Source organism: Nothobranchius furzeri, chromosome 2, assembly GCF_043380555.1.
Source record: "Nothobranchius furzeri strain GRZ-AD chromosome 2, NfurGRZ-RIMD1, whole genome shotgun sequence".
Taxonomy (NCBI): domain Eukaryota; kingdom Metazoa; phylum Chordata; class Actinopteri; order Cyprinodontiformes; family Nothobranchiidae; genus Nothobranchius; species Nothobranchius furzeri.
Window position 1 is genome coordinate 54,931,326 of NC_091742.1, and position 143,686 is coordinate 55,075,011.

Genomic DNA, 143,686 nt, shown 5'->3' on the forward strand with positions numbered 1-143,686 from the left:
TGAAACAAGTTCAGTGGCTTCAGTCAAACTATACAAAAGCTAACTCTAAAGTAGTAAAAACTCTTTAAAAGTTTTAAATCCACACACAAAAACACATTTTCAGATTATCAAAATAGGTTAAAGAGTAAGTCACCCCCAAATCATTTTTTCTTTTTGCTGATCAACTATATAAATGAGTGTCTAACCGTGCTGTAGACATGTGTCTTTAATAATTTGGCATTTAGTGCATCTTAGTTAAATTATTTAAATAAAACTGTCAGTGTTCCGCCCTCTTCAGGTAAAAACTCTGCACTGCATTTAAATTCAAATCTGCCATCGCTATTGGCTAAGAGGTACCCTATGACGTTAGCTGGTACATTATGATGTCACAATGTCATTGTGAGCCTGTGTGTGTATTTGTTAGCAACTCCACCCTTTCAGTCTGCCAGGCAACATTGCGCTTTAAAGAGCGAGTCACCCCCCTACCAGAGTTTTACTTCACTTCCACTTCCTGTTGGAAAAATGCAACAAATGCTGTTGCCTGGCAGACCGACAGTGCGGAACAGTGCAGAGATTTTACCTGACAGTTTTAGGCAGAAACTTTAAGTTTGAACTAAGATGCACTAAAGTGCCAAATTATTGCCTTCACGTGTCTACAGCACAATTAGACACTCGTTTTTATAGTTTTTCAGCAAAAAAAAGTTGATTTGGGGGGTGACTTGCTCTTCAAGTTACAACATCCAATGTTTTCATCAATACAACACGGAGAAGGTTCTGTCATGGTGTGGAGCTGTGTCATAGCAACTGTGTGTGTATGAGAGAGAGAGAGAGAGAGAGAGAGAGAGAGAGAGAGACAGACAGAGAGAGACAGAGAGACAGACAGAGAGAGAGAGACAGAGAGACAGACAGAGAGAGAGAGACAGAGAGAGAGAGAGAGAGAGAGAGAGAGAGAGAGAGAGAGAGAGAGAGAGAGAGAGAGAGAGACACCTGTCATGAGTCTCAGCTGGAAGTCCAGGCTGAGATCAGCTGACCGGATGGAGACCAAAGGAGTCCAGGTCGGCCTCAGAGCTCCGCTGCTCACAGCAAACCTCCTGCAGGTGAGAGCCACAAATTACCTCAGCTGTTCAGATGCGTCAAAGAAAGTAAGATTAGTTAAATGTATAATAAACTGATGGTATTAAAGTGTTACTGGGTTTTGGTTTATTAACCATTACATTTAAAAACATGTTAATTAGGAAATAACTAGTTCTTGGTTCCTCACTGACCCTGATGGTAATCAGCTCAGACAATTAAAACATTCTTGGATTATAATAAATAAACATATATTGTATAACAACAACGATTCAGTTTATTTGTATTTTTATTTTACTCCGGTTGTTGGATCTTACCGAGTAGAAATAAACAAATAATTGTTTGTCGGAGTCCGTGTGAAAGCCTAAAGTGTAGCTGTGTCTTTGCGTCTTTTTGAAAGAACAAGTTTTCATCTTAGAGTGAATTTTACAAATTCCTCTTTAGATGTAATTGATCCGAGTTTCCACCTTATTTGGTTCAAATGTCACGAGTAAAACTACACCCACGCATGAAACTTAACGAATAAATAAATTAAACGTCATTTAACAAATCTTCACTACTGATTAGTTTATTTTTTTACTTTTCTTATTTAAATCATGGCTGTTCTGAAAGCATGAAATACACCTTTTCTCTTTGTATTGACACAAACTCTTATTTTGAAAGTCCTAGTTTAATACGTGAATATTTAGCCTTCAAACTTAAGCAGGTTTTTAAGAATTAAAGAAATTAGTGTTTTATATTTTCTTCTTTTAATCCGTCGTGTTTATATAAAGTAACTTAAGGTTGTTAAGTATGAAAAATTCCGGTCAAACCTTTGGTAAATCTAACTTTATGGTAAAATACGAACATCAATGATCTAAAACAGCACCAGGAGTTTTTTTTTACCCAAATGTTACATCTGGTTATAAAAGATGTACCCTAACTAAGAGTACTGCTAATGATACTAAATGTGAGTAAATTCATGTTAAACTGCATAAAAAAGTACCTTCTGTGTTTACACATGACGGGCACTGCTGCCACCTCCAGCCGACCAGCACCACCATCTGATGGTGGAGTAAAATACAACAGGAGCAGGTTGGTGTAAAGGGCTTCGGTCTCTGTAAACTGGAACACACACACACACACACACTCTGCCGGGTTAAACCAGTGGGGCGTTGAGCAGCTGCGATCTGGGTCAGCAGCACCAACCATCACTCTGCTCCCACACCCCGCCAGAGGAGCCCAGATGACGAAGTCTCCATCAGATGACAACCAGGTGGAGCATCCACCTCCTGCAGCGCCATCAGCTCCGAGTCTCATCCCGACCAGCTCCACCGCTAACCTGGAGCCTAACAGACGAGCCCTCATCAGAACCTCCATGCTGTCCTCGTGACACGTCACCACGAGAGTCTGGTCCTCGCCATTGTGAGGTGCATGGAGAGGTTCGGTTTGATGAGTGAAGCTTCTAACCAGGTTTAAACAAAACAAAGGTCCAAACATGAGGTAACCGGAGAAAGGAGGCATGGTTTGGTGTTCCTCTGTCAGCATGAGCCAAGTGGAGCACACCTGAGACCCATCAGGCTTTAATCAGCACTTTAACCTCACTCAAGAAGCATAATTAAATAGAAACAGTCCACAACGATGTAAAAATGCTTTTTAATCAGCATAAAAAACTGTACATAATATATGGAGTTAGGAATACCAGAAAATGGGCTTGATCTGCTGTAAAGTGTCACAGTAGTGCAGTTGGGGAATATAAAACAGTTCAATAGGTCACTAGGTAACTTCCTCCTCCTTAATCTGGAATAAAATCCAGGAATTTAATCAAAAACATGTTTTTAATCCATTTAAAAAGTCAGAGTGTAGCATCGTCTTCAATGTTTTTTGTCTTAAAGTTCTCCAGCATCATGAGTGTTTTCTTCTTCTGCACTTGGTTCCTCCCCTGCTCCTCCTTTAACACCCAGGTCACCTTTCCAAACCTCATTTAAACATTCTGCAGGGAGAAGGAACAACAACACTAATTATTCCCAGTTTGATGCCAACTAGATAAAACTGAAAATCTTTGTTCCAGCCAAATGCAAAAAGACTTCAGTTTGTCTTACTTCTGTCTGACGCCTCCAGGACATGCTTCTCACACAGGAAGTCCTCCAGCCTCTGGTCCTGATGGTGGAAGTACCAGTCCTCCACCACCTCCTCATACTGCTCCAGCATCGTCTCACACTGAACACACATGACCCAGGCAAACATTGATGTTATGATGATTACGGCGGCTTTAGTTCAACTTTAGGCTCTATGCAAGAAGACTTCTACTAAAATAACTCTGTGCTTTAAAGTCAAGCATTAGTGGGCGTCACAATCTAAATTTATGAGATTATTCATTCTGACTACACAAGGACAGAAACTTCAGTACAGTGAACAAAGATCGTAAGTCTAGTAGAGTGTTTGGGGTGTCACGCCAGAGACACACCGGCTGCGGAAGCGCCGCGAAAATGGGCCCGCCTTCATTCGGCGCTCTTGTTAAGCTATTCTATAGACCACATGGGCCGCTGACGCAGCGCGAATCTCCTCGCGCCAGCGCTCCAGCCCGCGCCGTGCAGCAATCGTTTCGGCGTCTGCTCTATTTTTTCGCGAGCCGCGGGTGAATCGCGTCAATTCTGGCAGGAAGTCAAACCTAGACATAAGAGGCAGGCCGGTAAATTTAACAAAATAAAGCATTTCAAAATAAAATTCCGCAATAGTCAAATGTGTTCGTAATCAGACACTGCAGAAAAACCACACGAACACATACACACGTACACACACATCAAACTTGTGTGCGTGTGTGACCACGTGAAGGGGGGTGTGGTTTTGGGTGTCTTTTTTCTGGAGCAAACAGGACAGAGAGGCAGAAAGTCTGAGGCAAGCAGTTAAGATGGATGACTTTAAATTAATTATGGAAGTTGAGAAACACAAGGAGCTGTACGACCCCCGAAAAACATGGTTATTTATCAACCCATTTTGGAGGAAACTGCTAGGATACAGCTGCAGAATTGGAGCGGGTTCCAAGAGATTCAACTGGCAGAAACAACTCATACCGTAGGTTCACACACACACACACACACACACACACACACACACACACACACACACACACACACACACACACACACACACACACACACACACACACACACACATGTACAAACACTCAAACGTAGAGGAAAAGAGCTGAGAAAAGGCAGAGAGGAAATGGAGGACACCAAGTGTTTAAAAGAAAAACTACAGCTGAGCCGAGGCGCGCCTCGACTGGGGCGCGTCTGATCTGAACTGAGGAGCGGCAAGCAGCGGCCGAATTTCGTGAGCGATTTGCTTATCGGCACTTCCGTGGCCGGTGTGTCCCCGGCGTCAGTCTACACCAGGGGTAGGCTATCCAGCAAGTTTTAGTTGCTCCAACACTCCTGATTCACTGGTTCAATCACCACACCAGGTTATTAAGCAAATACGGTTAAAAATATGGTTCACTGAGGGCATTTCTGTATGTAAACGAATGGACACGAGCACCTGGGTATGCACATGAGGGATTTATCAGCAGTCGATTGCAGTAGCCGGACCAGCCAGCCCCATGCTTCCTTATTGGTTCTGGCAGGCCGGGCTACGACTGCAGAGGAGCATCTGTACGAGAGGCCGCTGCGTGGTGTCTGACTGCTCGTACGAACAGGAAGGAATACAGGACTATTTCTATGAACATAGGGCTGCGCAATAATTCCATAATAATGTAAAAGGGAGGGAAAAAAGAAACTGCGTTAGAGAGAAGGGAGGAAATGAGTATGGTGTGAAGTCACTTCCTGTCACCGTATCACTGTATGTGGTGAATCATGTGCTGCAGCTGAACCTCGACTTGAAGAACATCATCAATAGAATTTAAATCTTGATTTACGCAAGAAAAACGAACGCAATTCAATCTTTTCCTGAAATCGTTCAGTTCTAGTAAAATAAAGACGTTTAAATAAAAATGTTGAATTCAAGACAGCTGTTGTCTGTTCTTTACTGAGAGTAGTTAATTAAGAAATCGCATAAATGGCCAGGGCTGCACATAAAATATGTTTTCTACATTACATAATAATTATTGATATTGATCAATAAGAATTACTTTCATCGATATGCATTGTTTTCTATATCGTCCAGCCCTAAATGAACGTTTGATGAAACGGTCCCCTGAACTGCCTCGCCCTGATCTTCCCCAATACAGAGCATCCGGAAAGTACTCATAGTGCTCCACTTATTCCACTGTTTTGTTTATGTTACAGCCTCATTCCAAAATGGATTCAATTCATTTTGCCCATAAAATTCAACACACAACATCCCATAATGATCATGTGAAAAAAGGTGTCTTTGAAGTTGTTGCAAATATATTCAAAATGTGTGTTGAATACTTTCCGGATGCACTGTAGTATCCAATTCTGATCCTCCAGGGCCACCATCCTGAAGTTTACCTCCTGCTTTTTATCAGCGGGTGTTCAGCAGATATCTTCAGAGGTGATTTCCTGTTTTGAATGGAATTACTGAAATACATCAACTTTGTTGTGATATTCTAATTTTATGACCAGCACTCGTAAATTTCTGCTACCTTCTGAGGAGCTGTCAGCTCAGACTGCAGATAGCAAAGTACGAGGAAAACGTTTGTCACTTGTCTGGGTTCCCACTCTTGAAATGATTTTCCAGGACCTTTTCAAGACTTTCTCAGCCGTGTTGAGAAATCTAAAGACTTTTGGGGAGATTTGGGTGAGAACTTTAGAGAGTTTCGTGAGATTGGGTGAGAAATGTATTAATTTAGAGAGACTTTAAAAGATTTGGGAAGGAGGGGGGAGAGAGAGAGGGCTCCCACGCTTTTCTTGAATGGACTTTGTCAGAACATTTATCTTTATCAGCTGTTTGGAGACATTTAGAGACTTTCAGCGAGATTTTTCAAGACTTTTGCAAGATTTCGCAGAGAAATTTAGAGATTTGGGGTGAGACATGTATAGATTTTGCACACGTGCACTTTGATCTTGATTACAAACAACACAGCTGAATTAAACACTTGAATGACCTTTTTAAGACAATAGAGATGAGAATTTTTTTGGCAAGAAATTTAGAGACTTTTGTGCACGCACGCGCACACACACACACACACACACACACACACACACACACACACACACACACACACGCACACGTCAATTATGATTATCAACAACATGGCTGAATAAATATTGTAGTTAAATGTAGTTATTAACACTTTTGAGATGGTTGATGTTTATAAAAAAAATACACATAATAGCAGTGGAAAGCAGCAACAGGGTTCCAACTAGGGATGAGCGAGTACCCCAATATCTGTTTCTGTACCTGTATCTGTTCAACCATCTAAATTATCTACATCTGTACTAGAAGAGGGCGTGGCCTAACCCAGGAGTGGGTGTGGTTTAGCCAGAAGTGGGTGTGGTTTACATCAATCCATCAGAAGTTGCTATGTGTATTGTTTATTTAAAAACTGTTTACAGAGCAGCCTCAGAATTGAGATTAAATAGTTTTGATCACAATAGTAAAGGAACTATTACAGAACAAGTGTTTCAATAAAACCAGAACATTAATATTTAAGTGCATGAATTAAGAGAGAGACAGAGAGAGAGAGAGAGAGAGAGAGAGAGAGAGAGAGAGAGAGAGAGAGAGAGAGAGAGCGAGAGAGAGAGAGAAACCCAACTGGAGCGGAGGCAGTGACCGAAGCATGCATGAGCCGTTTTCAGCTCTGTCTTGTCAAATGCACCATGTCAGTTACGAACAAAGTAACTTTAAATATTCAAGCGAAAAAGAGGCGAGCTGAAGAAAACCTAGGGACGACTGAAGAAACGTGATCAACAGTGAAGCAAGCACAGAGATCTGTTACCGTGTGTGTGTGCATGGATGGACCGGACGGACTGTGCTCCCGGCCGGCTAGAGAGTTTTGTGTGTAGGGAGGGGCGGGCGCTCTATGTGACTGGCCAATCACAGAGCGTGAACACAGTCAGTTACCCAATGAGGATTTTCCTTCAGCACGATTACAGATATTTACGAATTTTTCTCGTTTCATGCTCGTATTCGTCAAAAATGCTTTATCCGTATCGGATACTCATCTGAAACGGGTATCCGGCTCATCCCTAGTTCCAAACTTCTCTTGAAATGATTTTCCACAACTTTTGGCGAGAAATTTTGAGAGAAATTTAAACAATTTTGGGAAATTTTAGCAAGACTTTTGGGAGATTTCAAAGAGAAATTTAGCAACTCTCGGCAAGAAATTCAAAGACTTTCGGAGAGAAAATTAGGCTTTTGGAGAAATTTAGAGATAAGCCAAGATACTCTGGGAGAAACAGACTTAAGAGCAAGTAATGCCTAAATTAACTTTTTTTGCTGATAACCTGTATAGATAATGGTGCTGTACACATGTGTGATCATTAGTGTGGCAGTTTAGTGCAACTTACTTTAAATTTAACATTTCAGCCCAAAACCACAATTATATCTCCATCTTCAGGTTAAAACTCTGCTCCACATGTATGTAGAACCAGCTGTGGCTGATGGCTAAGCTGAAAAGCATGGCGTTGTCAGCAAATTACTACATGGCTGCACCGCACTGGTCTCCAGGTGAGCTGACGCTGAAGAAGCCGGCAGCCGTCGGCGAAACTGTAGCTACAAACAGGTAAACAAAACTGTTTCTGTGTTTAAAAAAGAACGAAAGCATGAATTTAGAAAGACACAGCAAGAACACACCTAAGATGTTCAAATGAAGTAATTGTTTTAATGTTTAGAGCAGCAGAAACTCTGAGAGGCTGCAGGCGCATCAGTGAGTTTGCGGCTGCTGCGCAGGGGGAGGGGGGAGATGGCTGAAGCAGGATGCAGAAAGTACCGTTGTTAAAAGAAATGTGTTTAACTTTGAAAATGTGGGCGCACTTTTAATTGTCAAAAACTCCAGCGAACCATTAGTTCATTTTGCTCAAATAGAAATAGAGGCCTGCCTCTAATTCTGGCCCTCCTTCCAATAAAGGCCTGGAGCTTGGTGAGCTTGAGTCAAATACAGGCCCGGGCCTGTATTAGAGGATTTACGGTATTAAAACAGAAACTTGCCGATTGATTCAGTTAGTTTTTTGAGTAGAACTCCGGACTGGCCACCGGAGAAAAACTCTCTAACCACCGCATCTCTTAATAATAATAATAATAATGCACTGAACTTATATAGCACTTTTCAAGACACCCAAGGACGCTTTCACACTGTCTCACATTCACACACTGCTAGTGATGGTAAGCTACACGCTACAGCTGACACAGCAAAACGGTCCCTTCAGCTATTCAGAAACAGCTGTTCTACACGCAAACGATTTCATTTAGCTGTTGTGATCCGGGAGACGACTCTGAACCAACCTGCTCGTACTGTAGTATTTTCTATGAACTTCGGTAACTTGGGGTCACCCGACCCCCTGACATCTCGGACCCGAAGGAGAGTCTCCTCAGGGGTACGTAGAACACAGCAAGAATGCGTCTGATGCTGTTTTGATAAAAACCAACTTCATAGTTTAATGCAGACCAAATTCTTTTCACACCCAGAACTCAGTTTCTTCTAGATACGAGGTTCTGAGAAACACATCATACATCCCATCCCATCCACTTATATTCATCCATCACATTCGTCTTACTGCAGGGTTTCCCCCAGCGCTTTATCAGCCTGCTTTGCTTGCCCACCCGCCAGGCTAGGCGTCATGCCCCACCCCCCTCCCTGACCCTACCGTGTCCGCTGACACAAACGGCGCAGCGAAACTAGAGCCCTCCATCAGCTGATACTGGTGAGAAACAGCAGCGATCACAATCACAATCCCCCCCCCCCCCCCCCCCCCACACACACACACACACACACACACACACACACACACGGCCGAAGCCGCCAGGCTTAACTCATTATCTGGGGGAAACCTAGCCTAGTGAACTAGACCAAATTCTTCCTTTGCAAAGTTTGGTCTAGGAACGCTCCACTGGAACCTCTGCAGCCCCTAACAGCATTCTGGCTGGCCAATCACAGCTCTCTAGAGGGGTTTCAAACACACAAAGAGCTGTGATTGGTCCATAATGGTGGGCCAATCATAGTGCTCTATCTGCTGAGTGAACAAATCACAGAGCTTTATCCGCTTTCTGGGCCAATCAGGGCACTCTACATGCCCCACAACCGAGAGCCGTCAATGGAGCGTTGCCAGACTAAATAATACATTTATTTATAACTTGTCTTGTTTTTAATTTGTTTAGAAAATAAATTCTTACTTTTTATTAACCTGACTGTCTGAATTGATACGAAGTGTGTTTGATCACTGAAAAAGCAAAGAATCCAAGAATCTTCTGATTCAAAGACCAAGCAGAGTGATACTCTATATTTATATAGAATATCACAGCTAATTGGTCATAAGTAAAGGTAATATATTAAGCTTAAAAGCAACATATGTACCCTTCTACACGAAGAAATCGACTGTTTTGGGAAGAAATTTAGAGTTTTTTTTGGGACATTTGGGGGAAACTTTACAGACTTTTTTAGAGATTTCAGGGAGAAATCTCATGTTTCTTACATGTATGCCAATCTGACAATGTATGGTGGTTGGACAAAACACCTTCCTACCTGTTTCTTCATGTCCGTCACCTCCACGGACGGTTCATCCCAGAGCTCGTACGGCAAGCCCAAGTCCACTTTCACTCCTTTGTCCACCAGATTTTTCAGAGTCATCATCGTCTGACTGGAACCCTGCGGTCATATAGATTCAAAATAACGGCGTGGAGAAATGACTCTTGTTTCATTAGCCGTAAGCTAATTAAACACCAGGTAGAATGGTCAGGTGGGTTACCTTGGCGTATCGGAGACTGCCAGGTCGCTCAGCATGAACACTATACTGCAGAATGCGCTCACAGATGTTATCCACCGCCTCAGCCAGGCGCGTTTCTCTGATATTAACCACAAACAGAACTCTAGTGAAATCACACGAAGCTGATGTTGATTCCCATTTTTAGTTCCCGTTTTGGAAAGGGCAATTCCACCCAAAATTCCCGCTTCCTAATAGCATCGTTCATTTTCTCCTATTAAAAAACGACAACACCTGTACTTTTCAGATCTGAACTAGGCTATTCCAGACCAATGTCACATTCCATAAAACATATCTAATTTCTGCATATCCACGGCATCTAGACCCCACTGAAGCTGGTCAGGTGTACAGAACACCGGATCAAAAACTACACCTGGACACTTCAAACCTGGACTGAATTATTCTAGACTAATAGCAGATTCAATAAAACATAGTTTGCGATTTCTTAAACCTTTATCTGATTTCTGAAACTTCAAAAAAAGGCTGATTTTTTGCACTTGTGTTTTTTTTTTTTTTTTTTTTAGCAGCTAGACCACGCTGAAACCGGTGTTGTGCCATAAATCGACTCGCTGCCAAAAAATGATTAGCCACTAAAGAAAGGAAGGGGAAAAAATCAAATCGCTGGAGAATTGTTTATTTACATTTATACAACGTTTACATTCAATACAGGGCGCCATTTTACATTGTTTATTTATTTTTTTAGTATCAAGGCTGTAACATAAAGAAAGCCAGTTCTTACCACAAACCATCTTTCAATCGCAAATATTGCAAAAAGGATTAATATATCCTCATTGTGAACGTTTAAGACAAATAGCAACACTTAAAACAACTTCCGAACTGGACAAAACTAAGCTAATCATTTTTTGGCAGTGAGTCGATTTATGGCACAACACCGGCCACGCGCTGACTAACAGATTCCATAATACGTAGCTTGTGGTTTGTGATTCGATTTTGCACACGTCGCGCGCCGGTCTGTGAACTCACGAGGTGTTGTATTTGATCTTTCTTCTTCTCCTGCCCGTGTCCAACACTTCTCCGACTTCCAGAACTTCTTTGGACCGAACGGTTTTCCCCAGAGCCTCCTGCAGCTCGACTGTCAGGAACTTGCACACTGACAAACAGGGACAGTACCGAGTTCAGGTGGCGCGAACACTTGTAAACAATCCGTTAGAACCGTGCAAACTAGCTTTTGTCGTCCTACCTTCACATTTATTAGGCAGTCTGCCGTCCTCGTTCGCTGTAACAAAGCTCCCGATATACAATAAAACCAGAACTAAGACTTTCATTATGGCCGTTTTAAAACTTTTTCACCACTACTACTACTTTGAAAAAGTGCAGCCACATCAACCTTCTTGTTTTCACTAATGCACATGAGCGCTGTGTCAGCGAAGACACGACTAGTCGATCGCTGTAGCTTCGATCTCAGGGTAGATAAATGATAGAAGAAAACAAAATTGTACATAAAACACAACAATTTGAAACAAACGTTTTCAATGACTGGTACTATAATGCGAAAATACAAACAAATGAACAAATGGCAAACTTTGATTATCAGTCCAGATAAGTTTGTACGTTTTTTTAAAGAAAGGACAATAATCTAAGAAGATATCATAATTCAAAATGTGAGTTATGTTTATATAAACTGTTTCTCAGAAATAAAACAGAGAATACATTCGATTGTGTCGACATTGGGATGATTATTATTAGTAGATATTGTGTTCATAGTCATTTATAAGAAGTATCAGCCTATACAAATTTTATACCATTAATAGAACATTTAGTTAACATTTTGAATAATTTGTCACAGTCTTTAATGTGTGTCTATTTCACTTTTATGGTTTGTTTTAGTAACAATAATTATTTTTCACGTATCCTAAAAATTACTTTATAGTGATAAAATATTTGGTAGTTCTGCTTGCTTTCTTAAATCTGAAGTGAGAAGTTTTTTCCTACAGCCTAAACTCACTTTAATATTATACAGTTCTTCTAACTAAATAATGTCTGAAAGAATAAATTTGTTCCATTGAATAAAAATATCCTATAAGTCACTCCATTTGGAATATTGCTAATTCTCAGCAGCATGAACAAAATTTGACTTTTTATAACCTCTCATCTAGGCATAAGAAACACATTTCAGCTCCAGTTATTATGTAAAATAATAAAAAATAATATATTTTAATAAATCAATACAAATATCTGTACTCCAACTTGAGGAAACATGTTTATTTTTTACTCAATTTTGTAATCATCTATCACTTGTTTTATGATATTTTTTATATTACGACTCTGTTTTTCTGATTCTAATTAATTTCTGTTTAAAAAACATGATTTTATGATTTGTGTTGTTTTTGATCTACGTGAAGCCCTGTGTGATTCTCAGTCTGTGATCAACACTATATAAATAACCTTTTGATGTAGAAGACTTTAGACCTATAGATAGCTTCTCAGTTTCCCCATTTTAGCTCTTAAAGTATGTCTTAAAATAACCAGCCTAAAATAGAAAAAGAAGAACGGCCTCATTTGAACAAAACCGCACCTATTTGGTGTTTTCTCTCTTTGAATTGATAAACGCTGTGGACACTTGGCTTGAAGTTTGGCAGTGAAGCAGTTAAAATAGAAGGTGGTGGCCTCTTGGTTTCTCAGGTGTCAGGGGCAGCAAACTGGATAGCAACCGATCCTCCAGGAGTGTGTGAGGAGGACGCTACAAAGGAGGAGAAGGAAGGAGGAGAAGGAAAAGGCTAAGTAGCAAAGAGCAGGAGTCATGATGAAATGAAAACTAAAGAGGTGACTGAACGGATGGAGAGGAAGAAAGGAAGGACACTATCATCAAAGAGAAGCAGTAAGTAACACACACACACACACACTTTTGTTCATGTTGCAGCTGAGCAGTCTCCAGGTGTCAAAGGATAAAGTGTCTGAAACTCAAGAGTAACCGTAGCAACCGTAGATTTGAACTGGTCCAAGGTTTCCCCTTAATTGTCTTTAAACGTGTGCTATGTCACATTAGCTTGACTTGGTGTGTATTGTTTCTGCAGATGAAGCTGAAGTTACACACTCACACACACTTGAGCTTCAGTTACACTCACACACACACACACACACACACACACACACACACACACACACACACACACACACAGATGATTCAGCATCATAAGGAGACCGGCAGCTCTCACATCCAGCTGATCCCTGATCAGAAACAGAGGTGATGCACCAGACTCTGCTGACAGCTTCAGTGGGAAGAAGTGGTGCAGAAGCAGTCATCTGGACTTTAGCAGCTGCATCTGGTTCTGAGGAGAACAGCAGCAGCATTATAAAATGACAGATTCCCTGATCCACAGCAAGAGCTCAAACTTTCAAGAGAATAAACTTCTGGTGCGACTTGAAGGTAGAAATATAAAATAATGTCTGATAATTGTTGACATTTCTGGATCAATTACTGCAGACACATGTTCTATGGAGCACAAAACCTTGTTCTTGCACATAATTAATGTATATGTGAAGGGATGTATAATTATTGATTATTCATGTGTTAGTGAGTTCATGTTTAAGTTAGGATTTAGTTTCAAGGCAGAGGTCTGTCTCATTTTGCTTGTTTTTCTGTGACCTTTGTTGATTCTTCCTCTCTTCATGCTGCCGTTTCTACCAGTTCTCTTTCTCAGAATACCATGATAACCTCTTCTTATTCATTTTTTCTTCCTTAATATTTTTTCCTAATTCATTTTCTTTTTCCCTATTTTTTATAACATTGTTTCCCATTTTTTAATGTGTTGTTCTTGTGAAGCGCCTCTTGATTTTTATCTTGAGCGGTGCTGTATGAAAATTGTTTATTATTACTTTTTTACTCTCAAACCCAACTCTAGCTCTGAATTAGCTTCATGTTTTCAGCCTTTTCTTCTTAGGACATTACTGATGAATAAATACATAAACATTTGTAAAAATGTTGAAATAATTTTACTTCCCTTTAAATATATAAAATTTATAATTAATCAAGATTCACACCAGTGTGACAGCTAGTGGGACTGGAACTTAATTTGTTATGTTAATTTTTTCCAATGAAGAAACATAAAAGATACAAAACAGGCATTTGCCACCTGCAGCTATAAGATCTTCCACTAGAGGGCAGCTGACATGGATGGGAGCATCTGTTGGAGGTGAGAACTAATCCTGTTAAAGAAGTAGAGGTCTTAAAACCTTAGAAATGAACATATGAACTTTACATTTGGTTTATAGCGTTAATGTTTATTTTAGAATACTTTCATGGTAAAAGTTTTTTTTTTATCAACTTTTTTTCCTTTAAATCAGAACCACAAAACAAAGATAACAATAACATGCACATATATTTGTCTGTCACCATCACAAGCATGACATGTCACGTCCCGCTTATTTAAAGATACATTAATAGCTGCACCCGCTTATTCAAGTAAACAGAAATATGGGACAAAAATTTACAACCCCCCCCCCCAAATAAAAAAAAAAAAAAAGAAGAAATCAGTCCAGAGCCTCAGTTGCTGCACATTGACTCTCACAATTTGTCCAGAGGTGATCAATAATGGGCCATTCCCATCTGTACCGGGTCGGCCCGGGCCGGGTAGCGTAGGTTGTTTATGGGCCATTCCCATCTGTACCGGGTCGGCCCGGGCCGGGTAGCCCCAGTCGGCCCCAGCCTGGCCCGGTTGATTCCACACATCCTTGTCTTAAGCCCATGTGGGCTGATTCTACCCACCAATCAGAGGCTTGCTCTAATAGAAGGTGTGAATTTGCTGTCAGCAGTGGGTGTGTTGGCCCTGGTCGGCCTGAAGCAGACCCCCTCGAGAAGAGGGCTGAGAATGAGCCTTGGTTGGCCCGGAAAAATACCAGGCCACCCAGATATGTAAACATCCTACGCTACCCGGCCCGGGCCGACCCGGTACAGATGGGAATGGCCCACAACAGTTCTCCAGGCCTCAACTGTAGCGCTCCCAGCCCTGTGCACTCTTGCTACAGAAAGTTCCAAATATGCTATGTCCAAAAACAATGTCGTCCAGGCATACACGAAGAGGCAATGTGGTGGTTTCCAACGTGTAGCCACCATTTTCTTTGCTGCCGTAAGCCCGGCCAACAGCACCCTCTGCACCACCACCTTCAGCTTTATTTGTGAAAAATCATTTAGGATGAGTACCCCCACCAAGCATGGCACCGAGCAACCCAACAAGGCAGACAGCCTACCTGCGACCTGTCTCCAGAAATCCATGACTGGGGGGCACTCCCAAAACATGTGTTTAAACGTGCCAACTCTATCCAAATCACAGAGTTTGCAATTGGGATCTCTAATAATTTTCATCGCATGCAATTTTTTAGGAGTAAGATAAAGCCGGTGTATAAAATTATAGTGGATTTGTTGGTGGTCAGGATTTCTGGAGTACAGGCCAACTTTCATGGTAAAAGTTAAAACTCCTAATTATGTATGTTTATTTATACAACAATATGAAAGCATGAATAATCAAGTCCCTAAATTCTCATAAATACAAGGTAAAGAGCTGCAGCGTTTCAATATTTCTTTAACAAATTCCACAGGGATTACGTCGAGCATAGCAAACGGGTTCCGCGAAGAATTTTCCCTTTATTCAACAGTCATCAGCAAAGGTGTGCATCTTTTGCAAAGTAGCGACTGTAAAGGAGGAGGGACATCGACCATATCCCAGAGGAGCTATAGTTACTGCTCATCTATTTAGGAAAGCTCATAAGTCATTTATGAGACAGCTAAGTGTTGCTTCTAAACTAACAGCTGTGCTTCTGCACCAGCTTCCATCAGGCAAAGACTGAACAGATGTGTTCCCCCAATGGACCCCACAATGATTGGCTAAAACCAAGCAAATCATTTCAACTCAAGAGTCATGTCTTTACAACGTGCAGCGGACTCGTAGCACGGAGTCTGATCCTAATCTGATCTCAGGTCAGTCTGCTGTTTCCACTGTTACAGCTCACTGGCTACACGTGTGTCTTACTAGCTCTGTGACCTTTAAAAACACCATCATACGGTCTTAAAGTAGGTTGTTGTTATAGTAGTGTCATGTTTTAGGAGGCATTGGACCCAGGGTGCAGGTGTACTCAAAATACTTCAATAATAAGACTGGAGGGTCTGATAAGAGGTGCACGAACCAGGGGAGCTACCATACCGAGGGATGTGATTGCAAAGCAGGAACAGCTGAGCAGATGGCTGATGGGGAACCGGTGTGCACACTTGGGGATCTGAGGGGAAAAACACAACTGAACCAAATAACCAGCAGACTATGTCAATTAGATTTGATGAAGCTCAACTTTCTGGGTCTTATGGTTTCCCTCTGACATCACCTCATACTGTCAGCATGGTGGTGGACGGCTGATTTGGGGACCTTGCTGCAGAGAATTCTTCAGTCAGCTGTGAGGCAGCTTAGGTTAAAACTAAATGATCTCCCTCACCCATCTAGGAAAAGATTTAGGGCCCACACCACCTTGTTTTCAGCGATAAAATCAAGAGCATTGTGAATAAGCCAAGCCTTAACGTTGTCCATCACCAGTAACCATAAACACAGGTCACACGTGTGTGTCATGATGCGGTGTAGAAATCTAACCCACGACATACAGAATCAGCATAGAGACAGGGGTAAAGTGTTTAAATAAGAATTTATTAAAAGGGAAACCAAGGAAGCAGCATAAACAAAGCTGAGTTCTTTCACCAGGGAGTCGGTGCGGGAAATCTGTGCACAGATGGAAGTTAGATCCAACTCGAGGAGGGAACAAGGAATCTGAATTGTGCGGAGGACTTGCAGTCTGGAGAGGAGGGAACTAACTCGAGGGAGGAGTGGTCCGATCTGGGCTGGGCTGAGAGGGTTTTCCTGGGACTGAGATCCAAAAAGGTGAGACGTAGAGGGACCTGAGTTTGTGGAGACCCAGGGAGCTTAGGTGGGCAGCTGGAGGTGGTTCTAGACAGGGAGCGGCTGAGAGACAAGCAGGTTGGAGTTCCAGATGATAGGAGTTCCAGAGTTCAGCCAGTCAGAGATGAAGGTGGAGGTTTTATCTGGTGAACAAGAGCAGGAAGGGTAAATGCAAAATCCAAGCTCCAAAACACATCTAAAAAGGTCCAAAAGGCTCGAATATAGTACTAAGAGGTGGCTTAGAAGGTACCCAGGTAGAGTAATCATCCAGCAAAGTGTAGAAGTCTCTCAGCTGCATAAATACACCTGGCCGGCTGATGAGCAGATCTGCTGCAGCTTGGTCAACCTCCAGACACGCCCACCTGCAGAGGGAAAACTCAAGAGACAGGGAGTGACAGCAGGAATACACCTCAGACCGTGACAATTCGATGTCAGAGCATTTTTGTTGTGAGCAGTGATGTAGCTAAACCTAAAAGTCTGGTTATTTACGTCCACAAGTAAAGGCTGACAACAGAGAATTTGCAAATCTCCACATTGATTGGAGATATTTGGTTCTGTTCCTCACTTTTGTGTGGTTGACAGTCCAAACTGTGGACAAATAACTTAGTTTAGTGGGAGACCTAGCTACGTGTCTACGAGGGTCTACGGGGCTGTTCAATTCTGGGCCTCGAGGGCCGGTATCCAGCATGTTTTAACCCTGCTTCACCACATCTAATTTCAATCAGCAGGTGATTAGCAGGTGAGCTGCTGCACAGGTGACTCAACCACTCAAACTAGTGTGTTGGACCAGAGAAATCACTAAAACATGCTGGATACCGGCCCTTGAGGCCCGAACTTGAGTAGCCCTGGTCTAATGCATTTATTTTCTTTACTCGGTCGTTGTGATCATAGGGTAAGAGATGCATTACAAGTGACAGGTATATTATAGAAGCCAAAACATGTCAAACATGGTGAAGATCTGGGTCACGCAGCAGAACAATGATCCCAAACACTATAAACACTGAAGCAGAAAAAAAAATGTGTTGCATTGGTCTAACTAAAGTCAAGACCTCAGCCTGATAGGGATCTGGTGGTGGGACCTTTACCAACATCTGCAAACCCCAATCAACTGAAACAACCAACAGCGGTCCAAAACTTCTCCGCAAGGATGCGAGAAACACACCTGGTCATGCAGATGAAGACTTCTCTATCCACTAGAGCAGGGGTGTCAAACTCATTTTAGCTCAGGGGCCACATTGAGGGAAATCTAGTCCCAAGTGGGCCGGACCGGTAAATTAAAAACAACTTCAGATTGTTTTCTTTGTTTTAATACAATCAATATAAAACAAGGCTGGAGCCTGAGGACAGTGTATCCAAAATAGTACAAGTACAACACCTGAAGTGTACTTGAAAATTTGAAAAAAATAAAAATAAAAAAATCAACAAATAAAAAAAACATTCCTTAGTGATTCAAAGAGCTTACTGATCACATGGCAAGATCAATTTCATGCAGCACTTAAAGTATATTTGACTCATTTTACTTTACATCTTTTAGCTTTCACCAGCACATCAACATCAGAAGTCACATCCCGAGTGGAAGCCAACTTCAGGATGGGATTCAAGTTCTTGTGTGAGCCTTGAGCGCAGCTTTGTTTTATTTATACTCATTACAGAGGAAACTTGCTCACAAAGATAAGTTTATTTTCACTCTACATTGTAAAGTATGAAAATAAAGTTTACACAACCAACTCGCGGGCCGGATTTAACCCGCTTGCGGGCCGGAGCCGGCCCGCGGGCCGCATGTTTGACACCCCTGCACTAGACCCTAGTGATGACAAATGAACCTGCTTTAGTAAAACAACTGTTCAGTTTTTGTCGTTAAACTTGGGAAAAGGGCGTCCCAAACTTACACAAAGACTGATTGGTTTGTGCTTCTAACAGCTAATAGAAAACCAGTCCTAAGGCTGAGTTTCTTTGCCAAACATAGATTTATTGGACCACGATTGGCTGACATCACAGAGCATTAGCTCTCAGCCTCTGGTGCTGCTGTGCCTGTCAGATCTGGACTCTGCTACCAAACAAAACCTCGTGTGTCTCAGAAATAAAAAAGAAGTTGTTCTTTGATTTCCTGCAATACAAATTGGTCAATTAAAACTTTAATAACTAATCCTACATCTTCTCATCATGTTTCACTAATCACCTGTCTTCTCTTAACCCAGTTAGATGAGTTTTTTATAAAATATTTTTAACTCGAAAAGAAGAAATAAAAAAAAAACATTTCCAGGACAAACCTCAAACTGTGTGAAAAGCACAAACTTAGTTGTGAAAAAAAATAACGGCTGTTGCCACCATTAGTTTCAGTTTAAAATGCATAGAAAAGTGACCAAATCCTGTAAATTTGCACTTTTTCTGCTGGTACTTTCAGGTTTTCTCTAATGTTCAGTGGCACTTAATCACATTGACCTGAGTGGTATCTGCAGCAGCAGCACCTGTATGGTCTGGATTTTATCCTCAGGGCAGCAAGAGATTTCACTCTGGCACTGTACCAACACACACACACACACACACACACACACACACACACACACACACACACACACACACACACACACGCCGACTTAGACACTCACATGTGCAAACAAGATGCTGAGTCATGAGAGCCCAGCAGTTCATATAACTAATGACTAAAACATTGTGTGTTACGACCGTAGCCCCACAAACAAACACCCTGATGCTGCTGGAGGCCAACCACCCCTGAAAGGAGCTCAGATCTAACAAACTGAATATGATGCGATTTATGCGTACATGTGCAGAGGCTTTGCACTAGACAAAATTAGTTTGTTTGGAATTAATTAGAATGACTTGATTCTTTAGCTTTTCTTTAGAAAATGAAGGGGGCAGGAATTTAAACATAAACTGCAGCCGGCCACTAGGGGGCTTTTCAGTTTTTTAAGCTTCAAAATCAGTGTCTTACATCCACTTTTTAATGCATGTTAAACCTTCAATTCTGCTGGATTGTCTATTACCCTCCAAGATTTAAAGAGGTGCTTTGCAACCTTTTCATAATTTTGAATCATTTTCTTGAGCCAGAATGTGCTAAAATGACCCTTTCCAGGGTTAATGAAAGGCCACCTAGCTAGCCCCTATCGCCCCTGTGGCAAGAATATTCCACTTGCAACTTCAGAGTGCCGCTCCAGTCTGTTAGGACTTAGAAAAAGATTAGCTGACATACCTGGAACTCAGCTAGTAGAAACTAACTATTGTGTATTGGCAACTTCACCACATGGCAGAAGCTCCTCCGGGCTTGTGTTATTTGTGGAGATTAAACATCAGTGTTTCAAATCAGTGGTAAAGGTGCATTGCTGATATCCAGTCGGAGGCGAGATGTCTAATTATTAGGAAAAAAGACTTGTGCCGTGTTGTGCCACTCTCTGCTGCAGCAGACTTGGCCCTGCTGATCCAAGCGCTTCTGTTTACTTTTTTTTTGGTAAGGCATTCATTCCTATCTGAGACCACTGAAAATGTATTGATTACACATTCACTGCCCCTTTAATTGTGGTAAAAATTTGCTGATGCATCAGAAGCATCTCACCTGGGCTAAAGACAAAAAGGACTGGACTACTGCTGAGTGGTCCAAAGTTGGGTTCTCTGACAAAAGTAAATGTTGAAATTTCTTTGGAAATCAAGGTCCCAGGGTCTGGAGGAAGAGAGGAGAGGCGTTGGATGGTTCTCAGTGTCAAGGCGCCTGGCCTCGCAAGGCGATGTCTTGCGAGGCCAGGCGCCTTGCTAACGAGGACAAAGAAAATGGTTAATTGAAAAAGACTTACCTCACATGACAGCAGATTCCGTGGCAATCACGTAAGGTAACGTTATATTTTATATGTCTAAGTTTCAATAAAAATTTATAATGAGCCTTTCACTTTTTAAATTGTGTTGTATATTGGTTAAATGAAATATGTAAGAGAGTTACTACCTGCTAGCCACCGAAGCTGCAACTACAAAGCAACTAACCAATCATAGCTAACTGCTTTGGATATAAAAAAAAACATTTTAGATTTTAGCCCGATGGCTACAATTAGTTGACACACATTCGCCTTGGTGGTTCCTGAGACGTATCTCCTAATTGGGGCGGGACCAAGACATCAAGGCAAGGTTCCTTGGGATTGAGAAACACCCACAGAAACCACGTTGCTTGAGGTCCAGTGTAAAGTTTCTATACTCAGTGCAGAGCCATGTCCAGGACTTTTAAAATGGGGAGGCCCATGTGGAACACTTGTTTATTCATGGGTGGCACCAATGGTTATGTATATTTATTTATTTACTCTCTAGTGAATTTTTGAGTTTCACTTTGCACAATCACCATTTTTTCCCTCTTCATCTTCTACTTTTGTGGTGGTTAGCAAGTCACTTCTTGTGGCATGACTGCCACCAACTGGAGTTGAGTGGGACTCTAAATACTATGTATGTGAATATGAAAAAATATTAAATACTGGTAATACTACATGCCTGGGCTAGAAAACAAGGTTAAAGGTGCATGCAACCACACTATTTTGGAGTTTACAACCCAAGCCTTTTGTCGACAATGTAAAGTCAATTTAAACTGGAACTTAGTGGGGTGGCACTTGGGGTGGCCAATCAGATTCTAAGGGTGGCATGTGCTACCCCAGGCCACTCCCTGGACACGCCCCTGACTCAGTGACGGTTTGGGGTGCCATGACATCTGCTGGTGTTGGTCCATAAATGGAATTACTGAAATAAATCAATTTTGTCATCATGTTCTAACTTTATGACCAGCACCTGTATATCCGTTGATGCATCAAATGCTCGAGTCAGTCACCAATTCTGTTTACCTTCTCCTCCCCCTACATCAGGTGTCTCGTCAGAATGCTGGAGCAGGTGAACGACTTTCAGGGTCAGAACTTTAAAAAGCTGAGGCGGGCCTGCCTGCGTCGAGGCGTGCTCTTCAAGGATCCCCTGTTCCCCGCCACCACCCAATCCCTGTTTTACAAGAGGACTCCCCCACCGGGACTGGCCTGGAAGAGGCCAAGGGTGAGCTTGCCCACGCCTCCTACCCTCGTCCAGTTAAATATAAACAGCATGGCCAAATTTTAAACAGCAGCCAATAGCTGTTTGATACATTTCCCCTCTAATCAAAGCCAGCATGTTGCATTTCTAGAGGGATCTCATTAAAGCACTTTCTATAATTGGACAGACATCAGGCGGAGAAACCTGAGCCCTGAGGGGGTTGATGGACAGCCATGTTAGTTATTGTGCGTGTGTGTGTGTGTGTGTGTGTGTGTGTGTGTGTGTGTGTGTGTGTGTGTGTGTGTGTGCAGTTGAGTTTAAAACAGCAGTAGTCGGTGTAAATAGCCCAGGTGTTTTTAGAACAGGGTGTAACTTTATCATGGAAGGCTGGTGTCAGCTAGATTTGTTCAGGTCCTCTCTGGAGGGATTGTCTCATGATCTAAGGGCTCATTAGGAAACTAGTTGTCACTTTGCAGTTTGAGGGTTTGTTCCAGCACATGAAAACTTTCCTTTCTGGTTGAAATCAACAGTTCCGAGAGTTTGTTGTGTGCCAACAGCATTTGAAGTGAAACCACACTGGAGTTTATCTGATGAGTCAGGGTCAAAGGTTAAGAGTTAGACCGTATTCTAGTGTTTCTTGTTAGTGTGACAGGAGAGAGCTGGACGAGAAAACACACACACACACACACACACACACACACACACACACACACACACACACACACACACACACACACACACACACACACACACACACTTACTGTCCTAACTGTCCAGTTCTGATGGTCTCATCAAACAAAAATTCACTACTGGACACTTTTAGGCATCGGTTTCTATTACCAGGCTGGAGACCCTTTTGCCTTCAGATCTGCTTTGATTCTTCAAGGCACAGACTGATTAAAGTGATGAAAACATTCCTGAGAGGTTCTGGTTCCATCCATGATGTGATTCTCCATGTTCCACCACATTCCAAAGGTTCTGGAACGGATTGAGATCTGGCGACTTTTAAAGGCCCTCATCACCGTCATGTTCTAGAAACCAGTTAGAGATGATCTGAGCTTTATGACATGGTGCTTTATCCTGCTGGAAGTAGCCATCAGAAGATGGGTCCATGTGGCCATGAAGGGATGGACATGGTGTCACGCGTGCTGGTGAGTGGAGCGGAGGTGAGGATCCACACACGGGTGAAGAAGCAGGCAGACAAACTGGAAGACGTAAAGGTTTTTAATGATGAACTCACGCAGGACATGGAAACAATGAACCGACAAAACACACAGAACTGAGGCCCTGTCCACACGTAGTCGGGGATCTGCCAAAACGTAGATATTTTTCTACGTTTTGACCTGTCGTCCACACGAAAACTGAGTTTTTTCACATGAAAACGGATCTTTTTAAAAACTCCGGCCAAAGTGAAGATCTGCGTTTTCTCCGTTTTGGGTGTCTGCGTGTGGACAGACAAAACCGGAGTTTTAAGGTCCGCAACGTCACTTTCCGCAACAAAAAAATGCTGACATCACGTGTGCGACCTGTGTTTACACTAGCCGACAGCATGGATGCCCTTAGAGCTGCGCTCGCTTTATCAATTGTCCAAGCGCTTTTTGCTTGTTTGTTTTTGCAAACGGAATTACTGCTCCTTGCGGAAGACCACAGACGAAGGACGAGGTTAAGAACGGGGGAAGTACTGCCGCCTACAGGTCTGGCATGTCCTTAACAACGTATTTATCCGGGTACTTGTGGACAGAGTTTTTTTTTTTAAACGAGGTGGTGTGGATGCAAGTTTTTGGAGGGGCGGATATTCGTTTTAAAGAAAACCCGGTTACGTGTGGACTAGACCTAAGGCTCAGATGGTACTAATGGGTTTAAAGTGAGACCAGGTCATTTCCCCCAGGCCATTACACCACCGGCAGCAGCCAGCATCGATAAAAGTGGTGACGGATCCATGCTCTTATGCTGACACCAAATTCTGACCCGACCATAGAAATGTTGCAGCTGAAATCCAAATCAAACTTTATTTATGTGGGACGTTTCATACAGTTGATGCAGCTCAAAGTGCCTTACAGATTAAAATGGCCCCACATCACCCTCATTCACACACACACACACACACACATACACACACACACACACACACACACACACACACACATACACACACACACACACACACACACACACACACACACACACACACACACACACACACACACACACACACACACACACACACACACACACACACACACACACACACACACACACACACACACTAAAAGCAAAAGACAGTAGGACACTGGGCTGAGCTCAGATGAACCACAAACCAGGAGACATTTTTCCAGTCTCTTCTGGTCCGGTTCTGGTGATCCTGTGTGAGTTGTAGCCTCCATTTCCTGTTCTTAGCTGATACCAGCTGCGTGTTCTGCTGCTGGAGTCCATCTGCTTCAAGGTTCAACACCTTGTGGTTAAGAGATGTTGTTCTAAAGATCTTCATAGGAATCTGTAGTTACTGGTGCTACTGCAGCAGTAGCTCAGGTGGTAGAGCGGGTTGCCTCCTGATCAGGAGGGTCATGGGTGCGATTCCAGCTCCCACCAGGGGGTAAAATGCTGTTGTGTCCTTGGGCAAGACACTTCACCCAACTTGCCTGTGTTGGTGGTGGTCAGAGGGGCCGACAGCACCAAATGGCAGCCTCACCTCTGTCAGACCGCCCCAGGGCGGCTGTGGCTACAAAGTAGCTTACCATCACTAGCAGTGTGTGAATGTGAGAGTGCATGAAAGCGTCTTTGAGTGTCCTAAAAAGATAAGTTTAATGTATTATTATTATTTCTGTTGTCGTTATTTCATCGAAAACCAATCTGCCCATTCTCCTCTGACCTCAACAAGGCCTTGTCCTCCAGATAACTGAAGTTCTTTGGACAGTTTCCTTTTTAGACAATTCTCTGTAAACAGTTGAGACGGATGTGGATCCCAGTAGATCAGCAGTCTCTCAAACTCTCAGACCAGACTGGCTTGTGTGTGTTTCCTGCATTAACACACCCGATTTAAAATAAATGGGAGAACTTGAGGACCTGCTGAAGACGCGAGTCAGATGTTGAATCGGGTGTGCTGTTGCAGGGAAACAGCTAAAACATCCATGGCAGTGGTTCTCCAGGACAAGAATGGAACAACCCCTAGATGCCCACATGCACCAAGTAGCTGCCGTCTGATAGGCTGATTAAATATTTGCGTAAATGAGCAATTGAACAGGTGTACTTAATAAAGTAGCAGGGGAGTACACATCTTAAACTCATGGTTTATTGCATGTGTCCATTTTTAATTTAATCAGTTCAAGGGTTAAAGCATTAAAATACTAAACTGTATATACATTTATAATAAAATAGTTCAAACTAAAAGCATTCCTGAATATGGAAAACAGGTTTAAGTTGACCAGAATAACATATCATGATACAAGGAAGCTTAGCATATGAGTGCTGGGTCTCAGGAGATTAGAGGACACCGATATCATCTCGTGATTGTGTGTGTGTGTGTGTGTGTGTGTGTGTGTGTGTGTGTGTGTGTGTGTGTGTGTGTGTGCGTGTGCGTACGCGTACGCGTGTGTGTGTGAGATCCAGCAGCACTCCTTCAGTTACCTGACTCTAATATCAACATAATCTGCTCGCTCAGCTGTGCTCTGACACTCTGAATCTGCTTCTAGACCTTCTAAAGCTGAGTGATGATGACACTAACTGCTGCTGTCATCATGATCACCGTTTAATCCTAAAGGGCTCGTACGCTGAGAAGCCGTGTTCTTTTTAAATACAATCAGTCACTGGTGCATATGCATGCTTGACAGGAGAAATTTTCTTTAACCCCCATCGCCTCCAAAAGTCGCTAAAAAAACAGGTGGGACAACAACCAGGTCAGAAAAAGCCAGTCTCTTTTATGTCACAGGGTAAACTAGACTCACATACCTTGGTTTGCGACCGCAGAAGGCTCTCTCGGCTAGTATAAGCTAACCGTTAGCATTAGCAGCTCGACAGCATGACTTTGTGTTCAGGCATGTGTTGCGATAAAATATCAAAATTACATTTTTTACCAAGAAAGAAGAGCAAACAAAGGCAGTGGAAGAGTGCTGTGGGTCAATCAGAGGCTAGATGTCCACGTATCATGGAAGTCATCTTCTGCCCTACGCTCCTTCGACAAACCCCTCAAAAGGAGTGCCAGAGTTCTTCTTCTACAGAAAACGACAAGTTCATTCATTCATATGAGCAGATTTGTTGAAATCTAGGTAAAAAAAACTAAATGAGACCTTTAAACTACAACTCAATCGATATGTTTTTCTTTAAGGCCGACGCCAAAACCAGTCTTTAAAGAATTTTGTTGCCGGTGGCCGATATCTAAAGCCAATTATTAAGGCCAATATTTATAAACCTTTGATTGTGAAAGACAGCTGAACACTCACTGTGTGAAATATAAATGAAGTCAATAAATCTCTTAATATTTATTAAACTTCAAATACAAAACAACCTCAAAACATAAAAATAATAAATACATAATGTTGTGTTGGGGTCCTTCGGGTCCTTTCTTCAGTCTAGTAGTGGTGGCAGTTGGCCACACAGGTGCCTGGTTTAAAAACAATTTTTTTATCGACTTTTAAAAATAATTTTGGCCGATGGTCGATATAAAAAAAATTGAATATATCGGTCAGCCTCTACTTTAAAGCTGCATGAACTGAATTTCAAATAAAACATCAGTGACAGGGTTTAGTGGTTAGTAAAGGAAATCTGAAGAATGTTACTCAGGTAAAAAAAAAAAAGCAAAACAATAGAAACAAAACCATTGTTAAAAAAAACGATAAAGCTATTTAAAACAATGCCAGATTTTTACTAAAATTTACTGGATTATTTTTAATATGACCAACTTTTTTGTGTTTTCTTGAATTTTTATGTCAGTCACAGCTGAGAGGAATATTATCTTTAAAACACCATTAATGTGTGTCCAGACAAATCAGTGTTGCTTGTCTCACAATTATTCAGGTTCTACTTGTAATTTTCTGCTATTTTGTTGATTTTAAACAGGAAATATGTAAGGATCCTCGTCTGTTTGTGGACGGCATCAGCACTCGTGACTTGCACCAAGGCAGCTTGGGTAACTGCTGGATGGTGGCGACTATTTCCTGCCTGGCATCTGAGCCATCACTGTGGAAGAAGGTTTTCCTTTCGCACCTTAGAAATCAGTGTCTCACTTCTGTTATTCCTCATTGAATCTGCATTGTCCATCTCGCTTCTTATTGCAGGTCATTCCAGACCATATGGGTCAGGAATGGAACCCAAAACGTCCTGACCTATATGCAGGTATCTTCCATTTTCGGTTTTGGCGCTTTGGCTACTGGACAGATGTTGTGGTGGATGATCGTCTGCCGGTCAGTGAGGATGGACTGCTGCTCTTCTGTCGCTCTGCCACACCAAGAGAGTTTTGGAGCGCCCTTCTAGAGAAGGCCTACGCCAAGTAAGCAGCAGCAGAAACTATTAAAACACCACACCAGCATTATCTTTAAAGTGACAGTGTGTAGTTTTCTGGCGATAGGAGGAAGTACCTACATAAACCATCGCCAGCAAGTGGTATTTTTGTGTTTGAGTGATGACCTTACCAATGAATGGCCATTAAAGCAGAAAATCCCTGGGAGTGTTGTGTTATTTGTTTTTTAAAACATTATTTAAATGAACAAGCAAATGTGTTTTTGTTTATTAGTAGCACTAGTGCCTACTCAGCATGGCCCGACTATATGGTTCAGGTGATTTTCTATAACAAATCTGGTAAGTGTGCTAGACGGGTAGCCCCACGAATTCAAAAGTAATCTGAGGTGATCAGAAACAAATCACAATGAAATAATGGAGGACATAGCAATGTTGAATATTCTGCTTAGTTGGTGGTTTTTTTGTCAGTCTCTGAGAAATAAAGACTTGGAAAGTATGTAGGCAGCAAGGCTTACAGGGATGACTCCACCCCCTTGTCAATCAGTGACCAACAGTCTCTAATGGTGTGTTTTTGGTCCAGCTTTGTACTTTTGGTACTACTTCAAAGCTGGTGCTAAAAAAAATGTGTGGCAACCTAATATCCATACTAGCACTCGATTCCATTCACACCTACTCAGCATGACTCGAATGGATTTAGTTTGGTTCAATGGCATTTTAATCAGGAACGTGATGCCGGTGACTGCCAGTCACTGATTAGCTAGTGGATGGAGTCACTGGTTGTGCCAGAGTCTTTTGCCTACTCCTTGTTCAACATCACCACCATGTCCGCCACTGTTGCGTTGTTTTTCTGTCACGCATCATCTTATGCTACTTTTGTAGTTTTGTGTACACCCCCTTTGGTAATCCCCTCCCAACTAGAGCTGCTTCTCAGTTACAATGGAATGCCACCCAAGCCATGCCGAGTTGGGTTAAATCAAGTGGAGCCGTGCTAAGTAGGTACTAGTGGAAGAGGCCCATGATTCTGTTTTGCGGTCACTTTTAGGAAGTTGAGGAACAGTAGAAACTTCCCACCCCACACTCTGAAGACCATTTGGATTTCCCTCCTTGTTTGAGCAAAATAATCTCTTGTCAAAAAAAAGTTTGAGTGCTGTAAGCTATTCACACAATTATTCAGACAAAAATACAAAAAGTGGCAAACCCTAACCCAAGAAAACAAAGAACTACACCAATATTTCTTGGTCAAGACTACTTTGAAGCAAGCTTTAGTAGTTGGTTTGTTCCATGGACAATCATATCTCCTTTAAACCCCAAAAAGGACACCATCCGTCTTATTCTGTGGATAAATCTGAGAAGATTTATGGTGTCACCCAGACTCTCCAGTGGTATCACATGGGTTCTTCCATATGACACCATTGGGAAGTCTGGCTCCTCGTAAGGAAAATGAAAAATGTAGGATAGGGTTAAGACTTCTGCTTACTGCTGAATGTTGTTAGGTTGGTAGGTGGTTGTATGAGAGTAGATAGAACCAAGCAGTGTTGGGCAAGTTACTTCAAAACTGTAATGCATTATGTATTACTTGTTACCCTCATTTTAAAGTAATTCATTACATTACAATATTACTGATTTTAAAATGTAAGGCATTACACTACTTTTGCATTACTCTAAGTTACTTTCAACAAAGCAACTTCAGTATGAGTTTGGTAATCTGATGCCCGGTGAACTAATGACACATCCGGTGGAAGGTGATGTGGTGTCTGAGCTAGGATTGCTGTTAAAAAGAGATCTTTAGAAGGATTGTTTATGTAATAAATGCAACAACAAACTGTACTCTCAGCACGCTGCCATCTTAGATTAACTGAGCGGCGAGTGAGGTGGTGGGGGCTCCAAGTCTATTTAGCCTTTGTCTCCAAATGCCTTGATACAGCCCTGGATGTGGGACTGACTTCTGGTGTGATCTGATTCTATCACATGTATAAACATTAAATGCTTATATATTATTGCTTTTCACTGGTAAAAATGAGTATTGGGGATACATTTACCTACATTTTTTTTCTTTTCAAGCACTTTGTTTTGTTTTCTTGATTTTAGTTGAATAATTTCTTGCCCTTTCTCTCTCTAACCTTCCTGCATGCTGCATGTTTTCTCCGTCTTCCAGAAAAACTGTTTCCTAGATTTCCTACTTTCTAACTATCAGCCAAAGGGATCTTCACATGCACGGCGCTCCAGCAGCAATGAGTTGAAATCACCGGAGCCCAGATTAACTCAGCTGCTGCAAAGCACGTCAGAAAAGTACAGAATACCAGAGAACATGCGCTGATATGAACGATCGCAGGTTAATTTTTTTGTTTTAGTGGAGCGATTTTGTGAATGTTACAGCGGCCACGCGCAGGATGCAGCTGGAGTATTTGAGCCGTTACCGCTGCGTCCTCTCTGCCCGCAAAGCTGAGTCCATAAATGACGTAATATATGCAGATACTGGAACTTTTTTCGGGTTTCCCACAATTTGAATTTTTAAGGAACACATCTTGATTCTGGGTTTAAAAATGCATTGTAATTACCGCGTTACTGACAATTGTACCGAGTAAATATTACCATTTTCTTTCCCTGCAAAAAGCAATGCATTACAGTAATTAATTACTTTTGTACCGCGTTACTCCCAACACTGGAACCAAGGACGTAATTTTCACTTAAGAAGTGGGGGGTGGGGGGTGGCTTTACAGTATGTTCTAATGGGAAACAGGCTTCAACACAACCTGTTGTTTTCCGCTTGGTCCTAGAGCTCAACCAGTGTCAATTTAATATAGCGTAATATTGTTTTTGGATGGTAAAAAGTGCAGGGGTCAAAACTTGACTTTGGAAAAAGTGGGGGGGACATGTCCCCCCCCCCAAAAAAAAAAATTACGTCCATGGATAGAAGTATAAACACAGATATTTGGTCTTTTGTCAGACTGAACGGTTGCTATGAAGCTCTGGAAGGAGGGAACACTACGGAGGCCTTGATCGACTTCACTGGTGGGGTTTCAGAGTCCCTCAGTCTGGACTGTAAGGCCCTCAGCCTCCACAAAGATCAGAGGAAGTCTCTTTTCCAGACATTGTCAAAGATTCATGAGCACAAATCCCTCATCACCTGCTCCATACGGGTAACAATCTGTTTATTCTAAACATCATGTTTGGACACTTCTGAATTATTAGTTGAATCTTTTTTTTTTATTTTATGTTTGTCAGCCTGCTGAGGGGGAGACTGTGGAGTCTGTGTTGGACTGTGGACTTGTGCGGGGACACGCCTACGGGATCACAGCGGTGAGGAAGGTGAGGCTGGTGGAGAGGCTGCTGAGGACGGGTGGGTCGCCTCGAGTCTTCCTGGTGCGGATGAGGAACCCATGGGGCACCGCGGACTGGAGGGGTGCCTGGAGTCAGGGGTGAGGATGTTTTGAACCATTTCTTCTGGCTTCTGCTATTTTGTAGGCACTCGAGGAATAAAAGCCTCAGCTGACAATGTGCTTTAAAACATTTTACAACACTGTTGCAACCTTTCTGGACAATTTCAGACATTTTACAACAGTCAGGGAAATGTTTTACAAGAGAACATCTGGTGTTTACATTACCAAGGTCTGAGAAACTTTCAAAATAGCCACAATGGACCAGTGAAGGGTTTCCACAAGTTCATGCACTACTTGTTTTTTACGCTGTCTACTTCTTGTTGTTGTGCACCCTCTGCAGGTCAAAGCAGTGGCAGGAGTTGAGTCGAGCAGAGAGGGAGAAGATGGGGCTCATTGTTCGGGACGTTGGGGAGTTCTGGTGCAACTTTTTGAAATCGTTAGAAATAAATAACTTTTTTGACGTGTTCTGCATTTTCTGGTTGAATTCATGCCGGTTTGTTCTCACTCAGGATGAATTTCCAGGACTTCTGTCGTTACTTCACAGACGTGGTGGTGTGCCGGCGAGTGGAGAGGAATCTTCTATGGCCCAGATCACACTGGAGGGAGGTGAAGTGCTTTGGAGAGTGGGCCCTGGCTCCTGCTCACCCTGGGGCATCTCCCTCCACCACTCACTACAGTAACACCCCTCTGACTCGGAGCAGAAACAATGTGAGGCCTGAAGGGACCGGGCAGCGGGGTAGTCGGAAAGAGACCCAGCTTGGAGAAACCCATCTGGAGAGTCGAAAGGGAGGAGACTGTGATGCTGGTAAGATTAGGAAAAAAAGGACCAAGGATTCAGAAGAGAGTGGAGATTGGGAGGTGTCGATGGACAGGAGAAGTCGATGTGGAGGATGCATCAACCACAGGGACACCTTTTTATACAATCCACAGGTAAGGTTAAAGGAGAAACTTCTCTAAATGAGCTCCAGAATTAATAAACCCTTTGTTTGTAGTTTATGTTTGAGGTGCAAAACAAAGAGGAGGAGTTGCTGATCTGTCTACAGCAGGAGGACAGGAGGATCTGGAAGAAAAATGGAGGAGGAGAGAACCTCCCAATTGGCTTTGAGGTGCTGAAGGTGGGTTGAGCGGAACACAACGAGACACCTTTCCGCTGATCTTCAAACCTTTAAATATGATAATCTGAAGGTGGAGGCGAACCGCAGCAGCCGGGTGCAGCGTGTGGTGGAGCAGGCAGCCAGCTCCATCTACATGGACTCTCGTAGCGTGACTCTGAGGAGAACGCTAGCGCCAGGTCGTTACGTCGTGCTGCCCACCACCTTCCTCCCGGGCTCCATTGGGCGTTTCCTGCTTCGCCTCTTCTCCCACTCTCACATCAAACTCAGGTGTCTGTTTCATTTCATTTTATTCACAGAACTCACTGGATTACCCAGTTACTGCTTCACAAATGGCACGGTTCTTTGAAATGGACTCCACTCAAAAAACACTTAAGTCACCCACCCAAAAACTCACCCACATCATCAGCAACACCTCTGAACCTCTAAACAGTTTCCCCACCAGGCAGAACACATCACATGTCTCAGCTTTCACCTTAATCGTAAACAAAACCAAGAATGGGACCAGTCAGCATAACTACAGTATAACACAGAAAATCGCTAAAGCATGATAACAGTTTATCTTTAAGATCCTTTATTAAAAAAATTAAAAGATGGTAGTTCCTTTACAAGGTGAAGCCCTATCTCCCTCCAAATATGTTTGGACAGGTGATCCACCTTTTTATTTTGTGTAGACTGAATTACTGCAACTCCGTGTACTGTGCCCTTGAGCAGTCATCCATTCACCGGCTTCAACTGGTCCAGAATGCGGCTGCTCGCTTCTTAACGCACACAGGGCGTAGGGAGCACATCTCTCCAGTGCTGGAGTCTCTACACTGGCTTCCTGTATTTTATAGGATCCATTTTAAACTTCTGTTGTTTTGAAGTCGTTGAATGGTTCTTCTCCTTCTTATTTATCGGAGCTTTTAGAAAATCATGCTTCTCTAAAAGCCTTGAGGTCTGGTAATCAGAATTTCCTGGTGGTCCCAAGAATTAAGCTGAAGGCCCGTGGTGATCGGGCTTTTCCTCTGGCTGGTCCCAGAATGTGGAATAGACTCCCTGCAAATATTAGGGCTGCTCAGATGCTGAGTCATTTAAAAACTTTGTTAAAGATGTATTTTTATGAACTGGCTTTTAATTATTAACAAATTAGGTATTTTCTACCTCTTTTAGCTATCGTTTTGAGTCTTTCCATTATTTTTTTTATTATTTCTGATGAACATTTCTTGGGAACAGACATTTTATCAAGGATTGTCCTGAATATTTTGTCTTACATATTTTAACTTTGTTTTTATAATTGATTTTAGTCGCTTAGTTTTACTTTTTTTACATGCTATGTTGTGATCTGCTTTTTTATGCTGTGAAGCACTTTGGTCAACAACAGCTGTTTAAAATGTGCTATATAAATAAAATTGACCTTGACCTTATAAAATGTTTAATCTTATTCCATATCTCCGCACACTTGCATGCCAAACTAAAGCGAGTACACTTCTTCTGTATGTTTTTTTCCTTCTTAGAAAATCAAAATGACCACTGCGGCATATTGGTAGAAAAATGGTTGTAACTCAGTTTTAAAGGAATGTATCTAAAATACATTGTTGTGGGAACTCCTAGACAGCTGTTACTAGATATACTTTCATTATATTTATAACCAAGTTAAAGATGGCCACCACAGTTTCATATTGGTAAACACAAAAGGTGTTATATTTCAGTCAAAACGACCAATACTGAGTTGAAACTTGGTGTTGTAGTAGCCGAGAGTTGTCCACCACACTTACTTTGGAAACAAACATTTTTGTTTGTTCTTGGGAAAAAAAAGCCTGCTGAAAAGTGAAAGTTTAGTTGAAGCTTGCAGAGGTGTGGATTCGAGTCACACGACTTGGACTCGAGTCATTATTTGAATGACTTCTGACTTGACTTGATGAAATCTATTAAAACTTATGACTTGACTCGGACTTGAACGCCATTGACTTGCAACTTGAATCGACTTGCATTTGTTGACTTGATGATGATGTGAGCTTATTTGATATTTTAGCACAAAGTGGCATGACATGGACAAAAATCCTAAATCCGTCTTCGTTCTGGGTTTGATCTTGTACGGCTAAATGCAGCAACACTTTGTTTTTAATCGGTTTCGTTTGCACTTTCTGCTTGTTTGAGCAAAAAAAAAAAGAAGCTTTAAGAAGATTTAATTCTGGAATTTATTTATTTTCACTGTCATTGAATTGAAGTTAGACAGATGACTTGATTATGACTTGAAAATTCAAAGTTAAGGACTTTGGACTCGACTTGGACTTGGTTGTCTTTGACTTAGACTTGACTCGAGACTTGGCTGGAAATACTTGTGACTTGCAAAGCAGTGACATGGTCCCACCTCTGGAAGTTTGTCTTGTGAACCACTGGATGGATTTATTTTTAATTTTCAGAAGGTGCCACATTAAACTGATATTAGAAAATGCAGACAGGACTCTAACTCAGTCTGTTTGACAGTTTTTTAGCTGTTGAGTTGTGGTGGCTAAGACTTACCCTCTTCACACACTCAGAGATACATTTTGTAGCTGTTAGGGGTCAACCCCATTTGTCAACTTTTGGTGATAATTCATGGCCACCACAACAAATCTTAGCAAAAGAAAAGATTGAGTTAAATTAATCTTGGGCTTTTAATTTTCCTTTGTTCTTCCTTAAAGGGAACTGAAAGATGAGGTTCCGTGTCCTTCATTGCTCCAGTGTGTCCTACCTCAGCCCATAGTGGTGACCACGGTCCATCTCCGCAGGGCATCTGGACTCAGACCTCCCAAAGAAACAGGTGGTTCAGCTATCTTGTGCTGCTAGTTTTTACAGTCTTTCTGTAAATGTCTTATTCATTTTTGAATCACTGTATTTGGTGTTACAACCCCTAGCTCCAGATGTTTACGCCGTGTTGCGGTGTGAGAGCGACACCATCAGGACAAAAGTGTTCCGAGAGGAAAGGAACCCAGAGTTCAACCTCAGGACCATCTTCTACAGACGATATCCCGACATTCACATCTCTGTAGAGGTTTGACATCGTCACATAACATAAACTTAAAATGAAATCTCACTCAGTATTAGTCTGACTGTGTTTATGTGTGTAGTTGTGGAGCAGAGGTCTGCTGTGGGACTCTCTGATCGGAACGGCCCAACTCCAGACGTCAGAGTCAGAAAGGAGTCGGAAACTCGTGATTGATCTGCGAGGCGAGTCACTGCATTCAGGATCCAGATGCTGTATCCATGTTGAAACATCTTCCAGCATCTGTCTCACAGACTTGTGACAGGTCGACATGGTAGCAAGAGGAGCTGATGGACAAACTGCTGAATGGATGAAGAAATAACTTGGCTTAAAGTGGCTATGTGTATTTTTTGCCTTTAATCTCTGGAAAAATCCAATGGAATGTTGTAGAAAATGAATAAAATGATGTCGATCCATCCATTCATCCATCAATCCATTTTCATCCGCTTATCCGGAGTCGGGTCGCAGGACCAGTAACCTAAGGCGAGAGGCCCAGACTTCCCTCTCCCCAGCCACTTGGGCCAGCTCCTCCGGAGGAATCTCAAGGCGTTCCCTGGCCAGCTGAGAGACATAGTCCCTCCACCGTGTCCTGGGTCTACCTTTAGGCCTCCTCCCAGTTGGACGTGCCCAGAAAACCTCACCAGGGAGGCGTCCAGGAGGCATCCTGACCAGATGCCCGAGCCACCTCAACTGGCTCCTCTCGATGTGGAGGAGCAGTGGGTCTACTCCGAGCCCCTCTCGAATGATCAAGCTTCTCACCCTATCTCTAAGTGAGAGCCCAGCCACTCTTCGGAGAAAACTCATTTCGGCCGCTTGTATCCGCGATCTCGTTCTTTTGGTCACTACCCAAAGCTCATGATCATAGGTGAGGGTAGGAACGTAGATCGACTGGTAAATCAAGAGCTTCACCTTCTGACTCAGCTCTCTCTTCACTACGACAGACCGGTACAACGCCCGCATCACTGCAGATGCAGCACCAATCCGCCTATCGATCTCATGCTCCAGTTTTCCCTCACTCGTGAACAAGACCCTGAGATATTTAAACTCCTCCACTTGGGGCAGGACCTCATCCCTGACCCGGAGAAGGCATTCTACCCTTCTCCGATTTAAGACTATGGTCTCAGATTTAGAGGAGCTGATTCTCATCCCAGCTGCTTCACACTCAGCTGCGAACTGCTCCAGCGAAAGCTGAACATCACGTTCTGATGAAGCCAACAGGACCACATCATCTGCAAAAAGCAGAGACCTGATCCTCAGGCCACCAAAACAGATGCCCTCCACACCTTGGCTGCACCTAGAAATCCTGTCCATTAAGGTTATGAACAGAATCAGTGACAAAGGGCAGCCTTGGCTGGTGTCCAACTCTCACTGGAACGAGCATGACTTACTGCTGGCAATGCGGGCCAAGCTCTGACACCGGTCATACAGGGACCTAACAGCTCATATCAGAGGGCCTGGTGCCCCATACTCCCGGAGTACCCCCAAGGCCCCCCGAGGGATGCGGTCAAACGCCTTCTCCAAATCCACGAAACATGTAGACTGGTTTGGGCAAATTCCCACGCACCCTCCCAGTCTTCCTTGAAATGGTTGCAAAAGAAAACTCTTCCAATTCCAGCTGGTTATTTTCAAATCCCTGCTCCACAGGGCCTGACTCTGGCTGGCAATAAGAAAATATAAACATGTCTGCATGTGTCTGACTACCAAAATAATGGCGGAGACTCGACTTCCGATTGTTTCTTTGATTCGGGCTATTTGGAAAGCACTATCTACTGAAGAACCATAGGCATTGCAGGGAAAAATGACAATTAATTTAGGTTTAATGACACCATGTACAATAATTCCGGCGGGCTGGATTAAAAACCCCAACGGGCCGTATTTGGCCCATGGGCCGTGGTATGCCCATGCCTGCTCTAGGCCCGGAATTGAATCCCCCTAGCCTAGATGATTGGCTGGATATACGACTTTTCCATGTTACCACATTCAAAAACATTTAGGCAGTAAGAAACATGAATAGATATATATATATATATATATATATATATATCGATAACAAAATTGCTAAACTCTTACCAAACATATTTGAAAGAACAGAATCGAAAAAGAGATGCCATGTATTTTGGCCAAGTAGTATTGCCGTAGTATGATGACATCATCAACAGGCACAAGACCCCGAGCACATCCAGAAACTACAGCGACAGAAAACTAGCATCAGCGTTGCATTCTCTCAATGGAATTAATTGAAGGACCATCAAAGTCTGAGGAGTCACGCCGAGGTCACATGCTTTCTGCTCCACAGGTAACAACATTTATCGTAATGTTTTTATAGACTAATAACAGTCATGGAGATATGGTGTAAAACTACCCTGAAATGTATGTATGTACTGCCCCCTAGCGGCAGGAAACTACACACTGACACTTTAAAAAGTGATTTAAAAACACTCATTTTTATTTCATTAGTTTTTTCAATTGAAATGTTGTTCTGTAATTGACTGTTATTTATAAAATATGAATTGTTAAAATACTTTTTTCGTTTTCATATAATTAAATAATTAATGTTGCACAATTTGTCTGCCCTTTATTAAAACTAAACATCAGGTTTTTTTTAATTGAAGGGGTCTTGAATGTTTTGTTTTAGTTCAAGATTTAACCTTTATGTGCCTTACATTGACTTTTACAGTGTGTTTCAGTGTAAAGGTTTTAAATTCCAGTTAGCTTCTTGCTCCACCTCAATTTGGTTTGGTTTTTAAGAATTCTTTCAATTGTCCACCTGAAAGGACAAAAGCAGCTTTTTAATGGCTGTCAATGTCCACAAAAGGATCAAATGTTTGCCATATTTGTAGTATTTGGTTAATAAGCATGAGAATAGCTGATGTTACTCACAACACAATGCAAACTTTTGATAAGAGACACTTTTATTTCACTTATCTGCTCTTTGGGAGTATCAGGAACTGCTTTATTAGTGGATGTGACATGAGGTTTTAAAGAGCTGCAGGTGTGTATGCAGCCAGCATTTTCTGCGCAGGGACTTTATTAGCAACTAAAGTATCTCTGCCTGCTTCCATTGCTCAGAAGGGAAGCTACGATGCTGTTAGTGTTGTGAGGTTTGTTGACGTGGTGTGTGCGTCAGGATGTGGGAAACGAAGTCCCGCCTATACTCACCTGCACATGCAGTTGTTTGAAGCATGAAATAATAAATTACAGCGAAATGTATTAAAAAAAGTATTTTTTAAATTCTGGAGTAGCTTGTCAGTCATCCAGGACATGATCATCTTGAGTGTTGTAAATGAAGGCACAGCGTTTCATCCCATAGGCTTCTTTCATTCTGATGAAGCGTTTGCTCCTTACCTTCTGCTTTTAAACACATATTTCTTCTCTCATGTGTACAAGAAAATGCGATCATTTCTGCCCATTAAATCTGACTTGGACCACAATTTCATTTAAATTTATTTATTTTAATTATTTATTTATAAATTAATAAATTTGTTTAACTTCGCTTTTGGGAAGATGGGTTAAATTTTATTTTATTTTTGCCCTTTTTTGTTTATTCTCCAATTCATGATGCAAAAACGCTTCATGTGAAATTACAATTGGGTTTATTTTAAAGTAAATCAAATGAAAACTGTTGTTTTCTACAAATATGACCTCAAGGTAGCGCAAACATGAAAATGGGTATGTGAGTTTGGTGAACCACGTGTGTTTTGGAGAGCAGAAAAACGAGAAATGAGCATAAACTGTTATTAACACGTGTTTTGACAATCAGCTGATTTGTGAACGCGCGACTTCTCCCTGCGCGCGCTCCCGAGAGGTGGCGACAGGGCGGTAGTGGAAGGCGCGGCTGCTCTGCTCAGACGCTCCGGACTGAACGCTTTAGTAAAGGTACGTTTTCTTCACTCAGGATGTTTTGTTTTATGTCTGAGCATTAATCTCCTCCGGCCTCTGTTGGCGGACACTCCGAGCGGCTGTGTCCGAACACGGAGCCATTTAAACCGGACAGACACCGAGTCTGTGTGGGGCGGGCTGGCGGGGATTCACAAACCCAAAGAAATAAAGGCGAGGCCGCAGCTTCATTTTGCCCTAACCCTGGTTCGTCCGGTTTCTAAGTGTGAGACACTGATTTATTACTATAGGCTCGGTTCGTTCGGGGTATTTATGGATAAGGTCGGGAGGTGGATTAGTTTGTTTCGTGGGAAAAGTTCCTTCATCTTCACGTGTTGCTGTTTTGATTCACTCCCAGATCAAACTTTTCTTAAACCTTTATAAATAAAACCAAACATCCTTTAATGTTACATTTTGTTGACCATGTTTAGACAGTTTTAGAGGTTTCGGTGGGAATGCAGTTAGTTAGTTAGTTAGGTAGGGGTTTTCCACTAAACTGGTTCCAGAGCCCTTGCTTTGCTGGTGTCCACTCACCATAAATTATGTTTATTTAGCAGAAGCTTTTGTCCAAAGCGACTTACAAGTGATGCTGAAGCCAGCAGGTTACCCTTGAGGCTAACAACAAACACTAATCAGTCAATCCTAGGTGGCAGTGAGGCAGCATAATGATTCCTAAAGGAAAGACGTAATGGACAGTAGAGTGGGGGACGGGTGCAGGGAGGGTCCTAGTTTGAAGTTGTTCTCTGAAGAGGGTCTTCAGGAGTTTCTTGAAAAAAAATCGACAAGTCTGTTCATGTCTTGATGGTGTGCTGTGCTCTAAACAACATGCTCAGAGGTTTTTAGAAGATCTGGTCACCAGTTCTGGTCGTCTTAGCTGCACTTTGCAACATAAGTCTCTACAGGATCCTGGACGAGCCCCCAATTATTACCAGCACCAGACCTAGGGGTAATCTGGACAGGCAGGACACGGCACACAGACTAGAAGTACTGTGTGGCCAAGTTTACTATTCTGTGTAAGATATCAGGTGGGTATACCTTATTACAGCTTATCCCCATCTGACAACACGGTTAGTCAGACAGGCATACGCTGTCGAATCATAATCTGTAGGACACTTTGATGGGTCAGTTTAGCCGTCAGATCATCATACACTTTGTTTAGAACAAATGTATGATACCTTGATGGGTGGGTTTACCAGTCAGATTTGTTTTAGTGAACGTAGGGCACCCTAATGTGTTAATTTTACCAGTCAGATCTGCATGAACATCGTTTTAAACAACGGTATGACTTTGCCATCTGTATGCTGAACTGACGGCTCCTCAGAATGTAGCGAAGGTGCAGATGAATGGCATGTGCGCGCATAAGCTGCACGTATGCTGCTCTGATATGTATGGTGCTGTCAGAACACCCTGTTCTAAGCTGGTTCTTTCTAAGAACCGGTGTTCCGACTATCTGTGCTACTTTGGGGAAATGAGCAGACCGACTACTACGTCACAGGCTGTTTACCTGAAGGGGACGCACCACCTCTGGAAGTTGTTATATTACTGACAGTTAGCTTGTAAATGGCTTGTAAAATACCGTTATTATACTATACACAAGGAATTTCTCCCATTTACAGTCGTTCACGGAATCATGACGAACAGCCTTTTTCATAAATTAAAACACTGTATATTTTTACTAATAATTATACTACAGTCCTGTATTTTTGAGTAATATCACCCATTTAAAATAAACTGTGCTATATAAGTGTGTTTCTATACTGTAAACAGGAGCAAAACTGTCGTAACACGCTACGGTAGGAATAGGGTTGGGCATCGTTTGATTTTGAATGATTCCGATTGTAGGGCTGGGCAATAAATCGAAAATTTATTGTTATCGAAATTTATTAAACTTATCGGGATAGTTTTTCCCATGTCAATTAATTTGATAATAAAATAATGAAAAGATGTGTGTAGGTTAGCAACATTCATGAAGCTGTACCACCTTGAGTTACGAAAAAACATAATACATGTGATAGCCCCAACTAGTGGACAACTTGTTTCTGCGCATACCTGTAGTTATCATCCATTTATCGTTATTGAAGTAAAATCCTCAATATATTGTGATATTGATTTTAGGCCATATCACCCAACCCTATCCGATTCCAAATCCTCATTTCGATTCCGGTTCCTATCGATTCCCGATTCCGATTCTTTCAAGACATGACATGCTTTACATGAGCTAGCTGACCACATGTCCTACTTGATGAAATAATCTTAACTTCAACATGAACTTTAATTCTATGAACAATAACATCACCTTCATTTAGACAAAAACCTGTTTTGGAGGAAAAAAAGAAACAGACTTGCAGCACAACCAGTGTGTTTGCTTCTGACCACAACCAAAGTCTGGAAGAAGCCTCTGGGATGAGAGGCTAAATGTCTCCAACATATCCAGAAACGTCCAGCTGTCTTCAGCTAAAACTCTCAGGATGATCATGTCCAGGATGACTGAGAACTACACCTCCATGCTGCAGCAGCATTCAGTCAGAACAGGAAGTGAAACTTAAACGTAGCTGCTGTCAGTAACAATCTAACAGACTTTAAACATTAAAACTCTCAACAGAAATAGTTCAGAAAGGAAATTTCACAACTTTGTGTATGATTTATTATTATTATTATTATTTATTGTGGCAGAAGCTGGTGTGGTCCCCCACAGAGAAGCTTCTCTAGTATGATGACTTCAATTATTCTACAGGTTATTGTTCAGCCTTCTGACGCTCACACACACACACACACACACACACACACACACACACACACACACACACACACACACACGAGTGTTGGTGAGCGGCTGCGTCTGACTGCTGACGCTCCGTGTGTGTTTTTATTTCTGCAGTGAGACAAACTCACCTCACACCATCCAGAGTTTGTTCTTTAAAGCTTCTATCAAATCCACCGTGCTGACGTATTTAACAAGTTTCCTCTACGCTGCAGGAGTTAAAGTTTACATCACGGAGTAAAAGTTCGGCAGACGTGTTTGTTTATATCTGGGTGGGGGAGGGGGGACTCGTGCTGCACACAGACAGCTGGTGTGATCAGCTCTGGAAAGCGTTGATCACAATTTGCAGATCACGTTTATTTTTCACGGAGATCGGCCGCAGATTCCTCTTCTGTCGGCATTCTAGGAATCAAAAAAAATCTTTGAACGATTCCGGGAAAAACTAACAGTTGGAACCGGTTCCAATAGATGCTCAACCCTAGGTATTTGACCAGGAAGCACGGATAGTCAAAACACTGGATCCCTTTTCACAGACTTGGCTGAGAGAGTGCTCTCACGATGTCATTCAAACGTCGGGACACACCTCTGTACGCCCACACGAGGACCAAGCATGTACTTATTGACTTTTGATTTACAACATGTAAAAACGAATCTACAGTAATTGTATAACTTATTAGATCAAATAAGAATAGAAAATCCCTTTATTGTCCTTCAGTGGGGACATGTTTGGCATAACGGCATCAATTAGATTCACAACAGGAGCAAAATAGTAGAGTAAAAACAGAGAATAAGAGTAATTAGACATTAAAGAGTAAAAATACAAGAAAAAGTAGCACAGAGGTACCTAAAACTTCTAAAACACTCAAGTATTCAAAGTTCAAAAAGCTGAATATATATATTTTAGAAATAAAAATAAAGAAATATGGAAGTACCTTGTGGATTTAAAAAAACGATGGTGTACTATTACAGAGAATGGTAAACATGACTGGAAAATGTGCAAATACACTAATCAATGTGTGCATGTAGAATGACAACATAAAATGTGCAAATTACAAAAACAGCAGGGATGCAAAAACCTTATCTGCAGGGGTTTTGTGAAAAGCGGTTCAGGGTCCTGGCATCTAATGCTAAAGCGCTATCAGCACATGTACTCTGCACAGTAAACATCTCCAATCCAATCCAATTTTATTTATAAAGCGCATTCACAAGGCATTACAACCAAACAAGGCGCTGTACACTAAAAATGTTGGGTAATTAAACCAGCGATGTACAAACATGTCGAACACAGATAAAAGATAAAAAGGAAATACAAAAAAATTCCCAAAAACTAACAGCTAAGAATCAATAAGACACAGGGAGAATAAAAAATTAGAAAAACATTTTAAAAAAGAACCTCAATAGTACGAAAGTTGATATTGAAACGTCCATTTTTAAACAATGCAGATGTAAGTAATGGTCATAATTATGTTGTATAAGCTAAGTTTAAGTAGTGAGTTTTCAAGCATGATTTAAAAATGCTAGCTGTTGGTGCTTGCCTCACTAGCAGTGGTAATGCGTTCCACAGCTTCGGTGCACAGACAGAGAAAGCCCTTTCTCCACGGCTTTTTAAGCGTGCATTCGGAACAGCTAGGAGGAGCTTATCTTCAGACCTGAGAGCACGCGGCAGGTTGTAGAAATGGACAAGTTCACACAGATATGGAGGAGCTTGATGGTTCAAGGATTTGTAAGTCAGAAGCATAATTTTGAAATTTATCCTAAACTGCACGGGCAACCAGTGGAGAGATTTCAGAATCGGAGAAATGTGTTGTCTTCTGTCAGCTCCAGTCAGCAACCTAGCTGCTGAATTCTGGACCAGCTGAAGTCTAGAAAGAGCTGCTTTACTGATGCCATATAAGCAGGAGTTACAGTAATCCAGCCTTGAAGTGATGAAAGTGTGGACCACGGATTTCAGAAGACGGACACTCAGGATGTGCTTTAGTTTCGAGATGCGTCTTAGTTCAAGTGGTGCTCGCTGCAGAACCACAAAGGCGGAGCTGCACCAGAAGGTGGAGCTGCACCAGAGTCAGCCCCGCCCATTCCAGAATCAGCCCTGCCCATTCCATCAGAGTCAGTCCAATTCCTTCCAGTTGTTAGACTTGATAGCATTCTGGAACCAAAGAGGGTGTTATAGCTAAAAAATGCAAGATTGAGGATGGAGTTGAGAAGTTAATTGAACAGTTTTTGTAAAGGTTCCATATAATTGAAAATCTAACTTTTGGAACTTTTAATCATGTTATATTGTCATTTCCTCATAAGAAGCATGCCAAAGCAATTTTTAGCCTCATTCATGCATTTTCCTCCCATCTCAGCTTCAATTTGGTCTCCTCCCCCGAAGCGGGTCTGGTCTTGGTTCTCAAATCTGGATATTCTGTGAATTTTCTGACAAATTATTTCTGAAATGACCTCTACTGAGACACCGCCGAAAAACCATACAACCCATCTCAGAGACACACTAGGAAGCACAATTAGATGTAACGCCGCATGACTTATAACAGATGTGGTGGTGTAGTGGTTATGGAGTCAGGTTTACATGCAGTTTTGCGCAGGTTCGCCTCCCATTACTGTAAGTTTTAGGTAGTGTACAACCTCTTTTCTTCATTTCTAGCTAAACTTGCCAGTACTATGTTTACAACAATTTACTGGCATACAGTTTAACATATAATGACTAATGTGTTTTTTTATTTATTTATTCGTTTATTTAGCCAGTGTGAGTCCATTTGTGAGCAGAGTTTCAACTAAAATGCTGTTTAGGAACGACCAAATTCAAAGAACTTTTACAGACATAAATATTTTGCTGAAAATAAACATTACAACTAAAATATAAACAAATTAAATGTTTCAGCTGGCTAAATAGATTGCTGACGACCCCACCGAGAATCGAACCAGCATCAGCTGAGGGGAAAGCAAAACTTAACTCAGACGATCTCACCACTAGACTACCAAAGCCCATTCAAAAGTCTGTAATGCTGTTATACACCATTTCTGTTAGACCAGCTGTAGGCAGATATTCGCTGAAAGAAACCTTTTCATTTCGAGATATATTCAGTCTTTGTCATGTAGCAAGTTATATTTATCTTGTTTAATTGGAGCATAGAACATAGCATTAACGACTGTAAACTAGTAACAGCCGTAATTCATGTGGGTCAGGTCAGTTTGCGATAAAGTTGAAAACAAAAACAGAAGTCAGTGGGCTAGGCTGAGTTTGCGTGAATGGGCGGGGCTGACTCTGGTGCAGCTCCACCTTATGATGCAGCTCCGCCTTTGTGGTTCTGCAGCGAGCACCCTCTCTCTTAGTTGGTAAAAACATGATTTAACTGTGTTATTGTCCTGGGCATCCATCTTCAGAGCCTGGTCCATTTTTACTCCAAGGTTGGAGATTACAGAGGATACATTAGGTGAGAGATAGTTGAGGTCAGGTTGATGAGTAGCCGTGGTACTGTAAGGACTGAAAATGATTAAGTCAGTTTTGGAGTCATTAAGATGGAGGAAGTTATCAGCTAGCCATTGCTTGACCTCAGGGATACAATCAGAACTTTCGTTGATTGAGTTGGCTTAAATGAAAAATAGATTTGACAGTCGTCAGCGTAAAGATGGTATGAGACAGCGTGCTTTCTGAAAATGGCTCCTAAGGGCAGTATATACAGGTTGAACAGTAACGGGCCGAGAATTGAACCTTGTGGGACACCCCAACGTAGAGGCTGTGACTCGGATGAAAGCCATCCAACATGACCCTAGCAGACCTGTTACAAAAGTATGACCTAAACCAATCTAGGGCTGTGCCTGAAATGCCAGCCCAAGTGTGAAGTCTTGTGATCAAAATGTCATGATGGATCGTGTCGAATGCTGCAGATAGATCCAAAAGTACCAGAACCACATGGAAACCTGAATCTAAAGCCAGAAAAATGTCATTAAAGACCCGAACGTGAGCAGTTTCAGTGCTGTGCTGTTGTCTAAAACCAGACTGACAGATGTCCATTACCTGAAATTCATTTAGATGTTTCATCAACTGTGCATAGACTAATTTCTCAAGGACCTTAGATAAAAACGGTAATTTGGAAATTGGTCGGAGATTAGAGTAATCGGTGGGATCAAGGCCGGGTTTTTTCAGGACTGGTTGTAGAACAACGTGTTTAAAGGCACGAGGAACTTCAGCCAATGTCAAGCTACTATTTATAATGCCTAGCACGCTATTGCTAATTAAAGGAAACACCTCTTTCAGGAGTCGAGGTGGGATAACATCATCTGGGGAGCCAGAGGGTTTCATGGCTGCAACAGTTTTTTCTAGATAGGGCAAAGAGATGGGCTGAAAGCTTTGAAGTTGCACATGAGAGGGGGTAAATGAATCAGGAACATGGTTGGTTTGGTGAATCTGAGCTCTGATTACAGTAATCTTATTTAAGAAAAACTGCAGGATTTGGCTACACAAGTCATTGGACACAGAGGAAAATAGTTTGTGAACTGGGGAAAGCACTGCATTTATGGTTTTATATAACACACTAGGGCTGTCGCGGTAACCGCAAAAATGAAATATCGCAATATGAAGAAGCCCACCGCGCTGCATCATGCGCCACCGCGATTACTGAACTTGGTTCAACTCAATGATGCATGTTGAGAAGGACGGCTGCACTGGTGTCAAAACGAAACGTTACTTCGCTCCTTTGGGAGCACTTTGGTTTTCAGTACGTCAGCTGCTGCGCAGCCAGAGTCCTTGGCCGAGACAGAGCTGCCACCAGTGGCAAAAATAAATAAATGCTCGGAGACCTGCTAAAGTCCCGGACAAGTACTGCTTCTGCAACCGTCCCGAAGAGAGTTTGAGCCGAGCTGGAGCTCACTCGCTACCTGCAGGAGGAATGCATCGACCCTAAAGAAACCCCCCGGACATGGTGGAGCAACAACCGGGAGAGATTCCCTTTGCTCGCCAGTCGCAGCAAGTACGTGTGCGTTAGTGCAACGAGCGCGCCATCCGAGAGGGTTTTCAGTGTTGCTGGAAATGTTGCCACCCCTCTCAGATCCTCTCTCAAACCGTATATGGTTAACATGCTGGTTTTCCTTGTGGGTAACATGGACGTGACCGAGCTATAAATCACCATCATTCGTGTGTGTGAAAGTGAAATGATAGTGCGCCCGCCCCCCGGCGCGCACGCGCCCGGTACATGTAATTTTTTATGCTTGATTTTAAACAACTAAACAAAATGGGGACTTGTTTCTTATTTGTTAGATGCTGCAGCCAAATTTGCATTTAAAAGTTTAACCTTCTCCTGAATGTTGTTGTTTTTAAGTTCAGTCGGACTCCGACTGTCGGAGAAACAAACGTTACTGCGATCTGTGTTGTTACTGCCCTTTGATCTGCATTCAGTAAAGTGTTATAAAGAAGGCACGGCAATTTTTAACCTTTTTTAAATGTGTAAACATTATGTTTAGATAGTACTGCAATAAAAAAGGGCTGCAATAATATCGCACACCGCAATATTAAGCCACCCTGAATCACCGCAGGGGGAATTCCTCAACCGCGACAGCCCTATAACACACCTTGATTGTTTGAATTAGCCGTGACAATGCTAGCAAAGAATCGATTTCTCGTGCCTCTGACTGCTCTTTGGTACTGAGACCAAGCCTCTCTCATGGCCTCAAAGGATACAGTAAGCCTGTCTTTTATCCATTTACGTTCCAGTCTCCTGCAATTTCGTCTCAAGCAACAAGTTTGTTCGTTCAGCCATGGGTCTGGCTTGGATTTTTTTCGACATGATTTTAAGGGAGCGACAATATCCATAGCAGCCAAGCAGGATGAATCAAGCACACAAAGTGATCCCTCAACTGCAGAAGATGAATCAGTAGGATCATATGGAGCTGAATTCAGAGTAAGAACAGCGGCAAAATCTGCAGCAGTATTGGGTCTGATTATACGGGAGAAGCTGGGACGGAAATATTCAATACGAGGGGCATAGTCCAATTTCAAATTAAACAAAACTGGTGAGTGATCTGAAAAAGTCGCAGGTAAAATGCCAAGATCACAAATTTCCAGCTCATGACAGAAAACCAGGTCAAGTGTGTGTTTATGTCCATGTGTGGGCCCACTCACGTTGGGAGAAGCTAAAAGAGTCGATGAGATCTAGGAAATCCCTTACCAAAGGTTTGTCAGGACAGGACATCTGCTATAAACCCCTCTGTAACGCTACCCCTCCCAGTCATGCAAACTTAAAACTATACCCAACTTTTCTTTAATACATTGATGTCATTAATGACTTTTCAACTGTGCAACAAACATAAAACCGTAATAAATTTTTCTTTTATTTCTTAACATTTCTGAAAGAGCGCAGCAGGCTGGAAATCAGTTCCATCCAATCAAAAATCAGTGTGCTGAATCATAAACATTACTGGTTCTGTTAGCTTTCCTTTAGGGTTTCAGTTTCCCCTTCAGACCGAGTCTGTTTATTTTTTAGCTTCCGTTCAACTGAAGATGACAGCTGTGGGTTTAGCAGCTGCCCTAGCTTTGGTAATGGTTACATCACTGTGGGTGGGGCTTTCTTAGCAAGCACCAGCTCTAGCCCAGCTTTGAGTTGGTGCTAGGTTGAGCACTGGTTTGGAACCAGAAAGCCGGTGTCTGTACAGGATCTGCTCGGATGCAAGATCGGCTCGGGGTCCTTCGACTGCCGATGACGTCAGAGTAGTTGATTGGCTGAGCATGAACCTTACGGAATTACGTAATCACGTTACGTTGTTATCACGTTACGTTGGTCCAGGCAAATTTTTCTGTTGGAAAGATGGACAACTTTTACAAAGAAGTCCATCATTACCTCTTTGAAAATACACTTTTAGCATAGAGCTGCATGTATATTAGGGCTGAACGATTAATTTCATGTGGAATTAAATTGCGATGTGACAAAAGGAGATTTTCTAATCGCAAAGGCTGCAATTTGGCAGCGAGTGGTTAGCGAAATGCTAATATACATGGAAAAACCCACAGGAATGCTAATGCTAATATCACCGATTACATTCTTACAAATTATGAATTAGAAACGTGCCAAATGATTACATTTGGAGTCTAATAGAAAGTAAAACTACCATCAATCAAATAAGTACAGACAGGTATTTTAGTAAAGCCAGAAAACTTTTAACTCCAGAGTTTTGGCTAGCAGCTATGAGCTATGAACTACGCATGGACAAGACGTCAAAAACTAAACACAAAATACTTCAATAAACGGGACACACTTCTTTCCTGCAAATACAATTTCACAGGTGTTGCTAATACCTATGATCCTTCAAGGGATGTGCTCAAAGAGGAGTTCAACATTATGAATACAATATAGTGTTTTATTTTACAAATACCATTATAAACACAAACTTACGTCTTAAGAAACATTATTTTAATAAAGAGACTGCTAGATTCTTTCCAACAGTAATAAAGATGGGTAGTGTATTTTGTCCGAGTGGGTTTGCTATACTTTGACGTCATCGGCAGTCGAAGGACCCCGAGCCGATCTTGCACCCGAGCAGATCCTGTACCGACACCGGTGCTAAGGCTGTTGAAAATGAAAGAACCGACAGTAAGCCAGGCTGGCTCTGGAACCAGCTCAGTCGACAAAACCCCCATAGAGGTCCGACAGGTATCCTAAACCCTCGGTAGTGACTTACACGATATTTTTTATCGTCTATTTTCCGTCCTTTGAGCTAATTATTGAGAATTAAAGGTAATGCGGATTTTCAGGAAAGGACGCACGCACACAACTATACCATGCATGCTCTGTTTACAAGTACAGTACCTGCCAGCCTTGCACTCATCACTTCTGGCAGTGGAATGAAATGCATTTCCTTAAGTAGCATGCCAAACTTTAGGTTACCTGTTGAGCAGGAAACTGGCGACAGCGGCGTCTGTGGGAAGCCCAACCTTCTCTTTCAGCACACTATCATTGAAGAGTCCTAAAAAAACCTCAGGTATTATTTCCCACCTCGGTCTTTTTTAGAAGAGTTAGACACGTTTTTCTTGTGACTCTCAGCCCTTTTCAAAAGAACTCTGTAGGAACAGAGCGGTAGAACGAGTATAAATACATGCGCATGACATGAAACCCGGGAGTGAGGAGCGAGCACTTACGATGGAATTGCGTAACAGCTCTACCAGAATGATTGACAGGAATGCGGGCAATGGTTTAGATGACCCACCCCGAAGAGAAAAATGTCTGCGTTACCTTTAAAGTGTTTAAATAGTATAAATACATATGTTTCATGCTTTGGGTTTCTTAAACTACATACATGAGCGTCATTTTGGCAATCTTCGTCCCTTCATGATTTCTAATCATTTTTATTCAAATGCAATAGAACTTTACGTAAATGTGGTCTGTTCACTATATTCAATTGGGTGAGCATTAGATTTTAACCAATGACACCCCCACTCACACCACCAACACCACTCAAGTCTCCCCTGCCGTGTTATCAATGTAGTTTAAGTAGAAAAAAAAGGGAGCTTTGCCAGAACAAAAAATGCAGCTGGGCTGTGCAGGCGAGCTAACGCCGGTTTCACACTGGAAGCATCAGCGGCGCGAAACGGCAGCGGACTGGTTTACTCGCGAACTTCAAAACGGTTGTTTTTACACCGGGAGAGTCTTGGCAGTGGAACGGCTTCCTCGCTGTGCTCTTCGCTAGGGATGCACCGATCAGGTTTTTTGCTGCCGATACCGATATCAAAGAATGCTGATCACCGATACCGATCACGTGGATTGGCCAGAAATTTTCTACATTATAATGAGTGCTACAAACTACATGATCTGGGAATAAAGGAAATGTGACCTAATCTAAAATGGTCTGTATTAGGGTTGTCACGGTGTGAAAATGTAACCTCACGGTTATTGTGACAAAAATTACCACGGTTTTCGGTATTATCGCGGTATTTTTTAAACATGTTACATTTTCACACAATTAAATAAACCCTGTATGTCAGGAAATATTGTCCTCAGTTTGTGTCTAAATTTTGCATAAAATGTGTTATTTTGTAACTATGTTGTTTATTTGTTTACATTTTTTCCCTTTAGTCTTTAAAATACCAATATTTGCCCATAACTTCTTATTTTTTGTCTGTTTGATGTCATCATTTTAAAAATATTAGATCAGATGATAGTCAGTACTCAAGTAGCCTTCTAATCAGATTTTTTTTTTACCCTTACTTGAGTAATAAACCCTATATCAGGAAAATATTGTCCTCGGTTTGTGTCCTTCCAGTGAGCTTAGCAGATGTGGGAAAATGTCATCAGGCAGTAATCATTGTTAAATTCATAATTATTCTCGGAGAGAGACCAACTCTTATCTGCCCCTGGGAGCCCCGTAATGCATAGCGTCATTTCAACATGGGGGTGTCCGCGACACGGTTTATATGCAGGTAGCGGCGCTGCGGCTGCTTTATATAGCGACTCGTTGCATTCTCCCTCAACCCAAATCCTCGGATCACGCATTTTAGCTAAAACGCTAACGTTAGCTTGCCTTGCGTTGACTGTAGAGTTGTGGGTGATGGTCACGCAGATGTGTGATGAGATTTGAAGCGTTGCTGCCTTTCACAGACACTTTTTCTGCACGTGCTGCAAACAGGATAGCCATCTTCTATCAACTGTCCCTCGGCATTCTTCAAATATCCAAAAAATGCCCGTACTTCTGACTTTGTCTTCTTTGAGGGATAAAAAATGTCCCCCTGAGCGCTGCCGTCTCCTCCTTTGGCCATTATTTCAGCTTTAGCTTCAAGAAAGTTTTTGTTGTAAACAACAAAATGCGCATGTGCCGGCAGCAACTTCAGCAGATGATACGGTGGCTGGTAAGGGTCACCGCGCCTACACCGCAGCCACGGTAATCCACCGAGATAATAGTTTTTTTTAAACAAGATTGTTATTATTATTGTCAACTTTTCTTTTACCGGGGTTTACCGCTACACCGGTTACCGTGACAACCCTACCTGATCGGTCTGCTTTGATCTATTTTGAAAACTCCGATCAAAAATGATAGGGGCGCTATCGGCCGATTGGGATCAAATGCAGATCCATCGGTGCATCCCTACTCTTCGCTGGACTCGCGAGATCACACGATCCCTCGAGACTTCAGATCACGGTTAGAGCTGAGGAAAATAATCAAATAATCGATGCATCGGGATGCGGACATAAACGATTCTGCATCGTAGAAGAGTACGCCATAATCGATTATAGTGTAATGTAGTTTTGTTTTTTAACGGCGGCACCAGCGCAGATCCAAGTCTGTCAGAGTGAGCGTCCTCCACATTTACCTCCGCCTTAATGTGGTACTGCAGGGCTGAGCGCTGGAGTTGTAACCTGAGACCGAACCGGAACCGAATCAGCCCGACCGGTTCTGTTGGATTTGGGCCGTGAATTATGTTAATTGAGCGGGTTGTCATGTGGGGCGCTCCATTCGCTCGATCAGCGACTGAGAGAGAGAGAGAGAGAGACTGTCTGCTCACACAAGAGAGAGGATCGGAGGACGCTCCTCCAAACCGATGCTCCAAACACACATTATTATTTTCATAATTTAATTATTATTTCTCCTGGAAGTGCTCAGTCAGACCGAGTGTTGTGATGTCGGGAGATCCGGTCTTGGGGAGGGGGCGGGGTCAATGACGGTGGCTGCAGCGTGATCATCTGTCTCTTTTATTTAGGGACACGGAGAAGTTAAAAGGAGAGACAAATAGAAGATAGAAGTCCTTGTTTCACTTTATTTGTTTCATGATGATAAACTGATGTTAAATTCAGCTTAAAGAGAAGCTGGGAGGAAGCTTTGGTTCATCTTAAGTTACAGGAGATCTTGTCTCCTATCTGCTCCTCTAGAGACAGCATGGACATGAGGGTCCCACAGGACAGGTTAGTGGAAAGGTTTGTAGTTAGCTGGTTAGTGAAGGAGATCCATCAGCTGGGTAATTTAATCCTAATCCCACAGCCTTCTGCTGGTGTTATTATCAGGAAAAATAAAACACACATCTTAAATATTATTGGAAGTGTAGAATTTGTTTTATGTTTTATTATTTTCTGCATCAAACAGAACTTGATTCATTCTCCAACATTTCAGAAACGAACCACTGGGTTCAAATAAAATAAACTAAGTCAAACATTTCATTTGGTGTTATTTCTGACACCCTTCAACTGTGGCATAAATATTTGACTCTAGAGCTGCTCAGAGACATTAAACACTCATATATGAACCCATTATGTATTTTATTATTACATTATGTGTCCTGTAGGTTTTCAGTACTTTTTTAGATTTTGTGAGTTTTTGCAAAGCGTGTTTTTTTCAGCCTGAGGCGTGGTGTTGAACAAGGAAATGGATTGTTTTATTTTGTTAAATCTTCTTAAACGTTTAAAATGTTTTGTCCTAACCTGTTGGGATTGGAGAGCTTTTGAGGGATGGCAGGTTGTGTCAATTACGTTTTTGATTAAAAAATAAAAAGCAATTATCTGACATCTTCTATTTATCGATGAAAACAAATCAATATGAAATAATCGTGATACATCGGGATATCGAATCGAATTGAATCGTTGACCCAGTAATCGTAATCGAATCTGGAGACAAGTGAAGATTCACACCTCACGGTTTGTTTATGCAATCCGCCATTAAACCAAAATGAAAGAAATCACGTTTTATATCGCTGTTTGATGTCATAGATGTTGTTCCTCTCCACTGCCAGGATTAAAGCCATGAAAGACACACTGCTGCTCCTCTGGAGCGATGCTGTGAGAAAATAAGCCGTTGGGTCATGCGTAAGCTTCGTATATATTAGAGCTGTAGCGAAGCGTTGATGACGTCGACGGCTCGATTCTAAAAATTCGTCGACGTCAGATCCGGTAGTCGATGCACCACGCCCACTTGTTGCATCCCCAGGAGTTTGCAAATAGAGGAGGAACCTGCAAGTTTTTCCTCCTCTAGTTCGCCCTCTTCTCCGCCTTCACTAACATCTCCACCAAATACCGAAGACACGGAACAACGTCCGTCCGCTACTAGATTCCTTTTCTGTTTTGCCCGCCTTCGTCTCCCGGCAACAGACAACAACTTCCGGGGTCAGATGCGCTGCTTCGTCTCCAGGGGCGGATTTAGCAATTTGGGGGCCCAAGGCAAGCAAAGACATGAGGCCCTCCACAGCTGTTGTTCTGATTTTTTTTTTTATTCTTACTACAAAAAGGTTGTATAACTTCTTCACTGGTCCAGTCTTGGATGGCACTGATGTCAAGAATCTCTGGAACTGCATCTGAATGGAAAAAATTATGTGTTTAACAAATATATTTAGCATGAAATCATTTGATTTGTACAAAAATAATGATATTCATGTTTGTATTGATTTATTGCCCACCCACTTATTCTCTTCTTTCTCATTTTCTCTGGTGAAACACCGCTATCTCGTGCCTTAGTCTGTCTGCTTTCACTAAAGGAAGCAATAAAACATAAGACAAAATGGTTAAATATGGAGATACAGAAAAAAAATTACATAACCATGTCAAAGTTACCATTTTCTACCTTTGCTTTTATTTTCCTTCTCTCTCTCTTCTAAGTCTTGCCCTTGAATGCTTTGTTTCTTTCTCTCCTCCTCCTCTGCTCCTTTAATCATCTTGTTTCTCTCCTTTCCCTGTTTCTTGAGCTTTGTCGATTGTTTCTTTCTCTTCTCCTCCTCCTCCTCTGCTCCTCTCCTCCTGCGTCACCGCAACTTGAGCTTCCAGCAACAGGCTCCTCCACTTCGCTAAAAGCGTTAGCATTGCTAGCTCTAATGCTAGTGGCAGCTTCTTGTTCATTTGCCGCATTAAATTTGTGACTTTCATTGGTGTTACTCTGCTGTTGCACCATAAAAAAATCTGTGACCTTTGGCAGGGTTGACACAAACTTTTTGCTTTCTTCCTGCTTCTTACGTTTTTCAGACAGACCCACATGGATAACTTTGCTTCATTTTCTTCTCAGACAACAAACGTCCTCTTCTATTCTTCGCTTCCGCAGCTCCGCTGATACGTAACACGTTGTGGGTGGAATAGTCCATTGTAGCTGGGCAACGGGGGACATTGAAACACTTTCACAGAAAGCAGTCTCATGCCAATTCATTACAATGCTTTTTACAATGACAGAGTTCACTCGTTTCAGATCGAAAAATACCTTAAACATATTAGTTAAGTGTTCATCATGGGGCCCTTCAAGTTTTTGAGGCCCAAGGCCTACCTTTGCCTAATGGTAACGCCGCCTCTGTTCGTCTCTATCGCAGATGTAGAAAATCACCGGGAGCGTTTCTCCCTTCATAAAGGAGCTTCTTTCAGACATTAGCAGAGCTGTTTTTGTGGTAGCAGTCTCTCCTCCGTGCTGGTCTGTTTGCTGGGTATTTTTGGTTTATTTAAACGTGGTAACTTGAATTTAACGTTGGTAAAGCTACTGTTAGCATTTTCGCTAACAGCTTCTTGCGTTTGGATAAGCTGTTACGTTTTGGTTTAGAGTTAATCTTTTTTGTGGTGCAGATCTCCCTTTTATTACATTTAGAGTGTTGTGGGTTCTCGGTTTAGTTTAAAATATCACCTTGAGTTTGGTTTAACCACCCAGTTTAGAGTTTGGACCTTTGGAGATCCTTATTTTGGTCCAGAACCCTGTAATCTTTGCCCATTGGGACATCCCTAGTTACAGTGGGGCAAAAAAGTATTTAGTCAGCCACCGATTGTGCAAGTTGGTCAGTAATTTTCATCATAGGTACACTTCAACTGTGAGAGACAGAATGTGAAAAATAATCCATGAATTCACATGGCAGGATTTTTAAAGAATTTATTTGTTAATCATTGTGGAAAGTAAGTATTTGGTCAATAACAAAAATTCAACTCAATACTTTGTAACATAACCTTTGTTGGCAATAACAGAGGTCAAACGATTACTATAGGTCTTTACCAGGTTCGCACACACAGTAGCTGGTATTTTGGCCCATTCCTCCATGCAGATCTTCTCGAGAGCAGTGATGTTTTGGGGCTGTCGCCGAGCAACACGGACTTTCAACTCCCTCCACAGATTTTCTATGGGGTTGAGGTGTGGAGACTGGCTAGGCCACTCCAGGACTTTCAAATGCTTCTTACGGAGCCACTCCTTTGTTGCCCGGCCGGTGTGTTTGGGATCATTGTCGTGTTGGAAGACCCAGCCACGTTTCATCTTCAAAGCTCTCACTGATGGAAGGAGGTTTTGGCTCAGAATCTCACGATACATGGCCCCATTCATTCTGTCCTTAACTCTGATCAGTCGTCCTGTCCCCTTAGCAGAAAAACAGCCCCAAAGCATGATGTTCCCATGCAACTTAGTATTCTTCTTCCTCCAAACACGACGAGTTGAGTTTATACCAAAAAAGTTCTACTTTGGTTTCATCTGACCACATGACATTCTCCCAATCCTCTGCTGTATCATCCATGTGCTCTCTGGCAAACTTCAGACGGGCCTGGACATGCACTGGCTTCAGCAGCGGAACACGTCTGGCACTGCAGGATTTGATTCCCTGCCATTGTAGTGTGTTACTGATGGTGACCTTTGTTACTGTGGTCCCAGCTCTCTGCAGGTCATTCACCAGGTCCCCTCGTGTGGTTCTGGGATTCTTGCTCACCGTTCTCATGATCATTTTCACCCCACGGGATGAGATCTTGTGTGGAGCCCCAGATCGAGGGAGATTATCAGTGGTCTTGTATGTCTTCCATTTTCTGATAATTGCTCCCACAGTTGATTTTTTCACACCGATCTGCTTGCCTATTGTAGATTCACTCTTCCCAGTCTGGTGTAGGTCTAAAATTCTTTTCCTGGTGTCCTTCGAAAGCTCTTTGGTCTTGGCCATAGTGGAGTTTGGAGTCTGACTGTTTGAGGCTGTGGACAGGTGTATTTTATACAGATAATGAGTTCAAACATGTGCCATTAATACAGGTAATGAGTGGAGGACAGAAAAGCTTCTTAAAGAAGACGTTACAGGTCTGTGAGAGCCAGAGATTTTCCTTGTTTAAAGTGACCAAATACTTATTTTCCACCCTGATTTACAAATAAATGCTTTAAAAATCTTGCCATGTGAATTCATGGATTTTTCTTCACATTCTGTCTCTCACAGTTGAAGTGTACCTATGATGAAAATTACTGGCCTCTGTCATCATTTTAAGTGGGAGAACTTGCACAATCGGTGGCTGACTAAATACTTTTTTGTCCCACTGTATTTGTACTTTTGTTTTAATTCCCCACAGGCAGAATTAGTTTTATTATTCCCAACTAGGGTTGTCACTGTGTGAAAATTTAACCTCACGGTTATTGTGACCAAAATTATCATGGTTTTCTGTATTGTCGCGGTATTTTTTTTAAACGTGTTAATTTTCACACAAATAAATAAACCCTGTATGTCAGAAAATATTGTCTTCAGTTTGTGTCTAAATTTTGCCTAAAATTTGATATTTTGTAATTATGTTGTTTATTTGTTTACATTTTTTCCCTGTAGTCTTTAAAATACCAATATTTTCCCATAACTTCTTATTGTCTGTTTGATGTCATCATTTTAAAAATATTAGATCACATGATACTCAGTACTCAAGTAGCCTTCTAATGAGATATTTTTTTTTACCCTTACTTGAGTAATAAACCCTATATCAGGAAAATATTGTCCTCGGTTTGTGTCATTCCAGTGAGCTTCGCAGATTTGGGAAAATGTCATAAATTCATAATTATTCTCGGAGAGAGACCAACTCTTATCTGCCCCTGGGAGCCCCGTAATGCATAGCATCATTTCAATATGGCGGTGTCCGCGACACGGTCTATATGCACGTAGCGGCCGCTGCGGCTGCTTTATGTAGCGACTCGTTGCATTCTCCCTCAACCCAAATCCTCGAATCACGTATTTCAGCTAAAGCGCTAACGCTAGCTTGCCTTGCGTTGACTGTAGAGTTGTGGGTGATGGTCACGCAGATGTGTGATGAGATTTGAAGCGTTGCTGCCTTTCACAGACACTTTTTCTGCACGTGCTGCAAACAGGATAGCCGTCTTCTATCAACTGTCCCTCGGCATTCTTCAAATATCCAAAAAATGCCCGTACTTCCCACTTTGTCTTGTTTGAGGGATAATAAATGTCCTGAGCGCTGCCGTCCCTTCCTTTGGCCATTATTTCAGCTTTAGCTTCAAGAAAGTTTTGGCTGGAAACAACATAGTGCGCATGTGCAGCCGGCAACTTCAGCAGATGATACAGTGGCTGGTAAGGGTCACCACGCCTACACCGCAGCCACGGTAACCCACCGAGATTATATCGTTTTTTTTACTGGTTAACGTGACAACCCTTTTCCCAACCTGTGGATGGAAAGATTTATGGGTTTTTTTTGTAGTTGTAAATAAACCTGATCATCAATTTAACTTTTAAATCCAGTGTTATTGTCCCTTCCTTTTTGCACACGAGCCAAACTCCCCAGGAAGAGTCGTAACACCACTCGCCTGACGCACATAAGTGACCAAAACAAAGCAGCATGGAGACACTCCGTCTCCAACCACCTCTCAGGCAGCAGCCTGCACTCCCAAGTTCTACATGTCGCCAGAACATAACCAACCGCAACACAATAAAAGCAGTGTTATACAAAGTGGAAGGCCTTAGCTATCCTAAGGTGATCAGCTCTGGCGTGCGCTCCAAACCTGGACCTGTACCAGAGGAGGCACAGGTGCAGAAGCGACCTGAGCAGGAGCGACCGGCGCAGGTTGCGGTATCTGGACAGCCAGGGCGTCGCGGATAGGGGGATCACACTCCGTAGCCTCCCTGGAAAGGTCTACTCCAAGGTACTGGAGAGGAGGTGTATGATGGTGCCTGCTGTAATGGCTGCTCCTCTGCCGCTCCTGTTTTTGCTTCTTATTATTGTGTTTACAAACTGCTGGATTTCCGAATCCAGTACTGTTATCTCATATGACCGACTTACCCTCGTCGATCTCCGGCAGACCCTCGGATCACTTCAGTTCCACAGTCGTGAGTTTGGAAGATCTTTTGGCTCGCTGTTTGCTACGATCCCAGCATTTCTGCTCACCGCCCCGCATCCATTATGTAGAGTATCCAGTAGAGGCGCCGCCGACGCGGCAGGCGGGGGGGACGCCGAGCGAAGCGAAGACCATCACCAAGGTCCTCATCTTTGATATCTATCATTCCTCTGCAACTGGATCATCAACTCTGTCACTGGCAGGTGGAGTCCATTCAAACCCTCTGTCGGAAGATCCCTGAGAGTGATCGCATGGACGGTGGCTTTCGGCGGCGGCGAATTAGTGGGGCTAACTTGGCTAACCTTAGCTATCCTAAGGTGATCGGCTCTGGCCTGCGCTCCAAATCCTGGCTCCAAGACGTCCGCTTCACTCCTCAGGATTGCTCTCATGAATGTCCGATCGATTGGGAATAAAACGGCTTTTCTGAAAGACTATTTCATCGACCGGTCAATAAACCTGTTCTTTATGACTGAAACCTGGGTCCAGCCTGGTGAGTCGGCCCCTCTATCAGATCTTTGTTCTCCTGAATGCCTAGTCTTAAACGAGCCCAGACCTTCTGGTCGTGGTGGGGGTTTGCTTACTTTATATAACTCCTTTCTCCCTCTGAAACCACTCTCTGGTTTTGTGACTCCCTCCACTTTTGAGCTGTCAGTGTTTGAATTAGCCTGCTGCCCACCTGTACTCTGTGCTCTCTGTTATCGTCCACCTAAATATAACTCAGTCTTTCTAAATGAATTTTCAGACTTTTTAGCTGATTTCCTCCCAAAATATGAAAGAGGGATTATCCTTGGTGATTTTAACATCCATATCTGCTGTCCCACAAAGCCCTTGGTAAAGGAGGTTTTGGACATTTTAGATTCGTTTGAGCTACAGCAACTGGTCAAAGATCCTACCCATGAACGCTCCCATACACTGGACTTAGTTTTATCTTTTGTACTCTGTGTTTCTGATTTATTTGTAGATCATGTGTGTATATCTGATCTTTTTCCAATCATTTTTAATATCTCAAACCTAGCATCTCTCCCTACAAGGCATCAGGCTAAACATTATGCTCGGTATATTGCTCCCTCGTCCTCTGTTATGCTGTCATCTAGCCTGGAGGCTGACCTTTTAACATCTTTTTCCCCATCTACATTGGTGGGGGTAGATGGTTTGGTGGACTCCTTCAATATGGCTTGTTCTGTTGCACTAGACACTGTTGCACTGCTTAAACTCAGGCAAAAAAAGACCATCTCTGATCCCTGGTTGAACGACAACACTCGTGCTCTCAGGAGCCAGTGTAGGACACTTGAACGTAGATGGAAAAAGGGCAAGCTACAAATTTCCCTACAAATGCTGAAAGACTCCCTGGCAGTTTACCAAAATGCTGTGTAGCGTGTTTAACTACATACTAGAATTAACGCTGTTTGCTATCAGCTTGTTAGATTCTGAGAAAAGCTCAAACGAGTTAACAATGAAGCTTCTATCATATATAAATATCTAGTATATTATATATTCGATAGAAGTTCATATGCCAACGAGCTTGGTCTAATTTTAATCCAAAGATTGTTTAATTTAAGACAATTAAATTTAATAGCAAAAGTTTATTTATTGAATCAGAAGTTAAAGGAATCTTTGCTTATTCAATAACCAAAATTATATACACCATTCTGTGTTTAATTTCTAAGAAGAGTCAGGTTTAAAGTTAAGAATTTATTACTAACACTTTTAAAAATGACAATTTTTGAACAGACAATTTGATATTAAAACTTGTTTTAAAAAGCAAACCTGTGACTGAATGAAAGCTAAAATGAAAATACGAGTTTTTGGATGCGTGAATGAATATCAGAAGGCTTCTTTCAGCGAGAGAAGCGTTCTGGGTGGAAAGTTGGTTTGCAGCTAACTGAGTCGTTTCTTAGAACAGCATCAGACACCATCTGTGTGCTACCTCACCCAGCAAGACGACCCTCTGTGTGGATCCGGAGGTCAAGGAGGATGTTGTCAGCCTCAGGGGTACTCAGTCCGGTAGAGAAGACCCGAGTAGAACCGATCCTCTGGTCCAGAGATGTCGCAGGGTACACGGTGTTGAGTGTCTGGCTTAACCCTGAAGGAGTTTTGCATCAGCTGGTTACAGTGCATTTATTCAGAGCAATTCTATCGGCGTGACAGAATGCTTAGTGAGGCTGGGTCGGCCGAATCTCTTCCTCTGGTGGGTTAAAGAACTGAACTTTTTTTCTGCGGGATTTGGTTTTAACAAAACCCTCAGAACACGCCCTCTCGGCACCAGAAAGCTTGGTCATGAGGTAACGACATGTGAGATAGTTTTACCCTTTACCCTGGATCCCTTCTTCTGATTGAGGCTGTTACGTGCAAGATGGCCATCTGGTTACTGAACACACATTACGGATCATTAACAATAATTATTATTATACCCAAAGCATAATAAGACATTTCAGTAATTATAATAAGACATTTCAGTAATTAAAATACATTTATACTGAATCAAGAGATAATTTATGATGGTTGTAATAACAGTAATAAAGTCAAGAGTTTATTAAAATTTTTATTTAAAATTATTTTTGTGAACATCTTGAAGTGTAATAATAATTATACATTTTATTTATTTTTTTAAAGCGCCTTTCTGGTCTCTCAAGGACACTGTACAGAATAAAAACACAAATCATTCAGTAAGTAAACATACATCAACAAACAAGGCACTCTAAAATTCAAAGCTGATATGTGGTTTTGAAGAGGTGAGTTTTGAGTTGTTTTTTGAATTCTGTGAATGAGTTAATGTTCTTGATGAGAGGGAAGGAAGTTCCAGAGTTTGGGAGCGGTGCAGCTGAAGGCTCTACTCCCCATGGTGCTGAGACGAAAGGAGGGCACAGAGAGATGAATGGAGGAGGAGGACCTGAGGGAACGGGACGAGGTGACGATGTGAACGAGATCTGTGAGGTAGTGAGGGGCGAGGTTATGGATGGCCTTGAAGGTGAGAAGGAGAATCTTGAAGTTAATCCTGGTGTGCACTGGTAGCCAATGGAGTTGTTTGAGGATGTGGTGATGTGATGAGAGATGGGAGTTTTAGTGACGATGCGTGCTGCTGCATTCTGAACCAACTGGAGCTTACGGAGGGTTTTCTGAGGGAGACCTGAGAGAAGAGAGTTGCAATAATCGATACATGACTTAACCAGACTATGGACAAGAATAGAAGTAGAGTGGACATCAAGGGAAGGGCAAAGACGATTAATGTTACGAAGATGGAAATAAGCTGACCGTGTGATGCTGTTGATATGAGATTGGAAGGATAGTGTGCTGTCTAGGATGACACTCAGACTCTTGACCTGGGGAGAGGGGGAAACTGAAGTATTATCAACAGTGAGAGAGAAACTGTCAAATTTTGAGAGGGTGTTCTTGGTACCAACCAAAAGAAGTTCTGTTTTGTCTGTATTTAATTTCAGGAAGTTCGAACTGAACCAGGATTTTATTTCTTGAAGTCAGGTGATGAGGGAGGAGGGAGGAAGTCCAGAATTTGGCTTACTGGACAAATAGAGCTGGGTGTCATCCGCGAAGCAGTGAAAATGAATATTGAATCTGCGGAAAATATTGCCAAGGGGAAGGATGTATATAATGAAAAGGAGGGGCCCCAGGACAGAGCCCTGGGGCACGCCAGAAGAGACAGGAGAGGGCTGTGAGCGGGAGGATTTGATAGTAATGAACTGAGTGCGACCTGATAGGTAGGTCTGAAACCACTGAAGTGGGATGTTAGCAATGCTGATGGAAGATAACCTATGGAGGAGAATGGAATGACATATTGTGTCAAAGGCTGCACTCAGATCAAAGAGGACCAGGATGGATAGTAGACCGGAATCAGCAGCAATGAGGAGATCGTTAGTTATTTTGAGGAGGGCTGTTTCTGTGCTGTGAAGTAGGCGGAAACCGGACTGGAAGGGTTCATAGAAGGAGTTTAGTGTCAGATGGGTGTGGAGCTGGGCAGCAACTATTTTTTTCTAAAACTTTGGAGACAAAGGGTAGGTTGGAGATGGGGCGGAGATTAGCAAAAATGTTAGGATCAGAACCAGGTTTTTTAAGTATTGGAGTAACTGCAGCAGTTTTGAAGATAGAGGGAACAATACCGGAGGAAAGGGATGCATGTATGAGAGCGGAGACGAGAGGGAGCAGGGAGGGGAGGCAGAATTTAACCAAGGCCGTGGGAAGGGGATCGAGAAGGCAGGTAGAAGACTTTGACTTGTGGATAATATCTGATATCTCAGAATTACTGGGAAGTTGGAAACTGGAAAATAACTGTATTGGTTCGGGAGGATCATATGGGGAGGTGGGGGGGATGCTTTGGTTGATTGCACGGTGAATGTTTATTATTTTTTCGTAGAAGAACAGAAGAAGGGCATTACAGGTAGCAGTAGAGCACATGTGTGGGGGCAGAGAATCGGATGGCTGGTGAATTTTATTGATAATGGAGTACAATCACTTAGTGTTGCCTCGATTGGAGTTGATTAGACAGGAGTAATACTGTTGTTTGGTTAGTATAATTAAGTCCTTATACTGAGTCTTATGATTTTTATATAGTTCTTTGTGAATGGTGAGACCAGTTTTTCTGTAGAGGCGTTCAAGCTGCCTGGATATGGTTTTCAGCGTCCGGAGTTGAGGTGAAAACCAGGGAGCAGACAGAAAGTAACAGAACGGGTTTTAACTGGAGCAAGGGAGTTTAAAATGTGAGCTAACTGGTCATTGTAGGGAGCAGCCAGGTCATCAGGAGAGGAGAGATTGTCTGGTAGCTGAATATTATCAATATAGGAGGATAAGGTGTCGATATTCATGTCCTTTATATTCCTAAAAGAGATGAGCTGGGTTGGTTTGGTAAAAGAAAGCTGGGTTACAATATTGAAGGAAATAAAATAGTGATCAGTGATGTGGAGGTCATCAGCTGCACAGTTAACTCATTCACTGCCAGCCGTTTCCTGATCACTAACGACCTTCGCTGCCAGCGTTTCTCACCGTTTTTACTGTTTTTTAAGAGTCACAGAACGTTGCGCGCTAGCATGATGTCGATGCCAAAACAACCAAAACAAAGAGGAGACACACCTCTTACATCAGGAAGAAGCCGCGTGTTTTGAGCGTTATCCGTTCTTTCATAATCCGTTGTCGAATTGTGATCGGCAGACGCTTTTCCGATTCGCTCCTCACTTTTTTTACAGGAACGGCCCAAAACGATCTCCAGACACATGGATGTGTTGCTTCCTGAACATGTGACGTGTGACGTATGCGGATGAAGATTGGCTTCAGGGCTGAGATGTTTGTCCTCTCAGCGCGGGGGCTCGTTCTGATGCTCAGACAGTAAAAAAATGCAAATGACGACATTGGCAGTGAACGGTTGGATCTAAAATGACGACTTTAGTCGTCAATGGCAGTGAATGAGTTAAGAGGGGTGAGACCAGAGCAACACAGCAGATCCAGGCAGTGTCCTTTGGAATGAGTTGGAAAGTTGATGTGCTGATTAAATCCAAGGCTGTCCAGGCAGGATGAGAAGTCTTTGGTGAGGGGAAGATCGCTGTTGTCCATGTGTATGTTAAAATCTCCAAGCACTATTACATTAGATGAGAATGTAAATAAATGAGTGAGCAGTACTGAGACTTCTGACAGAAAGTCTTTGTGAGGTTTAGAGGGACGGTAGATTAATCCAGTGATAGTGGGGGTAGGTCCATTAAGTTCAAAAACCAAATACTCAAAAGGAATTAAAATCAGAGACAGACACTGGCAAAACTTTCCAATTCTCGCGATAGATTATCGCGATACCTCCTCCGCGAGAACTGCGTGGTTTGGTGAGGTAAACAAACCCGGGAGGAGTAGAGTCGTTGAGCTGGGAGAAATCAGCTGGCTGCTGCCAAGTCTCGCAAAGGCACATGAAGTTGATTCCACGGTCCTTGATGAGATCGTGAATAAGATGACCTTTCCCAGTGAGAGAGCGGATGTTGAGAAGGCCGAAGTTGACGGTGGTGCTGTCACATCCATGAGCGTTAGCTGTCCTGGCGAGGCTGGCTAACGAGGAGTGATCAGCTGTTTGGCGGTATGAGTTCCTGTGAGGATGACGGCGAGTGGTGGACCAGAAAGAATTGATTGAAGCGGAGTTGTGGTAGTGGAAACTCCTGCGTGAGCCGCGGTGGACATATCTTCGACGGAGAAGATGAGAGATGTCCGGGTCGAGTGCAGTGAAGCCGGTGGAGAACCCTGAGGAGCTCAGCGGCGGTGTACTGGAGGAAGCCAGCAGCAGGTCGGTGGAAGATGAATGATAAAATCCAGATGAGTGCGGACGACACGTGAATAGCGTTGGTCCGCATAATAGAGGTTAGGATTGATATAGATATCCACAGTCCAACATATAAAACCAAATAAAATCAAAGTTTACCGGTTTACCGGTGAGCAGCGGCAGCCAAACGCGCCAGCGTTCACTCAATCCGGTCCTTCATCTTGTCCTTCATCTTGGGATGGAACAGCAGCAGATAAAGATGGTTTCAGCAGACATTACTGCTCCTGGCGGTTAATCTGTGGGGCAAAGTTACAGAACAGCCCAGCTTGACCCAGCTGGGAAGATGTGACCTTTGTCACAAATTAGAGGCCATTCATGATGCTACAGCTGTCAGATCAGCTACAAATAATTATTTTGCCAACATCATTGAGAGGCATCGTGGTGATCAACGCAAGCTTTTCAGTATCATTAACTCTGTTCTTTCACTAAAGGAATCCACCGCCCCCTCCTCACCAACTGTAGCACTATGCACTGATTTTCAGAATTTTTTCCTGGAAAAAATCAGTACTATTATGGGCCATTCCCATCTGTACCGGGTCGGCCCGGGCCGGGTAGCCCCAGTCGACCCCAGCCTGGCCCGGTTGATTCCACACATCCTTGCCTTAAGCCCATGTGGGCTGATTCTACCCACCAATCAGAGGCTTGCTCTAATGGAAGGTGTGAATTTGCTGTCAGCAGTGGGTGTGTTGGCCCTGGTCAGCCTGAAGCAGACCCGCTCGAGAAGAGGGCTGAGAATGAGCCTTGGTTGGCTCGGAAAAATACCAGGCCACCCAGATATGTAAACAACCTACGCTAGCCCGGCACAGATGGGAATGGCCCATTAGACATAATCTGTTGGGACCTGTCACCCAGAAAGAGTCACTCCTCCATTCTCTGATTTTGATCATGTCTCCCTTCAAGATCTGGATAAATTAATCAATTCCATGAAACCCTCAGGTTCCCCACTAGATGTTCTCCCCCCAGTGTTTCTACTTGGGGTTCTGCCATTAGTGGGTCCTTTTATTCTGAGTATTTTAAATTACAGTTTGTCATGGGGAGTGTTTCCAGACTCCTTTAGGAAGGCGGTCGTCCAACCGCTATTGAAAAAACCTGGCCTGGATCAAAATGATTATGCAAGTTTCCGTCCAATCTCCAAACTTCCTTTTTTATCTAAGGTTATTGAAAAAGTGGTACATGCTCAACTCTCACATCATTTACTGGAACATTCACTACTTGACCATTTTCAATCTACTTTTAGGCCAAATCATAGCACAGAGTCTGCACATATTCGTGTGTTGAATGACATTCTGAAAGAAACTGATGCTGGTTCCTTTGTTCTGTCACCACTGCTAGACCTATCAGCGGCATTTGATATGGTTGACCATAACATTCTGCCAACCAGGCTGGAGTCTTTTGTTGGGAGTCACAGGGACCGCGCTAAATTGGTTTCACTCCCATCTGTCTGATAGGAGTTTCAGAATTCACATAGGCGATTGCCCTTCTCCTTTTGTCCAGCTCCCCTGGGGTGTTCCCCAGGGCTCTATTCTAGGTCCACTCCTCTTTTCTATTTATATTCTTCCACTGGGAAACATCAGTGCTAAACGGGGCTTACATTATCACATTTACGCTGATGACTGTCAAATTTATATGGCTTTAAATCAGTCAAGTTCCATTACTCAGCTCTCAGAATGTCTGTCAGAAATTAAAACCTGGCTAGCTTCCAATTTCCTGAAGTTCAATGACAGTAAGACCGAGGCCATTCTTTTCAAACCAAAACATAATCTGCATATTTCTGCTGCCTTTGATCTCTCCCCCCTCAACCTTAATTCCTGTGTGACCAGCCTTGGGGTTAAACTGGATGCTGACTTGTCAGTGAGTGCATATGTTAATGCCTCTGTTCGATCCTGCTTCTTCCAGCTTCGTCGCCTTACCCGACTAAAGCCCATTCTTAAGAGGCCACACTTAGAATCTGTTAGCCATGCATTTATCACTTCCAGACTCGACTTTTCCAACTCAGTTCTAATTGGTGTAAACATATCAGTCCTAAAAGTCCAGAATGCTGCAGCCAGATTTCTTTCCAATGCAAATAAACACTGTCACATCACTCCCATTCTGGCTGATCTACACTGGATTCCTGTGCAATTTCGAATACAACACACAAAGTTCTAACTTTTACCTACAAAGCCCTGAATGGTCTAGATGTTTCTAGGTGTTTCTATTTCATGACAGTTTTAATCTGTGTTTAATGTGTCTGTATGTGAATTTGAATGACTTTTTAGGTTTAACTCTGTGCAGTGCTTTGGTCAGCTGACATGCTGTTTTTAAATGCGCTATATAAATAAAATTGGATTGGATTGGCCTGTAGTGTTTATTCTCTTACAGTAACAATTTATCAATTTTTTTGAGGAATTTGTTTGAGATTTTCTTGTTTTTATTAATTGTGCAATAGAAAAAAAAATCGTTGGATCAATCGTCTAAATAGTCATTAGAATAGTCGACAATTCGATAATCGTCAGAATAATCATTTTAAAAGTAATCGTTTACCCCCAGCCCTAGTATATATGAAACTGTATCGCTGCAGTACTTTTCTTTTGAAATTTACCAGTGATTTTACACTGAAACAGTGTGTAATTTCCTGTCTAGCCCTATGTTAACTGCGGAAATTGATGCATCCCAGAAGTGGCACGCGGCAAAAATAAAAACCGATCCTATCTTTAGAGGCGTGGCGTGCCGCTTCTGGGACGCGCCTGTAATTTGCCACTTCACTGCTGGTTTGAAACACTCCATAGACTATAATGGATTCTGTTTGAAGCAGTGACGTTCCGCTGCTGTTCCGCACTACCTAGGGCTGGGCAATAAATCAAAAATGTATCGTTATCGAAATTTCTGACTCTGATCATTTTTCCCATGTCAATAAATTTGATAATTAAAAAAATTAAATCGTGTGTAGCTTGGCAATGTTCGTGTCCCTTTAAGAAGCTGTACCACCTTGAGTCACGTAAAAATGTGACTCAAGGAGATACACGTGACAGTAGGGGTGGGCAATATAAACGATATGAAGTAGAAACGATATAAAATTGGGTAATGATAGAGTTTTTGGCTATATCGCAATACTGCAATATCGCGATAACACATGACATCACAAAGATGTGCACCCTGCTGGCATTGGGGCAACAGAATGGCAGTGATTGCAAGCATGGAGTGGGCGGAGGAGGAGGTCTATATGCCTCAAGTGTCATATATTTGCCACATGAGGATATTTAAAAGCATGTCATTTTGACATATATAAACAGAAGACAAAATATGTCACAATATATATTGTTACCTCACATGCTTCAGATTATATCTTAATATAGATTTGAGGCCATATCGCCCAGCCCTACGTGACAGCGCCATCTAGTGGACAACCTTTGTTTCTGCACATACCTGTAGTTATCGTCCACATATCCTTATCAAGTTGAAATCCTCAATATATCATGATATTGATTTTAGGCCATATCGCCCAGCCCTAGCGCTGCCGATGCTTTCAGTGTGAAACCGGGGTAAAAGGCACAGCCTTTTCTGTTAGCTCTGGATGGTGCCAAAGGAGGTGGCTGTGCATGTTCATAGCTTTCCAATGTGAGGCAGTTATTGCATGCCATATAGTCTTCATCCTAGTGATGTGTCGCTGGAGACCGCAGTTTCAGGCCGACTGCTGATGCAAGCTTGTATTGTTTTTGAGACTGCGCCCTCTAAAGGATGAGTGTTTAAGTGCAACTGTAGATTAAAAGCATGCCTTTAAATCACATTACATGTGTACATTTTTATTAGAAGCTAGAAATGTCAGAATTTTATTAAATCAACATAAAATTATTAAACTGCTGGTGAAGCATTACATCAAAGTATTAAACAATCGACCAGTCTTGTTCCGTCTAACTGAAATATCTTTGTGTGTTACTTTACATACACACAACACAGTGGCTCTTCAATCCAATGTAGGACAGAAATATCAGCACGTTGTTCATTTCTGCAGCCATCAGGGTTTTAAATCTGCAAGTGCTGGAGGACATACCAGACATTCATTTTCCATTGAGATCAATGAAGTTTAACTTAATTAATCTTTTGAGACAAAATATAAATCAAAATAGCAAACTGTGGACTCCTGAAATGATCAGTACACTTTATACATGTTAATTTTATACACTTTATTTATTTGAACCAGCAGATGTTCTACTGTTTACTGTTTGGATGGTCCTGGTAGGCCGTGGTGTGGGGGGTAGTCTACAGAGAAAAGATAGATGTTGAGCACAAAGTTGAAAACACCTTGCTTTAATATGTGTAGGTATCACTGTGTGAACTGTAATGTTCTGCAGCAAACACAATTTAGTTTATCTTCACATTAATAACATTACTAATTTAACAGAGCTTTCTTTCACCTTCACCTTTGTGAAATAAAAACAACTTTAGCCTAAAGTAATGAGTTTATTTCTTTCAGAAAATAAGAACAAGTTCATACTTTTATTAAAAAGTTGACCTATAATCTTTTCTTTCACATCACCCACAATGATTTTAATACTTTGTTTAATTTGTCAAAGTGTGAATGATAAAATCTAACCAAAAGGTGCAGTTCAGACCAGTCATTTCAACTAAACTAAGTTAGCTCCTAGGTTAGCCTACATGTGGTGATAAACGCATCAACTCGCTTTAAACTAAACACAAGAAAACGTTCACGTAGTTAAATTTAACTCACAATTAAATTTAGTTTTGAAAGTTTCGTAGAAAAGATACTTTGATACCATTAAACAAATGTGCTTCACATTCCTTATCTACTCTCTGATCGTCCTCCATATTGGAACGCTATCAAACAGTGGGTGGCGCTGTCTCAAGAACAATACAAGCCTGAATCAGCAGTCGGCCTGAAAATGAGGTCTCTGGGTCTGCAGCGATACCCTTCTCCTTCATCCAACTATGTTCCATCCACACTACTATAGTGTACCAAATGGCTAAGTATTTCACCTAAATGACCAGAAGTTAACTGTTAACTTACAGGCCAAACTTCTTCATACAGGTTAATCTGACACCATGGTGCTGATATGACATGAACATGAGCCAATATTCTTAACTTATCCTGCAGTGAGTCCTCACAGCTGCAAGAGACGCAGGACCTCCTATCTATCCTCTTTGAATAAAGCTCGTCTTCCCTGGCTCATTAATGACTTTATAATTTAATAAGTGTTATATAATCATATTTTGTTGAATGAACGATATGTTTAAATCCGAAGTGTTTTAATAATGTGTCCAATTCTTAATTTACAGACTTTTGCTTATCATGACCCATCTATGGTCTTCTTCTCTGGGATTGATAGCAGATTACAAGAAAATGATAGCCTGGCCTGCCAGACTTGTCCACTGTTTAATTCTACACAGAGAACTAGTGTGGTGACTCACAGGTAGAGAGGCACATGAGGGGCAGGACTAGCCAGCTCAAAAATAAACAATCAGAAAATAGGCGGAGATGCTGACTGTACCACGTGACGCTGTCGTTTTTTAGCTGTAGTCAAAAATGACGCCTGGCGACAGCGCAGACATGTTTCTTTAGAATAAAGGCTTTTAACGCTTCTACTTGTTGTTACATGTCTAAGTCATTTAGAACTGAGGAAAGAGCTGCAGCGAACTCCACTTCAGATGCCTTCTCTGTTGTTTATGAGAAACTCAGCATTGCAATGTGTGACGTACGCTGCTTGGTGCTGATTCCCATTAGGAAGCACTGGGCTGGCTGGCCAGGCTAAGAAACTAAAGGTATATACTAGGGCTGCACGATATTAGGAAAACCTGCGATGTGCGATAACGGTGATTAATATTGCGATGATGATATTACTTGCGATAAATATAAACTTAATTTAGGAACAAAAATAATCAAAAACAAAAAAAAAATGAAAAGTGACAATAATATCATAAAAATGAGAAAAGCAAAAGATGTGAGGAAAGGGGAAAATAAAATGAACAAGAAAAGGCAATCAGTGGATCCCGGGAAAAGCACAATCAGCAGAAATAGCAGAACAAAGCTAACTCAGGTGTTTGCTAACCATCTCGGGGCGGGCATCTAACCTATGAGAACCCACCCAATTGGCCAAATGGGTGAAGAGCTGTATTTGATATGTTAAAAAAACGTCATGCTTCCATTTGATTGACAGAATGCTTTATGTGTAGCAAACATTTGAGCCGACCATTCATTGCGATATTTATCTGTTCTTTGCGATATGTATATTGCGCATGCTGATATCGCGATAACGATATATTTGTGATGTATAGTGCAGCCCTAGCATATACCATTAACAACATCTGTGGTCCGCAATATTTCTGGCTATAAGTGCCTCACTGGCTCCGTTCTACCGTTTTTTTTTTGGGGGGGGGGGGGGGTTACAGAACGCTGTAATTAAATGTTCACTTTTTTTGAAACATTTGCTTTTTGTTTTCGTCAGGTTTGTATGTTTCATTGTGTCCATGTTAACCACTGATAGTACTTTTTCTGCAAAATAACTGTTGAACTACATGTAAAAGACTATTTTGTGCCATTTTTAAATGCACCAACATGAAAAGTCTTTGCCACAACTGAAAACCGAAGATGAGGAAACCAAGGCCAAAAGGAGACTCCCAACGGAGCAGAGGCGAGCTGCGCTCACAGAGGACGAATATTATATATTAGAGAGGAGAAACTTACAAGCAGGCCGCTAGGCTTATAAAGCACCAGGGAAACCCCTGTAAGATAGGCTTGCATGGCCTAACTTGGGACTTGATTCAAGACTTGCATGGTTTGACTCGGGACTTGATACATGGTTTGACTTGGGGCTTGATTCAAGGCTTGCATGAGTTGACTGGTCTTGAGACTTGCAAGGATTGATTTACAACCTGACTAAAGACCTGCATGACTTGGCATGGGACTTTCCCCTTCACACATTTCCTAAACTCGAACATTCTGTTGTCTTGGAACACTGAAAAAATGTGTCTCCACATATTTTCTTTTTGTCACTTGGTTAACACTTTGCATACATTCACTTTGAAAACTTGTTTTGTCGAGCAACGCTGAAAACATCCACCTCAGTCACACTTGTCTGTAATTGCTTGCAGGTTAGACTCCTCAATAGACATCATGTCAAGCAGCCTAATTAGACGCATTCGAAACACTCCTCAGCCTTCAACACCGGCACTAGGTGAGACCTGGTCTAGAAACACACAAATTCATCTTAAAATGTCAGTTTTTCACAGAAAATAACCATTTGTTATATTTTTCAGTATGTTCAAAGTTGGGTGTTATCATCCTACCCATTGCTCAGATCGCTATAGGTAAGTAGTACAATCATCAATAAATCATAACGATTTTACATTGAAGTTGGTCCGAAGTTTGTTACGTTCCTCTTGTGTCCACCAGGGGCAGTATACATGCATGAGTGCCCACGTCAGCCCTACATCCCCATCTATCTGATAGTAGCAGGGTCCTTCAGCATGCTTCTTACAATTCTTTCGTGTTTGCCCTGTGCCCGGGAGACCGAAGGGGGCCCGCCCAATAAGCTGTCCGCTATCTGCACATTTTGGAACGCGATAACATCTCTTTTCCTCTTTGCCTGGTTCATCACAGGTGAGTTGCTCTTATCGGAAGCAAGCCTAGAGTAAATCCTACCAAAGTCAAGGGAAAAGGCCAGCTATTGGTTGTCTAGCAACCGTTATTTTCAATAGTGTCAACACAGTTGACTTAACAGGCATGCGCCTGCTCTAAATTTACACTGCCAAAATGTAATATTTACTCATCCCTGAGCTGCTGATGCACAACAGTCAGGCTTCCTAATATGTCTGAGGTTTTGAAAATATATTTAAAAAACACTGGTTTTAAAATAAAAATGTTAAGACCATAGCATCAAAAGTTTTACCTGATCCTCGAGGACGCAATATTATAGTGACAGGGAAACTTTATAACTCGGTCATACTAGCAAATATTTATGCCCCTAACATTGATGATGTAGGCTTTATTAAATCATTTATATCTTCTTTACCTAATATGGACTCTCATAAGTTGATAATTGGCGGAGATTTTAATTTTGTCTTGGATCCTAGGCTGGACAGGTCATCACAAATATTAGTATCCAAATCAAAATCTGCAAAAAACATCCAGGAATTTAAGGGAAAATATAAACTGATAGATCCCTTCAGGGCTCTCTCTCCAAATGATAAGCAATTTTCATATTTCTCCTCAGTTCATCATACCTATTCTATAATGGATTTTTTAATAGATTATAGCTTTATCACACAGACTCAAAGTAGTGATTATAAAGCAATAGTTTTATCTGACCATAGTCCAGTATTGTTACAGTTAGCAATAGGAAACAGACCTGCTATACCTAAATGGCAATTTAATAATGGCCTACTGTGGGATAATATCCTAGTAACTGAAATAAAAGATCAAATCAAACTATTTATTTCAATAAATGATTCACCTGAAATTACGAGATCCACATTATGCGACATATTAAAAGCATACTTGAGAGGCCAAATCATCTCATTAAGTAGCCATAAAACAAGCAAAGAAAAGAAAAAGAATCAAATATAACAACAGAACTATTAGAAATAGATAAGGAACATGCAGTCTCTCCTTCATCTAAACTCTATTAAAAAGTCTCATTGGAGACAGAACTTAAATTACTCTACATAAATGGCACAACAAGATTACTGATACAACTTTCAACATAGATATTATGAGCATGGGGAGAAAACAGGTAGTTTATTGGCAAGGCAAATTAATGAAGTTGCTGTATTAAGATTGATTACAGAAATTAAAACTGGTACAGGAGGTCAATCAACCACTGATCCAAAAGAAATTAATGATGTATTCAGAGAATATTGTACTGCACTTTACTCTTTGGACTTAAAAAAGGACCCAGTCATTATTGAAAGTTGTTTCGATTCTATTCAAGTTCCATTGATTAGTGTAGAACACAAAATATTGCAAGAACAACCAATAACATTAAGGAAGATAAATCTGGCTATTCAACACTTGCAGTGCTTAAAAAGCCCTGGCCCAGACGGGTATTGTGTAGAATTCTATAAGACCTTCAAGGAACAGATATCGCCTCTGCTCTTGGATGTATATAACGAAGCTGTAACCAAGGGACGCTTACCTTCAACTAGGTATGAAGCCACTATCTCCTTAATCCATAAACTTGGTTGGGATCCTTTGGAGCCCTTTGACAGGGTTGAGTGGGACTTTCTCTTCTTGACCCTGTTAAAGTTCGGTATAGGCCAAAAATACATTTCCATTGTTAAACTGCTTTATAAAATGCCTCAGGCCTCAGTTCAGACAAATAACGCCGGGGACACACCGAGCGCCGCAAAGCGCCGTGAAAAGGGGGCCGCCTTCATTTGGCGCCAGTTATCCTATTCTATAGACCACATGGGCCGCTGAAACGCAGCGCGCCGGCGCTCCAGCCCGCGCCGTGCAGCGATCGTTTCGGTGTCTGCTCTATTTTTTTCGCGAGCCGCGGGTGAACCGCGTCAATTCTGGCAGGAAGTCAAACCTAGGCATTACAGGCAGGCCGGTAAATTTAACAAAATAAAGCATTTCAAAATACAATTCCGCAATAGTCAAATGTGTTCGTAAACAGACACTGCATAAAAACCACACAAACACACACACAGCAAACTTGTGTGTGTGTGTGTGTGTGTGTGTGTGTGTGTGTGTGTGTGTGTGTGTGTGTGTGTGTGTGTGTGTGTGTGTGTGTGTGTGTGTGTGTGTGTGTGTGTGTGTGTGTGTGTGTGTGTGTGTGTGTGTGTGTGTGACCACGTGAAGGGGGTGTGGTTTTGGGTGTCTTTCAACCGGAGCAAACAGGACAGAGAGGCAGAAAGTCATAGGCCAGCTATTAACAACTGGTTCACACCATAGGTTCATACACACACACGTACAAACCAGGCCCCCACAATGCGGCTTTAAAATTGAGGCCAACCCGGAAGTGACAAAAATTGCAGTTCCACCCTCATCCGCTGGGGGCTGGTGTCAGAAGCGAGCAAATCCTCATTGACTCCCACGTTAAAAATGCCATTTTCACAGCAGAAATAAACATGTTTACAGCCTGGTACCAAAACATGTTTTTGGTTTAAATGATCTAGTTTACACTCATGACAACTCTGAGGGGGGTGAATTTTTTTCTCACTCTTCTGTTTAAGTGTATTAAAAGCCTAAAATTCTGAATAATTAATGAGCATCCGACCCACGTGACCGCAGAGCTAGCTCCGTGGAAAGGCCTCAGTAGAGCATCGGTCTGGCTTGGAAACTTTTCCGGGGTTTTGAGTCTCTGTGTTTGTGTATTCTTTTTTGGATATTTTTTGTGCAATTGTTGGACAAAATGACTTGCCGTGGCATTAATTGCACTAATAGAGCGTCCAAGGAGTCTCCACTTCATTTTTTTCGGTAAGTAAAATTATATTTATGTATTTTAGGTCACTGCCGAGCTGAGCTTAGATTTTAACATGTACTGTTTAACCATGAAATTTAAATGTAATAGGGTAAAACCCAGTGCATTTAACATAATGCTGCACTTTAGAAAATGGGTTGAAATATAACATGTTGGTGGAGCTGGGTTCCCACTATCGGTTTGTGGAGCTCTCGGGAGACCGATGTTTTCCACCCGGAATGCCGGCTGTTTCTCCCCGCAGACCGGTCCATCTCTGTCTGATCGCGGCTTCTGTGTGCTGCGGCGGGCTGACGGCTGGTTCTCCCAGCAGCTCAACGCATCTGTCTGATCGCGGCTTCTGTGTGCTGTGCGGCTGCCGGCTTGTGGAGGTCTCCGAGACCTGGTCTCGGAGACCTCTGTGTTCCACCCGGTTTTACCCAGCGGTCAGCCCGGCGTATCTCTGACTCAGAATCTCTGGTGTTGTGCACAGTTAACTCCGGTTGTAGCTAGGTTGCTACCTCCGTTAGCTTAGCTCCCACCTCCGCATTAGCTTTGGGTTAGCTTGTAGCTAGTTCGACCGGGTGTCGTCAGTTGATCCCAGCCTTACAGCCCCACCCTCAGCTCCTCCTCTCTTCCCTTTTATGGAATTGTCTGGGCTTGACGGAACCTGTTATACGGTCAAAATGGCTGTGGTGGCCACCTCCCATTTTAGCAGAAAAACTTGTTATTGGAGCCTGTGGAAGCCCATTGTCCACATATTAATGTCGATGGTACAAACACACACAAACAGCAAGGGGGAGGGGGGTGTAGAGGAAAAGAGCAGAGAAAAGGCAGAGAGGAAATGGAGGACACCAAGTGGTTAAAAGAAAAACTATGAGGTGCGCCTTGACCGGAGCAGAGAAACAAGCATCTGGTCTGAACTGAGGAGCAGCAAGCTGCAGCCGAATTTCGTGAACGCTTCGCCTCCCGACGCTTTGCGGCGCTTCGGCAGCCGGTGTGTCCCCGGCCTAATATAAACTCTAGTCCTTTCTCCCTCCATCGCTCTACAAGACAAGGGTGCCCCCTGTCCCCATTATTATTTGCACTTGTCATAGAACCTCTCGCCATTCAATTACGCTCTGCAAAAGGTTATGAAGGAATAAGGTTTAGAACATAAGGTATCTCTTTATGCAGATGATAAGCCACTATCTCCTTAATCCATAAACTCAGTAGGGATCCTTTGGAGCCCTTTGACAGGGTTGAGTGGGACTTTCTCTTCTTGACCCTGTTAAAGTTCGGTATAGGCCAAAAATGCATTTCCCTTGTTAAACTGTGTTATACAATGCCTCAGGCCTCAGTTCAGACAAATAATATGAACTCTAGTCCTTTCTCCCTCATTCGCTCTACAAGACCAGGGTGCCCCCGTCCCCATTATTATTTGCACTTGTCATAGAACCTCTCACCATTCAATTATGCTCTGCAATAGGTTTTGAAGGAATAACAAGATTTGGCGTAGAACATAAGGTATCTCTTTATGCAGATTTGTTGCTATGTATCACTGACCCCATTAAATCATTGCCAAAAATCATGACAATTTTAACCATATTCAGAAACATCTCTGGATATAAAGTCAACCTGACAAAAAGTATATTGTTCCCAATTAGTTCTTCAGAAAAGTTAGAGCCACATTGACTCTGTTCCCCTTTACCATCTCAAACACTTTCAAGTACCTTGGAATAAATGTGACTCATGATTTTGCTGCTTTCTTCAAGCATAATTTAATTAATTTATACCATAAAACGGAACAGAAATTTAAGAAAATGTCTAAATTACCCATCTTGCTTGCTGGCCGAATAAATATAATTAAGATGACCTCTTTACCCAAAATTTTATTTCTGTTCCATTGTATCCCAGTATTGATCACAAAAACATTTTTTAAGAATTGAAATCAGTTCATTTCTCAATTTATCTGGAACAAGAAGATACCCAGAATAAAACAGACATATCTTCAAAGACCCGAGATTACAGGAGGAATGGGGTTGCCCTGCTTTCAGCTCTATTACTGGGCCTGCAACATACGCTGTATGTCACACTTAAGAAAAACTAGATTTCCGGGCATGTAAACCCCTGTGAGGTCCCGCAGATCTTCTCAGTTCCCAGCAATTAAACACAGTTCACAGTCTGTGGTGTTCCCGTTATTCTTGCCAGGAACTCCAGAAAACGAACCAGTTGAGTGGGGTGGGTGTGGGGAGCTGTGGTGAGGGGGTGAGGATAGGACAATTGACATGTGAATTGCTATGATTAGCATTTGAGTCGCACAACAGCGTCGCGCCTTTACAGGAAAAAGCTGTGATTGGCTGGATCTGTGCTACTCAATTTAAATATTGATCATGCTCATACTGTAATCTGGTCGCCAATGGTCACTGTAGCTCATTATTATGGAAGACTGTGTGAATCTCCACCCCTATGCTGCTTAAAATACAGATCCATTTTAAATATTATAGATGATTGGTCAGTAATATCCTCGCCATTGGTCTCTCTGGCTCATTATTATGTGATCTGTGTAACCCTCCACCCACTTATGCTGCTTATGGTGCAGCACCCCCCGCCCCCACCCACATTTACACATCGGCATTAAAAAAACATGATGAAATATGCTTTATTTTAAACCTTTACATTTGAGGCATCAAATCCTTCTTCAAATGCTTTTTTGCTGCAGCTGCATCATAGGTGGTAGGTGGCACTCTTTCAGACACTAATCCACAGCACAGCCGGCGGTGATGTGGTGCCGCATACTTTGGGCAGGTATCCAGCCTACTCTGATGCACCCCACAGAAGTCACTGAGCTCCTGGCTGCGAAATGTTGGACGACGCACAGTTCAACCAGAAACGTCATCCTGTGTGCCATCCTCCTCGTCGGACATCAGGTCCGCCGTGACACCTGTCCAAAACTTCAGCTCCTCTGGTTTCACAACGCTCATCCTCGCTGCCAGTAGCTGGACACAAAAAAACAAACGAGATAGTTTGTTTTGGGCACATATATCAGATTGACTATCCAGCCATGTGAAATAACAAGCACATGAACTCACCCTCTTTCGTGTCTGAGCAGAAACTCCCTGAACCGTCTAAGGTGGTTCAGAATGCCTGTGCTCGCCTTCTGACCAAGTCCTCCAAACACACCCACATCACCCCACTTCTCCTCCATCTTCACTGGCTGCCAGTCAACTTTAGGGTTCATTTCAAGATCCTGGTTCTGGTCTATAGGGCCTTACATGGACAAGCACCATCTTACATTGATGATCTTCTTAGTCCCTACACCCCCAGCAGGTCCCTGAGGTCCAGTGATCAAAGCCTACTGGTTGTGCAGCACCAGGCTAAAGACCAAAGGTGACAGATCGTTTGCTGCTGTGGCCCCCAGACCCTTGAACTCTCCCCCATAGCCTGAGATCAGTGGACTCAGTGGTCTCCTTTAAAAAGCAGCTGAAGATTCACTTGTTCAAGCTGGCTTTTGTATGACCTTCTTCAACCACTCTCTCTTTATTCTGCTCTCCCCACTTATTCCACCTTCCCCAGGATCCACTGATTTCCCTCTTTCCTGTTCACTCTCTCTCTTTCTTAACTTTTTCTTTTAAATCCCAATTGCCTATTTTTGCTCATTTTAAATATAGTTTTAAACATTTTCTAAATGTTTTTTTATATTTTAACATTTTTGTTTTTGTGAAGCGCCTCGTGATTTTTATCTTGAGAGACGCTATAGAAATGATATTTTCTTCTTCTTTCTTCTTTGTCGGCTCCTGGCCATATTCTTTGAAGAGACGGCTTTCTCTACAAGGTCCGGTTTCTTGTACCTATAATTTCTCTGAACTGTCTCAAAATATGTCTTGCAAGAAGCTGGGACAAAGAAAATACATGTTAAAATGACATTAATTTTTTTTTTTTTTTTTTTTTTACATATTAAGATCAAAATTTTACACGTAATTTGAGTTACTTACAACTGATCTCGTTGCTATCCAAACTCTGAAAATCCGGCTCGTAGCGGCTGCTGTTTGTTTCTGCATTATGAAAACGGAGGACCGCTTCCTTTAAAAAGGAAGCAGTGCTGTCTTGGCAACCATTTATATTCCACCTTCAGCCATTGCTGAAAGTTCATGCGATTCCATCAGTTCTGTTGTCGCTAAGCTACAAACCCAGCACCCCAATGCATTTGTGGCTATATCTGGTGATTTTAATCATGCCTCGCTCTCAGCTACACTTCCAACATTTCAACAGTTTGTCAGCTGCTCCACCAGAGAAAACAAGACATTGGATTTGACACTGTCTTCTGGACAAAGTTCAGAATTGTGAGGGTCATGTTCTTTGATTTCTCCAGTGCATTTAACACAATCCAGCCTGATGTACTTTGCCAGAAACTCCACGTCCTTCAATGTCTGTAGCAAGATGCTGCAGATCTTCTACAAGTCTGTTGTTGAGAGTGTAATCTCTTCAGCCATCGTCTGTTGGGGTAGCAGTATCAGAAGCAGGGACCTGAAAAGGCTCAACAGCCTAATAAAAAAGGCTGGTTCTGTTCTGGGGACGACTGTGGAACCACTGGAGGAGATAATGCAAAGAAGGATTCTCCAGAGAATCAAGAAAATGATGGACAACCCTGAGCATTCTCTTCACAAGACTGTCCGACAACGGAAGAGTGTCTTCAGTCAGAGGCTTCTTCAGTTTCACTGCAACACTGACCGCTACTGGAGATCCTTCCTGCCAACAGCCATTGTAATATACAATAACTCTTTGATGACTTGATTATTATTATTATTCTGAGCTACTACAGCAATTAATTTCCCTCTGGGATTAATAAAGTATTTTTTTCAATTGAATTGAATTGAACCATCAGACAAGTCGGTTTAAAGCACAAACACACATTAAACTCCGTAAACATCTCTGTGACTTTGTGAGCCATTCTTACCGCAAGCTTTGTGTTGCGGCAACGTCTCTTGCGTTTGTGGGTTTCAGCCACTGAATCGCTGTCCCGGCTGCTTTCTAGGTCTGTCATCCATTTTTCGAGAGAAACAAGTCCTCCACAGCATCAAGTTTCTGCTGGAGCTGCTCTGTGGATGAAGTTATCTGGCGAGACAACCCGCTGATGGTGGACAACACTACTTTATTGTCCGCTTGCGCTGGGCTTGCAGGAAGGCTCTGTGGACTATCCCGCTGACGCTGAGGTGTAGAGTTTTGGTAAAAATCGAGATGATGGTGAAACATTTCTTTGGCGTTTTGTCCAGTGTTTACAAAAAAGTTTTTCGGCCATGCTCCCGCATCTCCTTTTCAACTTCCGGGACCCGGACTGTCAGCCAATTAGGATCACACACAAGCATCCTCGTACGTGACTGGACAAACTAGACTTGCGCTGTAACGTGATTGGACAACATACTGAACCCAAGGACCTCCGCTATAGTTGCCCAATGTCAGCCTTCTTTAAATGTAGCATGTGTGTGTGAGATTTGTAGTTTGAAAAACAGTAATAAAACTGCCCTGACGGAGGAATATTCTCCCAAGATGAATGTCTCAAAGAAAAGACCACGCCGCATTTGTGGACACTGTGATAATGAACTTACTCATACACAGTATTTTGAGCATAAAAAACTTTACTTCAATGATGGAGTTTGGAAAAAAAACATCTAAAATAGTTGATTTACAGGATTCGCTACGGACAGCTTCTGTTGACCTAAACAGATCTTTGATGTTTTTGGACAATGTGTTTGAGGACACTGGAAAAACTGAATGCTTTGCTGGAGAACTTGAAGAAGGGGAAGGAATTGAGCTACCAAGGATAATCCAGCTGGTGGTAAGTTATCAACTAGAATTTTTTATTATTAATTTCTGAATCATATATTCATATTCATGTTAACTATTATTCCAAATATAACATGAAGTTGGGGAGACATTATGTTTTTTATGCAAATTTCAATGTCAGAAGTGCTGCTGGTGAAAACCAGACGTGTAACTGGTAATTTTGTAAATCGGATTCATCAAAAATTGGAGTTGCTCACTCGGTGCTGACTTGGTTTTGGAGTGTAAGGGAACCCACATCCTCTCTACATAGAAATTATTTCTATATACTATCAATCCCGATTACTCCTTTGTATACATTGTGCTGAACAATATTGTAATCCCCTATGTAATGTGTCTTTTGCTTGTCCTTTAGATACAACAGCTGAATATCAGAGCTTTCATCTCCTCCTTGAATCCAGTGATTCAGATTGTGAACCAGAGGAAGAGGCAGAAATCTCCTGCTTTTTGGTAAGTCTTGAATTAAACTTGAATGTTTTTTAATGTCATCTCTCGTCCTCAGTGCATGTGATACTGACTCTAAATTTACTTTGTTTTGTGACTAATGCTTTCTGTTTATAGGAGGAGACTGACATGACTGAAGTGGATGAAGAACAGCAGAGTCTGGCAGAGGAGCAGAATGACCACTGTGGACAAGCTCAGGGTCATGGAAGAGATCAGTCTTCAGAAAAATCCGATGAGTTGATGCTAAGACTTCTGGCCATGATTATTTTTTCATGGCAGATAACGTTTAAAGTATCTGACAACGCCGTAATATCACTTCTTCTCTGCATCAAGAAGTTCCTGTGGATAGTAGGGACTGTTCCTTGAACCACAAAGGCATGTTTCAGATGATCTGTTCCTGGTGAATCTGCTAAAGAACGGAGCCATTTCCAGGGTCTACAATCAGCTTTCACAAATAGACAGTACAACTACACTGGACTACTTGAGGGATGCTTGGAAGGAGGAACTGGGCACAGACATCACTGAGGCAATGGACTAAAGCACAAAAACTCGTTGTCAGGTTTAAGCACCTAAGACACCATATAACATCACAACACAAGGAAAGAGACACAAAAGTCAGAATTCTGTTTAAGCTCGAGGAGAATGGAATAAGGCCACACCAACCCAGTCTCCACTGAGCTGACAGTTCCTCCAAACCATTCTGGCCTTTGAAATCCGAGCACCTCTATTTATTACAAATTGGGAGCTTCCCTAGTTACATGCCTGAGAGCTGATCTAAAGGGAGGGGGAAACACAGCTCTCAGTCCTAAATTGTTACAAGTTTAAAACAAAGAGTATTCATTATTACACAAAGAACTTTCAGTGTCTAATCACACGATGAGTAGCAAACAGTTTGCACGAGTCAGCAATTGACAGATCAGCAGATCTCCACAGGTCATCCTTAGGTCACATTAGGTCAGATTTTAACACCCTTAAAGTCTCATGAGGGGACTTTACAATACAGCAACTGTTTAAGCATTCAAATGGTAAAATCAGTAAGCATAAAACATGGTAAATGAAACAATCTTTAATTGTAATAAAAGCATAAAACATGATAATTGAAAACATGAATAATAATTCTGTCACTCATCCATCTGCTGCAGACACGGGCTACTGCAATTCAAGGTTCTGCATAGGCTCCACTTATCTGAACTGAATATATAAATGTTTATATAGAGATAAATATAAGTGTTTATATAATAATTATATTCTATGTATGTTTGCTGTTAATAAGACAACTAATAAAAAAAAGTGAAGATCTCTTTTGTCCTCTATTCTGATGTTCAGGTTAAACTTCAGCAGGTCATCTTCACCACATCTAAATGTTGCGGTTTTGTGATTGGCTGATTAGATATTCGTGTCAAAGCACGTGTAAACTGGTATTGTTGCTTCACTTTTGAACAACAGACATGTTGGTCCAGTTATTAAATGACTCGATGTTCTCGTGAAATAACTAGGACCTCACTTCCTGACTCGTGTGCAGGTTTTCAGATCCTCCTACTCAAAGACCACATGTATGATTGTGTTTCTCCGCTCCAGGTAACGTGTGGATCTACTCGATTTACCAGCCAAACTACAACAAGAATGCAACGGACATAGACTCCTACTGCAACAAGTCTCTCTACCTGTTTGCCTTTTGGACCACCACGCTGGTCTACATCATGCTGGCCCTGTTCGTTATCATTGGCTTCTGCGTCCTCCTCTGCATGTGCCTGTGCGGCCGGGCCGATCCAGATGATGACGTGTAGGGATCTGTGTTTACACCCCGTGTGGCTGCACGTATACGTGAAGTTGTCTTGGTGTTTCTGTTGCACCAAGGTTCAAAACACACACCTGGGAGGTCCTTTAGCCCTCAGAAACCTGCTCCAACACGTCAGAAGGATAAATGACAGAACGAGTTACTCAACATTTTTCTTTACAGCTGTGGCAGATGTACACTTGACTTCCTGAATGTGTAGACTTTAACACAGATTCTTGAGATGGTTATGATCTTTTTTACTTCTGGGATCAAGTTGGAAATGTTATTTGTTTTTCTTTTCTTCAACTGCATTTCTCAATGACGTATTATTGGGTGCTGTTTTCATGCGGTGCTTTGAACCTGACCTGAATGCAAGAGGAAATGTTTAGATATCTGCTTTTAATGTAACGCTCTTGCTCATTTATTCAACAGTCTTCATTAAAAAATACTATTACATCAGAAATTAAAATAACTAAATCGGTTCACTTAAACAATCAGCTGTTCTTTAGCAGGAATTCACATCTGAATCCGTGAAAACCTCAGCGCGCTTAACGTTTTCTTTACTCACTTTACTAAATACGCTGCTAAAAGACAACCAAGTACAGCGAGAGAAGAAAGCAGGATGTTGAAGTCGGTTTAAGACTAAAACTGCTGGACTTCAGATGAAAAACTGTAAAAGCATCAGGATGTAAACATGTGGCAATGTCCTTGATGTGAAGTGGGCAACAACAAACTAGAAATGCATTGTTTCTCTACGATCTTCTAAGATTGTGCAACAGACAGAAATACCTGGAAATAAAAACTGGCCTGTTCATAGCTTATCTTGTATTTATCATTGTGTTTCTCCTGTCTTCATCATATAACAGAGGTGTCCAAATATTTGAAGATGACAGCCAAGTTAGTAGTCCTCACGGACCACAACAGGAGGGTTAAGGACATCTGCTATTGAGTTGCAACCTCTCCAGCAGAGGGAGCCAGAGGTTGTGCCTTAACAAGTTTTTCCAGCTTGGTTTCCACGCCAGGCTGTTTAAATCCGTGTGGACGTCTCCACCCACTCATCTTCACTGGTGACATAACTTCCTTTTATATTTTTGTACATGCATGGGTTGTTTGCAGCGTCCATCTGGATAAGAATAAATAAAAAGGAGAGGATTGTTTGTCAGGCTGCCAATTACATCCTTCTTGGTTATGGAGGCTGCAGCTCCAGCAGAGAAATTCAAACCACCCTTTGAGCAGCCTCCACCAGCTCCACTGGTGTTCCCAGACCAACATGGCGATGTAATCCATCCGGTGTGCTTTGGGTCAACCGATAGTCTGTTGCTGACGAGGCATGTTCAAAGACATCTCCCCTGAGAGATGTGCAGGGCCATTCTTATCAAGTGCCCAAATCACCTTTCTTGGTGTTTTCTAATAACCGCTAAATCTGAAAGTATCTAAAGGGTCAGTAGAGACAACTGTACATATATAGGACCATCCAGGTGTTATGGTCTAGCTCTGAACCACAACAAGACGAGGGAGTGTAACTGAACAAACATTTATCCTTTTTGTTATATATATCCAAGTGTTTCTTTAAACAAAAAGTCTCTCTCAGCCTTCAGTGTGCCCCTCTGTTGCCATCTGAGCAGGGAGTCCTTTTATCACCTCCCCAGAGGTAGAGGCCAGCTGCGCCTCATCATCAATCAGCCCCATGGGGGCTGTATTACAATGTTTTACATAATTGACAACAAAATGGTGGGATGTAGTGAACTATAAATTGTCAGTTAAAACTATAACTGCTGTATTTCCCTTTTGAAAAGTACATTTCTATATAAGTTAATGACCGTTTTAGTGTAGTCCACCCCTGTGGCACCTATGAGCCCGCGAAACACTGCTTTGTTCCTGCTTCATGGATTTGACTGCTAGGTGCATTTTTCGAGACCCACCTGCAAGACTTTACAATTAGTGAAGATTATCAGCCAATCTTCCCTAACTCATCATTTATTTAGCCACCTTGTTTTTCTTTTTTGACAGAACAACATGGGCTGTTGGAGGTGTATGATTTGCTTTGTTTTTGTTGCTTTAACTTTCAAGTCTCTCTTGAGCCATATTAACACAACACATAGCCGCAAACCAGATTTTCGTGTAATATGTGGAATAGATGCTTGTACTGAGGAGTGCAGGGTCTTCAACTCTCTTTACTACCACATCAGACGCAATCATGCACTTTATCTTGCAACTGGGAACCCACCACCTGGATGGATGACAGCCTCTACATCTGACCAAGGTCATGTTGGAGGTGAACATTTTGATACACCAATTTTTTCCGACTGTGCCGTTGAAACACGAGGAATGCAAAGGACTACTGAAATCCCAACACCTTCCATTCCAAATGAAATGTCAAGGCATCGGCTTGAAGGTTTTATGATTCCACATTCTGATAATAAGGTAAGATGCTAACAATTGATGTGAATTTTTTTTGTATTGTAATATAAATAATGTTAACACAAAATACCTACAGGAAGGAGACAGTGTTTCAATGGAAAATCTTAAGAGACGTGCAGCAGCATTTACCATCAATGTTCGAGAAGGATGTCAGCTCTCACAGGTATCACACAAGTGTAACCCAATGCTGATATTACTAATATTATGTGAAGAAAGAAAGGAATAATTTGGAGTTAATACACACACACTAAAATGTATATACAATAACTGTATGTATGTGTATATATTGTGTACTGTATATGTGTATATATCATCGACATACACAATTTGTGACCATAGGCTCAAATTATTAGTTTTTGTTTCCAAATAGGAGGTTACCACCATCACCAATATGATCATGTCACAGGTCTTGTCACGGCCAGACAATCCAAAAATGGGAAAATAGGTGGAGCTGAGAGTGGGGCTGTTACAGTTGGAACAAATGAATCAGTGCAGCTACTAGCCAGCTTAGCTAAACCAGGAAGTAAGAGGCTGCCTGGATTCCCTGGGAGGCTGTAGTCATGCTGGTCACCTGTGGAGATCTAATATGGACCAGGACTGCTAAATTGCAAGCAGAGCCTCAGATCGTTGCAGTCGTAGCCGGGCGCTGTGGCCTTTTACATCAGCTCATACTCTAAGGTCGAAGATCGGTCGGACATTAGCTACATGCTAACCCAAAGCTAACAGAGTTTTTCCTGGCGTTTTTTTTTTAGCAAGAAAAACAAGGTAGAGTGACTGCAAAGTGAATGCCGGCCTGCTTAGTAACAAAATTGTAAGCTGACCGAGTCATATAGCTGACAGGGAGCCGGGAGCCGAATGACCAAGAGGTGTTATAGTAAAAGAATTTTCCCCCATTCAACCAGCAAACTTTCTGCGAGAAAAATGCGGTTGAGCGACTAAAAAGCGAAGCAGTGTCAATTAAAAGAGCTGCAGTCTTTCTGTGGTCTCTCTCAGGCATCGACAAGTGACCTAGCCTAGTGAACTAGACCAAATTCTTGCTTTGCAAAGTTTGGTCTAGGCATGCTCCATTGGAACCTCCACAGCTCCTACCAGGACTCTGGCTAGCCAATCACAGCTCTCTAGAGGGGTTTCAAACACACAAAGAGCTGTGATTGGTCCATAATGGTGGGCCAATCATAGTGCTCTATCTGCTTAGTGAACAAATCACAGAGCTTTATCCACTTTGTGGGCCAATCAGGGCACTCTATATGCCTGGTGGGTGGGATGATGCAACAGAGTGAAACAAGAGTATGCCACATTCATTGTCCAGTGGAATGCAGAGATCATTTGAAAGACAACGGTAGAACCCGCCCCACAACTGAGAGCCGTCAATGGAGCATGGCCAGACTAAATAATGCATTTATTTAGTCTGGCTTGCCAGGCTACAAGTGACCAGCATGACTACAGCCTCGCGCGTCGCAGTGTTATGTCGAGGGGAAACGAACAGATCCCACGATTAACATCCAAACACACAGACACAACTAAAGTTCAGAGTCTAAATGGCTGAACATCTGTTAACGTGAGTAACTTGTCATGAGTGTAAACTAGATCTATTAAACCTAAAAAAAATTTTTTGAATCAGGCTGTAATCATCAGTGGCGGTTGGTGAAAAATATTTTTGGTGGGGCTGTGCTATTTTTTTTTAACAAACTTGTGCTTTCTGAGCTTTGTGCACAACTTCACTATTTCGTGAATTAAGCACAGCTCTTTTATTTCCTGTCTTACATTATTGGACAAAGGGATTAATCCACGTGTGTCTGACTATTGGCACGCTGCCTTGCGGACCAAGGTTGAAAAATACTGCATTAAATTGCACATAAAATAACATGACCATATATGGTCCACATCCACATTACTGTTTGTGAAACTAACACACTGGAGAATTTCATCACAATAATATTAAATAAACAAGTATGTACCTGATCTTTTGCATACTGTTGGTGAAGCTCTGGATGACTCCTGTGATGGAGACAGAGTCAATGTTCCTCTTCTGCAGCTGGTTGAACAGCATGTCCACATGTGGCATGATCTTGTGACACAATGCCAGCAGAAAGCCGAAATCTTCTTCCTCCAGCATTCTCACAAAGCCTCCTGCCTCTCTCTCAGTGACTGGATCAAAGTCATCCGAGTCTCTGATCATCTGGAAAAATCTGAGGAGGTCATCCTTGTGCTCATACACTGTGTTGACATCTCTCTCTTGGACAAAATGTGCCGGTTCTGATCCACTTCTTCATTGTGTTTATTCACTGCAAGCCTGCGTCCCTCGTCTCTAGCTGCATGGCAATGTTAGCTCTGCCTAGCATAGCTAGCTTCACCGTGTTGTCCATGTGTGACCGGGATAACTCATGTTTCTTCACCTTCTCAGAAAAATGTTTCATGTCCGTAACTCCTGACTCAATCCATGCCTCATCTGTCACAGTCGTTTGGAAAGCAAAATAACACATTAGCGTGATTGCATCCAGCTAGCCAAGCCTTCCCAGAAGCCTCGTGTGTACAGTTTACCCTTCTCCTCCTCCTGCTGGCTTATCTTTACGTTGGGCTGATCTGGTCCAAGCTCTTTGACATTAAGTTTTTCCACCATAGTTCTCCTCTCGAACGGATACTGGAGAAGAGACCGAACTGAATTCAGTGGCTGCTGAGATCCGGTATCCATGCTGCTGCTGGTTGTAGGCGCACTGGCGTCCATGTCTATTACATCTGCGTCACGAGTCACGACCAAAAACGTGCTGGAGTCGAGACTCTCCGAGTTCTACCGAGCACTAACGAAAGCCTTTGGCGGTAGCTCTATTGCCCATCATGCTTCTGAAACAACGTCGACGCTGATTGGATACATTCCCATTCCTACCCTTTGATTTTCTTGTCAGCAATTGGACGACTGGTCTCGTCCCGTTTGGGCGATTGAAACACAGCCCACAGCCTCCACCGCTCGGCAGAGACTGGCAGAGAGCAATATAGAAATATATATATGATTTATTTTTGTTACAAAACACACAATTAACTTAGAATATGTGATTATTGTTAATTTTATTTATTTATTTATTTAAATAAAAATTAAAAACACTGTGGAAACTGGGAGGGCGGCGCCCTATCGCCCTCTACTGGCCAGCCGCCACTGGTAATCATGTTTATTTTTGCAGTGAAATGGGCATTTTTAACATGGGAGTCTGTGAGGATTTGCTCACTTCTGGTGGATGAGAGTGGTACTGCAATTTTAGCCACTTCCGTGTTGGCTTCATTTTCGTCCAAGAATTATGGGGGCTTGGTATATATGTACATATACATTATTAAGCCTGTTAAAATTGGCATTGTTTACACTTAATTTCTCAGTAAGACCTAGACAGTGACCATTTTTGTCTAAAATATTGGTCAGAAGTTTTCCTTAAAATGGTAATCATGTTGGGCTAAGGGTTTGTTTGTTAAACTTCTTTCTTGCTTCTGTCTCAGAGGAGCTTCAACAGTGTCACTTCTGGAGTCCAGCAGTATCAAACTGCTCTTCTCAGTACCATGAGGGACACCATGATAAGGATCTTTGAAAGACATTCGGGCAGCATGGAGCAGCTACAAGAGGCAGCTTTGGCCGAATTGGACAATTTTCAAGATCCTTTCTCCCAGATAGCTACCACGTACATGCAGGACAGCACCATCCAGAGGCTGTTTAGCCCAGTTAAACCAGAAGAGGTTGTTATGTCTCAAAAGGTTTTTTAGAGTTAAGAAAGGACAATCCAGAGTTCTTGCTATCAGAAACAGAAGTTTTTACTATTACTATTACCCTTATTAAGAGTATTGAACAGTTGTTGTCCCATTCCCGGATATTTGAAATGGTCAGCACCACACCACAGAATTGCCACAAAGCTGGGTTTTTGTATGATATTATTGATGGGAGCCTTTTTAAATCCCCCCCACTGTTTTCAGTAAAACCATCTGCTTTGCAGATACTCTTGTATGCTGATGACATAGAGATTTGCAATCCTCTTGGGTCACATGCTTCAGTAAATAAATTACTGATGTTTTATTACACTTTAGGCAACATAGACCCAAAGTTTAGGTCAAAGCTTGCTGCAATGAGACTCCTTGCTATGGCTAAAGCTGATGACATTGACAGGTGTGGTGTTGATTTTATTTTACAAAGAATTGATGACGACTTAAAGCTGCTTTATAATGGTGTCAAAGTTCAAACACGGTGTGGTGAAATGGATTTATTTGGTGCTGTAGTCTCAGTTTGTGGTGACACACTTGCCCAACATGAGCTTGCTGGATTCAAAGAAGGAGTTGGTTTTGCATACAGTAAGTGTAGGCATTGTGAATGCACTTTTGAGGAAATGCAAATTAATTTTAATGAGCAAAGTTTTAATAAAAGGACACTATTAAACAGTGCCGTGAAATAGAAAAGGCTAGCACAGACTTCCTGAAGTCAGCACTCAGAACCACCTATGGAGTAAATAGAAGAAGCAAGCTGATTGATTTCCCAGCTTTTGACCTCATTCAGCAAACTCCACAGGATATAATGCATGTCATTCTTGAGGGTGTTGCACCAGTAGAAATTAAAAGTGTGTTAAAATACCTTGTTCTCTCAGGACAGATGGAGATGGATGTGTTCAATTCAGCCAAGCAAAGCTTTCCTTTGTCATCGATAGATAAACGTGACAAACCCAGCCCTATCAGTGTCGCGACTTTGGCATCTAATGACAATAAACTTAAACAGTCCTCAGGGCAAATGCTGATATTGTTGAAGATCATTCCATTTCTACTTAATACAATAGAAAGAAATTAATATGTTCAATTTGTTTTGGACTTAGTAGAGATAGTTCAGATACTTTTTGCCCCTGTTTTATCTGTACACAGTGTTTTAAGACTGAAAAATATGATTGAACAGCATTTGAAACAGTTTAAGCAACTTTTTCCTGAGAACAACGTAATACCTAAGCAACATTACATGTTGCATCTACCTGCTCAAATTCTTCATTTGGGGCCTTTGATGAGGCACATGTGCATGAGATTTGAATCAAAGCACTGTTTTTTTAAACAGTGGTTGTCCAAATAAAACTTCAAAAATGTATGTAAGTCACTTGTGAATCATAATCAGCTTTTTGAATGCTGTCAAAATGAAATGGGTACTCAGCATCCAATGTTTGTACACGAGAAAGAATTGGGTCCTGTCTCTGAAGTGACCAATATGGAGTACATTATTGCAAAAACTGAAGATTTTTTGGGGATTTGTGGCATACAGCATGCAGTCAAAGTAAAGTGGCTTATTCTCAGTGGGAACAAGTACATAAGTGAAAGGTCTCTAATAATCACCAATGCAAATGGCACAATTCCAGTCTTTGGACTCATTAAAAACATTTTTGTGATAAACAGTTCATTATACTGTTTTGAATACCAGCCTTATGAGACTGTGGGCTGGAACAAAGATCTTTTAGCATATGAAGTTGCAGTCCCTAATCTTGCCCAGGCGACTGAGTTTATAGATGCTTTTAAGCTAGTTGATCATGCATCATAGTATCCAGTCAGTTTCAAAAGCAGTGTGTATGTTCCGACAAAATATTCCCTTATTGCACTTAAAAGTTTAAATGTATAGTTGCAACAGTGAAATATGTGGCATATTGATGATTTGTTACCTGTGATGGGGTTTTGTCTATGTTGTGATAATGGACTGGTGCTACAGTGCCGTTTAAAAACGGAATAAATGTGTTAATGTTGGTACAACTAGTCTTAAGTGTGATTTTTTACTAGAAGGTCTTGAAATAAGTTTTCAATGCAAAAAAATGTTACCATGCGAGCTCAGATATGACTCTGTACTATAATTTCACTTAAAATGCACTAAAAATAACTATTTTTAGGAGTTAGCAATTAAGTAAGAAATAAAAGGCACATATTCTTATAACAAGATTAATATTCTTACACGTTCTGCTCTCGTTTAGTATATATGTCTCAATACAAGATAAATAATACTTTTTTGCTGGATATAAGATTGTAATACTTAGTTAGATGGACCATTTTTGCAGTGCAGTCACTGGCACCTGGAACCACTCCCACACACACACACGTGGCCATGGGTCACAACACAGGTCTGGTCCTACCCTGCAGCAAACTAGAACATATACAGGTCCTTCTCAAAAAATTAGCATATTGTGATAAAGTTCATTATTTTCTATAATGTACTGATAAACATCACACTTTCATATATATTAGATTCATTACACACAACTGAAGTAGTTCAAGCCTTTTATTGTTTCTAATATTGATGATTGTGGCATAGAGCTCATGAAAACCCAAAATTCCTCTTAAAAAATAGCATATTTCATCCGACCAATAGAAGAAAAGTGTTTTTAATACAAAAAAAGTCCACCTTCAAATAATTATTTTCAGTTATGCACTCAACACTTGGTCGGGGGTCCTTTTGCAGAAATGACTGCTTCAATGCGGCGTGGCATGGAGGCAACCAGCCTGTGGCACTGCTGAGGTGTTATGGAGGCCCAGGATGCTTCGATAGCGGCCTTAAGCTCACCCAGAGCGTTGGGTCTTGCGTCTCTCAACTTTCTCTCCACAATATCCCACAGATTCTCTATGGGGTTCAGGTCAGGAGAGTTGGCAGGTCAGTTGAGCACAGTAATACCATGGTCAGTAAACCATTTACCAGTGGTTTTGGCACTGTGAGCAGGTGCCAGGTCATGCTGAAAAATTAAATCTTCATCTCCATACAGCTTGTCAGCAGATGGAAGCATGAAGTGCTCCAAAATCTCCTGATAGCTAGCTGCATTGACCCTGCCCTTGATAAAACACAGTGGACCAGCACCAGCAGCTGACATGGCACCCCAGACCATCACTGACTGTGGGTACTTGACACTGGACTTCAGACATTTTGGCATTTCCCTCTGCCCAGTCTTCCTCCAGACTCTGGCACCTTGATTTCTGAATGACATGCAAAATTTGCTTTCATCTGAAAAAAGTACTTTGGACCACTGAGCAACAGTCCAGCGCTGCTTCTCTGTAGCCCAGGTCAGGCGCTTCTGCCGCTTTTTCTGGTTCAAAAGTGGCTTGACCTGGGGAATGTGGCACCTGTAGCCCATTTCCTGCACACGCCTGTACACGGTGGCTCTGGATGTTTCTACTCCAGACTCAGTCCACTGCTTCCGCAGGTCCCCCAAGGTCTGGAATCGGTCCTTCTCCACAATCTTCCTCAGGGTCCGGTCACCTCTTCTCGTTGAGCAGCGTTTTCTGACACTTTTTCCTTCCCACAGACTTCCCACTGAGGTGCCTTGATACAGCACTCTGGGAACAGCCTATTCCTTCAGAAATGTCTTTCTGTGTCTTACCCTCTTGCTTGAGGGTGTCAATGATAGCCTTCTGGACAGGTCGGCAGTCTTACCCATGGTTGTGGTTTTGAGTAATGAACCAGGCTGGGAGTTTTTAAAAGCCTCAGGAATCTTTTGCAGGTGTTTAGAGTTAATTAGTTGATTCAGATGATTAGGTTAATAGCTCATTTGGAGAACCTTTTCATGATATGCTAATTTTTTTAGATAGGAATTTTGGGTTCTCATGAGCTGTATGCCAAAATCATCAATATTAGAAACAATAAAAGGCTTGAACTACTTCAGTTGTGTGTAATGAATCTAATATATATGAAAATCTGATGCTTATCAGTACATTACAGAAAATAATGAACTTTATCACAATATGCTAATTTCTTTAAAAGGACCTATAGTTCTAAAAGCATTTTAGGACATTGGAGGTCAAAGCCACAGGTTTAAAAATCGTTGTCTGAGGGCGAAACTCGTTTGGTGACTGGGACTATTGTGGATTTTCTTTTCCACAGAGCAGAAAAAAATGAAAGAATGGAGAAAGCTCTGCTGCACATGACTTGAAAAGAAATGCAGAAAATACCATCTGGGTGGGAAGATTTTATTCAGTATGCACATCCTCAGAGACTAGCAGGGTTTAATGTGAGGCTATGAAAATCCTACATCCTGTCCATCAGTAGACAGTTTTCAGAGCAGTAATGCCTTTCTCTGAAAAGTCGTTTTTCAATCTCAAAAACAAGACATTCAGCTCTTTTGCTTCTCTGAAGTCATTGTTGTGATATGATTCTTGTATTCCTGTTAGGCCTGGTTCGCACAACAGGATTTTAAAATTGTTGGACAATTCAACAAATGAGAGACCCCACATATGGTGACAAAAATCACAGATATTACTGTTTTGGTCCTACAGTGTGTGGTGTATAGTGTGGCCATGGCAAAAACTACACACAAACATCAGGAAGTCTCACAAAACCTCTTAAATGATAAAATGTGTCTTTAGCGTGAACAAAAATTTTAATAAAGGAGCAAATTGCCTGCTAACCTTACTTTCATTCAACAGGCAGCAAACCCATTTGTTTTTTAAATTGGACCTAGACAATCTGAACACATTGAGCATCTCCAATTTATGATCGGGGCGGTCCTAACTCCATTCCAAGCAGATCAGAATGCTCTTAACACACCACACATGGCAGGGATATCTGATACATTTATTTTTAGAGCCATGGTAATCAAGCACATCCTAAGATTGAAGAAGATTGAAAAGGGTAAGGTCTAACTTGTTGCCTTGACAGAGTCCCATGTATTTTGAGGTATTGAACCTAAAACTTTGCTATATACGTAAGATGATTCCTGTCATGAGGCGGTGTTGGTGGACCCAAAATGCAGTTCCCAGGATGACACGGAGGCATGGGTGAAGATACAAGTACAAAGTCTTTATTTTGAAGGAGAGCCAAAAAACCAAGTAATCCAAGCTGGGAGCAAATAATCCAAAAACCAAAAACCAGATAAGTATCTGGGGATCAAAAACTCTGGAATAAACACAGAGGGACAAAACTGACAGAGCTAACAAACGTTAATGGACCGACACAAGACAAAGACAAGACAGGGCTTAAATAGACTGGGAGGGGCAATCAGGAAAACAGGCAGCAGGTGTGCGGAGTGAGCTGCTGGAGGGAAGGCTGGTGACAACAATAATCCAAATGGGAAAACAGAACAGAGAAGGGCAGATAAACCTAAAATACAATATTTAAACCTAGAGACTGAGGGAAGGACTCACACACACACACACACCCCATCACACACAAATGCACTAATATAAACAGGACAAGCATACACACACACACACACACACACACACACACACACACACACACACACACACACACACACACACACACACACAAACTCTGACACCTATAACCAGAACTGGGAAATGACCAAGCACACACATACACACAGAACTGGAGCAGGACACACACACATACACACACACACACACACACACACACACCACACTGAGCAGGGGACTGAGAGGCTGGGGGCTACACAGAAAATGAAGAACTGGAGGGACTGGGGAGGAATGAGATGACACGGGACCTGGGAGGAATAATGTTACCGGTTACCACATAAGACACAAGACTGAAACGAAGACAAGGACACATGAGGGCGCTATGAGACACAAAAGGGAAACTAGAGAGGGATGGAGGACACCAGGAGGCACAAAAAGGAGGGGGCAGACGCAGACCATGACAATTCCTGACAGACTGTAGCATTCAGTTAAGCTCCTTCTGTAATGATTTCGCCCCAATCCTAAGTAATCTTTATTTTTTATGTTTAGCATGCAGAGTTGCATAATTTTCTTTTCATGACCACGCTGTCAACACAAGATAAAATGCAACATGTAATGTATGGACTGTTCTCGTCTATACAAAGGTAGATCCTTTAGGAGTTTCTATACTAAGGGTCCCCAGCTCCAGTCCTTGAGGAATACCACCCTGAAACATAAAAAGCATAAAACAGCAGCAGCTGGAGTCCAATAGCTTAACTCATTCACTGCCAGCCGTTTCCTGATCGCTAACTGCCTTCCCTGCCAGCGTTTCTCACCGTTTTTACTGTTTTTTTAAGAGTCACAGAACGTTGCGTGCTAGCATGATGTTGATGCCAAAACAACCAAAACAAAGAGGAGACTCACCTCTTACATCAGGAAGAATCCACGTGTTTCGAGCGTTATCCGTTCTTTCATAATCCGTTGTCGAATTGTGATCGGCAGACGCTTTTCCGGTTCGCGCCTCACTTTTTTTACAGGAACGGCCCAAAACGATCTCCTAACACATTGATGGTCTGCTTCCTGATCACGTGACGTGTGACGTATGAGGATGAAGATCGGCTTCAGGGCTGAGATGTTTGTTCTCTCAGCGCGGGGGCTCGTTCTGATGCTCAAACAGTAAAAAATTGCAAATGACGACTTTAGTCGTCATTGGCAGTGAATGAGTTAAAGACCAGTTGTCTTAACTCATCAAAAACAGCACAAACTAAAATATTTTCACTGTGTTTATTATCCATCTGTTCACACAGCTATACTATTTAATCAATATATAATTTACATACAAAACAAACAGAAAAAACTCGAGTCTTAGGCCTTCTCACCACCTGAGGTGCTCGGGCCAATATTATTAAAGTTGAAACATGACCAGGTTTAATTACAATCTTGCAAGATATGATTATAAATACTTCCATTCTCTCAGAGTCATTGATCTGATTAGTGGATGAGGCCGTGATGTCAGCAGGGTTTGCGAGTCAAGATGTCCAGTGCTTTGGCATGAACGGCCTGATAAAGCAGGGTGAAGCTGGAGGGGCTCAGGTGGCCATTGCCCTGGGCATCGACATTTCCCATCAGCACATAGTTCCGACCTGATCAGGAGACAGATCGACAAAACATGCCATGATTAGCCACACAAGAACATATTATTTATTAGGACCAAAAACTCTTGGAAATTGCTAGATGATAACTAGTGATACAAAAGACAGAATATGTGGCTTTTTTTCTACAAGATCTGATTCAAGGGCATCAGCTCCTCTAAATCCGAGACAATGGTTTTGAGTCAGAAAAGGGTAGAATGCCTTCTTCAGGTCAGGGATGAGGTCCTGCCTCAAGTGGAAGAGTTAAAGGATCTCAGGGTCTTGTTCACGAGTGAGAGGAAAACTAGAGCATGAGGTTGATTTGTGCTATGTCTTTCAGCTGGCCAGGGAACGCCTTATGATTCCCCTGGAGGAGCTGGCCCAAGTGGCTGGAAAGAGGGAAGTCCGGGCCTTACTGCTTAGGGTACTGCCTCCACAACCCGACCCCGGATAAAGCAGACTATAATGGATGGATGGATGAATGGATGATTCGAGGACAATTAATGCAATCATAATATAACCTACAGTCTGTCACTATTGGAATGACCTACCTTACTGTAAATCAGTCGTACTAAATTCCGGGCCTGGAGGGCCGGTATCCAGAATGTTTTAGTTTTAATCCTGCTTCAACACACCTGATTTCAATCAACAGGTGATTAACAGGCTTCTGCAGAGCCTGATGAGCTGCTGCACAGGTGATTCAACCACTGAATCAAGTGTGTTGGAGCAAAGAAACCACTAAAACGTGCTGGATATTGGCCCTCCAGGAGCAGGATTAAGACCTACTGCTCTAGATAATACCCTACACATCTTAATCAAACATGGCTTGACTCAGCAAAGTTCTAAAGCATACTTCAGTTTCATGACTAATTTGATTCTGCTATTCATCACTAGCCCTTTTTCCACTAAAGCTTATTTAGAATGGCCGAACTCGGCCTGGCAAAATTCTACGGTTTTTCCCACTAGTAAGGAGTTTGTGGTTACCACCTCCTTTTTTCAGTACCAACTTCAATGTGGTTCCAAGCATTCTGAGCTGGGCTGAAAACGTGACATCAGAAGATTGGAATTCACTGATTGGCTAGGAGGTGAAGTCACTAACACTCTCTTGCTCCATTCTGTCCTCAGCCTTTTCAGGGTCTACGCCTTTTCAGAGTCTAACAAAATCCAACATCGCTAGCTTTTCCTCGATTGTTGCTTGGTGTTGTGTTCATGTGTCGTCTACAAATCCCCTCGCAGTTCAATGGAAAACAACCCAAACTGTGAAGAATAGTGTTGAGTCAATTTGAGCCACGCTTAGGCACTAGTAGAAAAGGGGCAATACTCACCGAACAGAGGTTTTTGCTGCTCTTTTCACTGAGAGTCTGCTGTATTCTCACAACAATCTATGCATCGCAAATGCGATGTACATGACATGATAAACCTACCACATAGACCCACAATTTCAGGCCTCATCTTTGCACAGCTGTCAAGAGCCACGCCAGGATCCAGCTATGAGCTAGAAGATCATGCCACGTTAGCATGATGCTAGCGCATAATTGGGTCACAGCTTAGATGTGAGGTCAGCATAGCCAGTCTCTTTACAACCAAGCCATGTTGACTCATACCACCACAGCGCTTCCCCATGTTCTATCCAGGACTCCGACCCTAACCCTGATGATAAACCACTTTGACATTATATTAACTCAAAACCACAAAACTCCTATCATGATCTATTACAGAAAACAGTGCTCAACTGTGCTCATAGTTCACTCCTGAAGACCTCACCAACCCCAACCAGACTATTGACATCATGGTTGGCCCGAAGGAGAACATAAACAGACACTCTGAAAGCATTTTCCAGTTTCATAAAGAATAGTGCTAATTATTTTATATAAAAAGCATTTTATCTTAGGCAGGGATGAATATTGTACCTTTGATCAATCCAGGGCATCTCTTGCATGTGGAGGCCAGCGTGACTGACTTGATGGGTCCTGACTTGGTGACATTGAGATGTCCTGTCTTATAGGCCCTGATCAGGGACACCTCCAAAGTCGCTGAGCCACTTGGACCAGCAGTCAGGGATATAATCTTTCCAGTAATCACTGAAAGAGTAACAGAATTGTTAAATGGAAAACTGAATACACCACGGAGATAGTTATGGTCACTGTGTAATATTTGAGGATTACGTTGAGAATGAAAAGGTAAGACCAAATTGGGGTTTTCCAATGTGTTATTTATTTATTTGTTTTTCAAAGAAAAAAAAATGTGGCTCACCAAAGTCATGAGGGCAGAAATTGGACTGGAGTGTCCCTGTCCTCTTACAGGGTTGTGTACACAGTGGATTAAGTGGTAAAGCTGCTGGAATTTCACAAAACATAAACATGAGTACACAACTTTCTTCATGAAACCAGTTAAAAGGGGAAAGATTTTCAAACTATTTAACTCACGTTTCTTGATGACAGTAGGCTTCTTCGTTACTGTCTTGCTCAGTCCTGGTTTAGGAGATGGTTTAGGTTTTATGTTGGGTTTAACAGTTGGTTTAATTTCGGTCTTTGGGAATGGCTTCACTGGTTTTACTCGAGGCTTCATGGTGGGCTTGGGTTTGAGGAGAGGTTTACGTGTGGGTTTGGCATTGATGCTTGGCTTGGGTTTTGGTTTTGGTTTGGGTTTAGGTATGGGCTTGGGTTTGGATGTTGGCATTGGTTTGAGTGTTGGCTTGGGTTTGGGGGTAGGTTTGATGACTGGTTTCATAATAGGTTTTTTCACTGGCAGCTTGGGTGCAGGTTTAACTGGTTTGGGTTTGGATGTGGGCTTGATAGAAGTCTTGGGGGTGGGTCTGCGATAAGAAGGTTTCTTCACCAGTGGTGGCCTTAACACAGTTGTTTTGGGTAGTTTCGGGGTTGGCTTAGGACGAATGACAGGTCGTTTTACAGGTGGTTTTGGTGTTGATTTAGAAATCTGTTTAGTGGTGGGCTTTAAAGTTGGTTTTACAGTTGGCTTTGGAGATGGTTTAGAAGTTGGTTTTAGAGTTGGTTTGATGGGTCTGCTTAGCTTTACAGTTGGTTTCTCCGGCCTGGAGGTGGGATCAGGACGGTGGATGAAGTCACCTCCAGCCGTGGGTGATCGGGACCCACGGGGCACACTGGTGTAGTGAGCCATGAATCCATCTGAAGTCACACTGAGATCAGACACAAACTGGACGAGCAGCTCATTTCCATTCGTCACTATAGTTCTATGTGAAGATGGAAGACAAATTATGTACTTTGAGCATAATTTAAAAAAACAAAAGATTTAGTTTCTTTTTAACTAATTCTGAGCTATAACCTCACCCTGGGGGTCTGTCTCCACAGAATTTCCCAATTCTTCTAGAGTCATCAGTCTCTCCACCATTAAACAATGCCACATAGTCATAGCGACAGTAGGTATCAGACTCCAAGTCCAACTTTTCAAACTTTACTTCAATCACCTGGAAAAGAGATGGAAACATACACTTTAATACAGAGAATGATGCTTATTCCTGTCTGTCTTTCATAAAATGTGTACAGTGCAGCCACAGGGAGGAGGTGCTGAAGGAGTTTTGACATAAAGAGAGGCATTTACTCCCTCTCTTGCTCTTGGTCCTTTCCTCGTTTCCTCAAGTTCAATCTCTTAGCGTGCATCAACACACCTGCAGGGACTCAATGAGGTCTTTCATTTGCCTTTCTTCATCTGGTTGCTGACACACATTTCTTATATGTAAACATATTCACACACAAAACCATATGAACATTTCTTTCTGATGGGACCCTTTATAAATTTAGATTGGTTTTCTGCTCCAGTTGTAACAGCCTTTTTACTACATAGCTGCATAGAAGGTCAGACTAACATTTTTGTTCTTCCAACTAATGTAAAAGAATTTTGTTCGCATTCCAAAATAAAGTGTTTGCACGTAATTTCTGGTTTTTGCCTTATACCTAGCATTTTGACTATGACTGCCTTTAGTTTTTTTCATACTTCTCTAACATCTTTGTTTTGAGTAAAAAAAACTTATGCTGGTGGTGGTGGTGGTGGTGGTGGGGGGGGGGGGGGGCTAATCCAGCTAGCTAGAAATCTAATGGATTTTCAACGTTTTTTATTGTATGTCTGTGATGCATTCAACTTCCTGGGAAGTGTTAGCCAGAGCTAGCTAAAAACTAATGCACATTTTCATAATCTTGTTGCTTTGCAGATATTTGAGCTTGTATTGTTACAAATCAGCTAGCATTAGCAGCTGACGGAGGGAGCTCTTATGCTTATTCTTTCAAGTCAAATAATATGTCTTTTCTTTATTATAATGTATACAACAATTGAATTATTTCTGGTGCTCTTATTGATAATATTAGTTTTAAAAGTATGAATTCTTCAAAATTATTTACTCTGCAGTTGAAGAACAGAAGTGCACAAATGCTTTTAAAGGTGTGGTTGATGTTGTTGGAAAAATAGCTTTTCAAGCAAACTACATTTTGAAAAATAACAATTGCAAGGTCCAAACCCATTTCTTAGGCACCAATTGCCTGGCAAGCCATCCTGTATGCTCAAGCCTTTAAAACCATCCAGTCTACGGTCGTCTTTCATACTGTTTCTGCATGCAATTGGACAGTGTTAGGACCAACCAGAGCAATGAATGCGCCATTGACTGACTTTACAGAAGTCAGTCACATTTTGTCCACGTCTGCATATGTAATTCAGGGTATAAAGCAAAGTGGATTAGAAAATAACTTTTATAGCCCCGTTCACTTGCATTTCTTTTTTCTTTGTTGGGTTAGGTTTAGGGTTAGGGTTAGGGTTAGGGTCTAATGATCCGACCTGAAGGGGAGGAGATTTAGGCCACCTATTGAGCACCGTTCCTGTGCCGACACCACATTTGTAGTTTTTCTCTGTTGCGACTAGTGTTGAACCCACCTAACAAACAGAGAACTGTGATTGGCAAGATACAAAACTGTACCGTTGTAAAACTGTTGAGGCTTCAATGGAGCATGGCTAGACTCGCCAGTGATACAAAATCCTTTGCTACTGCTACGTTTGGCTGAGATTAACCCCAAATCCACATCGAAGGTGTCAACGGCGCAGAACAGCAGCAGAGCGGTTTACTTGTGTGCTTCATGGCGCATAATTCACACTGAGGAGAGTCTCAGACATGGAGAAACTTCTCTGCCGTCCTCCTCTCTGGACAAGATCACAAAATCCCTATGCCACCCACTGTTAATCCATAAAGAAGAAGAAGGAGATCAAGTTTGATATTACAGTTGGATGTCATTTATAATGTTGTGCCTTTCCACTGCCAGGAATAAAACCTAATTTTCCATGATGGAAAACACACAGTTGCACTTGTCAAACGATGCTGAGAGTAAGTAAGCTGTTAGGTCACATGTATTGATGTAATCTACATAGAAATCGCATCTCTACAATAGTCTTTTATTTTGAAAAAGACCATATGTTTTACACTCATACCATGTGTGATTTCCTGTGTAGCTCTATGTTAACAGAAGAAAGTGATGTGTCACAGAAGCGCCTCGTGGCAAAAATAGAAACCAACCCTATCTGTTGCGCCACAGCGTGCTGCTTCTGGGATGTGCCCGAAACGTTCTGCACTGCAGCAAGAGCGGATGAACCTATAGATTACGGTTAATTCAGTATGAAGCTGAGACGTTCCACACCTTTTCGCGCTTCTAGTATGGATTGGAAGTAAGGCTCCTCTGAGAGTCACGGTATGAGATAGACACAGAAAATGTTATAACACAGGATGCAATGGATACTGTCAAACAATCCTAAAAAAACAACATCTTATGTTTTCGACTCATCGTTTGCAAATTTTTTGCAATATTTCCTAACATAGCCGTTTAGTTTGCTAGCTAATGTGGCATATTTGGGTGAAATACTAGGCAGTTCCTACCTTTCTTGGTTTATACTTAACTTCAAAATAACAGTAGCTCAGTGCCAACAACAATCAAGCTAGTTAAAAAAGCTAGCTTGGTTCTTGGCTGCCAACTAGATTCAGTTGAGATGTGTGAAAGGAGGATGGTAGTGAAGATGACCTCCATTTTGGAAAACCCCTCCCACCCACTGCATTCCACTGTGGAGACCATGGACAACTCCTTCAGAGGCAGACTGAGACATCCAAAACAGAACGCCACCATAGTTAGAGTGGATAACTCTTCAGTTGAACTGGTACTGGCATTATCCCGTGACACAATAACACCAATGCAATGCTCAGTATTTGTTCAAATCTTGTGGAATACTGGATGTACATTAGTATGGCTATGTCCCTTACAGTATGCTGCATAGTTCTGAAAACACTAGTTTTCTTTTTTTCATTGTGGACGAAGGTTACAGCTGGGTTGTGCTGAAAGTCCCCACTATGGGATCAATAAAGTCTATTCTATTCTATTTTATTCTATTCTATTCTATTCTAATCTGAGAAATCCCCATAAACAACAAGGCTATTGGCTTCAATTCCTGATCAACTGCTCCGACCCAAGAACTTGCTATTCATGCACATAGAGGGGTATGTGCAGAGGGATGGAGACTGTCAGAGGACAGTTTGATGGATGGATCATCATCAAACTCTAAGAACAGGCTGAGAACAATGATTGAATGAGGATCTTCAAGGTTTGTACATTTCAGAGTTGATTAATTTGTTAATAGCATGTATTTATGTAATAATAATAATAATTTATATGGCACTTTCTAAGGTTCTACAACCCCCCAAGGTGCTTTACAACACAAGTAATCACTCACTTGTATTCCCATTATTATTCTTTTTATTTAGCCGAAGATTTAATTTATTGGTTGCCATCAGTGTGTGAAAATCATTCCAAGCAGTATTGCAGGAAATGCTCCAGAATATCACCTACCACACCTTTAATGCATTTGTGTTAAACACCGATTCGAAACACTCCCACCACAGCTTACAAATGAAACCCTGAACAATTACTTTTTTCCTACTATGTAAGAAAATTGATGACCCTATTAGATATTTGGGTGGATTTTTTTCTATAGAGCCTGGAAAACTGCCACAAAAAAAGTTTCGAAATGATGACCTAAGAAATAAAATGATCAAACCAGCAATTTTACTCTATATTGAGTTTAGACTATGAAGTTAATTATGACCATCTTACATTGCGTGGCTCTACTGAGATGTGCCAGGAGCAGCTGATTCCTGCTGGATAATTGGAATTAGGCCAGTTGGGCGTCTTTACTGAACCATGTGATTTGGTCAGCCGACCTCCACAGAACTGGTCCTCTGTTAAAAAAAAAAAAAAAAAGACCATCAGTTTGGGTGGCAATATGCTGAATCAAAGGATATTTTTCTGGATGGTAAAAAAAAAAAGCATCAGGTTGGTAAAGCTTGTGGAGGTACCTTCCATATGTGGCTTCCCTGCATTGAAGGAGGCCAGAAAGCCTCTTCCTCCTGTGGCATCATCTGAAACCATGTCTAACATCATGGTGTTGGAGGTGGAGATGAGAGCTCCTGGTCTGAACGTCCCACAGAACCGGCCCAGCTTCTGCACTGAGTGTGTGTGACCATTGTAGACGTCCAGGTAGTCGTAGCGACAGGTGGGATCAGCCTCCATGTCGAAGAGGCGGAAAGATAACATGACCACATGATCCTCAGGGACCTGGAGGGTTGAGATTTGACTTTAAAAATGCATCAGAACATTGTTTCTTCTCTTGGTTTTTATTGGTGGTGAAAGAAAAAAATACACTAAACCAGATATTTTACTGTTTTTCTACTAAAACCTCTGTTCATGACAACAGGAAAGGCCTACCCACTTAACCCAACATACATTCATCAGTATATCCATCCATCATCCATCCACTCATCCATCTGTCATCCATCATCCATCAGCCCATCCATCCACTCATCCACCCATCCCTCCACCCATCTATCCATCCATCATCCACCCATCCATCCATCCACCCACCCACCCATCCATCTATCTACCCATCCATCCACCCACCCATCCATCCATCATCCACCCATCCATCCATCCACCCACCCACCCATCCATCTATCTACCCATCCATCCACCCACCCATCCATCTATCTACCCATCCACCCACCCACCCATCCATCTATCTACCCATCCATCCACCCACCCATCTATCCATCCATCATCCACCCATCCATCCATCCACCCACCCACCCATCCATCTATCTACCCATCCATCCACCCACCCATCCATCCATCATCCATCCATCCCTCCACCCATCTATCCATCCATCATCCATCCATCCACCCACCCATCCATCTATCAACCCATCCATCCACCCACCCATCTATCCATCATCCATCCATCCCTCCACCCATCTATCCATCCATCATCCATCTATCTATCCATCCATCCACCCATCCACTCATCCATCTGCCATCCATCATCCATCCATCCACCCATCCATCCATCCACCCACCCACCCATCCATCATCCATCCATCCATCCATCCATCCACCCATCCCTCAACCCATCCATCCATCCACCCATCCATATATCTATTCATCCATCCATCCATCCATCCACCCACCCATCTATCTACCCATCCATCCATCCATCTGCCATCCATCATCCACCCATCCATCCACCCACCCATCCATCCATCATCCATCCATCCCTCCATCCATCCATCCACCCATCCCTCCACCCATCCATCCATCCATCCTTCCATCTATTCATCCATCCATCCACCCACCCACCCATCTATCTATCTACCCATCCATCCACCCACCCACCCATCCATCATCCATCCATCCCTCCATCCATCCATCCACCCATCCCTCCACCCATCCATCCATCCATCCTTCCATCTATTCATCCATCCATCCACCCACCCACCCATCTATCTACCCATCCATCCATCCATCCATCCATCTTTCCTTTTTCTTTCTTAATTCCTTCCTTCCAACCTGCCCTAACCCACATTCACACAGGGGTATAGAGGTGTGTAACGGGAACCCTGGTGCTGTCTTAGAGAGGGACCACTACCCAGGTCTGCCAGTCCTAACATCACACAATGTTGCACCAGTGTATCCAACAGGATGCAACAATGAAGCCTCTAGGAGTTTAGAGGAGAATCTCACCCTTTCCCTCGGGAAGAGGTATGGATGCCTCTATCCTCTCAGTCTGCTGAGTTAAAGTAAAAACTTCTTTCCACATCTAGGGTTTAAAAGTATAACTCACAGTGATGTACCAGGTACATTTAGTGTTGGGTTTGTAGTATTCGGGGAAGTCTTCACTTGCCACGATGCCAGAGTCAGTAACCAGGTGGCCTCCGCAGGGGAACGAGGGCCTGAAAACGTAAGAACACTGCTGGTAGTTTAGTGTGCTTGATGTCTAAGAATGTGCTGCTCGCCTGTGCAGCAAAACCTACGAGTACTGATGTTAAACTCTAGTTAAACACACACACACACACACACACACACTGGCTGTCTGTGTTCTTGGAGGCCACCATCTCATGAAGAGATGGGTGTTTTCCTCACAACACTTGATTACAACATGAAGGTTGTCAGGAGACACACGTGGAAGCAGCGGTTCATTCCGCTGCACTAATCTAGAGCTGAAAACAGAAAATAAGTAGCAAAATCAGGAGTTTAGTGTCACATTCTTCAAGCATGCGGTAGTTTGCGTGTCTGCTGCGGTGCCGAAGGGCCACATTGGCAGCGATTCAGTCCTTCCCTTCAGACCCTCCGGAGCTGAGCAGGCCACAGGTATTTGTTTGTTTCTCGTGTTCAATTTGCACCCTGCGTGTGTGGAAGGCCATCATGCATGCTGCGAGCTCAATAAACAACTTGAGGAAGAAAGTAAGTTCACAAAGATGTGAATTATGTGTAAAAATAGATTTTTTTTCTTCAAAAAGCTGCAATTAATCACCACATCAGTTCCATCAAAGTGTCATTTAGCCTTTGCCTGCGTGTCTCTGTGTGTGTGTGTGTGTGTGTGTGTGTGTGTGTGTGTGTGTGTGTGTGTGTGTGTGTGTGTGTGTGTGTGTGTGTGTGTGTGTGTGTGTGTGTGTGTGTGTGTGTGTGTGTGTTTATGGGATGCCAACCACATCTTTCCTAACACAGAAGCCTACTATTTCCACTTTCAGTAATTAAACTACAGCCACCAGGAGAACACACAAGCTCACTGACACATTTTTCTTCAATGGCAGAAAAAAATACAACAAATCCACTTTTGCACACGCCTTACCTTAAGTTAGTGTCGTTTATCTGACTCTGAGCATCAGTTCGTCCTAAGATCAAAAAAATGGCAAGAAGACCAACGGTCCACGCCCGGTCCTCCATCCTGCTGTCCTCCTGGATCAGGAAAACCAACAGAAAAGGAGGAGAAGGGGAAGCCGCACGAAGGAGGGGGAAGTTTAGGTTAGAGGCGTGGAGAGATGTTAAGGTCCGGAAAAGGGAGGAGTGAAGAGGAAATGATGGAGGAAATAAAAGGCAAGGGTGGATGAATGATGGTTGTTTCACTGATTTAAATCTAAATAACCTGCATGAAACACCCAAACAAATATTACATGACGTTTAGTCTGGCTTAAAGGTGTGCACTAATGTTCTTGCCTCTGTGTGTGGATGGATGTGCTCTGTGCATGGATGCAGCTTTGCTAGGTATTGCAACTTCTTATGTGAATATGCACGTTATGTTTAAGACTTGACCAAAACAGCTATGACTCCATCATTTTCCCAACATAAAAAATCTCACTTTAAAACTCTGGCAGGAAAAAGAGCAAGTGATATGTATTCTTTCAAGACACGCTGTGGTCTTTCTGTATTCTTTTTTTCCAGGCTTCCTCCCACAAAAACACACATCGGGATAACTGGAGATTTTAAATTGTCCCTTTTGCTGCCTTCACAGTCACCTCCATGTATTGGGTAGTTTTTATGGAAGTGCTCTTCATGGTAATGTTTGTAGCTGTGTTTTGCCTTTTGGATTTTTTTGAGTCCTTTCCTGGTCTTGCTAATGCTATATCAGCCTGTGCCCTGACCTGTAGGCAGCGTCTTGAGGTTCAAGCAGGGGCTGCACTGTACTGTCCAGCCAAGGTCTCTGATATGAGAAGACCTTGACTGTCCATATGGGAAGGACGGCAATAGTACAGAACTGCACATGGGGCAGGACAGATGTATGTCCTTCCACATCTTTGCCCTCCCTAAATACTCCCCAGTCCATGTAGTCAAAACAGTCATGCAGTGTTGAAGAAGCCAGCTGTTTTTTTTACAAAAATTACCCGAGCACTAACGCACCACTGATGATGGTTGACTACACACATTAAATTCCTTTACGCAGAGTCCACAAAGAGAAAATATTTGATGAAGTAGCACAGCATCTTAAAGGAATATGGATGTCTTTTCTTATTTATTTATTTATTTTTCAAAAAACTAATATATTGACATGGGCAAAATGATGTGTCACCCACCTCTAATTAGCCAGTGTACGTCCTCAGAGGGATGGAGCTGTATCAGTTCAAGTCAGCAGATGAGGGAGATGTCAGTACTTTAAAGTAACACTAAACAGTTTTTAACACTTTAAGCTAATCCTACAAAAGTGGGTTTAAGTGACTGCGTGAGTAGAAACTTTACCAACTTCACCCTAAACAGCGCTTTATAGCCCTCTGCTGACCAGAAACTGCACTTAACAGTTTTGTGGAGCGGGTAGGTGCCCTATAGGGGGAGCTCTTTACCTGCTTTATGGCTGTTAGCTGTTATGCCAGCGGTTAGCTTTTGCAGTTTGCCATTCTTCAATAAAAAGAAGATGCAAAAGAAGTTTGCTTTTTTGTTGGCATCATGTCAGAGCCTGGAAGTAAAAGTAAGAGCGTAATGTCAGTGGAGCTAAAACCAGCGTGAACATTCTACACTAAGTAAGCTAAGGGAAGCAACACAATCATTTACTGATGATGGCCTGGCTTTGTTGTTACTGGACTTGTAAGTAATACTATTTTTTGTCCAACAGTGTGGATCTTTTTACTTTGTGGTTTATTCTTCCGGCACTCGCAGAGTACAGACGCTTCTGCTTTTGCTCCCTTATCATTTTTTCCCAAGGCTCTTTGTCCTGTCTGCCTACAGAGCGCTTCTCTGCATTTCTTCTGAAAAACCCTATTTTTTAGAATGGATTTAATTAATTGGTCATTCAACGTGATTGATAAGATTTTTTCCTATGATGAGAACGGAGGAGGGGGCTCCCACTTGCCCGCAAGGGACACACGCAGCGGGATATATGCTCGATTCCTGGAGGGAGTGGAAGATCGTATGCCTCTCTCAGCTGTCCATTGAGGACGTCGAAGATGTGTGGATATTTGGCCTGATGATCACTGGATTTCTTCTGATTGGAGTGGGAGGATATCTGGTTTTCTGGAAATTTGGGAAGACGGGAGCGATTGGAGGGCGACCCGCACCCATGGAAAGCACCGTCCGTGTGGAGACCTCACAGACTGGGACGTTACTCGAGGTGAATCGTAAGCTGGTCAATGTTCTAGCTGCGATACCGGTATTAGTGCGCAAAATGGATGTCATCTCGGAGAGGGTCACTGGGCGGTGTGGAGATGTTTAAAACCTGAATTGGCTTCACTGGAGGACTTGAATGATCAGTTACAGACTTGAAGGCAGAGAGGAAAATTATCTCTGCCTGACCCAAACAAAGTCTTGTTATCCGAATCTGACGCCATGGCAGCCTTGTGAATGCCAACAACAAAACCTCCACGAAGGAATGCAGACAGATGCTGTGAAAACCCGACCTACCCCCCTGCCTTCGGATTGGTAGACTTCAGCCTGGCAAGGTCATCAACCTGCAGGTGTCAATGTGCTCTGCGCTCCTCCCAAGATCTCCCTCCCACCTGTGGCTACAGTGGCTGAGCGCCATAGGGCTGCTCTTGCTGGGGAAACAGGATCCCCCCTACCCCGCACCTTCCTCTCTGTGTCTCATGTTGTGAATTGTTGATGTTCGTGCTTATATGTTTGAGGCGGTTTTTTTTTGCATAGTAAAGCTACACCCTGCCGGGAGTAACTCTGGTATAACTTTTTTTTTCCTTCCCCCAATTTATCCTCATGTGATCCCCTTTTCATCTAATTAACGGTAGTGCGACTCTTGTTGCAAATGACCACAGTAGCAATTCTTCTGTACTGAAACAATTGCCCCTCGGGGATGATTAAAGTTTTTTTGAATTTGAATTTGAATTAAATGGCCAATAAATGACCTGTATTTGATATAGCGCCTTCTAGAGTCCTGGAACCCCCAAGGCGCTTTACAACACAATCAGTCATTCACCCATTCACACACACATTCACACACTGGTGGGGATGAGCTACGATGTGGTCACAGCTGCCCTGGGGCACACTGACAGAGGCGAGGCTGCCGAGCACTGGCGCCACCGGTCCCTCCGACCACCACCAGCAGGCAACGTGGGTTAAGTGTCTTGCCCAAGGACACAACGCCAGCAACAGACTGAGCGGGGCTCAAACCTTCAACCTTCCGATTATGGGGCAAGCACTTAACTCCTGTGCCACCATCGCCCACAATTTGCTCTGCCACATTAAGCCTAATTTATACTTCTCCATCAGCTCCGCGAGGGGGAGATGCACACGCATTGACAGAGACCTTTTGCTTTCAGACTTCTCCGTCAGCTGAGGATTGTTGCAAAACAATTCCTCGCCAGGACAACAGAGGGTGTAGCGTAAATCTGAGGTATCCAGCCAACAGTCACGTGTCCGGTCCACGATAGTGTATTTACTATTGTGTTGACATTGTTTTAATTTATTTCAGACTTTTTAACACGGCCAAATTTGTCCCTCATTCCCCTGCACCTCTTCATGCAGTCGGCATCTATAAATTCACGTTTCTTATCTTTTCCATCCACGAATCAAACGCTTGCTGCATATCTTTGTACTCCTTCAGTCACGGGTGAATAAACATTCATGTTTTCATTGCATTCTTCAACCTGTTCCGTGTCTGCCGCTAAATATCTCTTTACTTTTTGATGTGGAAAAGACAGCACTGTTGACGAATGAAAACAGGAAGCAGCGTCCTGACCAATCACAAGCTTGTGGTCTCCGTCTCTTTCGACGGATAGTTAAAATTTGGGGCACGTCTGTTTTCCTCCATAAGACCGTCAAGGGCTTTTTGCATAATTGTGTTGCGTGTCCGTCCCGACACAGACGGAGAAGAATAAATTAGTCTTTAGTTGGCTCATGTTAGCGTTAGCTTGTTGTTAGCACTAGTTACAGCAAGTTGCAGCAGAGTTGTTTACAACAGTAATTCCACTTTCAACCAGTAGGGCGGAGGAACAGGAAACTTCTCAGAGTTACTTTAAGTACTTTTGTGTTTCTAGCTTGGCTCAGGAGTTGCTTATCCTGTAACCAGCGCGGTGCTGAGATTTACAAGCTTTTAAATTAGCACTTGAACACGTGTGGGAACATACAGGAAGGGATTTAAATCACTTGGCTGCGGCACAGTGCTTTAACTATAATGCTGTTGGTAGGAAGCAGGAATGTGATCCATAATTATGCAGTTTCACATTTGTTAAAGAGCAAGTCACCCCCAAATCAACTTTTTTTTTGCTGATAAACTATATAAATGTGTGTCTAATTGTGCTGCAGACACGTGTAGTCAATAATTTGGCACTTCAGTGCATCTTCGTTAAAATTTAAATATTCTGCCTAAAACTGTCAGTGTTGCGCCGTTGTCAGGTAAAAACTCTGCACTGTATTTGTACTTAAATCTGCCACCGCTATTGGCTAAGAGGTACGCTATGATGTAAACTGGTACATTATGATGTCACAATGCTGCTGTGAGCCTGTGTGTGTGTGTGTATTTGTTAGTGGCTCCGCCTTCTCGGTCTGCTAGGCAACAGCATTTGTTGCATTTTTCAAACATGAAGAAGGAGTGAAGTAAGTTTCTTGTAGGGGGTGACTTGCTCTTTAAGTGCCCAGCCTATCAGGAGATGGGTGGGCGTGGCCATCAACAGCTTATTTGCATTAAAGTGACAGCCCTGAAACAGCTCATTCTGGAAGGTTCTGAAAAAGAAAAGAGTCTGAAATTGCTTTATGTGAGAATTTCTAAAAAACTTTTTATAGAAAAATAAATTATTGCAAAAAATAAATCTGTCTTTTTAACAATTGCCTTGTTATAAATCAAAGAAATTATTTTGGCTCAGTAACGTCACTCTAAAAATAAATTCTAAACCATGCAATGGGAATTAAACGTTTTTAACTGCTTAACAGCCATTCTGTATGACCCACACCTGTTAACATTCATTACTGTTAAGCGCACTGGAGCTGACGTTTGCCACTTCGTGTTTATCTGAACACGGACATGCCTTTGTCTTTTTTAAGCTGCGGTGACCACTTTGGGTTCAAACCGCAGCTGAAAAGAAGGAGCGTGTGGTCGGGCTAGCAAAGCAGCTGCTTCCAGTTCTTTCTGGATATTTACGTGTACTCGCGCCAACTGCTGCACAATACCCACCAACAGAAATAGCCTGCTCGGAGAGGCTGTGCTGAAGGGAGAAAAAATAAACCAGGCTTCATATTTTAAAGGCCTTTCAAATAATTTTTATTGTCATTTTTTTATACAAAGAACTTCACAAAAATATTGAACTGTCGCAGAAGCCATTGACGCCATGAAGCGTGGGACATCACATGTGCAGGTCAGTGCCACAGAGAGGGAAACGAAGGAAGGTGACAGAGAAAAGAGGAGATAGAAGCCACAAAAGAAGCATCCACCTCTTCAAAGTCACTTAAATACAAGAGTAAGAACAGAGCTCCATAGCTTCCCACTAGCTGACTGACCCGAGAATCAAGAGAAATGTTAAAAGTGCCGACGGGCCACCTGCTGATGGTCCAAGTGCCACACAAAGTGTACATCAGCTAAAGCAACAAGACTGTAGCGTCAAAATCACAGCTTGTTTCAGAAATGAGTGTTTTCTAATTAGTGGCAGAAAAACAAACAAAATATTTTTTTTACAGTGTAGATAATCACTTAGGACATATTTGTGTGTCCTGGGGGGGGGGGGGGGGGTGTTTATAAAAAAATACATGGTTTGAAAAATTACTTGACTCTTACTGCACATTGTATGTAAAAGTAGCTTTTTTATTTATTTCTTAAAACTTTTTATAAAAACAAAACGAAAATGACGGGAGTTAAACGGGAGGAGCATACAACGTGAAGAAGAGTTACGGATAAATGTCCCGTCTCGCCGAGGTCGTTAGTACTCTGATTACTTTACAACTTAAATAAATACGGCTAAGAACAACAAAAAAGGGAAGAAATGGCTAAATCACTCTAAAACCGAGTGTGTGGTTTTCCAGGCATGTTATACGCAACATGCCGGATGTGTTCAGACAGCTTTAGAATCCCGCCTGGTCCATTTGGATACATCTGCACCTCAATGTCCGCCAGGGGGATCGTCTGCTAACGTCTTTACTGGATAAGAAAGTTCTGGAAGGTGCATTTTCTTCAAAAAGTGTTTCTCTTTCTCAAATTAAGTCTCTGGTGTTTCTTCCACCGTCTCTGAGCTCACTCTCTGTCCCCCTGCTGTCATTTCTCACCCGTCGTCCTGCACTTTGGTGTCCTTCTTTAGCGTCTCTTCCTCCTCGTCCTCATTCTCAAGCGGAGCATCGTCCATGGCGGTCTCTGTGAGGTGTTTCTCAGCCTTGCCGCCACTCTCCTGAGCCTTCAGTACCGTGCACAGCTCCATTTCGTGAATCTCCACATCAAACGGGGTGGCAGGAGGCACGGAGGGGGGACACTTGCAGCCGCTGCAGCCCTGAAACCACAAACATGATTCTGTCAGATTTTTGTTTAGTAGTTTTGCATTTTGCAGCATGTAGAGCGGCGCTTACAGAGATGTTGATGGCTCGTGGCAGGCGCCCTGTCCGGATCCAGGGGTGGACTTGGCTCAGCTCCTTCTTCTGGCCGTCTGTGAAGCGAGGCTGGTGCTTCTGCAGGTTCCTCAGGGCCTCGCGGTCTTCCTGCAGCACTGTCTCCATGTCCCTGTTGGGTCACACGTAGGACAGGTGAGCTAACGATCAGCTAACATCTAAGCATGAGCCGCTCAGACGGAAACTGGCAGCTGGTTTGGTCATAAAATGGTTTTTCATAATGGGACGGCTCTAGTGCAGAACCCTTAAAGGCATCATGGTTTTAAAAAACAACCGAAATCCAGAATCAAAACTTCAGGTCTTGTACCTGACAGGCAGCTGGTATGTCATCATGACCTTGTCGTCTGTGTTGGCCATCAGGAGCCAGATGGGGTCCTGCAGGACACACTTGATGAACTGCTCCTCTCCTCCGCTGCTGCTGCCGCCCCCTGCTGGCTGCTTTCGGGAGTGGTCGTTCTCTGAGGAGTCGATGCTACCAAAGTACTTGCTGGTGTGGCTGCCCTGGCTGCTGCCTGAGAGTACAGAGTCAGTTTTAGACAACGATGCAGAGACGGACGTCTACAGCTGCTGGTGTTTTGGGACCTGTGTGAAAGTCTAAGAGTAAAACAGAGAGTACTGACTGGTGCCACAGGTCCCAGAGGAGCTGCAGCCGTTGGAGCCGGAGCCGGAGCCTGAGGACCTGGTGCCTGAGGACCCTGAACCAGAGGCGGCCGAGCCAGTGCCTGAGCGGGAGTCCTCCTGCAGAAGCAGGTCCAGCAAGTCGCTGGATGTGGACATGGCATCCTGGTTGGACTCGATAGCTTCAGCCTGGTGGAGAAAAGTAGAGAAAAAACATGTAAAACAGTGAAAGATACATTTACAGTGGCCTAAAAGGCAGAAAACTCACATTCTCAGTGTCCTTGGAGGTCCCATCAGAGCTCCTCTGATTGGCTGAACTGTGGCCCCCGGCTGCCCCACCCTGCGCAGTGGGCGGGGCTTGTTGTGATGTCGCCAGCGCAGTGGAGACCTCGAGGCGGTTGCTAGGCGACTCCTCCAGCTGCAGCAGGTTGAGAGGCGAGGAGCAGCGGGATTGGAAGAGGGGGGATTCTGCACCGTCTCGATCCGCGGGTGTCTGGGTAAAGGACTGGGGGGTGCTGCTTCGAGACATGGCGCAGGTGCCCGGGACTTGGACGGGGATAGGGTTGGAGACAGAGGGAATGGGAGCAATGGGGACACTGGGGTAGGCGTAGTTTGGGTTGTAGAACTGTCCCGGCTGAGGAATGGCAGCTCCCATCTGGGGGAACAAGTAGTTGGGCAGAACCAGGGCCATCATGGGGGGCACCATCTGGGCGGGGGGGAAACGAGATGGGTCATGGACGGGTAAGGGCTGCGCCAGTGGCGGGTAGACTGGGTAGAATGGAAGCATGCCAGGAGCGAACGGGGCGGAGGGAATGCTGGCCTGGGAGCCCACCGAAGGCCAGGAGGAGGAGTTAGTGGGAGCTCCGAGGGGTGCCGTAAAGGGCATGGGGGCCATGTTGGACTGGAGGTCCTGACGGTTCACGCTCAGGCCCAGAGAGCTGTGCTGGTCTGACGACTCCTGGTGCTTCAGTCTCTTGCCACCACGACCTCGTCGGCGACCTGCACCACCTGCTGCCGCGGCGGGGTAATCCCGGGAACAGCGCACTCCTGAGTCGAAACAACACACTGGGTTAGTTCTGTTCATCCACACAAACCTTTAGTGAACCAGTATTGTGTTTAATCAGACCAGTGGGAGTGATACCTCTGGACAGAGCAGCTGGGGTGGTGTGGCTGCGGACGGTCTGATCGAAGACACGAAGTTTGCTGAGATCCTTGAAGCGGTCGAGGAACGCCTGCTCCTCCTGCTGAGTGTGGGCGGACAACACCTCCTTAGTCAGGCCCAGCTGACTACCTCCGCCACCGCCTCTCCTGCTGTCTCTGTCTGGCTGACTTGTTTCAGGGGGGGGAGGAGGAGGTGGTGGTGGTGGTGGTGGTGGTAGAGGAGAGGGGGTAGCAGGCAGTTTTAGAGAATGTGTCAGGGACGTGGCTGGGGGCGGGGCCAAGGTGGGGGTGGTGGGAGCTTCCTCCATGACGATGTCTGATAGGAGACATGAAAACATTTAAACATTCATAAATCCTTTTCTGATGGTTTTTCACTAAAACATCACAGACATGTCCGACATGTTTTATCCAGCTGGATCTATTTCTCCTGGAAAAACAGTGAATAAAGTGGATTTTGTTTTATTTAGTTATTGGTAAAAGAAATGTTGACACGGATGAGTTTCCGTTTCTTTGCCCAAAACAAGTTCTTCCTCAACACCACTTTACGTGGGCACCGTCTTCGTCGTCGTCTCGGTCCAGTCCTCCAAAGACAAACGGGTCCACAAGACACAAACAACCCAGTGATTCTCTGCTGATGTTTGACAACATTAAGGTGAAGAAGTCAGATGCTTGAGCTCAGATTTGTCAAGTCTAAAGATAAATAAACAAACAATGCAGGAACAAGTAGAAAAAACAACTATATGGTTCAGTGTTGGTGAACAGACTCACTAAAACCTTATTGGAGTTTATAGGAGAAACTTTTCTGGCTTGAAGCTTTTACTACTTTTCCAAAATGCACTTATATATTTTAACAATAAAAATAATCTACATTTTGTAAGTGTGAGTGGTTTTTAAGCTGTCCTGTTTTTTTAATGTTCCTTGTTAATCTGCTTTTTTTTTCCTCTAAAAAATTAGAAATTTTTTACTTGTTCGCTTTCAAATATTTGTTTAAAAAATTTTCGCCAAAATTTGCTAAACTTCGTTTTTTTTTTCAAAACATTTTTGTAATGTGTTACTTTTAAGACATTTCATTTTTTTCCCCAAAATGTTTAAGGCTTGTTAACTTTTAAATCACTGACTTAACCTTTTTTTCATTTGATGAAATGTAGCTTTTTTCCACTTGAAAACTAATATTTTTCAATGTTGCCTTTAAAAAAAACTTTTAAAAACTTTTTCTTACTTATTCACTTTTCGAACTAACTTTTTTAATTTTCTCAAAAAAATGCTAACCTTTAGCTTTTCCTTTGGAAAACGTTTTGTAATGCGTTACTTTTTAAGCCATTTCCTTTTTTAAAAATGTTTTTAACTTGTTCAACTTAAAATTTTTTACTCTGAATGTTTGAAAATATTCTTAACGTTTTAAAAACTTGCATTTTTCTACTTCTTAGAGAAATTTAAGGTTTTGACTGTAAATCAACCACATGTGAATGTATATAAATAAGGTCACTTTCACTGTAAAACTACATTTAAAGGGAAAAAAATACTTAAATATGAAGAGTAGAAAGTATGAGCTAATAATCTAAGATGAAAAACAAATCCTCATTTGCTACAGTTTGATTTTATATTTCCTGAAGATCATTTAGAAACTACTAAAGTCAAGAAAAAGGAAACAGCACTGCTTCCAACTATTTCAGCAGCATTCTATGTAAAAATTTACAAGAGTTTTAACCCATTTGCTAAACAGAGCTGGCATGTTCTGCTGTGAAATGTGTGAACTTGTAGCGACCAGCTGTTTGCTTGTAAATCTGGTTAGAATGACACCATTTCTCTTGGGTAAGAGGCTAAATGTTCAAAAACCAACTTCAAAGAGTCTGAAATAGTTCTACAAGTAGAAAAACATCAGATAAGAACAAAAGAGAAGTCCAGGGATCTTGACGTGTTCCCATCACAGATCTGCGGAGAGTGAGGGTGCTTGACGGTGCCCACCTGACTCTGGAGGCTTCTTGTCTCCTACATGGACGATGGTGCTGCTGAAGCTACACTGAGACGTAACTGAGGCTACGCTCTCTGCCTTCGAGGCCATGGTCAGAGGAGGCAGAGGAGGTGGTTCACCTACGAGGTTAACTGAACCACCTGAAGAGAGATCATGGTCACAGAAACACGTTAGCAACCGGGTCATCGAACAGATGTAAAACTCATGAGTCTGACTCGCACATCTGGGCTGAATGAGCAGAGAGTTGGGTTCTCCCGCTTCTACTTGTGTTAAATATTAGTAAAATAGCTGGCTAGTCTCGTATGAAAGGTACCTTTGCTGTTGCCGCTGCCATCAGGCTGTCTGTCGTCATCAGAGGTGGAGGAGGCGGTGCAGGAGGAGGAGCCACACTTCCTTTTGATGGTGTTTGGAATGTTACAGCCCTCCAAGTATCTGTAATAAGACGACAGGGTGAGTGGAATTCTTAAACCAGCACCAGGAAGTTCAGGATGCTGCTTTCAAATGGGTTTAAGTGATTCTTGATCCAGAAATCTAACCTAGGGAGAAGTGGAGAACTTATTTAGAGTTGCTTTAACATCTGCACACACACACACACACACACACACACACACACACACACACACACACACACACACACACACACACACACACACACACACACACACACACACACACACACACACACACACACACACACACACACACACCTGATGATGCTGTCCAGACAGTTGATCTGCTGGTAGGAGTATCCTGTGGAAGGTTCCTTCTGCACAAGCGGAGCAGGAACCAAGGCTTTGGGAGGCTGAGTCATGTCTGCTATCAGACCTCTGATTGGGTCGTCGCCGATGGCTCCGATCCCGGCTGCACCTCGACGGGAGAACAGAGAGGAACATTTAAAATGAGGGGCCTAACATCTAGGTTTCTTCCATCTAACCAGACAAGCCTTCCAGGTCACCTGCGCAGGCGTTCTTTCGAGGAGGTGGGCGATTCCGAGACTCTATGAAAACCTGCTGCCCGTTGGTCTTCACCATGTGAACGTCTTTGCAGATCTGCTGGAACGTCATCTGGTGGGAAACGAGAAACCCAAGTAACTTCACGCCTGAAGGATTTGGTGATATTTACGGTGTAAAAATTCCAAACATGGATCAGACTCACGGGTTTGTGCGACGCAACCGTGGCGGCGACGTCGTCCACGGCGGGGCTGTTGCTATCGCTGGATGACGTGGCGGAGGCGCTGAGGTGCTGCTGGCGGGAGCCCCGCGAGCCGCTGGAGCCCAGCGAGCTGTAGCCCTGAGAGCCACCGCTGTGCACCGGCTGCACCAGGAGCCGGTGGATCCGCTCGCTCAGCTGGACGATGTCGGGCGTGGTCACCCTGTTCTCGAAGCCCATTGGGGTGGTGAACACGTCCTCGTTCAGAGGACTCCTGAAGGCCCGGTGAGGGGATGGCAACATTAGCGACGCACCAGAGGAAATGTGCGAACACGGCAAAAAGAAAATCAGACAACAGGCTCACGTTCTGACTTTGTGCCGTCCCACGACAAACGCCACCTTTCTGCTCCAGGGGTTGACGAAGGACGACCAGCTGGTGTCAATGGTCAGGTACTCCCCGCTGCGAGCGCACATCCTGAGGGGCGAGTAATCGAACGGCTGCCCTGCAAACTGAAAGACTGGAAACAGACGACAGAAACAACTAAATGTACAAAAACAACAACTTTACAGCCAAGAATCCTTCTGGGATTCGCTTTTAACACGTGTTGGGAATGTTTTTTTGTTTCTGTTGAAAGACAATCTGCAACTCACTCTTCTCATGGATGGCCACCATCATGGGCCTGTCCTCCGGGTGGATGGAGAGTAGGATGGGGGTTCCCACCAGGTCCTGGGGCAGGTAGCCCAGCAATGGCACGGCCCTGAAAACAAGTTTAATAAACCAGAAATGTGACTTTTACACCACTGGGTAAAAACGGACGTAACGGGAAGGACCGACAGTTTCTCAGACTCAACAATTAAACCTTTAAATGCTCAAAAATCACAATAAAATCTAAAAATAGCTAAATGGTGTCTCTGACCTCTCGTCCACCTCTTGAAAGAGGCAGCTGGGCGTGTGACTTGTGGTGAAGATCCTCTTGTCTGGGGGGATGCGAGGAGCTGATGGACACAGAGGAGACTAGTGTAAAAGCATTCTGGGAAACCGAGTTAATGAAGTGGTGCGTTTGTGATGTGAACGCTGAAGAATCTGGTTCTTCACACCGGATCTGTGTCAGAAGGACCAACCGTTTGTCCACCTGTTACATTCTGTATCAGGGCACGTTGGACCTCTGAGCGCTGAAACCAGAGTTTAGTCCACACAACTCGTTTAGTCTCCCTCTGTGAGCTAGTCGCTGTATTCTGACCAGCTCAGACTCGTTGTGCAGCCTGCACCGTTTGATGGGGCAGCTTCTTTTACAGTTTATAACAAAGCTTAGGCTTATAACGATCGATGTCAGTCATCAAAAATCCTTTTCTCCAGGATTTATTTTCCAGATTTGGTCGTTTGTGTTGAATTTCAGCATCGATAACAAAAGTATCCATTTGTTTCCAGAACTTGGTTTGGATGTTTTGAAGACCGATATCATGAGAAGGATCGCTGAACGACCTCAGTTTGGAGAAATAGGTCAATTCTGATAGGAGAGATAAGCTAACGGCTAGGTACAGTTGGGCTAAAAACAAAAGTGGGCACCGTTGTCACGAAACGTGTCAAGAAATTGAAAATAAATTCATGTAAATGCTCATTTATAAACTAGCTATGGCTGCAGACTTCACCTGATCAGATTGGTGATTAATTTTATTTTTTAGCAGAAGTTGACGCAGCTAGCTTTAACATGTCCGACAGGAACATCATATTTCTGCTACAACATACATGATGAAAGGTCATTTAACTATGCCAACTGATTAAAAGTTCCCTATGTAAGGAAGCCAGCAGGTTGCATCGAGTCACTGACTAGTGTCAGCATCTTTACAGCAATCCTCATACTAAGCAAGCATGCAGTGACAGTGGAGAGGAAAACTCCCTTTTAACAGGAAGAAACCTCCAGAGGTTTCAGGATAAGCAGCCACAATCATAAGATTAGCTTTGGTCAGTTAGCTTGTCAATCTGACATTAGTCTCCATTTCTCCAAACTGAGGTTGTTCTGGGAGTTATCTGCAAGTTAGTTGTTTATAAACGTTCTACAGAGCTAAACATCAACACTAACTTATTTAGAAATGTCAAGATTCATCTTTTGAGGGCCGATACTGATTTCTGATTCCTGTACCGAAGACCTGCCGCTACAGATTTGTTTTAAAAGATCCACAAAAAGCAGAAAAGCCATTTTAAAAATCGGATTATGTTCGTGGAAGTCAAAGACTTCTAGCGTAAATCAGCAGCGGTGAGATGAAGGGTCGGGAAAACGTCTGATTATTTCAGCTCGACCGCGCTGCGTTCACAACTTAAGAGACAATCTGATTTTTAAAGTTCAGATTATCAATACGGACTCACTTCCTCATCCGGTTTCTTGGTGCATCTCTGATATACGAACCTCCTATGACCAGATGTTAATGGTTAAGTCTAGAGCGATGACACGCTCTCATCGCTTTAGGAGCTCTGTCAGAGGTGTAACCGTCTGAGCTGTAGCTGCACACCTTCGTATCCAGAGTGGACCCTCTCAGCGATGAGCAGGCAGCAGGGCTGTGGCTCGGCGGCGTCCGAGTCCCTCAGGGTGAGCCGGTAGGGCGTCAGCCGAAAGGGGAAGTACCTCATCTCGCCCCCCTGGGCCCGGTCGGCACGGATCCGACAGAACATGGACTTCTCCTGAGTGCAGTCTACAGGAGGAGAAGCTGGAGGGAGCACAGAATCTGTTAGGTTTCTTGTTGCAGCTCCCAGTGAATTAACTCTGGTTTCAGGCAGCTGACCTGAGCCGATGCAGGAGGCCCAGGACGGCAGGCGGCACGGCGCTGTGCCGCTGTAGAAGGTGCTGACGTCCTGCGGGGCCAGGAGCTCTGAAAACACGGCTCCCTGGAGACACTCGGGCTTGCAGCGCAGCAGGGACGAGCCCTGGGGGGACACGTACACCACTTTCCCCGACAGGAACGACACGGCCATGGAGAACGTGTCCTGGGAACGACCAGACCCGGGTCAGTCCACCACACCACAGCTTCATTCTAACCCTGAAGTCAGAAGGGTGTTGAATCTCACCGTGTTTTTGAGAGTGTACTCTGAAGTAATGTTGTCCAGCTCCTCGATGGTGAAGGCGGACAAGTCCAGGCTGCAGCCGTGGCACTCCTCCACGCTCCACTGGTGATAGTACTCCCTGTTGGCTGGGGAGGCAGAACGAGTCCAAGTCAAAACGCTCAAACCAGCCCCATCCACTTTCTTTCCCTAAAAAATAAGCCCCGCCTCTCACCTCGGACCTGTCGGACACACTGGAGAGCGTATTTGAGAGCGCTCAGCGTGCTGGAGTGACCCTTGGCTTTGCGCTCAGCTGGCAGGCGGACCTTCAGCTCCTTGATGGCCTTCATGAGCTCCTTCTGCGTCTGGAGCCTGGCCGACTGGTCGCTGCTGCAGCCGGAGGTGGAGCGGGGCTCGTGCTCCGAGCTGTTGGACAGCAGGCTGTAGGCCAGAGAGCCGTTGGGGGGGGACAGACTCTGGAAGTTGGGGCTGGAGAAAGAAGAAAAACTTTTAATAAAATAGAAGATCAAAGTCAGGATCAGGGGGATCGGTTTTCTTGGAAGTAAAATGCAAAAGACATGAATCTTTTGTCTGTGGTTTGTCGATTCAGACGCTGAGGGCAGAACTTCCTGGAATCATCTGAGCAGCATTTTCGGTTTCTGACGCGACAGATAAACGGATCTCAGCTAGACGGTGTGGCGTTTACCCCACCCCCGCCCCTCCTACCTCTTGCTGTTGTCTGTGGTCTCCAGCATCACCCCCGAGTCCTTCCCGTTAGAGGAGCTGTGGCTGCGGGAGCTGCTGTTCTCCCTCGCCATCTGGCCCTCGCTGTCCCTCTCTCCAGAGTCGTTCCCGCTGGACAGTCCATCCGTGTCGTCCGAGTTCAGCCCCCTTTGGTCTCCGGACGGGCTGCCTGATCCGGACCCCTCCCCTGGGGACGATCCCCCTGCAGCTGCAGCTGTGACATCACACTGGTCACAGCTGGACTTCTGCTCATTTAACTGCTGCGACTCAGCTTCCTGGTCCACCTGTGTGCTGCTGCTGGGCGTTGATGTGGAGCTGTCATAACTCATACTAATCTAGAATGAGGCCACGCAGCTCAACTGGGGCAACTGGGGGAGTTAAGTGGGACTACTGTTTAAGCACAAGTGCAACATAGCTGTTAATTGCTTATAAAGAAAAAAAGAAATGTTTTGTTTTTTTTGCGGGGAAAAACAAAAAAAGGTTTTGAAAAATGCCACTCGGGTCTGGTCTTGAGAGGACTTGTTGCTCACAAGTCACGCAGAGAGCAGATGAATGTGCTGTTATGCAACAGCCTTTGGCACAAGCGCTGGGACAGATGGGAGGAGAGAGACGGAGAGGCAGTGTGAAGAACCAGATGCTGGTTTGCAACACGAAACAGGGAAGGAAACCACCGGTCTTCTCTTCAGAGACGCGCTGCTCTGGGAGCTAAAAGGACACCTGGGAATGAAAAAGCAGAACGAAAAAGCAGCATTAGAGGTTTTGCAGCACTTCTGAAAAAGATCTAAAAAGATAAAATTGCATTTCTTCCACAAATGTCGTTTGAATCAAGGAGCTGAAGCCAACCCCAACGTGGAAGTACCAAAAACTGCAGTTCCCACCTGATCCACTAGAGGCCAGATCCAGAAGGGAGCACGTTCCCATCGACTCCCATGTTAAAAATGCTAACTTCATAGCAGAAATCAACATTTACAAAAACATTTTAGGGTTGATAGGTCTGGCGTACAGTCATGACACCTCTGACAGGTGAGTTTCTTTGGTTTAGTAATCTGTTTAGATGTAACTGGTGAATGGCCCGTATCTGATTTAGTGCCTTTTAGAGGTCTAGAACCCCCCAAGGCACTTTACAACACAATCAGTCACCCATTCGCACACACATTCAAACCCTGGTGTTGATGAGGTACGATGTAGCCACAGCTGTCCCGGGGCGCACTGACAGAGGTGAGGCTGCCGAGCACAGGCGCCACCGGTCCCTCCGACCACAATGAAAGCTTGAAATTATGAATATGTGGGGGCGTGCCCTTTTAATTTACAGGTATCAGATGAGTCAACAGTGCTAGCGCTAGCAGCTCATCCCCCTGCTTGCTCCGGGGAAGGCCTGATCAGTCTCGTGTTAAAAGTGTTATAGCCTAGAAGGCAAAGGGTGGCAGAGTTACTCAACCACAATTTTATTGCCAAAAGCGTCCACCAACCTCTGTTAGCTTTGTTTAGCTCATAGCTACATCAACTCAGCCCTGCTCTCAGCTCCATTTTGGTATTTTCCAGGAGTGATGAGACACGGCGCAGAGGGTTTGTCTAATTATATCAACAGTCAGTGGCTTGAATGCCAATTAGGCCCTGGCCACTTGCTCACTATATCTACCGTGCCTCTAAATTTAGGCTCCACCCACTTGCTTACATGCCTGCCTGTGCTCCAGCTAGGGATGTCCCGTTCCGATATCGGAAGTAATTCGATATCTACCCCAAAACTGTATCGGATAGCATCAAAAATATCCGATATAAGAAGTTTATTAAGGTTTACATTTTTGCAAGCGTTAACAAAAAAATAGTATTTTTTTTTCATACTTACTGTTATTGGCTTTTGTTCTCCGATTGAGTAATATTACTTGAACAAGCCTTTCATACATTCCACCCTACGACACAGGTAAAAGCATGTGTGATATGTGCTGATATCGTATCGGGTTGATATCGGTATCGGTCAATAAGGAAGGCTGAAATATCGGTATTAGAGGTGCTGAAAAAAATCGATTCAAGTCTGAATCGGGATTCTTATTTATAAAGGTTCAGAATTGATTCCAAGAACTCCAATATTTGGCATGTTACAGGTTTGAGATGAACTTTTTTGGTCTTTGTTCGGAGAGTCAGTACTCTGTTTACTTTTGTGGTCCCATAAATTGAGATGATTTATGTTTGAATCTGCTGATAAGAGGGCACTTGAATGTCATTTTTCCACACTCAGAAATTTGAGATATTCTCAAATTTTCTAAGTAGATAAATGAGTACTCAGGAGGATTACTCATGTAACTTGTTTCTACACATACTTGAAAAGTATTTGGCCGTATTACTTACAAAGCTACTGTTTGGTAACTACAGATTTGTTATATTTTACAAGGTAAGCAAAAATAAATGTTGCCTTTTGGTCAAAAGATTGTTTCTGTTTACAGTTTTAGAATCACTTTATTTTACATTGTAAATTAGCATTTTTGGAGCATGACCAGTTTAAAGTCAAATAAAAATGTCCCATAGCTTTAACTAACTTGTACAACAAAGTAGTTAATCCTGGAGCTGACACCCTTTGTTAATACTGATTGTGAATCGATTTAAATTGAGAATCGATTCTGAATCGAATCGGCACCCCAAGAATCGGAATCGAACCAAATCGTGAGTTGCTCTAAGATTCACATCCCTAATCTGTATCGTAACGGAAGTGAAAAAGTAGTATCCAGACATCCCTAGTTCCAACCCTTTTTTGAAGCTTTGCATTTACACGAGTTGGAAGGATTCTATTTAAGCTATACGTATTCTTTTTGCAAGAAAAAAGTTTAATATCTTAAAAATGGTGAAGATGTCAATACCGAAGGTCAGAGCCAACAAGTCCTAATGTCCCAAGTCCTATTCCTAACACCAAAATTGGCTGAAAAAGCTGAAAAACTGTTGAAGGACGGCAAAAAAATATGAAGGAACATGATTATAGATCTGAACACTTAATCTGTTTATATCTTGTAGGCCATCGAAGCAAAGCTGAACATGGCCATGAGATGTTTTTTTTCCGCATGTAAGAGCATGTGGGTGTTCCAGCTGGAGCAGTGGACATGATAACAGCTTGTGTTTCACTCAGGAACAAACTAATCTAAGTTTATTTTCAATCCACAAGTGCGTATGCTTCTGAATATAGCAGGAAAAGACCAAAGCCGTCACAGTCCCCTTTTTGACCCAGTCAAAATAAAGATGACGCCACGAGCAGGAGAAAAAAGCTCTAATACATCAGGGTTTAAGTGGGAATCGTTTCTCCCCGTATACATTTATAGCCACCGCCTACGCAAGTGAAAAATCTACTTCTATTTATCAACCGTGTGAGGTGGAAGCCCGCTAATCCCCCCAAGACAAAACACGCTACCGCTAAGTCACCAATCCTCTCAATTGAATACACCTGGCAGCTGGACAAGTCCCTTTACCTGCCTATGACAGGTGTGCAGGACAGGTTTAAATGTGCAGCTCAGACAAAAAAGCTTCCTGACGCAACAACCAGATATGGCTGATGGGTTCTTACGGCCCAAACGTAACAGGTGTGGACAGCTGATGACGACTGTAAGCGAGGGTTTGAGTGGCCTCCAGGACAGCTATTAAAATGCTAATCAGCATTATGTTTGGTCAGAAGGATGATGCAGACATGCACATGGAGAGCTGTGTGCGGCGCGGCCCAGCCGGGTGAGAATAATATGTCATGTGGGTCGTTCACGCATACTTCAAGGGTTTGAAATCTGTGCGTCCTGATTAAAACCAGGAGTAAAGAAAGGCACCAAAACCTTTTCTAGGCTGATTCCAACACCGTCTGATTCAATTTCCTCACTAAAACCTAGAATTACCAGCAACTTGCAATAAAAACAGACCTCTTCGGCAGCAGATTAATGGTGAAAATCAAGGTTTAAACACGATCTCTGTTAACAGATACAGCGAATCAAGTTCCTCTGAAAATAAATGTTGAATCTGTGGAGGTGACTCAAGGACATTAGCAGAAATACTCCAGCTGTCCTTGATCTGAACTGATAACGACGAGAGTTCTTGGGGAACCAACATTTCAAACATGTCCCAGGCCTGATGTCTTCATTGCTTTCATCTGTCTATGATCACTACTATGTTTTGGGCTTGAATTCAATTATTCAATAAAATATCACCCCCCCCCCCCGAATAAAAATATGTTAGTTTATGTTTAAATTGCCTGGTTGTGCAATTGGTAGAACTGTTGCCTTACATGCATGAGTGCATTGCTATTTACACAACTGTAAAACTACGACATATGCCTTGCAATAGAACTATAAACACAATTTTAAAGGAATGCAGGTCATCTCCGGTCTTTCCGGTAGGTTTTATACTCCAAACATTTCTGTAAGAAAAAATAATGGCATTTTAAGTGTTTTAGGTCAGTGTGTTCAGGTACATTCATTGGAGGTTTGCCATGTTCAATTAGCTGTGGAGATCACCTCTAATAGTCTTGACTCCCTAAGTTATGAGCTGTAGGTGTGCGTCCAATCACTGATGACATAACTAGCTAACAAACGAGCCGACTTCAGCAGTTAATGCCAAAAGATGTGTTAGGGTTAACTCTAAGCTACAACGGCACTAAATTTGAGCTTGATGTCAGGACAACCTACTCACAGCCATTCCAGTGTAGGCTGTGGCCCCTTCAACAGGAATGCAGCTAGAGCTGGTCAACTGATGGTTGATGTCTACAACAAATAGTCAAAACATGTCATCAACAGAGCCTTCATTTGACAACTACAGTAAAAAAGGGTGGGATTCTTTAAGCTGCAATGCACTACAACAACCTTTTGGGGCGGCGTTGTTTATTATCTTTGACCAACAGCAAGACCATTGAAGAGCATCTGAAGAAGAGAACATCGAGCCAGAAATGGGTGGAATGCAGTGGCGGCTCCAGAAATATTTTTCTGCAGGTGCTATGAAGGAGCTAGTCTTTTTATTGAGGGTGCTATGAAGGAAGTGGTCATGCGTACCTATTGTTCTCTAAAACACCTTCAACACTAGCAGATACACATGCCTGCACAAAACCTCAACAACACCTGAAACAATCACTAATATACATCATAAACATATGAACAATCGCTGACTTTTCCATGAAATCATAAACACATACAGCCACACAGAAATCCATCTATAGAGTTGCAAGGTTAGCTAACGTTAGTGTTAGCATTTCCAGCGGCAAAACCCTCGACTGCTGCAGCGGTTGAGGGTTGACTCTCTTCATCCACATCCGTGGGTTTTTGTGGGTCTGAGATCACTTCCAAAGATTCATTCATTTCTGACTGAACCGTGGAAATGTGGGCAACAAAAACCGATCCATCTTACCACTAGCTCTACCTTTCACTCGTTCACAGGTGGAAAATGAGGTCAAAGGTTAACAAATTTCCTGTTTTTTTACTATCTATGTTATAATTTACTGATTATTTTTGTTTTGTGTGTTAAATATTATCACACCCACACGGTAAATTAAAATTAAATCGTAAAAAAAAATCTAATATTTACTTTGGGGTGCTATGGGGGTGCAATGACTAATCCAGGGGTAGCTATAGCGCCCCCTAGCGCCCGCACTGGTAGAATGGACAGAGGAGCACAGGAGAGGTTTAATGAAAGGAGACAGACTTAACAGCTTGGGGTCGCATTAATAAAAAAAAAAAGGCTGAATTAAGAGTCATCTCTATTCAAAGCAGCACTGCAATACGTGAACATCTGGAACACTACAGAGCGTTGATGCAACATCTCCCCTTGGTCGAGTTATGTGATTAAAGTCTGATGTCCATGTTTGCTCGGAGATATTTATATCAAAGACCTCGTGGACGAGTTTGAAGTGAACATTGTTTCTGTTTGCTAACAAAATTGAAGAAGCTGCTTCTTTTTCATTTTTCTGTCTTTTAGGGAATATCGGAGTAAAACATCCTCTGACCAGTATTTCTCTTTACTTTCAACTAGGTCTGTTTCACTGGTCAGTAATGTGGAAAGTGTTGTTATTGCAGACACCAACTGGTGAACTCAACAGCCCAGCATGCATCAACTGAAAGAATCGAATAATTGGGAGAAAAAATAAAAAAATTAACTATTGAAATAACAAGCAGCATTATTGCTATTAGATGTACATCTGCTTCCACTGGTGGTGGGTGTATTTTACCAACACTCACCCAGGCACGGGCTAAAGATGTTTCAGGCTAACCTGCAAAGGATATGAAACTAAAGCTTTCAACATCTCAGCTCCAGTTTAGTCTGGCATAAGTCAATCGTTGCAAAGTATTTTTAGCAAATAATCCAAATAACATGGCGATGACTGTTTATAAAAACTACAGATTAGATAAACCTTTCAAAAGAAAACAACGCATTAGAAACGTGGCCTTAACATGCAGCCTGTATAAACTACTCAAGGACAGACAGCTGGATGTGCATTATGGACGTTTTTGCTACCTGTAAAAAGTTTATTTTGTCAGCATTTTCTCAGACACAGAGATAACCCAGGAGATAGGCGGACGCCACAAATGTATTATTTCTGCACAGTCGCAGTGAAACCGATGCGATAGGATCATAATCTCAGCTACTGGTGCATACTTCAAACACAAAATCACAACAAGCAGGCACAGCTCGTCCCAAACGACAATCACCTGAAGCGACCAGGCTGTAACATGATACTCCTCACCGCTGCAGAGTGCGGACGGGCTCTGCGGGAAGGTGTGGCACGGCTCCGTGTGTGAGAGCATGTGAGGCCTCCTCCGCGCAAACCCCCCAGGACTGCGGGGGAAATAAATGAGGAAGGTGTTGTGTTTTAACGCGACCGCAGCTCTGTCTGGTTCTGGTGCTCCTCCTGAGTGCGCTCGCGCGGCAGCTGCACTTGTTGTGTACACATCACACTGCACGTGTGCTCAGCGGTGTTTTCCGCGAGCCTCACTGGCTGCTGATTGGTTCGCGAGCTGGTCCAATGAGAGAGCGCGAGCTGAGACGAGGTGGAGGAGGCGGACGGACTCTGCCAGCTGCCGGTCTCGGCTCAGTCAGGAGGTTTGCTGGTTAAATATGCAGTCAGAGGGAAAGGTCACTCACAGGTGCAGAAATAAAAGGTAATTCTGTTCAACCAGTTTGATAAAACCCTGCACATGCTGTGAGTGTGGGGCTGCGGGGGTGCAGCTAAACGGGGAAACAGAAGTTAACACAACACTATGAATAACTGAGACCTTCTAATTTAATTATTAAATGCAGGAATTAATTACATCAACCATTAAGGTCTCCTCCCGAGTCAAAAACAAGGAAAATGATCCCACAATGAGTAGTAATTAAATAGTAATATTGTAATCAGTAGAATAGTTAGCTATCTTGTGAGTTGGATTAGGCCAGTTTCATTAAAATACCAAGCTGGTGACCAGTGATTTAACCAGTGGTGACCAGGGCAGCACTCGGATTATCTACATGCTGCTGAAGCTCCTGCTTGCATCAAAGGAATGAAGGGTAAATGTTAGCAATAAGGACTAGAATAAAGCACTATCAGTGGGTTTACATGCATAAGAGAAAACCCAATAATTGCCTCAGTCTGACTAAACTTTGACTTTTTGAATGCATGTGTACAGCTTAGGCCGGCTGAAGTCAAACCAAAGTGGTCTATCCCTAATGAAGCTAAGGCACATAGATAATGTGGTCAGAAAACACACGTCTGCATTTAAATGACCTCCCAGCTTAGCCAAACTATGACCGGACTAAGCACTCCCCCTTCTGGAAGTGAAAAAACCGCAGAAGCTGAAATCAAGTCCAACCAAACTTCCATTCTCCTTCTATCCATCTTCTTCTGATTATCTGAGGTCGAGTTGCAGGGGCAGCAGTCTGAAGAGAGAGGCCCAGACTTCCCTCTCCCGAGCCACTTGGGTCAGCTTCTCCGGGGGAATTCCAAGGTGTTTCTGGGACAGCCGAGAGACACAGTCCCTCCAACATGTCCTGGTTCTTCTTTTAGGTCCTTTCCCAGTTGGACGTGCCTGGAAAACCTCACCAGGGAGGTGTCCAGGAAGCATCCTAACCAGATGCTCAAACCACCTCAACTGGCTCCTCTCGATGTGGAGGAGCAGCGAATCTACTCTAGCCCCTCCAGGATGACAGAGCGTCTCACCCTATCTCTTTTTTGTCAAAAAAAGGGGTGGAAGTTTTCAGCAAGAGACACTCAGAAGTGCTGGTCTCATTCAAAGCATTTCTCTCCAGTTAATTTCATTCCAAAATAAATGAACTATGTTTGGATTACAACTTGTAGGATTTATTCAGAACAAAGATTATTTTTTATGTTTTTCCTGGGGGTAATGACGTACTTCCCCGTTCACTGGCCAGCCTCTCCTCTGGCCAGGGAACCCCTTGAGATTCCCCCAGAAGAGCTGGCTCAAGTTGCTGGGGAGAGGGAAGTATGCGCCTCTCGACTTAGACTGGTGCCCCCGCGACTCGACTCCGGATAAGTGGAAGAAAAAGGATAGATGGGAAATGATTTATTCAACCTATTAATTTCACTGGACAAACAACGCTGACAAGGACAATGGACCAACACCACACTGAGATGCAGACAGGGTTATGTACACAAGGGCAGGATGGTTGGGAGATGAGCTGCAGGTGTGCGGGGAGAGAGAAACCTGGTGAAATCAATCTACTAATCAGGGAGAGGAAACTAAGGCCCTGTCCACACGTAGCCGGGGATCTGCCAAAACGTAGATATTTTTCTACGTTTTGGCCTGTCATCCACACGAAAACTGAGTTTTTTCACACGAAAACGGATCTTTTTAAAAACTCCGGCCAAAGTGAAGATCTGCGTTTTCTCCGTTTTGGGTGTCTGCGAGTGGACGGACAAAACCGGAGTTTTAAGGTCCGCAGCGTCACTTTCCGCGACAAAAAATGCTGACATCACGTGTGCGACCTGTGTTTACATTAGCCGGCATCATGGAAGCCTTCAGAGCTGCGCTCTGTCACTACCCGATCCATCAATTGTCCAAGCGCTTTTTGCTTGTTTGTTTTTGCAAGCGGAATTACTGCTCCTTGCGGAAGACCACAGACGAAGGACGAGGTTAAGAACGGGGGAAGTACTGCCGCCTACAGGTCTGGCATGTCCTTAACAACGTATTTATCCGGGTACGTGTGGACAGTTTTTTTTTTAAACGTGGTGGTGTGGATGCAAGTTTTTGGAGGGGCGGATATTCGTTTTTAAAAAACCCCGGCTACGTGTGGACTAGGCCTAAGCTGAGGAGGGGAAATAAAACATGACCTATGAATAATAACCAAACCTAAAGACTAGAAGAACAAGACAAATAACTAATGATCTAAGGAGAAAAGGAGAACTAATAAACCGGTGGGGAAGGACCAAGGAAGGATCCTAGAAGAAAACCTGAACCTATGAAAACTACAGGGAAAAACTAGCTAGATAATATAAATACAAAGAAAACTAAAGAATAAGTGAAGCTGGGAAACCTGGTGGGAGACGAAGACAAGAAGGGGCACAGGAAGCTTAGGTACACATGAGGGGGACCCTAGAGGGACACCTGGAGGGGTTGGAGACCTAAAGGGGCACAGAAACTTAAGGGGAGAACCTGGAGTGGGCTGGGGAACACAAGGAGGCACATAAGGGGAACCTAGAGGGGGGCTGGAGAACACATGAGGGGGACGCAGGACGCAGACCATGACACACCCATCATCAACCAGGACTAGTCATCAAAGCTGCCAAGAGTCAATCTGATTGGCCAAAACTATGACTGGCATGCAGGATAACAACAAACAGTTTTTAAAGTGGCAGTGTTCCCTGCCACTAGGGGGCAGTACATACATTTCAGCGTAGTTGTACACCATATCGCTGTGACTGTCGCTAGTTTAAAAAGAACATGACAGTAAATGGAGCAGAAAGCATGCAACCTCGGCATGACTCCTCAGACTTTGATGGTCCTTCAGTTAATCCCATCAAGAAAATGCAACGCTGATGCTAGTTTCCTGGCGCTGTGGTTTCTGGATCTGCTTGGGATCCTGCGCCTGCCAATGACGTCATCTCTAATTTCCCTCTGGGATTAATAAAGTATCTTTGAACTGATTTGAATTTGATACTACAACAATACCACTGGCAGAAATATATAGCATTTCTTTTTCTTCTTTCACGTATGATTTAGAAAGAGTTTTGCAGTTTTGTAATTAAATTCATGTTTCTTACTGCCTAAATGTTTCTGAATGTGGTAACAAAGCTTCTGTAAGTCGAACATCCAGCCAATTATCTAGTGTGTCATCAACGACAGGCACAGGACCCTGAGCTGGTCAGAAGGAAACATGGCATCAAATATGGCATCCCCAAAGACACTGGACCCACACCCCATGTACTTTAAACCTGATTCTTGTGGTTATGTTACCAAGCCGCCAATATGTTTCAATCACTGGAAATCATTTTGTTCATTTTCAACAAGATTTTGATGGATGTTTTCAGAGATTAATGGTAAAAAGTAAACATTGTCACTTTAACATAAAACCCAATGATTTATGGCTGTCAAATTTCCATTTGTATTAAACCATCTCCTTATAACAGATATTGTTTACTCTAGTTGTGTTAATTCAACATCATATTTAAACAGTTTAAATGGACGGGTTTGGGGGGCGCCGTAGATTCCAAATTCAAATGAAAATTTCCAAATAAATCTAATTCCGTAGGCTTTTAAGTTTAAAATCCAATGTGTGGAGGCCTTCGTTATAACGACCTAGTAGCAAAACACTGGAATTACAACCCAATGGCTCGATGAAGACAAGGTTCACAAAGGTCTACATTCACACTTCCAAAGGTTCTTCATGTTTATGTATCTTCACCTTCGTCTGATGTGTTCTTTTTCTGTCATGCTTGAACGGAAACTAAACAAGTCAGCAAAAATGACTGGCAGCAGGTGGCAGACAGCTCATTCACCAACCACAAAAACCAGTGATGACATCATAAATCTATACAATCTCAAAAAATGCTCTAACAAGTGGAAAATATTGATTTATCTTCTATACATGTTGATCATAAGAATATAAATTAAAGTTCCGGTAATTGACACTAGTGGGAAAACATGAGTTTAGGAGCACCAACAGTGTTTCCCCTAGAAATGTTTCCAGCCGTGATGCAGGGTGGTGAGCACAGGGGGGCAGCACCATGCCTGAGTCCATAGGGGAAACACTGACCAATCATACTGGACTTTACAAACCACTGAAATAAGGATTGTGCTTAAAATATTATTGTAAAGACTGATATGATTGTTCTATTGTTCAGAAAAATGCACCAGTATTTTAGACTAAATCCTGAAAGAGCAAGTCACCCCCATTAACTTTCTTTTTGCTGATAAACTATATAAATGAGTGTGTAATCATGCAGTAGACACGTGTAGTTAATCATTTGTCACTTTAGTGCATCTTAGTGAAAATTTAAACTATTCTGATTAAGACTGTCAGTGTCAATTTGAATTTAAATCTGCCATTGCAATTTGCTAAGATGTACCCTATGATGTTAGCTGGTACCATATGATGTCACAATGCTGCCATGAGCCTGTGTGTGTGTGTGTGTGTGTGTGTGTGTGTGTGTGTGTGTGTGTGTGTGTGTGTGTGTGTGTGTGTGTGTGTGTGTGTGTGTGTGTGTGTGTGTGTGTGTGTGTGTGTTTTAGTGGCTCTGCCCTCTCGGACTGCCAGGCGATGCCTCCTTGTGGCGCATTTTCATACTGGAAAAGGGAGTGGAGTACGACTCTGGTAGGGGGCGACTTGCTCTTTAAAAGGCATACAAAACGACAATAAAATATGTGCATCTTATTAGTTCAAAGGAATAGATCTCAAAACATTTATTCCGTTTGAGTAATAGGTATGCTTCGCCCAATACTTTTGACTTGTTTTGTTAACACAAGAGCTAAAGAAGAGCTGAGAAGTTTTACAGCAAGGTTAATAATTATACAAAACAGGAATTTAAAAGACTTGATTAGTGGTTTAAACACAACCAAACACTGGAATACACTAAATATCAAGTTGCTGGTAAAATGGCACAATGAGCTCCTTCTGCTAGCTAACAGCATGTAGTAACTTTTGGATTTCTGAAACATAATCAGCAACCACCGAGTATAATTGTAACGATAAAGTATTTTTGGTAAACCTGCCAGCTACAGCTGGCCCAGACTCAGACCTACGCAGATTTTTCACATAATGTAAAATAAAGCTAAGAAAGTTCTACAGGGACAGAAGTTCCATTTTAAAATCCCAGCATGGATTTGTTCCCACATGTCTTCCTGTAGCTCTGAATATTGACATAAAAACAGCTTCCAGTGTGCTCAAATCGTATTACAAGTCTGCACTCATAAACTCAAGTCATCTCTGAGGCCAGAGAACCACTTCTTGGCAGTAAGTTTCTCATTCCTGATAGCTCAGCTTTCTCAGAACACGAAGGACAGGCACACCTCCTTTACTCGCTCCTTCTCAGACTTTTCTCAGATTCATTAGATATGGAACCGCTTTTGTTGCCAGTAAAAAGGTACAGAGGCATCCTTCACAGTCAAAACAGGAGGAACTCTGGGTTGTTGCACTTTTAAGTGTGTGTGAAAGTGGACGAAACTAAGTCTGCGTTTTCCTGTATGCTGAGTCAACACACCTCTGCTACGTGGCAAAACTGTTCAAACGTACAAAAATGCTGCTCATCCTCACCTCGAGTAGGTGTTAGAGCTGCTGAGTTTGATTTGTTTACGCATAAACAAGACAAGTTTGGTCGTTTGTTGTATGAAAGATCAGCATTTTTATTTTTCATCTCATATTTATACTTTTATCAATCAGGTTTTGAGATATTTGTGTGAAGCTTCTTCATAAACCCCGCAGGGCTGCACCTCACAAATGTAGTGTTGTAACAATAACACAATGTGCCATGCTGTTTATGAAATATATCTACATTCAAAGCAATGTCTATAACACTAAAAGGCTGTATGTACGTTGTAAATGTAGCTGGACTTTTCACATGAGGAATGACGGTGACAGATCGGCCACTTGGTAGCTATAGAAATGCAGATGCGCCAGTTGATCAACTGGTCGTCCGAATAAACAGATTTCCAACTTGACTAATGCAAATCTCAGAAATGTATCTTATTTTTAAATATCAAAAGAAACTATACAAAAGCATATTTTCTGATTGATAAACACACTAGAAGTAACTACTAATGCACGAATCGTCCCCTTCTTATGACCCAACCAGGACCGCTCAAGACCAATCACTGCCTGCAGTGGGTGGCGCTCAAGACCAATCACTGCCGGTGGGTGGGTGGGTCGGTAGGTAGTAAGTAGGGATGCAAGGAAATCTCGATATGGCAATATATCGTGATATTTTTCCCAGCAATATTATATCGATATTCAGAAGCTGTGTATCGCCTCTGTCAGTGCGCCCCAGGGCAGCTGTGGCTACATCGCAGCTCATCCCCACCAGTGTATGAATGAGTGTGTGAATGGATGAATGATACACTGTAGTGTAAAGCGCTTTGGAGTCCTTACTCTGAGAGGCGCTATACAAGTGCGGGTCAATTATCATTTATCGGAAATATCGATATGGCAATATATCGTGATATTTTTTCCTGCAATTATTACATCGATATTCAAAAGCCGTGTATCTAATTCCTGAAAAAATTCACATGCAAACATTTGTGTATTTTCTTTTCGTTTTGCGCAATTCAATCGCCACTCGCTAGTTGGCAGCAGTGTGCAGCGGGTTTTGTTTCCACCACTGAAATGTAAATCCCTCCATCATGGTTCAGATACCTCATGCTAACCATGTTACGTATCAGTTTGGACTGTTTATTGAACATTCTTACAATAAATTCAGTAAAAAAAATTGCTTGTAACATCTGACTGAATGTATCGCAATATATCGTGATATATCGTATCATCTCCCCTGTATCGTGATATGTATCGTATCGCCAGAATTTCAAAAATACACATCCCAGATAGATAGATAGATAGATAGATAGATAGATAGATAGATAGATGATAGATAGATAGATAGATAGATAGATAGATAGATAGATAGATAGATAGATAGATAGATGATAGATAGATAGATAGATAGATAGATAGATAGATAGATAGATAGATAGATAGATAGATAGATAGATAGATAGAAGGCTGGGCAATATGGTCTAAAATCAATTATCACGATATATTGAGGGTTTGTCCTCGATAACGATAAACGGACGATAACTATAGGTTTGCGCATAAACAAAAGTTGTCCACTACATGGGGCTGTCACGTGTCTTATGTTGAGTCACATTTTTACGTGACTCAAGGTGGTGCAGCTTCTTAAAGGGACACGAATGTTGTCAACCTACACACATCTTTTCATTTTTTGTTATCATCAAATTTATTGACATGGGAAAAATCATCTCGATAGGTGTCATAAATTTCGATAACGATACATTTTTGATTTATTGCCCAGCCCTACCTAATCCTAAAGCATTAACCTTCCAAATTCAAAATGAAATCTAGTTAACAACACACAAAATGAGGCATATTTGAATATATGCCGACATGACAGAGGACTCATGTGACGAGCTCAAAAGAGTAAATGCATATTTATCACGTACTTAGGTTTCAGAAAGACCAGTTATGCACAAAAAACATGCACGCCCTACATTCACCCCTTCAAGCATATTATCTAAATATCATTGCAACAAGTCTGTAAAATTATCCTCAAACTGAAGCAAGACTTCCTCTACCACATTTTGTCAAATCAATCAGTTATTGTCTGCATAAACAAGTGGGTTATGAGCAATATAAACATTGTTGTGATTACACCTTTCACAATCAATCAAATGCTTAGCATAAACAACGAGCTTGTCTAAATTCTCAGAAAAGCCCTGTATTTGTCTACGCAGTAGTTAAAAGGTACGTGTCTGAGGTTTTCTGTCTACAGCCGGCTACACACCCTGAATATGGCGAGTTGTTGACCATTAGTCACAACGGTCTTTAACACCCCCGTATTATTTCAGATAGGGGCTTTTTGAAGCCCCGATTGGTCACAAAACTGGAGAGACTCCAGTAATTTCAATGTCTAAATATAAAGCAGGCATCTTTTACTTGAGAGCTTGCAAACATGTGGTGGGATTGGTTGGAAACGCAGCAACAAGCATTGCAGTCACAAGAAGCTTCACGTTTACTGAAATTAAAAATGGAGTGTAGATCATAATGCATACATACATACATACATGTAGCTACATGACAAGGACATCAAATGAGCTCGTCTGAAGGTTGGAGCAAACAAAAATAAGTCAAAGCTAGCAAGCTAGCTACAAAGCAACAGCAACAGCAAATCACAAACTAGCTAACTTACCTTATTTACTTCAATATAACAAGAGCTCAGATGATTATTCTCCGCTTAAAATTCCCGGAAAAAGTCCGCTAAATGTCAGATCTGAACGAGTGTTTTGCTTATCGTCTTGTCTCTGCAGTCATTCCTTTGCCGAATGTAGTTTACACGCACGGACACACGTGCCTGAATGTGTGGTCGGCCAAGTGATGTTAAAACAATCGCCGTGATTGGACAATGTGAAGATGTTTCCCCGCCCACGACAAGCCCCACTAGTTGCTGATTGGGTGCTGGGGGCGGGGCTAAGATGCACGGGGCTCTGGAGTCACGTTGAACGGTGACTGGACCTGAGTTGTTTCAAACAGCGAGGTAAACAGGAGGCGGGTCGGATAAAACTAAGTCTACCGTAATGTTTATTATAAGATCGAAATAACACTTACTACTGGCTGTTTTTCTTCTTGAACTGGGCTACCAACTTAGCATTTTATTCATTAACAATTTTTCATTAACATGTAGACATAGCAACAATATCTATTTGTGAATATTAAAGCAATATTTTTTGTAACTAATAATATATGTGTTTTTATATAAATTATACATTTGGAATAATGGCCTGATTTAGATAGAACACCTCAATTTATTTGATCACAACAATACAATCTGTTACACTTTTATTTTGCAATAAATGTTTTTAACACTAGTATAAACAAACAACGAGTAGCAGCAAATATGTTTAAAAACATTAGGGTTGCGCAGTTACTTGATTATTACGGCGTTGACAATGCCGCGGAATTCACATGTCAACGTGCTCCATTCACCGTGACGTCAGGCGGTCTGCTCCCCTCCGACAGACACACAGCCCAACACGCCCCTTTGAAAGGCACGCGGCTACTGAGAGGTTATTGGGTGGATGTAAACCGAGCAGATGTAGGACACACGCCTTTCTGCAGATGAACATCAACAAAACAGTTGTGATTAATTAAATCGCACAGGCTGGCATTAAAAACAAATGTTTTCATAATTCCAATGTATAGTGATATGTATCTTAGACACAATAATAACTTCATTACAATGTTGTCACAAGGAAAAAAACAAAAACAGATTAAGTCCATCAGATACACCTTGCTCCATTTTCCTCACCAGTTCGTAGTTTACTTGTCCCAGTTTGTTAATTAGACCAAATAAGTCTTAGTACACATGTGATGCTGAAAAATTGTACCAATAAATGACATTAAGTCATACACAACAAGGAACTTTCATGTTTGTTTTCACTTTGTTTTGCATTTAGTCAAGCCAACCAGGCTGTCTCACTGGATATGGAATAAGTCCCATATGCATATTAAGGAACATATGGACTATCAAGTGTGTCTCGTTTCTAAGGAGCTCCATCAGTCTCTGTTTTACATATTTAAATGCTTTGCAAAAATAAAAAGTCACAGATTCAGTGAAGTGGATGGAAGTGTAGTTTATATGGCAAAACTGTGAATAATATATACCATATAATTAAATATCACACAGTAAATGACAATAGCACAAATGTTGCAGAATAAAACCCACAATAACATAAATTTAAATCAAAGAATGCAGTTGGGTAGGATCACATTGTAGAGAGACAGTTTGTTTACACTGATCACATGGTTTTTCTTGTATTTTATTATAATTATTATTCCTGCAAACAGATGTCAGTTTGTTTTGTAAACACAGTTTTAAACAAACATCTGTCATGACCAGGAATCATGAACACCATCTTGTGATAGGAAACAATAATTATAAACAGTGTTTTAAATGGTAAAAATGGTAAATGGCCTGTGGGATTAATAAAATATTTTCTATTCTACAGTGTAACGTGATGAAGGAGCCATTTCTACCCTCTAACAGCTGTTTCCTTTTGACACAGTGTCAGTGTGCATGAAACAGCCTCAAGGTCATGCATTCACTTCTAAACTGTTTACGTTCCAGCAGTGAAGACAGAAGAACGAAGAATGAACTCTTTTCTTTTAATTAATCAAAGAACTCTATTTTAATAAAGCTAATCCATCAAAGTGTTAGTCAATAATAAGATGTGACTGACCTGTGAAATTAAAATATTAATTATTTTACTATGATCTTAGAAATTAAGTCTGTAACTTTAAGGATTCCAACAAGACTCATTTCACGTAGTGTTAAAAAGACATAACACATTCTTTCACTGATCCAATCAGAATTTTACAGATCTGACAGAGGCGTGCTTCTGACGGTGTTTGGTAATTTTCATTCGACAATAAACCATAACATCCGAGGTATAAAACTATGCCACTTCAGCTCTAACGCCAGTTCAAAGCGTTCCAGAGAAAGTGACGGAGTGGCCAATCCTGACCTTTTACTCTTTAACCAAAAGAACCACGACAAGCTGGAAAAATCCAGTCGCTATAACAACCAGACGCGACAACAGCTCCTTTCAGAAAAAAAGCTCCACCGACACAGGCGGGGTCTGAACAGACGCCAATAAAAGAGTCGTGTGCCGGAGGTAACTCAAGACGGGTCTGGTTGGAACCGCTGCTTCTTCTACCAGCTCAGTTTCCAGAGAGGGTCCGCTGGGCCTTGGCATTCCTGATCTTACCAGAGGACTTCCACAAGGCAAGTAGACCCGGCTTGATGGTGTCTCATGCGGTTCTGAAACTAACCCAAGCTTATTTCAGAACAACATTTTCAGTTCCCGTCAGAACTAATCGCTTCTTCGGATTTGCTGGTTCTGATTTACATCACACGTCATCCATTCACCGTCTCTTCCATTTTTAGTCACACTATCATGGACGTAATTTTCACTTTAGAAGTGGGGGGGACACGGGGGGGGGGGGGGGGGGGGGTATCTTTACAGTATGTCCTAATGGGAAACAGGCTTCAACACAGACAGTTGGTTTCCACTTGGTCCTAGAGCTCAACCAGTGTCAATTTAATATAGCTTAATATTGCTTTTAGATGGTAAAAAGTGCAGGGGTCAAAACTTGACTTTGGAAAAAGTGTTGGGGGGACATGTCCCCCCTGTCCCCCCCCCCCCAATCCCCCCCCCCAAATTACGTCCATGCACACTATACACTTAGTTATGAAAGCAGCCTAGTTTAATTTGTTAGTAATAACATTCTTAACGTTTAAACTTGACTCTCTCTATTCTGTTGTCTCTGAGTGAATACATAACGGTTACATAATCTCTGCATTAAAAAGATCCGATCTTCTGGTTTAACTGACCCACCGAACCGTAAGGTGGATTTCATATTTACTATGGAATCCCATGCCTTACAGCTCAAATAAAATGTAAGAATCTCTCATTTTCCTTACAATAGCACCTTCTTGAGTCCTAGAACCCCCAAGGCACTATAAAACACAACCAGTGTTTCACTCATGCACACACATTTTCACACACTGGTGGAACAATTTAGCCATTGCTGCCCTGGATTCACTGACAGAGGCAAGGCTGCTGAACACAAGTGCCACCAGTCCCTCTGACCACCACCAGCAGCATTCTCTGCCAAGAGCTGGGCAGAGATCTGACAACCCTCAGATTACTAGACAACCTGCACTACCTCCTGAGCTACTGCTGCCCTGCGCTGGTGCTTCAGAAAAAAAAAACACAACTGTAAAGGCAGCTCTTTGCTGTGTTCTTACTTCAACTATAACTAAGTGACTTTAACGTAAACATTCGTGTAAAAACAAATCCTGCAAACAATTAGCAACCAGTAGCATCAAACAGAATCTAGCTGCTACATGCAGTGCCTGTCCAAAAAAAAGTCACCACCTGGATTTAACTAAGCAAATAAGTGGGAGCCTCCTATTGGATACTTACTGCATGGGTGATTATCTTTCACCTAGCAACAAGTTATTTAACCCCAGCTGGTGCAATGAGTTGCTTTCATTTCTTAAACAATCATGTGGGAAGACACATCTGGCAGTGGTGGAAAAGATGTTAGCTGGTGTGAGAAGGGTCAGATCATTGGCATGCATCAAGCAGAGAAAACATCTAAGGAGATTGTAGAAATTACTAAAACTGGGTTCAGAACTGTCCAACGCATTATTAAAACATGGTCTGATGAGTCCAGATGGACCCTGTTTCAGAGTGATGGTGCATCAGGGTAAGAAGAGAGGCAGATGAAGTGATGCACCCATCATAGTGCCTACTGTACAAGCCTGAGGGGGCAGTGCTATGATCTGGGGCTGCTGCAGTTGGTCAGGTCTAGGTTCAGCAACAGGATGTGATACAGGAATGAGGTCATTCTTTAACAGCTTTAACAGCTGACTACCTGAATATACTGAATGATCAGGTTATTCCATCTTCCCTGCTGACATGGGTATACTCCAAGATGACAATGACAGGATTCATCGGGCTCAAATAGTGAAAAAGTGGTTCAGGGAGCATGAGGCATCATTTTCACACATGGACTGGCCACCACAGAGTCCAGACCTTAACCCCATTGGGAATCTTTGGGATGTGCGGGAGAAGGCTTTGCCCAGCGGTCAGACGCTACCATCATCAATGCAAGACGTTAGTGAAACATTATTGCAACACTGGATGGAAATAAATCTGGTGACATTGCAGAAGCTTATAGAAACAACGCCACAGGAAATACAGGTCCTTCTCAAAAAATTATCATATTGTGATAAAGTTCATTATTTTCTGTAATGTACTGATAAACATTAGACTTTCATATATATTAGATTCATTACACACAACTGAAGTAGTTCAAGCCTTTTATTGTTTCTAATATTGATGATTTTGGCATACAGCTCATGAAAACCCAAAATTCCTATCTAAAAAAATTAGCATATTTCATCCGACCAATAAAAGAAAAGTGTTTTTAATACAAAATAAGTCAGCCTTCAAATAACTATGTTCAGTTATGCACTCAATACTTGGTCGGGAAATCTTTAGCAGAAATGACTGCTTCAATGCGGCGTGGCATGTTGGCAATCAGCCTGTGGCACTGCTGAGGTGTTATGGAGGCCCAGGATGCTTCGATAGCGGCCTTAAGCTCACCCAGAGTGTTGGGTCTTGCGTCTCTCAACTTTCTCTTCACAATATCCCACAGATTCTCTATGGGGTTCAGGTCAGGAGAGTAGGCAGGCCAATTGAGCGCAGTAATACCATGGTCAGTAAACCATTTACCAGCAGTGGCAGATTTAGCAATTTGGGGGCCCAAGTCGAACACAGATGCGAGGCCCCCTTACACAAAGTTTTCGACAATCTTAACTGGATTTGCGAAACTCTCCCCTCTTCTGACATGAGTTATTTTCACTTTTTATTAGTCCTCCTCTTTTTTCCTGTCTTTCTCTCCCTTTGAGTGTCTTCAATATTTGCTCTGCTTTCTTCTTCTTGTCGGTGCTCCTGTGCTTTTGTCTTTCTTTTTTTCAATTTTCCATTTTGGTCTATGTTTTCCTCCCTTTAAACATTTTCCATTGTCTTTACTTTTCTGCTTCCTTTTAATGTTTACATAGAAAACGACATCACTTTTGGAAGTGAAGATAAAATCTTTTTAAAGCAAGCTGCTTCTTTCTCTTATTGGAGCCACTAGGATAACTCCATTTCATGCCTAATGTTTTGACTTCTGCTTGAGTTTGTTACAAATGCTCCCGCCTCTCTTCTTCTTCTTCTGCTTTCTCTTCTTATTCTTATTTGTGGTTTTACAGCACTTGGCAAACAACAATTTGATGTATTACTTCCACCAACTGGATTGGAGTGGAATGACTACCAATCACTTCCTGTTTGTGCATCGGCGTCTTAAAGGAATAGTCCATTGTGGCATTAACAGAGGGGTGCCAACACTCAGGGCTAGGGGTCCCCCAACATAAGGGGGCCCCAGGCGGCCGCCAAACTATGCATAATGGTAAAACTGCCAATGTTTACCAGTGGTTTTGGCACTGTGAGCAGGTGCCAGGTCATGCTGAAAAATAAAATAATCTCCATACAGCTTTTCAGCAGATGGAAGCATGAAGTGCTCCAAAATCTCCTGATAGCTAGCTGCATTGGCCTTGCCCTTGATAAATCACAGTGGACCAACACCAGCAGCTGACATGGCACCCCAGACCATCACTGACTGTGGGCACCAGCAGCTGACATGGCACCCCAGACCATCACTGACTGTGGGTACTTGACACTGGACTTCAGACATTTTGGCATTTCCCTCTGCCCAGTCTTCCTCCAGACTCTGGCACCTTGATTTCTGAATGACATGCAAAATTTGCTTTAATCTGAAAAAAAGTATTTTGGACCACTGAGCAACAGTCCAGTGCTGCTTCTCTGTAGCCCAGGTCAGGCGCTTCTGCCGCTGTTTCTGGTTCAAAAGTGGCTTTACCTGGGGAATACGGCACCTGTAGCCCATTTCCTGCACTCACCTGTACACGGTGGCTCTGGATGTTTCTACTCCAGATTCAGTCCACTGCTTCTGCAGGTCCCCCAAGGTCTGGAATCGGTCCTGTTCCACAATCTTCCTCAGGGTCCGGTAACCTCTTCGCTGTGCAGCGTTTTCTGCCACACGTTTTCCTTCCCACAGACTTCCCACTGAGGTGC

At 42.7% G+C, this 143,686-nt stretch overlaps 7 protein-coding genes across 9 annotated transcripts in view; 3 read left to right on the forward strand and 4 right to left on the reverse strand.

The window, feature by feature from the left end:
- Positions 1 to 2,662, reverse strand: part of LOC107377180 (zona pellucida sperm-binding protein 3) — a 5,002-nt gene extending 2,340 nt beyond the window's left edge. For both annotated transcript variants that reach the window (XM_054747767.2, XM_054747766.2), the window contains exons 1-3: positions 2,239 to 2,662; positions 2,036 to 2,154; positions 967 to 1,070 (exon numbers count right to left, since the gene is read on the reverse strand). In XM_054747767.2, the coding sequence (XP_054603742.2) occupies positions 967 to 1,070; positions 2,036 to 2,154; positions 2,239 to 2,577 (562 nt within the window). In that variant the 5' untranslated portion in view covers positions 2,578 to 2,662. The remainder of the gene's footprint in view (positions 1 to 966; positions 1,071 to 2,035; positions 2,155 to 2,238) is intronic.
- Positions 2,663 to 2,666: 4 nt separating this feature from the next.
- Positions 2,667 to 11,316, reverse strand: cnpy4 (canopy FGF signaling regulator 4). Its single transcript, XM_015946870.3, has 6 exons — positions 11,113 to 11,316; positions 10,896 to 11,022; positions 9,897 to 9,993; positions 9,674 to 9,796; positions 3,132 to 3,249; positions 2,667 to 3,022 (listed from the first exon to the last, which is right to left on the reverse strand). Exons 1-6 carry the CDS (start codon positions 11,195 to 11,197, stop codon positions 2,919 to 2,921), a joined length of 654 nt encoding a protein of 217 aa, XP_015802356.1. The 5' UTR covers positions 11,198 to 11,316; the 3' UTR covers positions 2,667 to 2,918.
- A 1,264-nt stretch (positions 11,317 to 12,580) lies between these two features.
- LOC107377340 (calpain-5) lies at positions 12,581 to 35,230 on the forward strand. Its single transcript, XM_015946869.3, has 13 exons — positions 12,581 to 12,750; positions 21,658 to 21,835; positions 26,864 to 26,995; positions 27,082 to 27,293; positions 30,210 to 30,402; positions 30,488 to 30,681; positions 30,983 to 31,060; positions 31,152 to 31,572; positions 31,635 to 31,757; positions 31,828 to 32,024; positions 34,421 to 34,539; positions 34,634 to 34,770; positions 34,847 to 35,230. Exons 2-13 carry the CDS (start codon positions 21,671 to 21,673, stop codon positions 35,021 to 35,023), a joined length of 2,148 nt encoding a protein of 715 aa, XP_015802355.1. The 5' UTR covers positions 12,581 to 12,750; positions 21,658 to 21,670; the 3' UTR covers positions 35,024 to 35,230.
- Positions 35,231 to 38,514: 3,284 nt separating this feature from the next.
- On the forward strand, positions 38,515 to 83,950 carry LOC107377342 (transmembrane protein 272). Its single transcript, XM_015946871.3, has 5 exons — positions 38,515 to 38,637; positions 71,781 to 71,863; positions 71,946 to 71,996; positions 72,082 to 72,288; positions 82,931 to 83,950. The coding sequence occupies exons 2-5, from the start codon at positions 71,803 to 71,805 to the stop codon at positions 83,137 to 83,139; spliced, it is 528 nt and encodes a 175-aa protein (XP_015802357.1). The 5' UTR covers positions 38,515 to 38,637; positions 71,781 to 71,802; the 3' UTR covers positions 83,140 to 83,950.
- Positions 72,295 to 82,924, forward strand: LOC139063815 (uncharacterized). The gene is made up of 3 exons (XM_070546638.1): positions 72,295 to 80,903; positions 81,264 to 81,358; positions 81,470 to 82,924. Exons 1-3 carry the CDS (start codon positions 80,619 to 80,621, stop codon positions 81,483 to 81,485), a joined length of 396 nt encoding a protein of 131 aa, XP_070402739.1. The 5' UTR covers positions 72,295 to 80,618; the 3' UTR covers positions 81,486 to 82,924.
- Positions 83,951 to 95,925: 11,975 nt separating the features above from the next.
- pcolceb (procollagen C-endopeptidase enhancer b) lies at positions 95,926 to 106,609 on the reverse strand. 2 transcript variants are annotated; one of them, XM_070548916.1, is made up of 9 exons: positions 106,469 to 106,609; positions 105,461 to 105,569; positions 103,644 to 103,902; positions 103,402 to 103,526; positions 99,595 to 99,731; positions 98,713 to 99,497; positions 98,540 to 98,623; positions 98,197 to 98,367; positions 95,926 to 96,298 (listed from the first exon to the last, which is right to left on the reverse strand). In XM_070548916.1, the coding sequence occupies exons 1-9, from the start codon at positions 106,561 to 106,563 to the stop codon at positions 96,168 to 96,170; spliced, it is 1,896 nt and encodes a 631-aa protein (XP_070405017.1). In that variant the 5' UTR covers positions 106,564 to 106,609; the 3' UTR covers positions 95,926 to 96,167. The 2 variants fall into 2 exon arrangements, with proteins under 2 accessions (XP_070405017.1, XP_015802352.3); XM_015946866.3 differs by having other exon boundaries at positions 98,540 to 98,620; positions 106,469 to 106,605.
- Positions 106,610 to 112,661: 6,052 nt separating this feature from the next.
- Positions 112,662 to 122,306, reverse strand: per1b (period circadian clock 1b). Its single transcript, XM_015946864.3, has 19 exons — positions 121,800 to 122,306; positions 121,309 to 121,562; positions 121,101 to 121,222; positions 120,818 to 121,019; positions 120,548 to 120,742; positions 118,957 to 119,035; positions 118,691 to 118,797; positions 118,404 to 118,557; positions 118,046 to 118,313; positions 117,846 to 117,954; positions 117,598 to 117,757; positions 117,204 to 117,322; positions 116,884 to 117,030; positions 114,899 to 115,234; positions 114,026 to 114,804; positions 113,760 to 113,946; positions 113,447 to 113,651; positions 113,101 to 113,251; positions 112,662 to 113,024 (listed from the first exon to the last, which is right to left on the reverse strand). Exons 1-19 carry the CDS (start codon positions 122,144 to 122,146, stop codon positions 112,803 to 112,805), a joined length of 4,143 nt encoding a protein of 1,380 aa, XP_015802350.3. The 5' UTR covers positions 122,147 to 122,306; the 3' UTR covers positions 112,662 to 112,802.
- Between the last annotated feature and the right edge of the window lie 21,380 nt (positions 122,307 to 143,686).

What these genes read in the sequence shown, in the direction of transcription:
- cnpy4 (XM_015946870.3), bottom strand. Translation starts at nt 11,197, where the DNA reads ATGAAAGTCTTAGTTCTGGTTTTATTGTATATCGGGAGCTTTGTTACA. An exon ending in AAGATCAAATACAACACCTC is followed by an intron (nt 9,994 to 10,895) that starts GTGAGTTCACAG and finishes GGTTAATATCAG; the next exon opens with AGAAACGCGCCTGGCTGAGG. An exon ending in CCTGGAGGCGTCAGACAGAA is followed by an intron (nt 3,023 to 3,131) that starts GTAAGACAAACT and finishes TTCTCCCTGCAG; the next exon opens with AATGTTTAAATGAGGTTTGG.
- LOC107377340 (XM_015946869.3), top strand. Translation starts at nt 21,671, where the DNA reads ATGCTGGAGCAGGTGAACGACTTTCAGGGTCAGAACTTTAAAAAGCTG. An exon ending in TCATCACCTGCTCCATACGG is followed by an intron (nt 30,403 to 30,487) that starts GTAACAATCTGT and finishes TATGTTTGTCAG; the next exon opens with CCTGCTGAGGGGGAGACTGT. An exon ending in CACTCTCACATCAAACTCAG is followed by an intron (nt 32,025 to 34,420) that starts GTGTCTGTTTCA and finishes TCTTCCTTAAAG; the next exon opens with GGAACTGAAAGATGAGGTTC.
- LOC107377342 (XM_015946871.3), top strand. Translation starts at nt 71,803, where the DNA reads ATGTCAAGCAGCCTAATTAGACGCATTCGAAACACTCCTCAGCCTTCA. An exon ending in CATTGCTCAGATCGCTATAG is followed by an intron (nt 71,997 to 72,081) that starts GTAAGTAGTACA and finishes TGTGTCCACCAG; the next exon opens with GGGCAGTATACATGCATGAG. An exon ending in CTTTGCCTGGTTCATCACAG is followed by an intron (nt 72,289 to 82,930) that starts GTGAGTTGCTCT and finishes TCTCCGCTCCAG; the next exon opens with GTAACGTGTGGATCTACTCG.
- LOC139063815 (XM_070546638.1), top strand. Translation starts at nt 80,619, where the DNA reads ATGTCTCAAAGAAAAGACCACGCCGCATTTGTGGACACTGTGATAATG. An exon ending in CAAGGATAATCCAGCTGGTG is followed by an intron (nt 80,904 to 81,263) that starts GTAAGTTATCAA and finishes CTTGTCCTTTAG; the next exon opens with ATACAACAGCTGAATATCAG.
- pcolceb (XM_070548916.1), bottom strand. Translation starts at nt 106,563, where the DNA reads ATGGAGGACCGGGCGTGGACCGTTGGTCTTCTTGCCATTTTTTTGATC. An exon ending in AATGTACCTGGTACATCACT is followed by an intron (nt 103,903 to 105,460) that starts GTGAGTTATACT and finishes TCAACCCTCCAG; the next exon opens with GTCCCTGAGGATCATGTGGT. An exon ending in AGGGAAGCCACATATGGAAG is followed by an intron (nt 103,527 to 103,643) that starts GTACCTCCACAA and finishes TTTTTTTAACAG; the next exon opens with AGGACCAGTTCTGTGGAGGT.
- per1b (XM_015946864.3), bottom strand. Translation starts at nt 122,146, where the DNA reads ATGAGTTATGACAGCTCCACATCAACGCCCAGCAGCAGCACACAGGTG. An exon ending in TTTCAAGAGGTGGACGAGAG is followed by an intron (nt 118,798 to 118,956) that starts GTCAGAGACACC and finishes ACTTGTTTTCAG; the next exon opens with GGCCGTGCCATTGCTGGGCT. An exon ending in GGTGGCCATCCATGAGAAGA is followed by an intron (nt 118,558 to 118,690) that starts GTGAGTTGCAGA and finishes GTCTGTTTCCAG; the next exon opens with TCTTTCAGTTTGCAGGGCAG.